Source organism: Girardinichthys multiradiatus, chromosome 14, assembly GCF_021462225.1.
Source record: "Girardinichthys multiradiatus isolate DD_20200921_A chromosome 14, DD_fGirMul_XY1, whole genome shotgun sequence".
Lineage (NCBI taxonomy): Eukaryota > Metazoa > Chordata > Actinopteri > Cyprinodontiformes > Goodeidae > Girardinichthys > Girardinichthys multiradiatus.
The window spans coordinates 39,348,612-39,456,292 of record NC_061807.1 but is presented as its reverse complement, the minus strand read 5'-3'; the positions used below and the strand labels follow the sequence as shown (position 1 = coordinate 39,456,292).

The following is a 107,681-nucleotide window of genomic DNA, read 5'->3' as shown; positions in this document are numbered from 1 at the left end:
GTTGAATCTATGCGACGATGGATTAAGGCAGTTCTGAAGGCAAAAGGGTGTGCCTAATAAAATGGCCAGTGAGTGTACATTCCTCTTAATGGACACTCAACGGTGACATGTGGTGGTGGCAGCATCATGCTGTGGAGATGCTTTTCTTCAGCAGTGACAGGGAAGCCAGTCAGAGTGGGAAGATGGATGAAGCTAAATACAGGACAATCCTGGAACATGTTAGAGGTTAACTTAACTGGTTAACTTTAAAGAATGTGTTAGGATGGCCTAGATGAAGTCCATGCCTAAAACTAGCCAATAATCACTGGTAAGACTTAGGAAATCGATCTTCACAGAAGCTCTCCATCCAGTCTGACTGTGCTGGAACTATCTTACAGGGAAGGAGCAAAACATCTGATCTTTATATGTACAAAGCTGGTAGAGACATACCCTGATAGAGTTGCAGAGCAGTGGTTCTACAAAGTATTGACTCTTGGAAGATGAATCGTCATGCCACACTTTTCAGATTTGTATTGGTAGAAAATTGTGATCCCTGGGCATTTTTTTCTTCCACTTTCAAGTAATGCAGTACTTTGTGTTTGTCTTTTACACAAAATCACAGTAAAATAAACTGATGTTTGTGGATGTCACCTGATAAAAAGGGAAAAAAGCTAATAAGCCCACTGTCCAAAAGTATTCACAGTGCATTGACACCCTGCTGCAAATGTTGAGCAGGCTATGCATTGTTAGCAAGGTGATTCTGTAGCACACGACTCAGGAAGAGACATCATGGCACATTTATGGACTTTTGTTTTGTGCCAGAAACTGTTCTGCCAACTGCAATATTCTAAGCAGCACTCGTCTTCCATGCGATTTTCATTGGAGGTAACCATGACGACAATTTCAAACACACCAACAAAAAGTTTGGCATCATCTGTGAAAGAAGAAACAAACAAGATATGTCTTTTTTAATTGAAAGTGAACTTTATTTCACCCATACAAAATAAAAAGAACATTAAAAGTTTACAATACAGGGTAAACTGTTTGCAACCATTTCATAACAAGCTCGGTACGGAAATGGGAGTCCCGTCTCTGCGTTCATTTAAAAAGAATCTGAAAAGAAAACAAATGTTAAAGAAAGGAGCAACGAATGAGGGTGTGGCCAGGAATCAAAAAGAGAGAGGACAAAGAAAACAAACTTTAAAAACAAAAACATGGACCAAAAGAAACTGTATGAACAGGCAAATCGGGCGAAATTTATGGTCGTGTGAAATATATAAGCTAACAAGTGGCAGCATCAAAATCAAAACTAAAATGTGCATCATCAACCTGCTGATGTGGCTGACATCAGGGCTGCGGTTGTGGAGCTTTACAGTTTCCTTGATAAAAACCTGAATTAAAAGTAGCGGTTAAATTTGAAACAAACGAAAACAAACCACGGGTTGCAAACACATGGTCAAAAAAAAACAAACAAATAAATAAATACCACCTGCTGTCTTTGACGACTGATATCAGGACCGATTAAAAAGATGCAACTAACATCTTAACTGCAGCATCAATCGACTGAAGGATGACATGGAGACCTAACACTTCAGTGGTGACTTTTCCTTTCAACACGTTCTACCGCTTTCCACAAAAATCCCCTATAAACTGCTGCCCTGAACTCATCTCAACTAGTCAACAATCTTAGTCTGGGCTGGAATAAGGTTTAACTACCACTTGTTGGATCTATCCAGCCAAGCTGAAGGTTGGAGGAACTATGTTTGTTTTTAGAATATCTCCAAAACAAATAAAAAAAAAACCTAACCAAAAGCTGTGAGGTGAAACCACACCTATCCTGCCTGCTGAGGCTCATAGCACGCCATCTTTACAAGTCACGAAAAAAAATAATAAAACAACAAAGACCTTGCTAAAAAACATCCCCCATCTCTACATTAAAATAAAAGCTGTTTAAAAAAATTAAAACACCTAATTTACAACAAGTTTTATCTCTTACAGCTTTTCTATCAACGGGCTGTGATGAAGAGTCTTTCTCTTCACTGGTGGAGCAGCCACCAAAGGGGCAACTTAAGAATCTGAAAATAATGCTGAAAGATTCATGTGTGTGTGATTGTGTTTGTATGTATGTGTGTGTGTTTGAGAAATAAAGAGAGGATGTCGGGGCAGCTAAGAGTCATAGTCTTCGTCGTCGTCGTCTTCGTCTTTGTGTGGCGCGGGCGCTGGGGGAGGCGGCGCGATGCTCACCATGGAAGGATGAGGAGCGAAGGCCATGGTGCCCGGGGCCTGAGCTGGGGGCAGGCTGGCTGCTGACACCATGTTGCTCATGTGCACAGACTGGGAAGGGGGGTTTGAGCTGGGGGGGGGGGGATCACAAGCACAGAGGCGACCCGGGTGTTAGATTCTGGTCTTCAATAATCAGAGATTATCAACCAGTCAATTTCAATCTGGACTTTAACTAGGCCAATGTAAAACATTACTTTGCTTTGATCTAACACATTGTTCCAAGCTGATATGCTGTTTTATATCCTAACTCTGCTTCAAGTTACTCCATACCTTTATCCCTGACCTGTCTGCTGTGTTCCTTGGTTTTCATGAAGCCCATTTGTTTACTAATGTTCTCAACCCCCCGAGGCCTTTCCAAACTGTTTCATTTATATTGCACTGAATTTTATTAGGGGGGATTACTGAAAAAGTTATATACAAAAGGCACCCCACAGTTTTCAGGGGTTCTTGTATTGGCCCGTCACAAAACAACCTAACGAAAAGTTTTAAAACTTATGGCTACAACAACTAAAAATTACTTTTGCAAGGTGCTGTAGAGCATAATTAGAGAAAAACTGTCCCTTTTTTGTCTCTTCCTGCTGTAAAGAGGATTCTCAGAAACAAACAGAAATGGTTGTTCTGTTGATGCCAGGGGAAAAACAGCACCATCTACTGGTTTGGGATAATAAAGTCACTTTACAAACTCCTGAAAATATTCCAACCCTACGTACAAACTTGTAGTACTAATAGAGGGCTTTTAGTAGCCGTAGAAACCTGACATTCTTTGTCCTTAATAAACAAATACAATCATCATTAAAGGAAGAAAAACTCAGGAATAATAATAAATAAAGCATTAGATTATGGACCCACAATAACATGACTGATTACAGGCAGAAAAGCCAAGGTTCAAAAACATTTTTTTCAAATGACTTTAATAAAAAAGTTTTAGATATTCTGTTTTCTTTCTCTATTATACAGGTCAGGGACCTAAGGGACCATTTCCAGCTGCACTGGGCTCTTTGTCTCCTCACCTGTGGAACATGGATGCCGCCTGTTGGTTTGTGCTTGACTGAGAGCCGTCATCCTCGTCTCCGTCTGTCTCGCTGTCTTCTGTGTCTTCCTGTTTTCGCCGACAAACACACAAGTGAGCTTTTTTTTTTGTCTTTTGACCCAAACACACAAATACAAAGCCTCCAGGAATACATCTTAAGGGCTCACTGTCCAAATCATTCCTCACCTCTTGCTCCGACTCTGTTCCTGACAACTTCTTATCCTTGCCTTTGGAGCCAGCTCCCCCGTTCTTTCGACCAGATCCTGGCTTTCGACCCCTAACAAAATGTAGAAATATAAATACATTTTGTTATGAGATGTGAAAGTAGTTACTTTTTCCAAAAACTGCTTCTAAACAGATGTTTTATAGTTTGTGAATTGAGAAAATAGCCCAGCAGGAACGTCTCTTAGGCTAATTTGGAAAGCAAAAATACTGTACCTGCAAGCTACAGGTTTTTTAAGGTGTTTACAAAAAATACCTGCAGCAGATGAGATTTCCAGGGCCTACAAAACCAACGTTACAGGATGAAGTCATAAGACGTTCACAGTTACATTAACAATGATATGACCAAAGCAGGAGCAAGAGTTCATGAACAAAATGACTTAATCTGCCGTATAATAAACTGCGTGTGATATCATGTCAATCAAATGAAATAAGGCTTGTTAAGGGCATGAATAAAGAGCCTATCAGAATAAAACTGTGTCATGTAAATGCTCCTATTGGAATATTCTGATCGGATTTGGTTCAATGGGAAAGAAATTGGATTCCGAATGAGGGGTGGAATATGCCGATCCACAATCCATGTAAAACTGGTTCCGACCGTCTCGTTGTGACTGCACACGTGTCCTAGGTCAACATGACGCATTTCTGCCTTTACTGGCAAAACCTGGAGGAATGTTAATTTCCTCCTGCTCTCTTCCTGTAAGGCAGGAACAGCAGCATCATGTGTTGCTGAGCTTGTAGCTTCATTATGGAAAGCAATACTGACTCAACGTCTCTCAGGACCTGGCGTGGGTCCATTCTGAGCGTTCTGAACCAACAAACTTCCGTTTGTGCTGTTTTTCTTTACATCAAAGACAGAAGTACAACTTCTTCTGCTGTGGTAGTTTTAGGGAAATCTGACAACACTGCGCATGTCCAAGTGCTCCTATTCTGAAATAAGCGTGTTGCACGTAGACGCACGTCATGATCGGATTATTTGATTTTGTGCCCAAATGAACAGAGTTTTCAGATTACACTGATATACTTGTATTCATGTGATTTATTTACTTCAGGAACATGAGCTTTTCTCTAAAGGGCTTTTCTAAAAATGTGTGTCAAGGTCTGAGCCGGTGGTGGCCATGGCCTCCCCTGACCCCACACACACGCTTCGGCTCTGGCTCTCCTTTAGATAAACAGTAAATGAAGAATGACACTGTGTCCGGAGCTCTGGCTTTGTACTCAAATGTTGAAACATCTCGATTCTGTTGCAGATTTGCTGCTACCAAGATCATTGTCATGTCATCATGTTAACACTGCAAGAGCCAAGCTTCAGCTGTCAGATGTTTCTCTTTAGATTTACGGTTGAACCAAGGACTACAAGATCCAGCAGCAACAAAACAAAACTAAATCATTAGCTGGCATAAAGTATCTTCCAAAAGCTGCAATTACAGCGACAGATCTTTTGGGGCATGTCTCTACTAGCCTTGCACATCCAGAGACCGGAACCGTCTCCATTGCTTTTTGTTCCCCCAAAATAGCTCAAATAATACCATCTGTGAATATCAGTTTTCAAATTCTTGCCACAGTTTTTATTGGATTAAGATCTGGACTTTGAACATGATTTGATGTAGCTCTGGCTTTATGTTTAGGGTACTTTTCCACCTGGAAGTTAAACCTCAAGTCTTTTTTGCAGCTTCTGACAGGTTTTCTTCCAGGATTGTCCCGTTTTCAAGTCCATCCATTTTCCTATAAGCTCTGACCAGCTTCTCTGCCCCTGCGGAGGAATAGCATGATGCTGCCACCACCATGTATCACTGTGGGGAAGGTGTATTCAGGGTGATGTGCAGTCTTAGTTTTCCACCACACATGGTGTATTGCATGTTGCCCAAAAAGTTCAGTTTTGATCTCATCTGACCAGAACTCCTTCTTCCACATGTTTGGTGTGTCTTTTAAATGTGAAACCTTGTAAAGGAACAAAATGTGATAAAAGGTGAGGGAGGACTACATGGATACTTTAGCAAGTCACTGGACAATATGACATGTTTATTGATCATGTGTGGCTGCATTTATCTAATTTCATTCCAATATATTTCAGAACTTAAACATGACCACAAATGTGGAAAATAACAGACATGACTACATAAGCCTTTTATCTCATAACAATTTTAAGTTGAATTTGCCAATTTTTGTTCATTAAGCAAGCAGAAGTCCTTTTATTTATTTGATTTCACTGTTTTTATTTAGATAAATCAATAGTTTTTATCAGAAACTGCTAAATGGGAGAAAAATCCTCCTTCTAAAGTCTCGAACACAGTTTGTTCTGTTGACACTGATAGCGTCAACCCTTTTTGCCATGAGTCATGCTGATGTCTGTTCTCATGTGTCCGAACTACCTGCGTGGGACTTTTTCTCCTCCCGCCTCGGTGTGGTTCTCCTCCCCCTCGCCTTGTATGTCCGGGACTGTCGCCACCAGGTCTTTTAAGAAGTCAAACTGTTGCTCCAGCTCGATGCATTGCTTTCTGCAGAACAGATGCAACCAGCTTTAAAGTGTTTCCATCTGGTTTACCTGCACAATGAGCTGAGCAAAACATCAAACTAATTACAGCAGTTCTGTTTTATATACACATTTGAGCCTCTCGGGATTTTACACGTGTTTTGTAAGATTAATCTGTAGAGTTGTCAGAGAAACAACGTAGAACTACTGCATGCTTTTAAACTTGCATTGGACGTTCATCAGACGACGTTTTAGGCAACTAGATGCTCATGGACAAAATAGTTCTACTGAGACATAGAATAAATGTAATAAAACACCCACAAATACAGAAACTCACAGGTGCGATGTCGTCATCGTCTTTGCATTCCTCGACTGGGTGACCTGACAGGCCTTTGTAAGCAACGACTCCAGAAAAAGCTCGAGAGCTCTTGCTGAGGTTTCTCTTAAGGAAGTCATACTGCTGCAGGTCTATGTGCTTTAGCAAAATAATAACTTAGAGCACCTGGTGCATGAACACAAAGAAGCAGTTTGCTGGGATCCAAGCTTTACACTAAATGCAGTCTGTCTGATAGTTAATCACTGCTGATTAATGGGGTTTTTTATTGAAAAGAACGTTTGGAGGCTAAATAACAATTTGTCACATAACAACACCTTAAGCCAGAAGGATACAGATAATAACAGGAACTGCTGCAGCCACTTTGCCTATTTCTTCATCTGTCTGCATGATCTTCTTAATCCTCGCCTGAAAGAACAACAGATCCGATGTTATTCCCATGTGAGCGTGTCAGCAAAGTTCAACTTCCAATCTTCCAACTCTTTCTGCATCACCACCCAAACTGTCCACATAATAAAATGAACCGTGCAGTTGATTTATTATGGATTTGATGTAGAATGTGCAGGTTGTAGCACATCCGTAGGCAGCTCCTGTGCAGTCACAGAAGACGCACAAATAATATTTCTAAAATTCAGCCTGGGTTAGCTGTACATGCTAAAAACAACGACTCCTGATAGCTAACTTGGGACAAAAACATGGAAAATAAGTTAGTTGGCTAGTTCAGAGGAACCTACAACTTATCCGTAATGCAGTTTGAATGTTTAATCAAACACTTTCCGTTAGCTCTTTAGCTTTTCTGCTCTTTAGTTAACAAAAGACACCCAAAACCACTCAAATTTAGGCTACAACAGATAGCTTCTCATACAACAGTTAGCTAAAGTTAGCTAGTATTGACGGCGGTAGAAATAAAAGCTTTTAACTCACCGGAGGGAATCTGGCGTTGTATTTCTTCTTTTTACTGGGCATAATTAAATTAACCTTTTGGCTAAAGTAAAATAAAATACAAAAACACTCAGAATTATAACCCTAAACCATATACAGCCCTCCTCCTCCTATCCCGGCTAACTTGTTAGCACGTTGTAGTCAGTCGTGTTAGTTTGGTTCCGCGGGGTCTCAGCGCCGTCATCCTCAAACATACACACTCTGTTCCGCATTTTTCTCAGAAAAATCAATACCCACTTCATATTGTCACTTTACACAATGTTAGTTATAAATATTAACATATGGTTTTAAAGGAAACGTAGTTAAAGCGTACAATGTGTTTTAGTTGTTGTTTTTTGATTGTGCAAACCGTTAATTAAGAAACCCACAGTGTTGTTTCTTGGTTTGCGATAAAGCACTTGATAAGGCAACCCATTTGAAAGGAAAATGTAATGTAATGTTATGTGATCACTCAAACAGGGACTCATATTTTGGTTACAACGGGGCTGCGTCAGCAAGCTGAAGTTGGCATCTGAATCACACCTGCTTAAAGGGCTATGCCACTGTTTTAATGAACTCAGGGCTCCCTCTCACCAGCTCTGGCTCCAGGTCAAGTCTGAATATTTCTACAGTTGATACAAATGATGTTAAACACAAAATGTGATTTGTTACAACTTCAGTTTGCCCGTAAAAAAAAAAAAAAAAAAAAAAGATGAATTTTAATGCATTTAGACCAGCTTGGATTAGATTGAAAATCACAACAAAAGTTAAGTTCAATTCAATAATATACAGTTTTTGATTTGGAAAAAAACAAACAACTTTATTCATTTTGTGACTACATCAGACTGAACCTAATAATCAAAACCACAACACTTTTTCAAACCTATTTTAAATTTGCCCCATGCTTTGCCATGTTCATCTCAATATTGTTCTTTTTTTGGTTTTTGCTGCCTCCTGTTTTATTTTCCAAGCACCTTTACTGTAAAGCTCTTTGTGTTGGCTTTGTATGTGAAAGTATCCTGGAAAAAAGACAGTGGTAAACTAAATAGAAAATCATTCAAACATATTTTATGATCTTAAAAAGGTATTTTTTTCTATTTGTGAAAGTAAAAATGAAAACTGCAATATTTATCCAACTGGACCACTTTCATTTATGTGCAGCTCTACAATCTCAATGTGTGGAATATTTTGTCTCCGTACATCCAGAGACTGAAATTCAGGCTCATTCTTCATTATATCATAGCTTAAGTTCATTTAGACCGGCTAGAACGCCAGTGTGTGAGCTGGTTTCCAGTCTTCTCACAGATTCTCAGTTGTATTTAGGTCTGGGCCGATCAGCTTGCCCGTGCCCACTGAAAAAAAGACAGTATTCCCACAGCATGATACCACCACAACCATGTTTTAAGATAAGGAGGGTTTGTTCAAAGTGACAACAGTGCAAAATCACAACAAAATAAGCAAGAACAACGGTGTGAATAAGGCACAGTAAGTTGGTCCAAATGACAAAAAATGGATCTGTAGGCACTGTAAAATAATTCAGTCCAGGTTTGTCTAGTCTTAAGTCTTTTAGATCTTGCTCTAGATGCGATCAAAGCCCCCAGATTGCTTACGAGCACTATATTAACCTTATTAAAGCTTCAAATCAGAAGTTAACTTCAACAGAATCGCCTGCGCGGAAGAGCCACCCTCGCTAACAACGTGAGCTACAACAGGTAGACTGAACACATTTATGGTTCTTTTCTCTCAAGACTGGGTGTTTGTTTTCTAACAGCTGGTGCGTTCAGAGATTAGCTGTTAGTAAGTCCTGTTCCTTCACACTTGTTCAAAGTAGAGTTAGTATTTGTTGGAAAGTGGCTAGCTGCAGCAGGAAGGCGGAAGTAACCGTTGCTTTCTTGCTGTTTGTTTAAACATGACCCGCAGGAGTTATCAGACGGGGTGGGGATAGGATTATATCGGGCAGAAAACGTGGGTTTGGACGCTGTTGTCATGGAGTGCAGAATGCTAGTTAACAGTGCTGGTGTCATTAAACAGCGACTAAAACTGTAGCACTCAGCAACTGCTTCCTGTCGACACAGATCTCCCCAGGATCCGTTCAGCACTCTCGGCCACACACATCATGGAGGAGGAAGCCCCGGTGGGTGGCAAGGCGGAGACCTACGCCGCCGAGGCCATGGCAGCGGACATGGACCCTTGGATCGTTTTTGATTCCAGACGGACTCCCAGATCGGAGTTTGACGCCTGGTTGGAGAGCAACAGACCCTCACATGTGTACAGGTTTGGAGACGAGGAAGAGGGTGTCAGTCGGGTGGGGTGGATCGCCGTGCTGGGCCCTAACCACTGTCCCTCTACTGGAGATGTGATGGCCCTCCAGGAGAGCTGGGACAAACTGTTGGCCAGCTCCCGGCCTGTCACCTTCCAGACTGTGAAGGAGCTGGCCCTAAACCACGGAGTGCTCTCTGGAAAGTGGCTCATGCACTTGGACTCTGGCTTTAAGGTGGACCATGCTTGGGAGTGCGTGGCCAGAGCGGCGTTAGACGGCAAGATCTCCCTGGTCAAAGTGAGTCCCTATGATCCCAAAGCAGAAGGCAAGCAGGTGATCTGTGCCCATAACCAGAACTTCGCAGATGAAGGTGAGGTAGTTCAGCTGGACTCCTTCATCCGGGCCACAGGCGTCAAATGCCCCCTCTCTTACAAGCCAGATGTCTACACCTACTTGGGAATCTATCGAAACAATCGCTGGAAGCTCTGCCCCACCATCTATGAGAGCAAGTTTGACTTGGAGCGTGTGCCCAGGCGCTCGCACATCATCAACAAAGTCACCAATCTGGAAGTAACATAAGGAAGAAGATGAGGGAAGTTTTTGCTGGACTGTTTCAAGATGAGGCCTTTGGAGAACCTGGTGGTGGGTTTGTGCAGTAATAATAACAGGGATTGAGTTTTGATTTCAAATTCTTCCATTTCTTTTTCTAACAAACAAATCTCTCATTTGTACACTGTCTTTTGATGGTATATTTTCTAAGTTCTTGGAGTCGTTCTTTGGACGGATTACATTCAGGAGACGGGTTTCCATTAAAGTGACTGGCTGGAATGTTTTATGCACATGATTTCAGGAGATGATTTGCACAGCGTGACAACGATCGGATCACAAAGAATCTTTTCTGTTGAGCTTTAGTTTGTTTGGTATTGGGTATTATGTTATTTCCAAATAAAAACACATTTCAAGACCTTTTTTCCTTTACATGCTTGTGATTTTTATTGGCAAAGAAACCGTTTGGAATCTGGACAGGGTTAGTCATTACAATAAACAGCATCCATCATCAGATATATCTGCTAATACCATACGTAAAACAAAAAGTCAGAATTACACTTGAATAAAAAGTTACTAGAGACTTAATGAAGCTGTTACATAGCTCTGAAACTGAGTTTCACTGCAGCTTGTATAAAGTAAATGTAAAAAACCCAAAAACGGACTCATTAACAGAGGACATCATCACCAGACTAAGTCCTCTGTTTAGTAGGCATGAATATTATTTGCAATTAGACCTTCATTTGGTTTCTTGACACATTTAAACCGCGACTTCCGACCTTCAGAGAAAGTTACAATTAGGGTTGCACAAAATGTCTGCAATAACATCATTATCTGCTAATATTTTTTTTAACACATGGGTCCCATAAGTAAAACCGGGCCGGTATTAGCAACCATTAGATGTTTCCATCTTGCTGCCAAGTCAGTGGTAGGGTCATTTTTGTTACGCTGTTGAAAGGGTAGGGAAATATACAGAATATCGGTTATCGGCCATAACAGCAATATTAATATCGGTGCATCCCTAATTAAAATCATAAGTCATCCAAAGGCGTGTTGGTTAAAAGCATCAATGGATTTGCATAGGCTTCCATCTAGGTGAGATTACATTCTAAGACATACCAGCCCCTTTACTTTATAGTAAAAAGGCAGATTAAACACAACAGCTATGCACAATTGATCAAACAGTACAAAACCAAGCTAAACATGTTCTATTCAGAACAACCTTAATGACTTATTTATCAAAAACGTCTTTACCAGGCATGGGCCAGTCACTGCGATCGAGGTTTTAAAAAGTGACCATTTTTAAACCGCAAAAAAAGTTTCCGTCAAACCGTGTCTACGGTTTCAAATTCCTTTAATGAGATGTTGGGTGAAATCGCTGGAGTGATCCGAGTTTCCTCCAGGTTCAAAATCTGAGTAAGGCATTGCTGCTCCTCCCCACCCATTGCTGCGCACTTCCAGTCAGCTGGCTGGAGGAAAATTGGAAAGCAAGTAAATCAAAATAAAAACTATTTGAACAAATAACACATTTTGTTATAAATGGTGTTAATACCATGATACCATGGTATTTTTCAATCGAGGTTAGAAAACCATGACAACCTGATACCTGCCCATGCCCAGTCTTTACAAATATTTAGTGGTGAATCATTGTCCACAATCGTGAAATAGTTTTTAATGAGCTGGATGAAATCTAAGTACATTCAGTTCTGTGGTTACTCATTTGGTAATAGTATTTCTGTAGGTTTGTCCACAACGAGAACTTTTGCTACCATTAGCCTCCTCTGCCGGGTTCCAGTCCAGCCTCCTTTATCTTGTCTGCATTAAATAGTTCGTCTTTAAGAAGGAATATATAAATTGTCTTTGTGAAAAAAAAACAAAAAAAAAAACTTTATGTTGGGTGTCCTGACACAAACCCAGGTTGGCTCCCGCTGTTAAAAATGGAAATAAGGCGCTCTTCATCAGCAGACATCAGCACATCAAAGTCATCGAGCACCGTGGGCTGTTGGTTGTTGCTGGATCCGAGGACGATCATGTCCTCGTTCCGGAGCAGGTTAGCGATGCTGTTTGGGTAATTCATGTAGGTGCTTCCTGGGTGGTTGATGGGGTCGGATGTGTTTTGGGATGCTGCACTGTTCTGGGCAGCAGAGCTGGAGACGACTCCTTGTTGGGAAGATGTTAGCATGGATGCACCATCAGTCATGAGGTGGGGGTTCAGAAGGTCCTCAAATTCATCCATGTTTAGGCTATCCAAGGTGCCTTGTACCTGGGGATCGGAAAAGCTGGGGAACTCTGGGATGTCGTCATCCACGAGCGGGGCTTCTACTCTGAACTGGGATTCCTGCAGAGGGAAAGAGCTGCCAGTCTGTGAGGTGGCTGTGCTTCCCTGAGAAGCTGAAGATTCCTGGGCCATGGCCGAAGAAATGTTGGGGAAGAACTCCTGCAGCTCTGACATGTTAACAGTGGAGTAGTCCTGGTTGGCTGTGGAGGTGGTGGCGTTGGAGGAAGGGACTGATGAGTCTAATGGAAAGGTGGACACTAGGTTGGTTTTGGGCATGGGGCCCAGCTTCAAACTCTCCATGATCTTCCATGTTTGGCTTGTAGTTGCTGTCGCAATGGATGAGGATGTCTCAACCTTAGGCTGGACCAAGAAAAGCTGGCCCGGCTGACCGTATGAGTAGGCGGGCTGGGCTTTCAACCCACTGGCAGCAGGGGCCACATCAGTTGCTGGAAGAAAAACACAATTAATTATAGTCCCCTGGCAGAACAACTTTAACTGCTAAAGTATTTTACATACAAGAATGACTAATAATACTTATCAGTTCAATGTTAGGTATTGTTCCAACAACTGGCGGAAAAATAGTGTGGAGTACACAGATATTTTTTGTGACTGCTTTTCAGTAGTTTTGCGTTTGACCAGGATCAGTGTCACTACTGGTACCATGAGGCGATACCTGGACCCTACAGAGGTTGCACAGGAAGTCCAACTCCAACAGAATGTGGTGCTAGATGTCCTCTAGTAGTCCCTGTTCTTTTCTAGATGAGAGCAGGTGCACTTGGAGCTCATGTGACAGACACGAAAGGGTCTGGAGAAGCTGTGGTGAAAGTTATGCTGCCTGAAACATTGTTCCGCATGACTGGTTTGGTGGTGGGTCAGTGTTGGTCTGGGGAGGCATATCCAGGGACGAACAAACCTGTACAGGATAAACGTTTGCACCCTGACTGCCATTAGGCATCGGAATGAAATCCTTAGACCCATTGTTAGACCCTTTCACTGGTGCAGTGGGTCCTGGGTTCCTCCTGGTGCATGATAATGCCCTGCCTCATGTGGCAACAGTATGCAGGCAGTTCCTGGACCTAAATCCAATAGAACATCTGGGACGTCATGTTTAGGTCAATCTCACGCCACCAGGTTGCACCTCAGACGGTCCAGGAGCTCAGTGACGCCCTAGTCAGGATCTGGAAGGAGATACACCAGGACACCATCTGGCAAGAAGCATGCCCCGACGTTGTTAGGCATGTGGGGGGTATACAAACTACCAACTACCATTGAACTAGCCTGCTGCATCAGTTTTGCAGTTACAACTTTTCCTTTTTACCTCGAGTTGATAATTGTCATTTTCATCAAATGATGTGGCATTGTTTTGTTCCTAACACGTTACTGAAAAATAACATGACACCACCCCCCTGTTTCACAATGGAAATGGTGTGTTCAGGGTTTATGTGCAGCGTTAGTTTTCCACCACATAGTATTCTATGTGAGGCAAAAAGTTCAGTTTTGGTCTCACCTGACCAGAGTACTTTCCTTCACATGTTTGATCTGTCTCCATCCTGTGAACAGAACTGATGGCTTAAAATAAAAAATAAATAAATAAAAATCAATGTCCTGGTGTTCTCCTTAACATTCATGTTTGCTCACCAGGGTTCCCTAGCCATTCTTGGCGGTTTTCACAGAATAGCTGTATGCATGCTGAGGGGTATCAGAGTGCAAGAGGCAGAATACAAACGTATGCCACACTTTCCATGAACTTATTTGGAAAACAATTTAAATCGTGATTTTTTTCATTTCATAATTATGTACAACTACGTTGCTTTGTATGTAATAGTACAAGGTTAAGTTGTGAAAAGCCTAACAAGGGACTGGGCCTGTGAACTAGGTTTTAGTTAGAGGGACTATTATATGTCCCATTCCTGATCAAATGGATAAAAAATAAAAAATCTGGTTCAAAACAATCGGATGAGACTAACTTACCTGTTTGTGTGCTCATTAAAGCCTGTTTAGGGGTGACTGTTCTCCGCGGCACGTTTCTTTGCCGTCTGTCTTGTGGAACGGACACTGCAATTTAAAGAAACGTGCTTTTAGTGGAGCTTCGAAGTAAAACCTTATTAGAAATAAAAAAGAAGGCCATCCAGTCAACATACCAGTTGATAACATAGATCCCAGATTCAAGTTCTGGAACATGTCTCCTGTACGCTTTCTCTTCTCACTCAGCCTGTATTCATCTGCCAGGGGATTGTTGCAATGGCAGTTTTGAGTTTTTATTACATTTTATGTAATTCATTCAATGAATAAATTACATTTCAGGTCTCCTACCTGGGTCGGCAGGTAGGTACTGGAAGTCCATTGGCTCGCTGACTTCGCGGTCAGAGGGCCGTCTAAGCTGCATCTTGACCTTAATGGGCTCGTTGAGGTTAGTGTCGCGATAGGGAGGTGTGCGGAACACAATGGCCACCTGCCTGTGGACGTCAGCCTGAGAAAAAGTGCCCTTCCCCTCCCATGAGTCCTGGAAGAAGCGTACCTCGATGTCCTCTGCAGGAGGAAAAGGAAACCAGCGAGGTTTAAAAACAAAGCTCACCAGAGTATAGGAGGCATCTGAAATTCGCTTGCAAAGCTAGTGTATTTATACCTTTACAGTGCTTTACAAAAGTGTCAATAACTTTTGAAATGTTGACATTTTGTTATGTTACAACTCCAAACCTCACAGCTTTTGTTTAGTTGTTGTGTGACTGACCACCAGAAAATGGTGGATAATTGTGAGCTGGAAGGAAAAGGACACACGGTTTGAAAATATTGTCTTTTGACTAAAATGTGTGGCGTGCAAATGTATTCACAGCCTTTATCTGACTGTAAGTGGTATCATAAACATGTGGAAGCCAACAGGAACAACAGCAACAGAATAGAGACTGTGAACCAAGTCATCTCATCCAACATCTGTGTCTAACCACACAATTTCCTTCCTGGAAGATTGGTAAATAATTCCCATAAACAGACTTCTAACGCTGGCGGAAAGCCTTCCCAGAAGAGATGAACTGGTGGTAGATGCAAAGCTTTTCAGATTTTCCATTTGTAAAATATTTTGTTTTTTCCCACTTCACAACTACGCTACTACTACTAGATGTATCACATCAAATCACAATAAAATATGTTCTACTCTGTAGTTGAAATGTGACAACACGGGAAAGTTCAAAAGGGTATGAAAACTTTTGCAAGGCACCGTCTAACTATTCCCATACATAATTTAACAGATGTAGGTGATTTGACAAAAAGGATTTCCTTCTCTGAGAGACAGCGTTACAGCTTTGCTTTGTTGTACACTCGTAACCTACGGCAACTGAAAAACAAAAGCCTGCAGATGCAACATGACGTCATCTGAAACCAGAAGTTTTTCTTCAAACGGAAGCTTGATGCTGCGTTTAGTTATTTTTGGCGATAAATAACTTATCACACGACTGTTAACAGGACCACAATTCATCCTTTGCAACAGATCGCACTAACAGCTCACTTCGGGTACTTAAGATAAGTCTGATATTCGGTCACGCGAATGTATGGTTTCTGTCACGGCAAATCAGAAAAACAATCTGACTCTTCATCTTCTAGATCTGACACGTGAAGCTCAGGACGTGTGGACCACATCCGTGCTGTCCATGGTACAGTTTTATCTGACCCAGGAGAATGTGTATTACATATATAATGTGTACAGTAACAGGCCTGCAAGCCTTTTTCCAACCAAGCTGTAGCTGAGCAGAACATCATGCTGCTACGTGGAGACAAGCTCACTCTTTATCGCTGATCATTTTATTTAAAACCGAGAACACAGAGCAACTTCACAAATTAAACAAAGAAAATTCATGCCCCCATTTTTTGTGGATATCTTTTAAATTTAACTTGTGACTTGGACAAAAATGTTAAATATACCCCCCGTAACACCGAGGTAGACATCGATGTTCGAGGATGTTCACTTTGCTTATAAGCGAGTAATTTTTACTCAAGACAAGAGAAAACAATTAGTTCAAAGTAGGGGTGCACTGATTGCAGTTTTCTGGCCGATCACCGATCTTTAAAAAGCCTCACCTGCTGGTTCCAATTTTGGCCGATGTCGATTTTCAGATCTTTGGGGAGGTAGATTAGATCGCTGGATAAGATTGGTTTCACACGTAACTATCGGCTAATCACCGCTCACCCAAAATTAAGGAAATTGGGGCCGTTCGATTGGTGCACTCCTAGTTGAAAGAAGCTAAAATACTTGATTAGGGTATGGTTTGTCATTTAAAGGAACATTGTGTTACAAGCACCGTCATCTGGTGGTCAGGTTATTCTTCCCCCCACAACTTAGCATCAGACTGCTGAGAAAAATACACAATTTCTGTGTTGTTTTGATGAGATCTGATAGACATTTTCATCCAGCCAGTACATCTTCTTGCAAAGGAAGACTTTGCTAACCATATGCCCTCAGATAATTTTCAAATTTTACCATTTGCTGATTAGCAAATGGTAAAATTAAGTGTAACGGCAATCAATCAATGGCTGACGTGGATTTTTGGATGCAAAGCCTCAAAAAGGCTTTTGTAATTCTTTCCAGACGGATAGATGTTTATGACATTGTGTCTCATCCTTTACTGAATTTCTAGATTAGGGCAAGATATGTTGCTATTTGAGATTTTTTAGCCATGTTGTGAAAAAAGTACTACTTAAGTGAAAAAAAGCACTATATGTATTTCATATTAATTTCCTTTACTGTTTGTCCAAACAAGCCACATATCTGCTTAGTCACTTCTGGGCTCTTTTTATCCACCGTTCAATATGAAAGTGCAAGTTATAAACTCTGGCAGTGTAGTGCATTCAAATGATGGACAGCAAAGGCACCTTTTTGCACTTTATCACAGAGCAGAAAGATTTCATCTCCTCCTTTGCAGCTCCCAGAGTTGCGGTTCACTCTGCAGATTTTTAGCTCAGCTGTGTTCGGGGCTCCTGAAAGATAATAAAAATAAACAACTATTATAAGCAAAAGAAGGAACACAAGAATAACTTTTTAAGTGACCACTATGAAGTTCTGCAGCAGAGAATGATTAGAGTTCACTGTATACAGGGTTGAAAAAGGATGTGGCTAATCTCTAGATCAATACTTGTAAACCCCTTCAAGGTGATAAGTAAAGTTATGAGGAACAAAGAGTGTCTGAGGCTGTAGAAGGAAACATGATCAGTCAAGTTTATCTGTAACAATGGCCCGTTTCATTTAACTCTTTTGTGCTATTTTACCGTGTTGTATTCTCAGTATTCTCAGATTAGAGAGATCGCTATCAGAAAACCTTTGCTGCAAGCAACTCATCAGTAACAAAAGAATGTTGGTTTAGACTAATCATGTCCTACTCTCCTCTCCAGTGCCACTATGGCCAGTTTTGCACATAACGCCTTCATTAACACCATGCACAAGAAGCTCACAATCCAGTATCTTGTTGCAACTGTTTATACTGAATATGATATAGGTAACGTGTCTCTCTGAAAGAACATTTCCAAGGTTTGTCCTAAATTCACTTGTCAGATGGAAGGCTTAACAGTTTCTCTTGAACGGATGTGTAAGTTATATCAGAACAAAAGGAATGTTCTTCACTGAAAGAAAAGTAATCAAAGATATTGAAACAAGATTTTGAAAAGCTTTAACCTGCCGATGCTCATTTAAGAGGATTCCCAGTTCTCTCTATGGGCTATGATGTAAAAACATCTATCCATCTGTTTCAAGCCTTGAAAGTATTTTTTACAAATTATTTAGATTAGGACAGAGGAATAAATAGTAAAACAGGGTTTTACTATTTATTTAAAACAAACAAAACAATTACCAACTTTACATTTTAACTTGGCTTAACATCTTATGCTAGCAATCAGCATGTTTAGCGCAGCTAGCGCATTAAAAAAGCAATCCGCGGTTGTATTCTTCAACTGTGGCTCAGTAGGAAGAGTAGTCGTCTTGCAATCAGAAGGTTGTGGGTTCGATTCCAGCTTCCTCCTGCCATATGTCGATGTACCCCTGGGCAAGGCACTTAACCTCAAGTTGCCTACCGATCTGCGTATCGGTGTGTGAGTGCGATTGGGTGAATGTGGCTCTAGTGTAAAGCGCTTTGAGCGGTCTGTATGACTGGAAGTTCAGTCCATTTAAAATTTATTTCCAAATCCAGCATGTTTTAAGGCTAATGCTGAAAGCTGAAAAGGATAAGGCAGAACAACTATGTTGTGCTTTATTAAGCCTTCCCGTTATCTGCTACAAGTCTTGCTCTCTCTCTTGCAAGCTAAATGAACTACAGATATGTTTCAACATGCCTCTCCAAAAAATATAGTTTCCTTTGAAATGCCTTCTTACATCTATTGTGATCGCCAACATTTTTAAACAACTTACCGCCACTAACGAAGCGTCATCTTCAGTCACTAAGGGCATCCACACGGAAGGGAGTTGTTACACCGAGCCATTTCTGTTTAGGCATGGTGTGAATTTTGAGTTTCCTACTAACTGATCTAGCTGAAAACAGGTAGATACCACAGCAATTTTATCCGTGAATCTCTAGTAAATAACCAACCAAAACCGTTTAACCTGTCGGCCAATCACAGACTGTCTTCAATAGCAGGATTTGAGTTTATGTTGCATTCTGGCGTTTACCATTGCTAATGCAAGGCACAGAAATAGCAGTTAATAGTTTGGCCTAGGGTTTTTATGCCTCTTTAACCATATAAGTTAGGCCAGTGAAACAATTTGAATTGCAATAAAACAAATAAGGGTAGGTTATGAAGCTAATCAACAAGATCCTACAGAGATGAAATTTCTGGCTCAGCAAGGACATCGACACTGACACAACTAGGTGACCAAGACCTCTTTATATAAATTAAAGTGTTGATGTTGAGCACCTAGAGCAAATGTTTTATAGTATAATACAGAATATGAGAATTAATCACAAACATGTTAAAAAATGAACAACAGCTCCTTTTCCCACCCAGCGTAAATCACTACAGATGTTCTTGTTTTCTTTTTGCTTTAATCTGCCAATATCAGCACATAAACAGCTCAGTGCTGCATTTCCAACTCACTATTGTCAAAGATGGGCTGCGAGACCACGGGCTCCAGAGAAAACAGCTCCCCTGTGGGCAAGGTGATGGAGGCCTGGAAGCAAAGCCGCACAGAATTCAGGTCAAACTCTTCCTCCCACACTTTGGGCTCAGGAACTGCAATCAAAACAGAGAAAGGAAAGGGTGGGGGAGTTTAATCACACAGCACAGCAGTCTGACTGAGCATTGCATCTTGTCAAGAGAAGGTGCAATGCTTGGAGGGGGGAGCACTTACTGCTGAAAGGGTTGTTGCTGGTCTGCAGCCTGCAAGTGATGGCCTCATTTACATCCTTCTTCTTCACACACTGAATGCCCAGGTTCTGAAAACTAAAGAGGACATACAGCAGCTTTAGTAAATGGAAGGCTGCAGTTTCACGTTTGGACTGATGGGGATTAAACATCTAGAGGATACCTGACATCAAATAACTCACATTTACTTGGCTTTATTGTTTTACAGTGTTACATTTTGGCAAGCATGTCCTCATTATATTTTTCTTTATGGAACAGGGTCATAAAAAGATCTGAATTAAAATAAAAACGCAGCTGAGGGTTAGTAACTACATCTGCAGAGTCAGAGAGGGAAGACTAAGCTGAAAGACACTAAGACCTTTTAGAGGTTTGATACTGCTTTTTTTTATATTTCCATATTTCCCAAGCTTAAACTGTGGAGAAACCTTTATTATCAATATTATCTCAAATCCAAACCAGATTCACAGAAAAACCAAAAATGATATATAAGCAAAGAAATCCGACTGCCTTTGAACATTTTCCTAAGAACTTTATCATCCCATTAACACAGTTTATGTCTTTCTTAATAAAATGTTTTATGAACTTTTGTTATGATTTAGAGCAAAGGGTACCAAAAGGCAGAGGGCTGTCCATATTAGAAGAGCACGATGTTAGGAAAACAGGAAGTCATAATATTTCAGTAAAATTTTGCAATGACTATTGCGATTAACCTACATTTTCTTCTCTCCTTTCTTCATTTCTTTTCAGTCATCACAATGATCCCATCATTTCCTTGACATTTAGCATGTTGATCCGGTGTGGGGATTAAAAAACCCTGAAAAGTCCAACCACCTAGCCAAATGTAATATTGGCAGGCAGAATGTGAATGCATTATAGCCTAACAAGAATTGTATTTAAGCAACCCTAGGCGGCTGCAATTAGTGATTTGGCGGTCGCGAACGAAACAGCTCTAAGAGCCAGCTCCTGATTTTTCCCCGCCTCTCTCTCTTTTTTTTTTTTCTCATCACACCGCACATAATGGGACAATATCTTTGTTCATAGTGTTACTGCTCTTACAATTAATGTTCTGATCTGGTGGGTTCTCGGTTTCCAAAACACTGGATTCGCACTGAAAATGAGACTATGCCTTCTGGTGTCTGGTCTCTGAATATTAAATTAATAATTAATTCTGCATGTATATTTATGTTATTGTGGGTAATAAATCAATTCAGGAGACAAAAATCTCGAGAGCCGTTCAGGAGCCTAAAGAACCAAAAGAACCGGTTCTCTAAACTCTCAGGAGTTCCCGTCCCCAACTGTGATATTGCAGACATTGAAAAATGTGATGTTATTTGCGATTCAATATATTGTACAGCTCCAGATTCAGACCTACATAAGGTCTTATTTGGACAAAGATCAAATATCAATGGTCAAAAATACCAGCAAACACAAAGCTAGCCAGCAATTATGACTGCTGTAATGCTGATAAGGCTTTTCCATTAGTTACTAAAAAAGTATAAATAATTTTAGGCATGTCATTTTTATGTTAAATAGTAACTAAAAATACTTCTCCTTTTAGATTGTCTTTTCTTTTGGGAGATTATTGTCTCAGTTTCTATTAGAAACAAACCTTTTGGTTGAATAAATTATTTTACAATCTGCCAGTGGTAGGAACACTCCTGGAACTAACTGTATATCGGACTTATGTGGTGCAACTTCAGGATTTCATTTTTCACACATCAATATTTCTAGAAATTCATATTTTTTGGTTTGTGTGAACTTTTCTTATGGGGCAGACAGGAAAAAAAACAAAGGTTGCCACATGCTAGGTGCGCTAACACTACAAGCTAATACTACAACACTGATGTTTGAGAGCAACTTAAAAAGGGTCAGTAAAGCTCCTGTACATGCAACAGTGAAGCAGTAAACCTCCAGAGCGACATAAGCTAACGCTATATGTTTCAATATTAGCTTCACAGACACATCAAGATGTGCGGTACTGGCGGCTCGGTCAGCTACTAAACAATGAAGCAACAAAACAAACCAGCGTGCCCCCTCCATTACTCCTCTGCTTAGTTGCAAAGGCATTGAAGGCTGATGTGATTAATGATAACACAGGTTATGGTGGAGCCAGCCTGAAGCTGACAATTAGAGCAAAAGAAGTAGAAACCTGCAGCTACCTACACTGCTGCTGTAGCTGATCAATAAACAAAATATCATTCAAAATTACCAGAGAGACAGAAATTGTACATTTGCAAGGACCAGATCCTTGTTTACACTGTATAATATATGTTTTATATGCACCAGATCCATGTTTGTTTTGAAACACAACTGATTTTAGTACAATGGTACTTTATTTGTCACTCAGTAGTAAAATGTAATTGTATCAACATCAAATTGACCAGCAAATGGAATCACACAGTGGATCAATTATAATAAAAGAAAATAATGACATGATTGAATCAAAGGTACACACTTCTATAAAGGATATTAACACTTATACTATTATAAGTGTTTTCTTGTCTACTGTGGCACTTTTAAATTATATATTTTTCTATATAGGGAATGAAATTAATTGGTTTTGCCCTAATTAAGGAAGTTAAAATATTTTCATATTGTAATTAATCACATTGCATAATTTTGTTCTTAAAAAGAAAGAGCACTATGCCTTAAAAAAAAAAGGCTGCTGAGTATTGAGAATGGCATTGAGTGCAAAGTTTGAAATTTTAGTATTGTGGCAACCTACTTTGAACCCACTGTAACTCTCTTGTACGAACAAGTGACTAATGTACCCTGCAGATTTACTCACACTGCGTCACATTGCTGTTTATTAGGATTTCTTCACTCCTGTTTCAGACTAGACAAACACAACTCCCTTCCACCAGAAAGACTGGCTTGATTATACAATATGAGGCCTTGGCATCAAATTAAATTCAGATAATCACCGCTACCAACGATGCGTCATCCTTCTGCTTTGGCCAGAACCTGCCCTGTAAAAGACCGTGTTAATCAGACCCTGAAGAGGAGGCTCAACAGTTCATAATGTGTCCAGTTAATGTTTTACTCATCTCCACACAGAAGAGTGATTTGGTGCCTAGTTTTACTGAGGCAGCATGAAACATGAAGCAAGATTCTTGCAGAGGTTTCATATAGATATGGATAAAGGAAGATTTGGATCAACTGTCTATGAAGTGCAAGGTCTGCAATACAGGTCATCTTAGTCAGAGAGATTATTCTGATAAGTGACTCATTCTTTATCTGCAGGTAAATAAAAGCGGGTTTTTCCTGTCTTGGTATTTACTTTGAAAGGTGTCCCAAACCTGCACCACGCATCATTTGCTTCTCTCTCTTTAGAGGTTTTATTGCAAGCATCACTGCAAGAACCAAAAATATGAAGAAGCTTGATGATTCATTCCCTATGATGACCAGAATGATGCATCCGACGCTCCGTCACAAAAACAAACTGACCTGTGAATCCGTCTCTCCTGCAGGTCGGCCTCATAGTAACCATGTTTGCAGTCTTTCCCAACCAGTTCGTGGGGGTGAGGCTTGTATGGTGGGTTCTTTGTCACCAGTGAGATACGGACCCGTAGGGGGCCGCTGTAGTTGTAAACCTGTCGGGCAAACAAGAACACTGACTGATTAAAAAAAAATAAAAAGGTTTGTAAATGACTCTCAATCATGACCAGAACAGTTTTTCCTTTTATCCATGCATTATTAATGCTGATAGAGAATTGCTGCAATGTACCTTTACTGACCATGATACCAGGAAATGAAATGTTGAGTTTATTTGAAGCACATTTTGCAGGAACGCAGGCAAATTTCATTTATTTCCAAACATAAACCATTTCCAGTCAGTAATACATCATATACATATATGGAAACAGACAATATTGGTTTTATTTTATGAATATGAGCAATATAGAGTTTTGCCGTATCAATACCTTCTAAAATGTTTTATTTTTCTACGCTCTGTACTAGTTTCTCCCCATCAAAAAAAGGAAACGGCTACCATTTCCACTGTGTTTACAAAAACACACACAGCATCCAATATTAATATTGGAAGGACTACAAGCCAATGTTTAGGCTGCTGGATGGATTCTCACTGCAAGCACAAAGAGAGGAGTGAAGAAAATGTGGCTTCGTCTCATCCGATATTACAATGGCAACATCTACCAATAATGTGTTGTATTATTTTCTAATATTATGTAGCGCTAATATTCAGAACCGTGAAGAAGCCGGGCCTCCATGAAATGACAATAAACATCCACATCCTAAAGAATTTTGACTGTTAAATCGTGAGCAGTGCCGGGCCCGTTTCTCTAATGTTGTTGAAATCCACCAAGAACTAGTTCCCGGTTCTGTTCAGGGTGACCGAACCCGAACAAAATCATTGTCCAAATATTACCACTTTAAAAATATGCTCTAAAGTAGCAACCTCCATGTGAACTGCTTTCATGGTTTATGAGATAAGGTTATCTTATCTCATATTATCTGCACCATGCTGAGGCAACCGGGTCTCGGCCAACTGACTGACATCCATTAGCTTCCCCCATGAATCACAGTGCTCACAGAAACTGTATTTAAAGCTGATTTTACTTCCAAGTAACACGCTCCCAGTAACATAAATTTGTAACATGGTTGTCAGAAAGCAAAGAATAAAAGAAAGAAAGAAATGTGGTGCATCAGCAATCCCTTCCCACTTTAAAAGCACTATAAATTTGATACTAAATTTGCATAAAATCCTGAATGTATTTAAGAACAATGCCAGGTGAAAAAAATCCGCACTTGCTGAAAGTAATTAAATAAACATCTTTGCTTTTGTAATGCTTGGGTTGGAGGTGGCAGGATGGAAATAAAGCCCAGATCAGGTCTCCTTTAAAAAAAAAATAAAAAATGAAATCTCTTCTCTGCCAGACGTAGCTGAGGTCTGCTGGTGTTCAGCAGCTGTTTACTATAAATGCAACGAACGCTAAGCTAGCTGTACTCTGTCCTCAGGTAGGAAACAGTCTCATTCATTTCAAGCCTTATGATTGGGCTTGTTTGAATGTGTCTGCGCACCACAAACATCGATGTATCTGTGTGGACCACAGAATTGGCAGGAAAAGGATGCAAGGTTTTCAAAGTTTTTTTTCCTTCAAAATATTAAAAAAAAAAAATCTGTATTCAGCCCCTCTATTCTGATGCCCTTAAAAAAAGTTAAATGCAATCAGTTGCCTTCTGAGGTTCTCCATGTGGGAGAGAGAAATAACACACACATCAGCCTGAACAAACCACCCCACAGTAAAACAGGGTGAAGGCAGAATCATGCTGTGGGCTTCCTTGTTTTTTCAGAAAGGAGAGTTGATGTTCGGAGCTAAAATCACCAATCCTGGAAGAAAACAGGTTAGACGCTGCAAGACTTGAGACTAGTTTGCCATGTACAACACATGAAGATTGAATCTAAAACAAAAAACATCCGAATGTATGAATTCTTCTGCAAGGTCATTTAAATTCATTAGTTTGATTCTGTCCCTCTGATCAGAACATGATATGTGTGATGAAACAACTGCAGTAAAATCAAGTGTTCAAACCTCACCCTTTTAGTCTAAATACAGAATTTTTCAGTATCCAAAATGAAACCCTTGAAATGCATTTTACAAGCTTGAAAAAGGGCCAACAACAATTACATCCTACCGCAGACCTCTGTTTTATTGCCCCGACTTCACTGTTAACATGCGTCATTAGCAGCTCTTATACACACGCTGCAGTGTTTTCACAAGGCAGCACATGAGAATGTGATTCAAACCTGTCAAATCAAACCAAATCAGGCTGTCCTAGTAAAACTACTAGACGTTTGCCATATTGTTCTTCTTTTTCCTTGCCAAAAAAACCTTGATCATCAAGGCCTCTGAGATGCTGTACACTAAGTCAGTTCCACGATGTTGGTTTTGCACCACATCCCTCTTCTCATTCGCTCTGGAAGTCAAACGTTTAAGTGGGCCAAACCGTGTGCTCATTTTTCAGGATAGAACTGGTGATCATGGCTTCAGATGTTTGTCAAAGAACATTGATGAACAAATAACACCATGAAGACCAGAGCACGCTCTGGACAGGTTAGGAATAAAATTACAGAGGAGAATTTGTTGACACTATTAGTCTTCCACTCCACAAATCTTCAAAAAGAGAGACAGCAAACATGTGGAAGAAGGTGCTCTGGTCAGATGAGACCAAAAACTGAACGTTTTGGCCTACATGCAAAACACCAAGCATGGCAGCAAGCTAGCGCTGCTGTGGTGAAATGTGGTGGTGGCAGCATCATGCTGCGGGGATCCTTTTCTTCACCAAGCGCAGAGAAACTGGTCAGGGTTTAGGGGACGATGGATGGAGCTAAATACCAGCCAATTGTGAAGGGAAAAAATGGTCCCGTCAAATCCAGACTAAGTCCAACATAATCTATGGCAACACGTGACAATGTATGCTTCCCACGTTCTCAATTAAATCTGACTGAGCTTTAGCCATCTTGCAAAAAGAATACGAGGAAATTGTCTTTTTTGTGGAGTCTGCAGCTGGTAGAAACATACCCTGAAGACTTAGTCAGACTGAGTCAGTACTTCCATTCATAATTTCACTAAACTCTGTGTTTGTCTATCTCATAAAGTCTTCAATGAAATATATTGAAGTCTGTGGATGTAATGTGGAACAAAAGGTTAAAAGGTTCCAGGTGTATATACATTGCAAGGAACTGTACATTTCCTCTGGTTTTTAATAAAGTGAACAATAATGGAATGAACAGTAACTGTGGAGAAACCAGATGCTGCCTGACCGGTAAATACATGCATATTATTAAATAGAACCAAGCAAGAAAACATGCATTTGACCAACCTTGATGGCTGGGTAAGTCTTAGTGGTGTCATTGCTTTTCTCCCCAGGAATGCTGCCAGCTGAGCGACCCTCACATTTATACCGAAACCTCATCCCCCTCTGCTTCGGCTGCTCGATGATCTCTATGTAAGGGTTTGTCGTTTGGACTGATGGGAGAGACGAAGAGAACACAGAGACTTAGACACTGGGTTGCTGCACTTTTTTTTTTTCTTCTTAAATGAAAGGACTGGCTGTTGAGAACGGAAAACACTGTTTTACCTCCTTCACTGTGCCCTCAATAATCAATGCACCAGCATGTACAACTGGATGCAAGTAAAAATTGTTTCTTACCTGGGTTAAGAGAGGTCATCCCCCATCTGTACACACCTGGGGTGACAGAAAGAGAGTTTAACATCTTTGCAGGGTAAACACCACCACGAGTAACTGTTAATCATCTATATTAAATGACACACAACAGCCATGCAAATGACTAGCGTAAAAGAAACAAGATTCAGTGCATATTTGTGGTTTTAGTATGAGTTTGTCATTTGTGGCGTGGTCAGAATGGAAATCTACCAGACGGCACTGCGACCACAGAGGTCAGAAGGACGTCGTGATACGCGGGCTTCCCAGCTAAATATAATTAGCGCTCATAAACTGCCCACCAAGGTCTAGGGACGCAGAAGTGAGGAAAACATACAGTGTGCTGTGGGCAGGGTGCAGTACCGGTGTCAAATTACCAGATTTGTTACTAGAAGTTTTCCCTGGGAGAGAAAGGCAGGCTTAACTCCAGTTTCAGTGAGAGAAAAAAAAAAAAAAAAAAAGGAAGATGTGAACAGATCAGGTGGCTAAAGCTCCACCTTGCAGCTAAAAGCAGTCATTCAGTTCAGAAGCATGAGTGGGATGCTTTCCAAGCTGAAACACGTCTGTCTTCTAACGCTTACATGAAATCAACATAATGTAGAGAATATATAAATATATTGTAAAAAGCTTATGGCTTTTCTTTTTTTTTTTTTTTTGCTTTAAAACAAACCAAATTCAATAACATATTGGTGCTATACTCAATTTGTTAAATCATTTGCAATCATTAAAAACGATTGGGCTATAACGATGCTTTTTCCAATTTGACTGACATCATTTTTTGTTTCAGCTTATATGAAAGTGAAAGAAAATGTATACTATACTGTCACACAATCATAAGTTACTGAATGCACTAATATCATAACACAGCTGAAGCTTTTCGGGGCAGCCAGAGTGTCACTTTCACTGTAATTTACTACTTACAGACATGACTGTACATTTAGAAACGTCACTTGGTTTCTTGTCTCTAAACATTAAAATTCAAAACACACGGCCACGCATTTAGTCAATGACATTATGAAAGATAGAACTATCAAAATGTAAGGTGATCTTTTTAGAGAAAGAGGTGTAAACCCCGTCAAAAAATGCTGCTGTTTAATGGCAGCTTTTCTTTCCACCGCTGCTGCGCGCAATTTTAATAATTTCCCTTTCCTAGTAACCAGGTGGGCGGCTGGAAGAAACTGGACCAAATAAAGAGGGTTTTTTTTTTTTAAATGAAAATGATCAAACATGGTAGGTCAAATGTACGCCGAGTGGAAGGCGAGGGGCGACAAATATCAGACAATTTTATAAGAATATGATTCATAACTTGTATTTCATCAGAAATATGGGAAAACGTTCAACTGTAAGGTTTTTGAATGGAGTGTTGCGGACAATCCTTTAGGACCGACCCAGCAGGCCTCTTGGCAGAGTGACAGGACTGAAGCCAGGTGAATAAACCGCACACCGCCTAAATCATTTAAATAATACCGTTTCAAATGTATATTTCATATCCTTTATGCGTTTAGTTACAAAACATAAACTTTAGGTAAGGGTTTAGTTTAGCTTAGCTTATTCTTCAGCAGCAAACAAACCCAGTGGTAGCGGGGCTTTCCCTCTTCGCAAAACAACTCCCTGTACAGTTTCACCTCCTGCCGAGTAGCTGAGCAAATAAAAGCAGCCCAACTTACCGTCCATGGCTGCGTCCGTTTCCGCCTCACACTCCTTTGTATCACACCGCCTTTCCTCACACCACCCGTTCTCTGTACTTTATGTAGTATTTCTTAGCCAAAACATAAATAAGACGGTGCAAAAACGACAATGTGAAGTCGAAAAACTTCTTGACAGAGCCGTTCTGTCGCCTCCTTTCGCCCCACCTACATGTGTAAAGCGCCAGGGGGACACTGAGTGCGGCGCTCGCTCGCTTTCCGGTAAAACGAGGCCAAAAATACAGCATGTATCTCAAGCCCAAAAAACTAAACCAAAAAAAAAAAAAAGAGTGCAGACTGTTTGATCTTTGCGCAATGTCCCGCTGTCAGAATCAACATGGCGGCTGAAATAGTTCCAGCTGCTTTGTGTAACACTTCTGAGACGTCTTAAAAAAACAAGTAGCCATTTCTTTAAATAAGGCCTTTTGAAGAATTTTATTTAAGGGTCAAATTCCATTCAAGTTCACCCCAACCATTGACCATCCTTTTGTATCGACCAAATGTATAACAGAATTTGTATTTTAACCACTGTTTGAACCTATAATCGCACCTGGTCAAATAAATAAATACCATTTAAGATAAAATTCAGATTTCAGTTATTTGTTTTATAAAATTTCCCCAAGCTCAAAAGGTAGCACAGTGTGAAAATGATTATGATTTCCCTGATTTTATCCTCTCTCTTTTTGAATTTAATAAAATTAAGAAGTTTGGGCTCTGATAATATTATTTTAGGCACTTACAAATAATTTACTTCGTAAAGCAAATGATGGTTGACAAACTATTCTCTGAATGTGAAGTCTGAACGTATTTAACTCAAAAGAAATGTGCAATGTTACATTATCACATGCTGAAAAGATCAGTCGTTTTAGAAATGAATTTGTATCACATCTAAACTCTAGGGGCTGCACGGTGGTGCAGTTGGTAGCACTGTTGCCTTGCAGTAAGAAGGTCCTGGGTTCAATTCCCGGCCAGGGGTCTTTCTGCATGGAGTTTGCATGTTCTCCCTGTGCATGTGTGGGTTCTCACTGGGTACTCTGGCTTGGTACTATGCCTGTTAGGTTAATTGGTCACTCTAAATTGCCCTTAGGTGTATGAATGAGTGTGTGCGTGGTTGTTTGTGTGTTGCCCTGTGATGGACTGGCGACCTGTCCAGGGTGTACCCCGCCTCTCGCCCATAGACTGCTGGAGATAGGCACCAGCTCCCCCGTGACCCACTATGGAATAAGTGGTAGAAAATGACTGACTGACATCTAAACTTCAAAACTGTGATTTGAATCAAACTAAAGTGCAGGTATTGCTGTTACTTAGTGTGAGTCAGTCAGTCACTGCTTCTTCCATTGTGGGTCGTGGCGAAGCTGGTGCCTATCTCCAGCTGTCTACGGGCGAGAGGCGGGGTACACCTTGGACAGGTCGCCAGTCCATCGCAGGGCTATACATGATGTTCCAGACATAAAATGTTGGCTTTGTAGTACAAGAACAGTGGTGAGGTGTGTGGTTGACATGAGAAACTAAGCACCTAACTTCTAACTTTGCTGTATGAACATGACTCTGTGTCTAATAAATAATGTGAACTGACTAGTTTGGATAAAAGCAAAACACAATATGTGATTTTAAATTGTACATGTGAAGCATGAAACTAAAGTGCATGGGTCCCAAATTTAATTGTGGTTTGGACCACAAACAATTTTGGTCTGGCTCTGGGTAGGAGTGACAAATGAGTTGAAGATGAATGTGGGACTAGATGAGAAATAGATCATTTGTTCCTGTTTGCAATGGTGATGGGGTGATGAGGTCAGGGTGGAAGTCCCTGTGAGCTATAATGTTTGCAGATGACGCTGTAATCTGTAGTGAGAATACAAAACGGTTTCAAGAGAGCCTGGAGAGGTGAAAGTGCAGTCTGGAGTATGGAGGGATGAAAAATCAGTATAAGCAAGAAAGGGAATGGCTGAAGATGAGATGAAAATTGTGGGAACAACAAATTACAAAGAGTAGAGGTACAGAACGTTAAAGTCATTGCTACAAAATGGCACTGAGACCTGGTATGATGTATGGTTTGGAGATGATGGCACAAGACAACAAGACAGGATGAACCTGAAGATGAAGGTTTTCAGTGAGTGTGACCAAAATGGAGAGGATCAGAAATGAACATCAGACTAGCTCAGATTAAATGTCTTGGAAACAAAATAAGAGAGCCAGGACTGAGACAGTTTGTACTTGTGTAGAGGAGGGTTAGTGGATATAAATGGTCTCGCAAAAATATAGACGAGGACAAGGTATGATGTAACTGCGTAGTGTGGGAATATATATATACAGTACTGTGCAAACGTTTTTGGCAGGTGTGAAAAAAATGCTGTAAGCAAAGAAGGCTTCCAAAAATGGAATTGTTAATCATTTCATCAATCAACAAAATGCAGTGAATGACCAAAAGACAAATTTAAATCAAATCAATATTTGGTGTGACCACCCTTTGCCTTCAAAACACCATCAATTCTTCTAGGTTCACTTGCACACAGTTTTTGAAGGAACTCGGCTGGTATTTTGTTCCAAACATCTTGGAGAACTAACCACAGATCTTCTGTGGATGTAGACTTTCTCACATCCTTCTGTCTCTTCATGTAATCCCAGACACACTCCATGATGTTGAGATCAGGGCTCTGTGGGGGTCATACCATCACTTCCAGTAAGTCTTATTCTTCTCTACGCTGAAGATAGTTCCTAATGACTTTGGCAGTATGTTTGGGTTCACTCACTTAGCATTTTGTAAACTGATAAAAGCAAACAATCATCACTTATAGTACGGAAATAATTTTTTTGTTTACAGCATTTTTTTCACACCTGCCATAAACTTTAGCACAGTACTATATATATATATATATATATTACCATGGGTATTATTTTGGAAAGTACATGCATGAGTTTCCGGCACCGTCTCATATGTGGCTTGACATGGAGCTCCAACTCTGACTTTCCTTCTCTGTGCAACTCACCACCGCCCACTCATAACAGTGCGGAAATACCCAGATGACGCACTTTAAAGGAACAGAAAAATACATTTTGAGTGGGAGAGGCAATAACTAACAAGAGAGGGAGAAAAAAAAGCTGCGTCCATTTCCATCTCCGCTAGAAGGGTTCACTCAGGGTTTTCATCCTCACTGAAAGTAGAACATCAACCAAGAGTTATCCGCCTTTGAGTCAAAGCTTCGTGATCCGCATACATTTCTGTTTCGCTGATAAAAACATGTCCCACGTCTTTATAGTTGTGCTCCAGCAGTCAGTACAAAGTATTAGCTGCTATTTCTTGTCTCTTTTGAGCAGTGAATAGTGGAATTCTGCCATCCATATAAACACAAACATGTTTACCACTCTGGCCAGCAGAGGGCGCTTTCAGCCAAGAAAAACGATTTTAGGATTTTTTTAAAATTATTTTTAACAATTATTTCAAAATTGCAAATATACAAAACAGTTTGTTCACGGGGTGAGGCAATAACCATCCCTATAAATATCTTACATGCATAAAATAGAACAGAATAGATATATTGTTTATTGTCCCACAGTGGGGAGGTTCGGGTGTATCAGCAGCAAAGTGAAAGGCAAATGGAAGCTTGCAGACACACACAAAGGTAAAAAAAAAAAAAAAAAAAAGAATGAGTCTACAGTAAGCGAAAAATTTACAACATTAGAAAACAAATACTTTACAGTAATTAAAAATAGCATTAACAGATTAAATAAAATGTGCAACTGAGTAGGGTTATTTAAAAAAAATATAAAAAATGTTAATCTATAATTGTGCATTGAAAATCAACAACAGACTATTTACAAGAAATAGAAAACTGTGCAAAAACAGCAGGGATATAAACACTTACTCAGTTTGTTGGGGGCAGTGAAAGTCTAAAAGCTGCTGGGAAGAAGAACCTGTGATAACGCTCCTTTGTGCACCGAAGATGCAGCTGTCTTTTGATGGAAGGAGCTCTCCAAAGAGTCCATCATCTCACCCCCTAAATAAACCAATAATATCATAAAATCTGACATTCTATTTTGGCATGTTGATAAACCATTTCAAGATTATAACTGTTCACCTTGTTCACCCTCTGATAACCAGTGGAGAGATCCCCTAAACAAATCCCTTGAAAAACTGAAATTTTAAACTCCGGTTGCCGAGTATTCTCTTACTGCTTAATCACTCACTGATCACCATGCCAAGATATGCCTAACAACCAAGTCTGAATTCACAAAAAATGCAATACACTGTTCAGATCAGATTACAAACCTCAATGTAATATTTGACTCAAACCTAGGTTTTACAAATCACATTCAAAATGGTACAAAAATTGCATTTTATCATCTGAAAAACATTGCTAGACATGTTAGTGTGTACCTTAATAACTTGCAGAATTAATTACTGTAATGCACTGCTCTCTGGTCTTCTTGTAAAACAATATATAGTTCCATTTCAGGAACTTCAGAATTTATTCTTACTGGTGTTTAAATCTATTAATGATCCTAATCCAATGACAGATCTAACAGATTTATTTCAATCAGCTTGGCCCCCCAGACCCCTCAGGTGCTCTGGAAAGAGTCTTCTGTTGGTACCTAAAGTTTCTCACTTTCTCACCAATAACCATGGTGAGGTTTTCCTGGTATGTCCCTGAAGACTTGAGAGAAGCTGAGAGCTTACGTGTTTTTTGGAGCAAACTAAAGCCGGAACTATTCAGTTTAACTTTTTCTTTTTTTTTTTTAAACAATTATATATTAATGATTTTTTGTGTGATTGTCTTATTTATATTCCAGTTATTCAAGATTTTAACACACATTATCTGTTTATCTGTATTAATATATGTCTTTTTAAAAGATTTTATCACAAATGTTTTGATCTGTATTTCTAAGTTTACTACTTAAGTTTTTAGATTTATAGAACGTAATGTTTTTAGTTTTGTATTATGATAACTACGTTAATCCCTTCATTAAACTATGCAGTTATGCTTCCCTAGTCCCTTGTCTTGTGAAATAGTTTGATTTATTCATCTTTTCAATGTTTTCTATTCCTTTTTGTGTTTTTTATTAGTTTGATTGTTTCTTATGTGTCTTTTTATGTCGGGGAATTTGTTTTCAACCTCTGTTTAGTTCTTTGTCACACCTTTCTCCATGTAAATTGTATAAATACCTTTGTGTGATTGATAAAAAGATTGGACGAAATGTAGGTTCTGCTCATTTTTGAGAATTGTGTATTTTTTACTCCTTAAAGTATTCAAAATTCAAGCTTAAGTGACCTAATAAACACCAAAATATAAAACTTCAAAACATGCAAGGTAACAGAAATAAACGGAAAATGAATGGGGAGAATAGAATAGAATGCTTTTTATTGTCATTTTAATATAAAAACACAACGAAAGTATGATTCTAGCTCCTGTGAGCTCCTGTGAGCAGTAATGTTTGAATGTAACATTTAAGAAAACAGAAAGGCGTGTAGAACTTTGATGCAAAACACATTTGGTAATGATGCATTTGAAGTTGCTGGGCTATTTCAAGGTATTTTGAGGAATCCCACCTTTGATTTCCATTTAGGCTATAGCCCTTAAAGTACATCTGACCTAAGCTTTTGCTGTATGTATGGTTCAGCGTTTTGGTAAATATAAGTCACTTCTTTTCATGAGAATTCCGATGCATAAACAGAAAATATTTCTGTTTATGCATCCTAAACAGCTAATCATATTTTGTCACATGAGATCAAGAGGTTTCGATTGAAATGCATTGTTTTCTTTCCTTTCACTGGGAACTACATTTTTCGAGGGTCATTTAACGCAACGACAGAACATGAATGGGCGGAGTTAGCGGGCAGTGATCTGTGCGTTGAGGCGGTGCCTCCGCTGCTTCTCCTCCAGACTGCGGCGGGCGGAGAGCTCTGCGTTAAGAAATGGCGGAGGGGGAGTTGGACGTTGACTCGTTGATTTCCAGGCTTCTAGAGGGTAAGTTCCCCATAGTGTTTTTTCGCATTGGTTTCTGGAATATTGTCTTAAACTCGGTAGTTGTTTAGGATGAATTTTAACTTGGGAACATTAACGAACTCGCTTGACTCGTTGGCTAGCTAAAAGCTCGAGAGTACAAGACTAGTCTTTCTGTCCAAGAACACTGGCACACCTCTTTACCATCTACTATTACATTTTCTCATGCCTCTTTTTAAGCTAAATTAATACAATTTTTTTTTTAAGAACACAGTAATGCTTTCAGTGTGTAAATGTTGCCTGTTTCTTGTTTAGCCTGTGGTTTTTGGACTGTTCGTGCTTGGACTGGTTCAGTATGGAGAGGAACGTCAGACTCAACAACCTAACAATTCATTTGAGCCAGCGTTCACCTCGCAGTATTAGTGTTATAGTTTCGGCATGTTTCAGATAATGTATAATTAGTAATCTCATGTCATCCAGTCTGGAGTACAACCAGAAAGGAGTAACAGCTTCACTGACGAAAACAAACTTGGATATTCTTCGACCAAAGTAAACGGCAATTTTAGCTGTATTTTTTTTTAAATCTTCCTGGGAACTTAAACATAACTGAACGTAGGCAGATAAGATGTAACGTTTTAGATTTGCCCACTACTGTCCCTAAAAAACCAAAAACACAACAGTTTTCGGTTTTTGGTGTGTGTGTGTGTGTGTGTGTGTTTGTGGGAGGGGGGGTGAAGCTTAAGACGTCACATTGTTGTGTTTCTAAGTGTGTGATTATTTGAGGCCTTGATTATCTTCCACTTTCAGATAAACCTCCAGGGATCATGGCCTCTTAGCATTTCCAAACTAGGAGACCTTTAATTTAAGCCCCAGTCTGTTGTCAAATATGAGCATAATAACAAGACATTTAACTAAAGGTGCATCGTTCAGACTTTATGTGATCACGTTTTTGTAAAGCTCTTACCAACCGGTGGCCATTTTTAGCTGATTGTGATCATTGTAAAGTTAAAGTATCTCCTAAAAACACATCAGAACTAGATTGTACAGTTTGTCTTTCTCTGCAATATGGTAAAAATCATTCAGGTTACTAACCTAGCTCAAATTAACGACACATCCTTTTCTCTTTGATCACATTATAGGCCATCTTTTATAATAATAATAAAGATTTGTACCTACTAATATGATTTTTTTTTTCTAGAAGAGCCATTCAAAATGCATAACACATACAAAAACAAGTTTTGATTGACTTTCAGATATGTTGGGTTGTTTGTTCATCAATAAATTCATTTATCATAACTATCCACAACCATAAGAAGCGTTTTGCGATCTGATTAATTATTTGTATCGGGACCAGAGGCGATGCTGTTGTCACTCAGCTCTGAAGTTAAACAGGATTTCACTATTTTAACCAATGACAACATGACTGCAGAGGTAACGTTTAAAATGATTTGTAGCATCTTACGTTAGCATTACTGAAGCAGTTTCGTGTGCGAAGAGTAGGAAGTCACCCACCACCGCTGGGATTTGTGAAACGCTACCAACATTTTCAAATCCATCATGTCGTATTTCAGGAGAAATCGCACTCTGTGATTGGATCATTTGTTCCGCCCTGTTGTCTGGTGACGTCCAGCTACCCGTTTGAGTTAACCAGCGGCCTTAATGTACAGCTGACATGCCTCCTTTAAAAAATACAATATCCTTTCTTGCAGCTGCTTACAGCTTTTGTGTTCCCTCTGATGTCATTTTGAACACTCCCCTGATGATGAAAACAGCTGTTCCTTTGTGAGGTATGAGTTTGGACCAGCAGTAATAATGTTATTTGTACTGGGTATTCGCTCTCCTACTGAGGGTGTGTTTGAGGTGGAGTAGATCTGTGAACAACGATGTGTCTCCGCCACTAAATTCTGATCTTGAATAAGACAGTTCAACATTAAAGATTGGCCATTCGGTGCCCAGATTTAAATATCTGCACCAGCCAGAGAAAACCCCATCTCTTGTCAGCCTGTAACACAATCGGTTTAACACATGTCAGCAATGAAACGTTTTTCATTAAAACTGCCATTTTTAAAGTATTTTGCTCTACCATTGATGTTAATATGCTTGTTTCTTTCAGGGATGTTGTTTGTTTGAGTCAGTTAATTCTGGTTGAAGGGTAGCTCTGTACTTTCGAAGAAAAGCCTGTTGTTGTTCCTACATCTTTATGTGTTGCATGGCAGCCGAGCTTGACTTTCTACATTAAATAAGGGATCCTGACTCGGGTGACCTGATCACTCTTTTTCTTCCCTTTTGGATCAGTCTAGAACAGGGACAGCCTATCTATGTGCAGTAAACGCATGATCTGGTGGTGAACAAAGGGTGATGATTGATTGTTTCGCGCATACGCTCTGATATAATGTGCTAGATGAATGCACACAGTTGATTTGGTTATGCAAATCAATAGTTAGGATGTGGATTTACATGGAGATTTAGCAAAAACCACGAGTTTATAAAAGAATGATTCCAAATGGGCATGGCGCTGATGGCGCTGGGGGTTAAGTGCGCATTTGCCGCATGTCTTCCCCCTCTCTCCACCCGTATTTCCTGTCTGCCTACTTTCAAAAAAATACGGGAAAAATAAAGGCCACTAGGTCTCAAAAAAATCTTTAAAAAAAATAAAGAAGGATTGCAGCCTTGTTTGTGTTTGTTTGTGCTGTATGTGAGCTTGAATAAGAGCAGTGCATGCTTATGCTGTTCTCTCCAGGTTGCTCTTCATTTTTGGCTGGTTTCTGATGCAACAAATAGGAAACCTCAGTGAATGAAAATGTGGGAATATGACTGTAAGAACTTCCAGATGTGAGCTTAAGTGATATCCTTTCAATCGTTTTTATTTTCTGGATTTTTAGAGAGGAGAGGCCAGATCAACATTCAAGGTTTTCTGACACTTCATTATTAATGCTCAGTTGGTCATTTAGTTTTGGGCCATGAAAGGATCACTTTAGTAAGAGTTAGGAAGGTGGAGAAAACAGTCAAGCAAATATAAATAGACTGAGCCAATTAACAACATTTAGGCAATAAAGCAGGGGTACATAGTTTTCTATACACATCTGAAAAGATCTGTAAACCTGGAACCCAGTGAGACTCCTGGGGTGTATTTATTTTTAATCTGTAGACTGAAGAAAGGACGATGTTTTTACTCTGTTGTCGAGGATGTGACGGGTTGACAGATTTCATTTGATTTGATAAACCTAATAAAATTAAACTTGTTGCTCTGTCAGATTGGATTATCAGAAGAAGTGTAACTGCAGCCAGCTGAGCCTCTGACCACCATCAAAGTGGACCTCGTGGAGGTGCTCTGTTAGATTCTAGCTGAACTCTGAGGTACAGTTAAAGGTTTCAATGTAGCTTTAAACCAAAACTCCTCCAAACATCTTAAAAAACATCAGGCTAAACCCTGCTTTTTAGTTTTGTAATTTCATATAGAACTGGAGTCTGCAACACTGTTTATGTTTTACTGAACTTAGCAAAACCTAAATCTCAAGTCTGAGTTGGTTACTGACATAATGTCCAGATTTTTCCAAGTTATCCCAGGTTTTCTTACTTGGCTTCTGTGCTCGTTCACATAAAAACAGATATGTTATGCATCATTGGAAGCTTTGTCAACACAAAAATACAGATTGCCTTGAAACTGACTTTATAAGTGTAGTAAAAGGACTGTAACAGATGCTTGGACACCTGAGTAATTTAATACATGTCTCCTGTTTTGGTTGAAAGTAAAAGCTGTTAAATCTTGAAATCTGTTTTGAAAGAATTTATTTAGCACATAGCCATGTGCAAGTAATGTCCATTAGTCAAAAACATTTTTTGTGTTCAATATTGTCATTAGCATACATCTACCTTCTGTAATTCTTATCATGTCTGAGTTGGTCAGTATTGCTACTGTTGTGTTTATGTGAGGTAGATCCTCCTCTCTACTAAAAGCCCGTTTCACAAAACCCTTCAAGGCGGGATTAAGGTGCCTTTTTGCTCTCAGCCCGACTGTTGCGCCCTCTGATTCACCAAGCAAGGTAGTCACTGCACTTGGTGTGACGCAGCAGTCGGCAAAAAGGGGGAGAATGTTTTAACCAAATTCTTCCTACACCTGATGGCAAAACAACGTCTCTTTCTTCATGTTAGCAGGAAAATGAAAAGCAGACAGGACTAGCTAAGACAAAATGCATTTCTCAAAATAATCAAAGAGAAACCAAAGGTTTTCTTTTGCAGAAACAGTTTTTGTGTTTGACCTGAAAGGAGAGTAATGTCACATATTCGGGGGTCTTTATCGGGCGGGGGGTTTATTGGCATTGTTTAATTAATTTGACAAAAACCACACCATATGCAGGCTGTGTAATAGTAAGCTGAAATATTTTGTGACTACACAAATATGAGGAATCATGTTACACAGGTCCACTCTAAAGGTGAAAGAGAAATAGCTGATTGTACCCAACCACAGGATTCCAGAGCAAGTTATGTCAAAGGTCGGCCCTAACTTGGAAAAGGCAAAGCCAAGCTCATTGAACCTTCATCTGTGAAGAACTTGCTATCTCCAACATTTATTGAAGATGGTGGCTTCCACCTTAGAGCGCTGAGAACAGTGTTCCCCGTCACTATTAGCCCTTTTTCCACTAGTCCCTACTCGTTTGGCAAGACTTTTCAGGCTTTTCCATTTTTACTACCTGTTTGCATGGTTGGAACTGCAAGCCGAGTCGTGCTGAAAACGCGATGCCAGAAGACTGTTGGTCACTGATTGGGTAGAGGGCACCATCACTAGTCGCATCATATTTCAATAACTAATATCTTCAACTGTTAAATCGCTGTGCACTGAGCTTATTGACCATTATTGCAAGCTAGCATTAGGTAGCTTACCCTTACCTGTCGTTTAGCTTGTACCATTCCATGGCTTCCCGTTCTCTCTCCTACTAATCCAGAGTGGTTCCTCTTGCTGCCAACAGCCTTCTCTGGCTCTCCTCTTTCACTTTAAATCTGACAACGGCCATAGTCTGAGCAGCATTCAAGGCTGTTGTTGGGGTTGTGTCACTACAAATCACATCACGTTACTTTTTCGGAATGTGGAGCCACCTTGCTACTTGCGATCCCGCCCACATTGAGCTTGTTCTCAATTGTAATGGAAAACCATGACCATGTAGAGCAGAACCGATCCAAGCAGAGTAGAGTTGGTACTAATGGAAAGGGCACATAAGTCCAAAACAAAGTGATGGGATGACTAAAGGCAGCTATGATGGCTTTAACATTTGATGCTTAGACGGCCTTTGCCACAGAAACCTTAGGTCATGGTAACTGCGAGGTTTCTGGTGTGTGGCAGCTAGTGTGTTGTGTGAGAGAGCCGCTAACATCATGATGCATCAATCTATTTATAATTGCATTGTAGGATTATTTTACATAAGGTATTAAGTCTTTTCCATTACATTTTAAATATTGTTTTTTTTTTTTTTGGACTATAATAGAAGTCTCTCCCTAAAGCTTAGAAATTTTGAAAGAAAAGGTTATGAATTGTTTATATGTTACCATGGCGATTTGTCCAGGATACAACACATCAGCCTTTGTGCTACAGACCGCTTACTCTCAGCTCGACATGGCTGTTATATGTTGCTCTTTGGTGCTCCTACTGGAGGCTTTTCTAGCAACACTTTGTTGCTAGTGTGTGTAACACAGGAAGTGTTTATGACTTTTTAATTGCAGTACGGTTCATGCATGTTCTATGTGATATGTTGCTGGCGAAGATGAAATGCCACTGTATGTACGTTCTTCTCAAATCTAATGATCTAATTTAAGAGTCGGAATACCGATTAAATTATTAGTGACACTTTGTCTCTTGTTGTGAAGATGTTTTTGCCTGCTGGGTTTATTTTCTAATGTTTTCTAATGTTCTGTAGCATGGAAAAGTGCTCATTGTTGCTGTCAGACAAACACCCTGCATCTCCCTTTTTAATTGTTGGTTTCTTGTGAAAATCAGCTTTCATATCTGTTGGGGGTTTCGTTGAAACATGCCCCATGAAAGTATCGTGTAACTTTGACTAATTTTATGAGTTTAAATTTAGAAGTAAGGTCTTTATTTCCTGAAAAGTTCCACTTTTAGAACTTAATGGTTTATTTTCGACAATCCAACAGCAGCGATATTCACCCTAAGAAACCAATTTACACAGAAAGCAATGTATGGAGTCAAATACTTAAATTGTCACTTGCGTATCGGTTTGTATTCACCCCACGTCAGATTTTATTTTAAGACCTGACCTTTCAACAACACAGAGACGTCTCATAAGCTTCCCGCCACTTTTGAAGTCCTGATGTCGCTCATCTCAGTTTACCTAACCAGGTGACATCTGCTACTGCTTTCAAAGGCCACTCCATGGATTTACCTGCAGATCAGAATGGTTGCATGCTGCTGCACTTGGGAGGATTTGTTCTCTTCATGAATTAAAGGTCCTCTCTCCTACTGAAAGGGCTTTCCTTCAGAGCTTCAGCATTTTGATTTCTCCCTCCCAGCATGCACTGCTACAGATTAGTCTAAATACTCGTGCTCACTGACAAACTTACAGGGGACTTTATGTCCGCCTAAACGTCAACAGCTGTCTCCGGTTGAAATGAATGCAGTTCTTTAGTGACAGTAATTCACAACGGCAGGGTGCTGTACTCAGACATGCAGTAGCAGTTGTATAGCTTGAAGTATTTATGTAAAATAAATGTATAAGATCTCATTACTTACGGTATTTAGCTAAATGAGTTATTTAGTTATCTTACAGATACATTATATTTGTCTGACAAAAAAATCTGATCTCTTACTGACTACATATATGGACCATTGGAAGCACTAATCCTTGAGGGTATGATGCTGAGCACATAAATTATAAGTGATTCTTCCCACTTGGTGGATCCTGAACGTAGTCTGTCCATTCACTCAGGGTTTGGTGTTTTCCTGTACCTTTTCTTGGTCAAAATGGATGTTGAGAGGGATGTTTTCGGCCTCATTTTCATCCAGCTAAATATCATTACAGAATTATATATATATTTCTTACCTCTAAATACTATCTTTAGTTGTAATTTGGACAATGAAGGCTACTGAGACCAGTGAAATAAATATTTAATTTACACTAGTCTGATTTGAGGGTTTTTAACACTTATAAAGTAAATTGGAAAATCTTCTCAATAAGAACTAGCGCCTCTGTTACGTTTTCTGCCATTCATACTGCAAACATAACAGCTATCATCAGCCATTGCTAATGAATAAGACCATTATTGTCAAACAAAACCTACTAATGGTAGATCTGCTAGACGGCTCAAGTCAGCTTTCACACCACTTTGAAACAATGTGGTGACACAACTTATCCGCTTGTGGCTCAAATGATTCCTCACGTCACTAGATCTGAAAGAAATTCACGAGGGAAAAGCTTTCATGAATTTTACGTGACCACTGTTCAGTCGGTGTGTTCTGATATACTCATCTCAAAAGATGGGGCAATACATGATATTGGGGGTTGAACAGTTTTGTGGAGAAATCTTAATTTCTTTTTTTGTTTTCAGAAACACTTGGATAGATGTCCAGTCAGCAGATTGTTTAGAGTTCAGATTTAAGTAGCTCATTTGGATGTGATGCCAAGAGTTTCCAGTATTTAACTTTTTCACAATGTAGAAAATTCTCGGAGACGCTGAATTTTATTTTCCATTACCTTTGAGCCATAATCACCAACATTACAAGAAATAAGTCTGGAAATATTTCACTTTGTGTGTGATGAATCTATATAATGTGTTTCACTTCCTAAAATGAGTGACAAAAAAATGTTGCACTTAGGTTTTGGCACTAGTGACTTTAATTTTTCACATTTGTTTTCACAAGCACTGCACGACATGATGGGAAATCAATCAGTCGTTTTCGTGTGCTGTTGTCGTATGGTGCTCAGCGGTACGTTATATTGTACGGGGAACGTTAGTTACAGCACATTGACGCTGCAGGGTGTCCGCTGCTCCCTGCATGGTGGAGCTCAGTCTACCAAACCTGCCTCGTACTTTTTTACTTTGTTTGTGTTCTCCCCACCCTCCCATTCCTCCTGCTAATTAGTTTTTCCTAGGGTTGTGTATATGTGCTGTGGTCCAGCAAAGCAGCTGGTACATGCTCTATAGCATTTCCAGCCTGCCCATGCTTAAGCCCACATTGCTCCAGGCTTTAGCAACAACAGCCCTTCTGTCTGCTTTAGCAGCACAGGTGGCTTTATTTGGCATGATAACCTTTGATGATCTGTGATGGGTGGGATGTATACTAAAAATGTCTTTTTTTCTTCTTTGTATTAAATGCCTCAAAACTAAGACCTCCCACCGTTGTAAGTCTATAAACATGCTGACAAACAGCAGGTACTTTTATGCATAAGGTTAGAGACACATTTTTTGATCCATAAATGGAGTTGATGATGTAACTCTGTTTTTCTGCTGTCGTCAAAACCATCACCTCTATCAAAAACCCACAACACTTTTCTTTTATTTCCACAATTTTAGTGAGTTAATAAAATCTGCCTTGACCAGGAAAAGCCTGATCGGTTCATCTAACATTTGTAATATTTTACAAATGTATCTCTACAAACTGTGTGTCCCTGCTTGTTTTTGTTTTGCGTAGGGCTCCTTCAGGCTGCTGCCGTGGCAATCTGTTGTTGAAAGAACAATGGTGGAGCCTGTGCGGCGGGGTGCGTTCGCCCCCTGGCACCAAACATGGCAGATAGAACTCACCCAGGCTTTTCAGCTGCCCAGTAAAACCCTCCCTTATATTCACTCCTTTCACTCCAGTGTCTACTCCAGTTTCATTTTGATGCTTTTTTTCCCCTTTTCTCTCTCATTTTCCAGTCTTCCCACTTTGTTTTGTCAAGCCTCCTGTCTATTTTCCCCCCGGTCTCTCCTCTCAGTTTTAGTCTTTCTTTGGCGCCACAATGACAAGCATTCACAGTTGGCCCTTAAAGGCGAACAAAACATCCCCATGAAAATGCAAAGCCTGCACAGAAATGTCACTGCAGTCGGACTTCTGCCTCAAGAGTCGCCCTCACTCCCCCGCTCCAGAGTTGCTTTGAGTTTCTCGTTCACTGAGGGGTCACTATTTTCCATCTATCCCTGTGTGGGAGAGGGTTAGATGGAGGAGCAGAGGAGGAGCTGCTGGCTTCGCTCCCAGCTGGAGAAAACGGAGGCAGGCAGCTAAAAAAAGGTCCGACGGGACACTTTTATTGGTGCTGCGAGATGCAGAATGGACTAAAACGTGTGCAGTCATGCCTCCTGAAAATTCCAAGGGGCAGGACTGATCCATCAAGAAGTTCCTGTAAATCTGGTTTATCAGGAACAAGAACAAACATAAACTTCCCATTTCTGCTGAAGTCGGCATTTCTTATCAGTAGAAAATCTATTTGGGCATATTTTATTCTTTGACATCGAAACAACTGATTAGATTCTGAAATGTCCCTATGAGGAAATAAGAGTGAAGATATTCTTGACTTGAAACAGCTACATCTTTTGCTGTCTGTGTAAAACAACTGTTGCATGCTGGAAGCTGGCTAACGAGCTAAAGGAGCAAGGAAGGCTGTGGTTTTTAAGAGTCCATCCACTGTAGGAGAGTTGACATGAGCACAGTGACCAATGCCATTTATGGCAATATAACAAGTTGCTGTTAGGAATCTGTGACTCTGTTCTCAGTGCTTTGTGGTACATTTATGCAGGTCCGGTTTGATGAGTCCAAGTATGTTGAATCTTCAATTAGAGATTAGTAAATATAGTTATGCTTTATTATGGTGCTTCATATCCCATCTCTTCTTTTGTTTTGTTTTATAACCTTGTGATAGAAAGGTACGGTAGTTTAAAAATCAGTAAAATTATAATTTTCTCTCTTCACCGCTAATGTTTGTCTCACCTGCACGGATTACTTAAATAAATCAAGCGCGACCTGAACCAAGCCTTTGGTCCTGCCCCTCGGTGAAAGCTGGGAGGCCCAGGCCAGCTGCCAAGCCACCAGGAAGTTTCCTGGTGCTCACGGACCTAGGCCTAGGTGACAGGAGTTACATGATCCCTCTTTTAATAGCCTATATTAGTTTACAAATTCCAGCATCAAGGCCAGAAACCAACAAATAATCACAGTTATGCAACTTGACACACCTGAGACCTTGCGACACCAATGGGACACATGACACCAGGAAGGAAAAATGGCTAATTGAGCACAATTCAAACATTTTCACTTAGGGGTGTACTCACTTTTGTTGCCAGCGGTTTAGCCATTAATGTTCGTGTGTCGAGTTATTTAGAGGGGACAGAAAGCGCACACTGTTACTCAGGCTGGACACTGAATACTAAATGTTGTCTCAGAGTGTTGTCTCATTTATAGATATAACGTATGCATAAAGTAAACGAGTGCTGCATTAGAGGCATTCATCTACAGACTAATACAGGAAATAGAAGATTGTTCCAAAAGGTTAGGATAAAAAACACATTGCAGAATATATGGCGATGACCTATAACCCGGTCATTTACATCAAATAGAAAGATTAAAGAGCGGTCACTTTGAAAGATGCAATCACATCACTAAACATATCAGCTGACTTCTCATAGTATTACCAAGGATTTTCTGTTTGAAACAGGAAACTGAATGAAATGAATGGAAGCTCTTCATGATCATTTTCCAGTCCATACATTGGCTTGACTCATTTCACTCCAGAACCTTTCATAGCATCAAAATGTTTTAATTTAACACCAAGAGGAAAGTGAGAAACAAACCCAGTAGTTGAGAGATTGATCATGTGTTTTTCCTACCCTTTTCCTGGCTACCAGTGATTTTTACAGTGAGGCCTGCCCTCTGCTTGCTGTTCTGGTTTTCTCCCCATGCCATAGAGCACTCCTTCTTTGTCCTGACTGACGACTTCCTCCTTTCCTTGCTCACCCATGCCCATATATGGCAAAGTGTTCATTTCACAATATGTCTTTTATTTACTTATTTTTCAGTATTGAGGTGGTGAAAACCCTCTTTTAAATGAGCACATCATGATCTAAGAAGCCTCATGGCAGTTCTTGACTTTATCCTGCCGAGTATTTAAGTTAGAAACATGCCACCATCTCTTGCTATTGTTATTAGGTTAAAATGCTTGTTTGCTTTCCTGGATATCAGACTCCTGTCCCTGTGTGGCAAAGAACATTTCAATCTATTCGTGGAACCAATCAGACAGGTCCTATGTTCTCACACTGGGTTGGTTACATTGTGTTGGGTTTTGTCACGTTGCTTTGCTGTGGTTCGACCTGGGCTTCACCCTCCTATCCTCCCAGATATTTAGTGAATTAATGTACTCGTTACTAGGCAGCTGGACTTTAAATCAGGGAACACTGGGTTTGTTTGTACCTAGGAGGATTAGGTTTTGTCACAAGTTGGTGAGCAACAAAACAAACATGGACTTATTGATAATTTTAAGATAAAGCAGTGTAATCAAAGCCAGAAGGGGTTTTTAGTAATACTGACATGTTGTTTTTAGACTGAGTTTTTTCCTAATATTTCCAGCTCTTACGTTTGGATAAGAGCAGCAAAGCCTCTGTCCAGGTCGAGCTGCTTAGGTTTGAGAGCGCTGTGAAGCTGTCTGGAATGCAGGTTGTGCTCAGGGGTGGGGGTGTGTGAGGAACAGCTTTCATTTGACATCATTTTAGTTTACTTAGAGATCCTGTCGTTCTTCCAAAAGGTGAACGTCCATTCCAATCTCAAAGCATCTGCAGCATCTAACAGGTTTTCTTTCTGATCATAACTACCTTTGCCCCACCTCTAACCAGCTTTCGACTCGGTGCTGGAAAAAAGCATCTCCACAGTCTGTCATGTACGAGATCTGATGTTTTTGCCAGCAAAGGTACCAAGATGACAACACAGCATCCCCTTTTTCCTTGAGCAGACAGCAGGTAGCTTAATGGGATTGCAGTGTGGACAAATACCAGAAATGTCACCAGAAATATCACAGCTTACCAAATGTTCATCCAAACTGCCCTTTGCAGTTGCAGTATTGCCTGCACTCGTATTGTGATTTTTGCAATTTGATATGCTATGCAGCTGTATACATAATCTAGCAGCAGTTCACAACATTAATATCTTCAGGCAGAAATAATTGGTAGCAGTCTGGTGGTTATCAGTCTATGTGTGTCTGCATGTTTTCTTACAGCCTACGGTGTTTTTACATTGTTTTGGGTTTTTACCTGATTCCTTTTGGCATTTCTGTGCATTAGTGTTGGTAAATATGTCTAGCATTGCAGTTGAATTGGGAAAAGATCATATCCACCCTGGTTTTCCCACCAAAGCTTAGATATAATTCCTTAAATGAGTTGTCAGGAGTAGTTGTCCAGACGTCGATTCTCAGCCATGGTTTGGATGTTTGCTGCAATCTGTCGTGTTTTCTGTCTTGGTGCTCCAGTAGAGCATCAATAATGTTGTAGACTCTGGGGCGGCTGATCCATGATCGATGCTTGTCTATTGTTTGTTTTCCCTGTAAACTGGAGTACATTTGCCTATACTTCATGTTTAACTTGGCAAGGTGGGTCAGAACTCATGATCAAGACCATATTGAAACATTATAGGCAGTCTTGCTGATTTGAAGCAAAAGCTAAAGCATTGCAGAGTTAAATACCTTTGCACATATCTGGGGAAACATTTGTCCTCCAGCACCAACACTAGGCCAGAGATCTGCGGTAAAGTGTTCACAGCCCTCGTCGTGTTACAACTGCAAACAGCAATGTAGTGCATTACTGGTGTTGCATGGTTTAGAAGACTTGTTCCACAACCGTACCATTAAGGGCTTTTTCTTTCAGATTAAACTTGCCTAATTTGTATTGATTAATTATTTTTAACAATTATGAACCTAATTATTCAATTTTTTTGCATACTACAAAATATGTAGACAGCATTTAACACTTAAATATAAGAATTATATGTTTAGAGTACATGTCTGCATTTACGAACACAAAGCCTAATATTTAGTCAAAATTGAATGAGACTGAACTGAAAACCAAGTTTAAATTAAAACCTAAAAAGAGTTTGTGTAATTGTATAACTGGTATTTAATTATTCTTAATATTCAGGAATTGATCTTGTGAAGTTAATATAACCTTCTGCACATTAACACACAGCATTCATCAAACATGAGGAGAAAACGGCTGCGTTGTGTGATCCAACAGTTCATATCAGTGTAGGTTATCATTAGCGGAAGTGAAAGCGTTACGCAACACAAATAACCAACCGGCCCGATAGATCAACAGAAGTCAACGAAGCCTGGAGGATGAAGATTTGCCTCCAGGAAGTTAATTGACACATTCGAGGATCCCTTTTGGCTCTAGAACTAACTAAATATAAAGGTGACATTCCTCCCGCAGGACGTGTATGTAGTTTTTGTTCTGTCACAAAAAGGTAGGGGGGGGGGGGGGGGGGGGGGGGGGGGTTATTGTTGATACAATGGGCCAAAAAATCAAGGCGTATGAATTCCTTTGCAAAGCATGTTGGCTACAAATGTAAAGTGGTTAACCTGGAGGTCTAGGAGTGTTTGCATTGAACCCGGTAAGTTAGTTTTTAACTGTCAGTGGCTGTTATTGCAGGGGGGGGGGGGGGGGGGTTGTCACTATGTGGTGCACTCTGAGATGCAGCAGCCGCTCCACTCAGACAACACCTTGAAGACACAAAACTGGTCTTTCTACGTTTCCATGGTGATCAGATGTAGGTACCACCACCCCTCTTTCGACTGCAAGCTGCACTGCTGTGGCGACGGACAGAGGGATGCCGGGACACTTCCATCCCCATGAGCTTGGAGTGGTACGATCCGAAGTCAAGGTCACCGTCAATCAGTGTGGGAGGAGATGAAGAAGCTGGGGCGTTGTGACCGTGTTCCCTGAGCAGGGCTCAGATTCACCCCCTGCTGAAAGGGGATCCTTTCAGACGAGCAGCTCTGCCTGCCGTTAGGTCTACTTTTACGTCTCAGTCCGCCCCATATATTAAGGCCTACCTCCCCACCAGCTGAGAGGACAGATGTGTGGACACGTCATCTCAGAGCTGGAATAGGCAGGGGTGTGAAGTCACTCAGCAGTCAACACACACACAGCCCAACACACAGACATTCCTCGGCTGTGTATTGTTGTCTGAACGATGTCGTCCTGCCTCTGTTTCAACATCGATTCTCTACTCAAGTTGTCTTGATTGTTGACCTGAGCTCTCCCTCTTTTTGGACACTCTTAATATAGTCCTGGTGTCCCCTTTCAGCCAAAGTGTGAATGCAGACTGTTTGCATGCAGTCGCAGAGTCAAGCTGAGGTGGGTGTTATGGTCTCCAGGCAGAAGTGGGAGTGGTGTGCTGCACACTGCAGGGATTCACCCGCAGGAATCTTGACACGCTCCATCTTTTGCGTTTTTCCTCATTAAAGCAAACAGTTTTCACAGAGCTGGGGCATTCCTCCTGACTCTATCTGGCTATGAAACAGTGTTTGATGTTATAGTTTCTATCATAATGCTGTGGTGTCATCTGAGAGCAGCAGCCTGAGTCAGCTCTGGCCCACTTCTGCGGTTCACCACCGAGGAAGAAACATGGACGTGCTGGACGTCCTCTTTGTGTAAACGTAGCAGGATTAAATGGGGCAGTGGGAAAACATGGAGCTACCGGAGGGATTCTGGTAGGAGCTGTTCCGGGTTTAAACACGGGTTTTTTTCTGGTTAAATAATAGATCAACATTCCTGGGGGGAGGGGCTCCTTTTATTTAAAAGTAAATTCAATTCAAAAAATAATTTTTTCATCCCAAAGACAAATTCAATGGAATTCAACAGAATCACGTTTTTCTGGGATCATTTAACAGATTAGTCTAAAGATAAAACACAAAAATGTGATGACAAATATAGATCAGCAATCTAAAATAGGTCCAATAGCACCATCTGTGCATAATCGGAACTGTAGTTCAGTATTTTAACTAAAGATCCACCAATTGGACTTCTGGCTGATACCAATTACTGGTGTTCTGATGTTTTTTCACCTTTTTCCTCAATCAAACAAAAAATGGTAAGGACCAAAATCATGATCTATCCTAGATTTGATCAATTTAATGTGTATATAAAAAAAATAAAAAATTTCTGTTCGACTTGTCAAAACTTACCGATCGGTTAGTGCATGTCTAGTCATAATGATGTACAGAATATACCACCCCCTACCCACGGACCCCCCAATGTGTGCCGCTAGTTGTGTGCTAATCAAACAGCTTACAGTCACATGTGGCAGAAAGAATGGTTCCTATGTACGCTAGCGGTCATTCAGTCTGATTCCTAATAATTGTTATTCCATTTTCATAATATAAGCCAAGTTATTCACAAACTTGGAAATAATAGCGTCACCTAAAGCAATTTGACTGCATTTCAAGCTTTTATGCAAGTTTCTGCAGTTTTTAGGCCTTCAGGCTCTTTTAGGGAATCACTTTTGTTGCATATAATGTTCATGTTATTTGCTAAAGGGCAGTTGAACATATTGATTGCAATTCACATCTTTTTGTTGAAAGCAGACATGGAATAAAGCAGTGGAAACAGATTTAGCTATGTTTTATCTGGTGTAATGTGAATTAGTTTGTAAATGCATAAGATTACATATCAGCTGTGTGTTTTATGTCTTCTCTCAGTGAAGCTGGTTTAAGTTGCACTACTTCTCAGACTTTTTAGTGAATAATAAATTCAATCGGATCCTAAAAGCTCTGAAGCAATAACCAAAGCCTACATAGTCCAATTATTAGGTTTGTTTGTTCTGTCATGTCCTGGCAGCTCAGACAAACAGTATAGTGGTTGGGCCTGGTTTCCTTATAGCGTCAGGTCAGAGTAGCTCTACAAAAACGGGTAGAGTTGGATATTCCTCATGTTGCATAATTGATGTTATGAACTTACTGGCATCACAGACTGTATCTCATTATAGTAGCTAAATACACCGAGCAAAATAATTACAGGCAATTAGCTGCAACCCCAACAACAGTCAGAAAGCCGTACCAACAAAGAAGTGAAACCAAAATAAGGTAATTAACATTCAAAGAATTATAAAAAGAACAAGATTTTGTATAATGAATTAGGGGAAGGCTAAAGTTAGACATTAATGATGGTATCTGAGTATTGATTTGGTTACGTGACATGACTGCTGCAACGACTAAACGAACCCTTTTCTCTCCAAAAAAAAAAAAACTGTTGCATAACAGGAAGTGTCTCCAAGCATCCCTTCCCAACACCATCAACAGTACCCTCCGGGCTATTTCTGTCTTCCTCTTTACTAAACCCTGTCCCCCATATTTAGCTTCAAGTTCACTGACAAACTGAAACTGGCAGAGGTCATGTGACAACGCAGCAGAGAAGTCCTCTTGCTAGAGCAGAGAAATGGCTTTTTTTTGTGAGTTTTGTTTTAACCTCTCTCCCATCTCTCCTTTCCCCTCCACCAGTGCGAGGATGCCGTCCAGGCAAGATTGTCCAGATGACGGAGGCGGAGGTGCGCGGCCTCTGCATCAAGTCACGGGAAATTTTCCTTAGTCAGCCAATCCTTCTGGAGCTGGAGGCTCCGCTCAAAATCTGCGGTCAGTCCCACCACCTCCCTCCTTGACTATTAAGCACATTTTTTGAAGGATCACGTGAGCATGCTTTTCCTGTGTTCTGTTTACCTCAGGTGACATCCATGGACAGTACACAGACCTGCTGAGGCTCTTTGAATATGGCGGCTTCCCTCCGGAGGCCAACTACTTGTTCCTAGGAGACTACGTGGACAGAGGGAAGCAGTCTCTGGAGACCATCTGCCTGCTGCTGGCATACAAGATCAAATACCCCGAGAACTTCTTCCTGCTCAGGGGCAACCATGAGTGTGCCTCCATCAACCGCATCTACGGCTTCTACGATGAGTGTAAGCTCTCTCCTCCTGTGTGACGACAGAGAGGCCATTTGATTTCCTGCATGTCCGGTTGTGCCTCATTGAGTTTATTTTATGCATGATTTGGAACAGAAAAGCATCACAAAAACATGAGTAAATCATCGTATTTGTTTTTCTTTTTAAAAGAAAGAATTGTGGGGTTTTTTCCCTGCTAAACAATTAACTAAACCTGCAGTGTTTTGCAGTATTTAATTAAACTTACAAGTATTTTTTTATGGATCTGTTAATCATTGTAGATCCAAAACATAGGAAGGCTCTTGGAGGTTTGCCTTAAAAGAAAGACGTAGAAATTGCTCAGTCTTTGGGCTTGATTGTTTTATGCTTTGCAGAAAATAACATTTTCTATGATTCACAAAAAGAATGATCGTTACTCGAACTTTATTGATGTTACCTAGTTTGATGAATGAACTTTTAAAAAGTTGCATTGTGTAAAAGATTATTACTTTTACATAACATTTTCCATTAAAAGATTTATTTGTCTGACCAAATTTGTGTCATTCATCAGTTGAGGCCCTTAAATGGCCTCCGGGCCACACTTTAGACAACCCTACCCTAAATAAAATCCAGGTAAACCAGTTGCTTTTAGACGTCACCAGAGTCCAGCTGTGTGTAATTTAAGCTCAGTTTAAATTGAGCTGTTCTGTGATGACCTTTGAAGCTTGTTTGAAAACATGAATGAACAATGGGCATCATAAAGATCAAGGAGCACAGCAGGTGGGTCAAGGAGAAAGTTGTGGAGAATTTTAAAGCAGGCTTAGGTTATAAAAAAACATCGTCTACAGCACTCCTCCCTCTATAATCTGAAAATGGCTAAACTGCCAAAACATGGCCACCTAACCTGAGAGGCCAGACAAGGAGAAAAATAATTGGAAAAACGGTAACTCTGGAGGAGCTGCAGAAATCCATAGCTTTGGTGAGAAGTCGCGCACTCTACAGATGGAGTCATTTTGGGAGAGTGGGAAGAAGAAAGTCATAAGAAGTTGTGTTTGAAGCTTGTTGTAAGCGTGGTAGTTTCTGCCCTGCATGCTAAACACTGAGGAAGCATTAGCGCTGCACATTACCCTGAACACATCATGTGTTCATGTCCACCGTGAAACCTGGTGGTGGCAGCATTATGCTCTGGGGATGCATAAATCCAGATCCGATATCCTATGTGGAGAAGTGGGGGTGCCTTGTGATACATACGTCATCCTGTGGAAACGACATCCTCCAGTTAGATGAAGATAACTCAGGAACATCCTCCTGTTAGATGAAGATAACTCAGGAACATCCTCCTGTTAGATGAAGATAACTCAGGAACATCCTCCTGTTAGATGAAGATAACTCAGGAACATCCTCCTGTTAGATGAAGATAACTCAGGAACATCCTCCTGTTAGATGAAGATAACTCAGGAACATCCTCCTGTTAGATGAAGATAACTCAGGAACATCCTCCTGTTAGATGAAGATAACTCAGGAACATCCTCCTGTTAGATGAAGATAACTCAGGAACATCCTCCAGTTAGATGAAGATAACTCAGGAACATCCTCCTGTTAGATGAAGATAACTCAGGAACATCCTCCTGTTAGATGAAGACAACTCAGGAACATCCTCCTGTTAGATGAAGATAACTCAGGAACATCCTCCAGTTAGATAGAGATAACTCAGGAACATCCTCCAGTTAGATAGAGATAACTCAGGAACATCCTCCAGTTAGATAGAGATAACTCAGGAACATCCTCCTGTTAGATGAAGATAACTCAGGAACATCCTCCAGTTAGATGAAGATAACTCAGGAACATCCTCCTGTTAGATGAAGACAACTCAGGAACATCCTCCTGTTAGATGAAGATAACTCAGGAACATCCTCCAGTTAGATAGAGATAACTCAGGAACATCCTCCAGTTAGATAGAGATAACTCAGGAACATCCTCCTGTTAGATGAAGATAACTCAGGAACATCCTCCTGTTAGATGAAGATAACTCAGGAACATCCTCCAGTTAGATAGAGATAACTCAGGAACATCCTCCTGTTAGATGAAGATAACTCAGGAACATCCTCCAGTTAGATGAAGATAACTCAGGAACATCCTCCTGTTAGATGAAGACAACTCAGGAACATCCTCCTGTTAGATGAAGATAACTCAGGAACATCCTCCTGTTAGATGAAGATAACTCAGGAACATCCTCCTGTTAGATGAAGATAACTCAGGAACATCCTCCAGTTAGATAGAGATAACTCAGGAACATCCTCCTGTTAGATGAAGATAACTCAGGAACATCCTCCAGTTAGATAGAGATAACTCAGGAACATCCTCCTGTTAGATGAAGATAACTCAGGAACATCCTCCTGTTAGATGAAGATAACTCAGGAACATCCTCCTGTTAGATGAAGATAACTCAGGAACATCCTCCTGTTAGATGAAGATAACTCAGGAACATCCTCCAGTTAGATGAAGATAACTCAGGAACATCCTCCAGTTAGATGAAGATAACTCAGGAACATCCTCCAGTTAGATGAAGATAACTCAGGAACATCCTCCAGTTAGATGAAGATAACTCAGGAACATCCTCCTGTTAGATGAAGATAACTCAGGAACATCCTCCAGTTAGATGAAGATAACTCAGGAACATCCTCCAGTTAGATGAAGATAACTCAGGAACATCCTCCAGTTAGATGAAGATAACTCAGGAACATCCTCCTGTTAGATGAAGATAACTCAGGAACATCCTCCTGTTAGATGAAGATAACTCAGGAACATCCTCCAGTTAGATGAAGATAACTCAGGAACATCCTCCTGTTAGATGAAGATAACTCAGGAACATCCTCCTGTTAGATGAAGATAACTCAGGAACATCCTCCAGTTAGATGAAGATAACTCAGGAACATCCTCCTGTTAGATGAAGATAACTCAGGAACATCCTCCAGTTAGATGAAGATAACTCAGGAACATCCTCCTGTTAGATGAAGATAACTCAGGAACATCCTCCAGTTAGATAGAGATAACTCAGGAACATCCTCCTGTTAGATGAAGATAACTCAGGAACATCCTCCAGTTAGATAGAGATAACTCAGGAACATCCTCCTGTTAGATGAAGATAACTCAGGAACATCCTCCTGTTAGATGAAGATAACTCAGGAACATCCTCCAGTTAGATGAAGATAACTCAGGAACATCCTCCTGTTAGATGAAGATAACTCAGGAACATCCTCCAGTTAGATGAAGATAACTCAGGAACATCCTCCAGTTAGATGAAGATAACTCAGGAACATCCTCCAGTTAGATGAAGATAACTCAGGAACATCCTCCAGTTAGATGAAGATAACTCAGGAACATCCTCCAGTTAGATGAAGATAACTCAGGAACATCCTCCAGTTAGATGAAGATAACTCAGGAACATCCTCCAGTTAGATGAAGATAACTCAGGAACATCCTCCAGTTAGATGAAGATAACTCAGGAACATCCTCCTGTTAGATGAAGATAACTCAGGAACATCCTCCTGTTAGATGAAGATAACTCAGGAACATCATCCTGTTAGATGAAGATAACTCAGGAACATCCTCCAGTTAGATGAAGATAACTCAGGAACATCCTCCTGTTAGATGAAGATAACTCAGGAACATCCTCCTGTTAGATGAAGATAACTCAGGAACATCCTCCTGTTAGATGAAGATAACTCAGGAACATCCTCCTGTTAGATGAAGATAACTCAGGAACATCCTCCTGTTAGATGAAGATAACTCAGGAACATCCTCCTGTTAGATGAAGATAACTCAGGAACATCCTCCAGTTAGATAGAGATAACTCAGGAACATCCTCCTGTTAGATGAAGATAACTCAGGAACATCCTCCAGTTAGATGAAGATAACTCAGGAACATCCTCCTGTTAGATGAAGATAACTCAGGAACATCCTCCAGTTAGATGAAGATAACTCAGGAACATCCTCCAGTTAGATGAAGATAACTCAGGAACATCCTCCAGTTAGATGAAGATAACTCAGGAACATCCTCCAGTTAGATGAAGATAACTCAGGAACATCCTCCTGTTAGATGAAGATAACTCAGGAACATCCTCCTGTTAGATGAAGATAACTCAGGAACATCCTCCTGTTAGATGAAGATAACTCAGGAACATCCTCCTGTTAGATGAAGATAACTCAGGAACATCCTCCAGTTAGATGAAGATAACTCAGGAACATCCTCCTGTTAGATGAAGATAACTCAGGAACATCCTCCAGTTAGATGAAGATAACTCAGGAACATCCTCCACTTAGATGAAGATAACTCAGGAACATCCTCCAGTTAGATGAAGATAACTCAGGAACATCCTCCTGTTAGATGAAGATAACTCAGGAACATCCTCCAGTTAGATGAAGATAACTCAGGAACATCCTCCTGTTAGATGAAGATAACTCAGGAACATCCTCCTGTTAGATGAAGATAACTCAGGAACATCATCCTGTTAGATGAAGATAACTCAGGAACATCCTCCAGTTAGATGAAGATAACTCAGGAACATCCTCCTGTTAGATGAAGATAACTCAGGAACATCCTCCTGTTAGATGAAGATAACTCAGGAACATCCTCCAGTTAGATGAAGATAACTCAGGAACATCCTCCAGTTAGATGAAGATAACTCAGGAACATCCTCCAGTTAGATGAAGATAACTCAGGAACATCCTCCAGTTAGATGAAGATAACTCAGGAACATCCTCCAGTTAGATGAAGATAACTCAGGAACATCCTCCAGTTAGATGAAGATAACTCAGGAACATCCTCCTGTTAGATGAAGATAACTCAGGAACATCCTCCTGTTAGATGAAGATAACTCAGGAACATCCTCCTGTTAGATGAAGATAACTCAGGAACATCATCCTGTTAGATGAAGATAACTCAGGAACATCCTCCAGTTAGATGAAGATAACTCAGGAACATCCTCCTGTTAGATGAAGATAACTCAGGAACATCCTCCTGTTAGATGAAGATAACTCAGGAACATCCTCCTGTTAGATGAAGATAACTCAGGAACATCCTCCTGTTAGATGAAGATAACTCAGGAACATCCTCCTGTTAGATGAAGATAACTCAGGAACATCCTCCAGTTAGATAGAGATAACTCAGGAACATCCTCCTGTTAGATGAAGATAACTCAGGAACATCCTCCAGTTAGATAGAGATAACTCAGGAACATCCTCCAGTTAGATGAAGATAACTCAGGAACATCCTCCTGTTAGATGAAGATAACTCAGGAACATCCTCCTGTTAGATGAAGATAACTCAGGAACATCCTCCTGTTAGATGAAGATAACTCAGGAACATCCTCCAGTTAGATAGAGATAACTCAGGAACATCCTCCTGTTAGATGAAGATAACTCAGGAACATCCTCCAGTTAGATAGAGATAACTCAGGAACATCCTCCAGTTAGATGAAGATAACTCAGGAACATCCTCCTGTTAGATGAAGATAACTCAGGAACATCCTCCAGTTAGATGAAGATAACTCAGGAACATCCTCCAGTTAGATGAAGATAACTCAGGAACATCCTCCAGTTAGATGAAGATAACTCAGGAACATCCTCCAGTTAGATGAAGATAACTCAGGAACATCCTCCTGTTAGATGAAGATAACTCAGGAACATCCTCCTGTTAGATGAAGATAACTCAGGAACATCCTCCTGTTAGATGAAGATAACTCAGGAACATCCTCCTGTTAGATGAAGATAACTCAGGAACATCCTCCTGTTAGATGAAGATAACTCAGGAACATCCTCCTGTTAGATGAAGATAACTCAGGAACATCCTCCAGTTAGATAGAGATAACTCAGGAACATCCTCCTGTTAGATGAAGATAACTCAGGAACATCCTCCAGTTAGATGAAGATAACTCAGGAACATCCTCCTGTTAGATGAAGATAACTCAGGAACATCCTCCAGTTAGATGAAGATAACTCAGGAACATCCTCCGGTTAGATGAAGATAACTCAGGAACATCCTCCAGTTAGATGAAGATAACTCAGGAACATCCTCCAGTTAGATGAAGATAACTCAGGAACATCCTCCTGTTAGATGAAGATAACTCAGGAACATCCTCCTGTTAGATGAAGATAACTCAGGAACATCCTCCTGTTAGATGAAGATAACTCAGGAACATCCTCCTGTTAGATGAAGATAACTCAGGAACATCCTCCAGTTAGATGAAGATAACTCAGGAACATCCTCCTGTTAGATGAAGATAACTCAGGAACATCCTCCAGTTAGATGAAGATAACTCAGGAACATCCTCCACTTAGATGAAGATAACTCAGGAACATCCTCCAGTTAGATGAAGATAACTCAGGAACATCCTCCTGTTAGATGAAGATAACTCAGGAACATCCTCCTGTTAGATGAAGATAACTCAGGAACATCCTCCAGTTAGATAGAGATAACTCAGGAACATCCTCCTGTTAGATGAAGATAACTCAGGAACATCCTCCAGTTAGATAGAGATAACTCAGGAACATCCTCCTGTTAGATGAAGATAACTCAGGAACATCCTCCTGTTAGATGAAGATAACTCAGGAACATCCTCCTGTTAGATGAAGATAACTCAGGAACATCCTCCTGTTAGATGAAGATAACTCAGGAACATCATCCTGTTAGATGAAGATAACTCAGGAACATCCTCCAGTTAGATGAAGATAACTCAGGAACATCCTCCTGTTAGATGAAGATAACTCAGGAACATCCTCCTGTTAGATGAAGATAACTCAGGAACATCCTCCAGTTAGATGAAGATAACTCAGGAACATCCTCCAGTTAGATGAAGATAACTCAGGAACATCCTCCAGTTAGATGAAGATAACTCAGGAACATCCTCCAGTTAGATGAAGATAACTCAGGAACATCCTCCTGTTAGATGAAGATAACTCAGGAACATCCTCCAGTTAGATGAAGATAACTCAGGAACATCCTCCTGTTAGATGAAGATAACTCAGGAACATCCTCCAGTTAGATGAAGATAACTCAGGAACATCCTCCAGTTAGATGAAGATAACTCAGGAACATCCTCCAGTTAGATGAAGATAACTCAGGAACATCCTCCAGTTAGATGAAGATAACTCAGGAACATCCTCCAGTTAGATGAAGATAACTCAGGAACATCCTCCAGTTAGATGAAGATAACTCAGGAACATCCTCCAGTTAGATGAAGATAACTCAGGAACATCCTCCAGTTAGATGAAGATAACTCAGGAACATCCTCCTGTTAGATGAAGATAACTCAGGAACATCCTCCAGTTAGATGAAGATAACTCAGGAACATCCTCCAGTTAGATGAAGATAACTCAGGAACATCCTCCTGTTAGATGAAGATAACTCAGGAACATCCTCCAGTTAGATGAAGATAACTCAGGAACATCCTCCTGTTAGATGAAGATAACTCAGGAACATCCTCCAGTTAGATGAAGATAACTCAGGAACATCCTCCTGTTAGATGAAGATAACTCAGGAACATCCTCCAGTTAGATGAAGATAACTCAGGAACATCCTCCAGTTAGATAGAGATAACTCAGGAACATCCTCCTGTTAGATGAAGATAACTCAGGAACATCCTCCAGTTAGATGAAGATAACTCAGGAACATCCTCCTGTTAGATGAAGATAACTCAGGAACATCCTCCAGTTAGATGAAGATAACTCAGGAACATCCTCCTGTTAGATGAAGATAACTCAGGAACATCCTCCTGTTAGATGAAGATAACTCAGGAACATCCTCCAGTTAGATGAAGATAACTCAGGAACATCCTCCAGTTAGATGAAGATAACTCAGGAACATCCTCCTGTTAGATGAAGATAACTCAGGAACATCCTCCAGTTAGATGAAGATAACTCAGGAACATCCTCCAGTTAGATGAAGATAACTCAGGAACATCCTCCAGTTAGATGAAGATAACTCAGGAACATCCTCCTGTTAGATGAAGATAACTCAGGAACATCCTCCTGTTAGATGAAGATAACTCAGGAACATCCTCCAGTTAGATGAAGATAACTCAGGAACATCCTCCTGTTAGATGAAGATAACTCAGGAACATCCTCCTGTTAGATGAAGATAACTCAGGAACATCCTCCTGTTAGATGAAGATAACTCAGGAACATCCTCCTGTTAGATGAAGATAACTCAGGAACATCCTCCAGTTAGATGAAGATAACTCAGGAACATCCTCCTGTTAGATGAAGATAACTCAGGAACATCCTCCTGTTAGATGAAGATAACTCAGGAACATCCTCCTGTTAGATGAAGATAACTCAGGAACATCCTCCAGTTAGATGAAGATAACTCAGGAACATCCTCCTGTTAGATGAAGATAACTCAGGAACATCCTCCAGTTAGATGACTGTGTTTTTTCCTAACAGCCTCTCCTTTTCATCCTGCAGGTAAACGCAGATTCAACATCAAACTGTGGAAGACTTTCACTGACTGCTTCAACTGTCTCCCCATCGCTGCCATAGTGGACGAGAAGATCTTCTGCTGTCATGGAGGTATTCAACACTGGAGACTGTTGTGGGGAGATGTTTGCAGTGAGCCCTGAGAAACCAGACCTCCTGATATTCAGACTTGGTGTGATCTGCATTATGGCGAAGACTTGTTATTAACTAAACATTTTAATCATTCATTCTTCATCAGGCCTCTCTCCTGACCTGCAGTCTATGGAGCAGATCAGACGGATCATGAGACCCACAGACGTGCCTGACACAGGTAGCTCAATGTACACATGCACCAGCTGCACTTCATGCCAAGGAAAAGGAGAATTTCGAAATGAACTCGAGGGGCAAAATGAATGTTCACAGCATGAAAAATATGTGGCCGGCTATGGATGTTTCCTCAGTGTATCTTTAGAAGGGGGCTATCTTGCCCTTCAGAGCTAATAGAAAACAAAGCAGCTACTCTGATCGAGCTGCATGAAGGTGATAATGTTGATAGAAAAGCTTTTCAACCTAACCTGAGCCTGTGGGGAACACAAAAACGTCCAATTTCTTAAACTGTTTGGAAAGGGTTACATAGCCTCTTCTGAGGCTTCAGCGATTAACGGTAAAATCAAACATTCTAAAATAGAGAAACCTGGACCACCAATGCAGGCCCCTGCCCCATAAATAAAGGGGCTGCTTTAGTACCAAGATGACTTGGCGTAGTTGATGGAACCATCAATAGTTTTCTCTACCAGAAAATCCTTAAGGATAAAGTCCACCCTTAAGTTTGTGACCTACACTTTTGGTACACTAGGGTTTTGTAGCAAGACCATTATCCCAAACACATCAGCAGGTCCACCCTTGGATAATGTTAAAGTTTTAGAGTGGCCTAGTTAAAGTCCAGACTTGAATCCAAATGAGATGATGTGAAATGGCCTTAAACAGGAAATTCAGGTCAAACCCCCAAAGTGGGGTTTGCAATTCTGCAAAGAAGAGTGGGCCATAATTCCTCCACAATGACGTTAAAAACAGCAAGAGAGTATTGACAGACTTGCCTTATCAAGAACTCAATTAAATGGAACCTGACAACATGAAGTAGGCTGAATGAAATTTAAAAAAGCAGCTAGTTGTGTAGCGATCTAAAGAAATTGAAGAATAGATGAGAAACAAATCGCTGCAGCTGCAATCCCAGGTTAACCCTCTTAAGGTTGGGTGGGGCTATGTTTACTACATTTCCCTGTGATTCTGATGCAGGTTCTAATTTTCACCAACATAAACTTAAGTTTTTGTTGACTTTTCTTGTTTTTTTGCTAAATGGTTTGTGGTCTAAGGTAAGAAAATGAGCTACTCCCACTGGACCAGCATTCTGAGTATTACTTACCCATATCTAATTCCAGTTGGACCAGAGGAAGTCAAGCCTCTCTGTCTTTACCCCTCCTCATTAAATGTTCCAGTTTTTGTCCTTTTATGGTTGCCAGTGTTTAGACCCTGGCACTCGCTGTCTCTCAGATCCTCTTATGGTATTTCATGATGACTCTGTCTCTGTATATGAACCCTGCATCCTTACACTTCAGTAAATGTCATTAAATAGGACTTCTTGTAGTTCTGCAAGTATTAGATCCTGGGATGATTAAATCTCATGGCCTCCTAGAAATGTCAGGTCAGTGTGTGGAAAAGAAGCTACTACCAGAGCTCTCTTCTTCGCTGGCAGCAGTAAGCAGGTGATGAGATCATGATGTATTGTAACATTTTTCCTGCAGGCCTTCTGTGCGATCTGCTGTGGTCCGACCCAGATAAGGACGTGCAAGGCTGGGGAGAGAACGACCGTGGGGTCTCCTTCACTTTCGGAGCGGATGTGGTCAGCAAGTTTCTCAACCGTCACGATTTGGACCTAATCTGTAGAGCTCACCAGGTACCACTCCATCCATCTGCATGAAGCATGTTTGAGCCAAAACATAGAGATAAATCCGTTTTAATACAAAGGTCTTCATTCACTCTTGTGTCTCCGACGCCCCCAGGTGGTAGAAGACGGGTATGAGTTCTTTGCCAAGCGGCAGCTGGTGACCCTGTTCTCAGCTCCAAACTACTGCGGAGAGTTCGACAACGCCGGGGGCATGATGAGCGTGGACGAAACCCTGATGTGCTCCTTCCAGGTCTGAGGCCATGACCTCATAGTAACAGTCTGGCAGCATCTGACCCATGATCTGTTCTAGTCACACAGCACAGCGGCTGACTGAGCCATGTCTAAAACCTCAACAGTCCTTACTACTGGTTTAATACATCCAACTAAACTCAGGCAGCTGTAGAAAAACAGCAACATTTGCAGTTCAGATTTTCACTATCCAGTCTGAATTGGAACTCTTTTGCAAAGTAGAATCGGCAAACAAACCAGAAGACATGCAGCTGTATGTCAATTCAACACAAATATTAATCCCAAAGGGGAATTAAATGTTGTAAGTCATATTTTACAAATTTCTTACGAGTTCTAGATGGTGATGGCTGCAGAACCACCGTTCACTGAAAGCGTTTTCGTTCAGAGGGTTCTTCAGATCTGCCGTAATACTGACTGCTACGGGAAGTCCTTCCTGGTTGCAAAGTTAGACCAGGAGGGCTGAATGCAAATGAACTTTTCAGATTTTTAGTTGTTCAAATTCTTAAACCCATGGTTAATTTTCCTTCTATTTAACAGCTATAGACCACTTAATACCACAAAATACTGAAAAGTTATGAAAACTGTTGCAGAAGGCTGTATGTTGCATTGTTTTTTTAAGTATTAGCCTCAGTATTATAAACATTATTAATAAAAAGATGGTTAAGGTGTATTGGATGTTATGAAATTCAGATGTGTGTTGCCATGGAGATGTTCCATGAGTTTTAAATACATATTTATTTGTTAGTGTCAGAATGCAACTCTTGTCGAACTTTCATTATGCAGGCGTAACAAACTGTCGGCGGCCATGTAGAGCTGTTGATGTCCTTCAGTCGGGTCAGCCTGTAATAACCGAGCATCTTCTTCTTCTTCTTCTTCCCGTCTGCTCCCAGATCCTGAAGCCATCTGAGAAGAAGGCAAAGTACCAGTACGGAGGGATGAACTCCGGCCGGCCCGTCACTCCTCCCCGCACAGCCCAACCTCCAAAGAAACGATGAAGAAAGATGGACAGACGGACAGAAAGAGGACGAGATGATATGATTGTCTCCTTTTGGTTTTTCACAACATTAAACAAGAAAAAGAAACACTTGACCGAGAAGGAAATGGAACACCAATTTCAAATAAAACACCCAAACCTTTTTTTCTTCTTTCATTTAATCTCTTGAACTGCTGTTGTACTTTTCTTCTTTCCCTGCATCTATGTAACATTTTTAAAAACGTGTTTCAATAAAACAGTCATTCTGTAGCATATCTTTATATATTTTTGTCTTTATTTTCTTAACAGAATGACAGCAGCTTTAGTTTACCATATGTCATTTCTGCCCTGCCTGTACAAACACCACAGGTATTAATGACTGCTGGGTTTTTAATAATAAAACAGGGAATAAAGCCGAGGTTCTGTGTGTTCCTTCCATTAATGTTCATTCTCAACAGCTCATTTTAAAAGGGGAAGCACGCAAATGGACCTTAAAGGCTTCCGTAGAGGTGACATTTCTGTCAGCAAGAGCTAATTTGCCTTGTAGCTTTGGGAAACAAAACAAAAAGTATTCTAAAAGGCAGTAATACCACAATAGATACGAAGAAGAGGAATACACCTGTCTTTGCAGCGCAGTGTCACTCGGAGTGGTGTCACATTTTAAACAGTCCGACGTGGAGGTTCCCAGTCCCCACCCCCCGCCCCGCCGAGAGGATTATTGGGTGACACCGGGACGGCATCGACTCCCGCGCCTAGTCATCTGTAACCAAACTGAAGGAGCGTTACGTTTTAATGTATTTCTATAATCTTTCAGGTGTTCTTCCAACATGGGCTGAACTAAAGCGGTTTTAGCAGATATTAACCAATTCTCCTAAAAGTCTTCATTTAAAGCCCTTCCGACAAGGACGTGTTATTCCTGTCATCAGGATCTCTTCACTCAGAGATCTTTGTAAATAGTTTCAAGCTCTCTCATCTGCATGAAAGCCAGTGGCAGAATATCAACATTTTGCTTGTTACATTAAACTACCAACAAAAGTTTCAATTATGCAATTCAAAAATTCAAACGCTTGGATTTATGCCACACAGTGATGCACTTTATTCTGGCTTATAGCCGCTGAAGACCTAAAATTGAGTTACTTAGAAAATCTGAATGTTACATAAGACAAATTTTAAAAAGGCTTTTAAAATCAGAAATATCAACCTACCTAAAGATTATGTCCAGTTCAGTATTTCCACGGAGTACTTACTTACTTGGGTCTCCTTTCTTTTCCATGAATTAGTGCAGCGTGGCATGGAGGAAATCAGCCTGTGGCTCTTCTGAGGGAGTCTAGGTTGCTTTAGAAACAGTTCATCTACCCCAGTATCTCTTATCTTATAACAATACCAAAGTCTAGTTTAGGCCTATTTGCTGAGAAAAAAGCAGGTTCAGATATATTTGGCTGTGTGGACAGGTCCCAAGTCCTGCTGGAAAATGAAAACCTCTTTATAATTTCGTCAGCAGATGGCAGCATGAAATGCTCTAAAATGTCCAGGTATCTGGTTGCCCTGACTTTGGACTAGATCCATCAACTGTAGAAGACCTTGCTCCCCAAATCATAACTGTGTAAACTGTCAAATCAGGTGCATTTCCCAAGAAGCATGTCGTCCATAATTTATTGGTGAAACTGAATGTTGGGTTTAGCCATCAATCATATGCATCAAAATGAACAGGAATTCATTTACTTGAAAAAAGGATCCGAGTATAATCAGTTTTTCATATGGTGATGTGAGAGGAACCCCTATTTAAATTCATCTAGACCAATCGTGAAATATACTAATGAACAAGCAAGACATTTACACATGTTAAAGGTGAGACTCATCAGCTTTGAAAGTCCCACCTCAGTAACTTTCAGATTACTTTTATAAACCACATGGCCACCAAGAGCTGTTGGAATCCATTTATTGACACTTGTCTGTACAGAAACATTGAAAAAATCACTCCGGCTTTAATTCCTTTAACTGAAAAAGTTTCTCCTCTGCAGGTGAGACAAACATGGGTCATGCATTAAGGCAACAGATCTGTAAAAGTCCCTCAAACTTATCCAGAACATTGAAGTCTGTTTAGCTTTAGTTGTACTGTTCCTGGTTAGTCTCTGCTTCTTAAATAACAGAACTGGATTACATGCTTGGATCTACAAAACAGTCTGCAGCTTCACCAGAATTCTCATCCAACTCTGATGACTTCACGTTTCCGTCCACTCCGCATTAAATGGAAATACAGCAGAAATCCCCAAAATCAGAAAGTACAGAAGTAGATTAATTCTGATCCGACTGAAAAAGAAATGCATCATACTGAAACAGCAGATGCCACACAGTCAACACTAATATGAACAAACACCTTAAAAATTAGGATTTACAGCAAACAAAATAAACGCTACTGTGGAGCTGTCCATATGAGAGTGATGCAGGATGCAGCACAGCACACAACGCAGGAGTTACAGAGTTCAACTTCCTAGAAATTCCTTCCTAATAACTCAGCCCAGGTTCCTACGCAGCAGTAGGAATTAACCTTTATTTTTTTTTTATTTCATTTAACCATTTCTAAGAAAAGACATTTTTTATCGTTTCGGTTTTTGAATAACATGCTCGTTTAATTTTTTTTAAAAGGATTTTAGTTTTAATACTTTTTTTTTTTTTTTACTCTGGCAAGCTTAATACTAAGATTATCTGGGCCTGTGGTTCTTATTATTGGGTCTGGCTAAAAAGTCAAACAAATCTGTGTTTCCTATTCCTCAGCTGAATAAAGTTACAAATGTGTAACTGTGCTTTAAATCATTTCCAGGAGTAACAGAGTTGATTTAGATTTGTCCCAAAGGAAAAGAAAAAACAAAGTGAAATGGTCCTTTATGAGAAACCCGTTTTCTTTCACTTCTACAGGTAATAAAACCCAACTGAAGCAGTTCATATTTAAATGTACTTAAATGTCCTGAATGAGATAAAAACTCTGGAATTTGAGTCTGGCCTCTTGAAATGAAAATGCATGGGAACAGTCATGGTGAAGGATCTTTATCAAAAAATAAATGGAAGTATTTCCCTTGTATTCCCAAGTGTATTCCTGAACCAAGCCGGGTCAGGAATGTACTAATTGGAAATTAAAGCAAAGTAGCCACTTTATTATTTCCATTCTGGTAGGAGGTTTGTTCTCTGCATTACAAATGAACAAACTATCTAATGTGGAAATAAAAGTAGAAAAGTATCTGTGATAAAAACAAATACTTCCTCATTGAAAGGCTTAAAGGCATCAATAAAAACCCCAACACTCACCTGGTTTCAGAATAAACTAAAGCTTCTTCTCAACTAGAAATCTTCTCCTGAAATGTTTCTCTACTCTCAACCCATGCTGAGCAGACTCAGTTTAACCTGAAACATTAACAACAAAAAACTTAGAAGAACTCGTCTGCAGCAGGTCATCAGTTCACAATAACATGCAGCCGTCCTACTTTTGCTTTTAAACAGAAACTATTTCACACCCAGAGTTCAGGCTCATTAAGACACCCCCCCGCCCGACTGACGCGTGGAGAAGGAAAACAGCAGACTGAAGTAAAACTGATGGTCAAAAGTTGTCCTTTCGGGAGCGGGTGACAATAATTTAGGGTCCTTGTTGTGCTGTTTTTGTGGGGCTACACCAGTTTCCGCAGCGGGAAAGACAGGGCTCCTCCGATGGACAGACCCAGGGCCAGGAAGAAGGTCATCAGGGCTCCTGCAGTCTCTGCATCTTTAGGCTCCACCATTCTGATGAAACACGGCACAACAAGTTGTTTTTAGTCAGCGGCTAAACGAGCTTCTGTTCAGAGGTTCTGAAGCACACAATGAATGTCAAGATAAGCTTTTAGAGAACTTTCTTCCCAGATAAGGGCGGCGATAACTGTAACAAGTTAGCAACAAGGATTCTGTCTGCAGGTTTTATTCAGTAAAACACATCCAACATATGTCCTCAGATCCTAAAACCCTTTATTCACTAAATGGAGAAAACATGGAACAATGGGAAACCTTGAGAGGAGCTGCCACCATAACAACATTACTCCACTGACAACTCATTCAGAAAGTCACGAAGGAACCAGGAGCAACATCTAAAGCACTGCAGGCCTCACTTAATGTCCGTGTCAGGTTTGACCAGCGGAGCTTCAGCGTTTAATGGAGAGGCATGACGATGAAATGAGGTGTTTGAGGTGGATTTATTGTCCAACCACAGATCATGTATACACCGAAAGCAACTGTCTGCCTTTTATAACCAGTCTGTCCTGTGTGGTTAAAAGGAAAAAAAAAAACCATAAAAGGGAATAATCAAAAAACAAGAAATAAATATTTACACAAAACCAACAATAAATGGCACCCAGTAAATATTTACATAAATACAAATCATTACAACTAAACTCTAAGGTCAATCAAAATAAGGCTTCAGATTTATTCATATTATGCCACTGGTTTGCTCCCACTACCTTGCTGATCCCAGTGGTTTGCTCCAACAGCTTTCATGTAACACTTGGAGCATGTCCCTCCCTTTAATTGCCACACCCTGCTGAGGAGTCAAACCAGGAAGAGGTAAGTGCTTTCTACAGAACAGATTTATTGTTAAACTAGGATGCTAAATAAACAGAAATCTAAGGCAACAAAAATTGACATTTGGATCAGCAATCTCTTTATACCGAAAGGTTGGCCAGTCCCCCTGCTTCTCCAGAAAGCGTCTAAAAATGTGTGAACAGAACTACGTACAATAAAGAAATCAAACAACTCAAATGTGTGGTCTGTAACTTCATCACGTATAACATCAGTAATCACGTCATGAAGTAATGGGACTCCTGGTCTTCATTACAGTCAGTATTCATGATTAAACAGTAAAGACTTCAGTTGACAGGAATTATTCTGTGGACTGACAGGAAGTATTTATCAGGAATGCCGTAACATCTGGAGTAAAACTAACTGCATTTTAGAAAAAGAAGAGCTCAACAATCAAACCAGTGGGTGGTGGTAGTGTGGTGGTCTGGGACTGCTTTACTGTCTGACTGAATCCTGCTTTCTAACTCAAAATCCTGAAGGAGAATGTCTGGCTATCAGTTCATGACCTTAAGCCCAACTACACTAGGGTGTACAACTCAAGTTCTCAAAAAAGGTTCTGGGATGACCTAGTCGACGTATTAACTTGTATCAGACTGAGAAACTGTGACATGACCCTAACCAGGACAATTATGCTCAGAAAGCCTTCATTGTAGCTGAATGGCAAAGAAGAGTGGGTCAGAATCCCCCCAGAGTGATGTAACAGATTCATGGCAGTTATTGCCAACAGTGTCTAGTGATGCCAGGGGTGGTACAGCCAGCCAACAGGTCTAGGGGGGTCGGACTAGAAAGCCCCCCATCCTTTAAAAGATTAACTATGGCCTCAGATGTGTTCTCTTTTATCTCCCTCCATCCTATTCTGTTTTTCACACATGGGCACAACCTCCACTTTGGGTCACAACTGAACAGCTGGTATAACTCTGTGCGACTAAATGGGCCAAAAGTAAGCGGCATTAGGACTGCAGCAGCTGGTGGGATGTTGTGGAAACCCTTCATCACATCTGTACTCACTGTGGAGCGTAGGACATGGAGAGGCACACAAAGTAACCACTGGACACAGAGAAGAGAGCCATGATGACGGTGAAGACGGCGTCGTGCGTGAAGACAATAGGAAGGTGAGAGCGTTTCTGGACGTTACAGAGCATCAGCAGAGGGATGAAGACCACCCTTAAGACCACCAGCACTGGGAACAGACGGGACTCTTTAGGAGGCTGTGGGGAGAGTAGGAGAGGAAGAGGTAATGTAGGTCAGTGTGTTATCCTTTAATATGCAGGACAAATGTTTTTAAAACACACACACACACACACACACACACACCTGAAGCACCTAATCTTCAGTCACAGTAGAATTCCTGACTGAATCTGGGCCACAGGAGATATTTAAAAGGTGTAAGCGTGAGAACACAGAACAGTGTGGAGGAGATGGGACCATCTAGCACCACGCCCACCACAGATGGGTCACCAGCTATAACCGGACCCGCTTCTTCAGGATTCCCACAGAGATCAGTGTCAGCGGTAATGTTTAAAGTGATGCCGTTCAGCTCTACCTGCGCCTCAAACTAAAAGTGGAAAACGATCTCCATGAACTGGTTGCACTGGGATTTTATTTATAAAAACCACGTTTTATTTTCCTTCCACTTTCATGTCAGGAACAACTGTGTTGGTCTTTCACATAGAACCCATTGGACTTTGTAACTAGTGACAAAGTGTACGAACAGCTTTGCAAGGCCCTGTTTATCCGAAGCTTCCTAGTTTTACATGTTTCCCACATAAACATGTTAGACCCTCTAATTCATATGAGTTACATATGTCCCTGCAGTAGCGATGGCGTGATTATCGATTGGATCGTCTGTCTGCGATTGAAGGGTTGGGTCATAATTTATTTTTTTCAAAGGGCGATCTTAATTTAATGCCGTGCCGGGGATGTAAAATAAATGTTATGTGCGCCCTCATCTGTAATTTAAAATGTTTTAATCATCATCACTGTGATCTGTGCAATCGAGGGAATAATATAGTGTTGCACCTCCCCCCCCCCCTCTCAGAGTCAGCGCCAACGCGGCTCCTCTTCACGTCTCTCCTCTCATCTTCTTGCTTGTCAAACAATATACTGCCGTATTATCACGTTTAGTCACAAAACGAATAAACCATGACACGCATACATTTGAACAAGTAACTTTATTACAAATCGAGAGTTGCAGTGTATAATAAATAAACAGGCTTTCATAAATAATAAGGTGTACAAAGAAAAAAGCTCAGTTAAACGCTAGAATTTCTTATAAAATATGAACGCTACCAACACAAAATAAAATCACTTCAAATATGACGCCTATTTAGGTTTGCCTTTCATAAGACATTATTTCGAACAAACTTAAAGCTTCAAACATTAAACAATAGAACATTGCAGCCTGTGCATGATAAACAAATGAAAATAAACATATCTACTTTTACAAATTATTTGACAAGACAAGCATGTTGACTTTAGCAGACTGCAGTACCAGGTTACAACATTCCCTGCTTTCCTGAAAATGCGCTCCGATGGCGTGCTGGTCGCAGGAATGCACAAATATTTCTGTGCCATTTTTGCCATTAAGGGTAAGCGGCTTTCTTTCCTCTTCCACCATTCAAGAGCGTCGGTTTCTCCATCAACTACCTCTTCTTGGAGGTGATTCGCCATTTAGCGTGCGCTCACTGCGAAGGAGATGCAACAACAGCGGGTTGTGAAAGTTGTGCCAAAGAGACTGCCCAGAGTTTTCTTCTTTTTGCTTGGCTGGGAGAAAGGAGGTGCATCCTCCCCATCCGTAGAGTCCCACACAGTCACAGGTGGTCTGGAAGTAGTCTGCTTCCAGACCAGCACCATCTCATCCTCCAGCTGGGATCTGATGGTAGTCCAGGTCAGCACTGCTCATGTGAGGAGCTTTGTACCGTGGGTCAAGGAGGGCAGCTGTGCGCATTAATCTTGTCGTTGTCATATCTACTGTCAAGTTGCTCCAGGATCGTTTGTTTAATGGCTGCAGTCAGTTTGGCATCCGTCTCTTTTTCCTGGAGAGCATCTTTAATCAAGTGAAGCAGAGGCAGCAGCGATGAGATGATGACGTCACGCTCGCTTGACAAGATACAGACTTCAGTCCCTCTGGGACAGCCTCCAGCACGCTTACATCTAGCCAGCTAATGGTTGGTAGTGTGACGCCGAGTCCTGTCATCAGGGTGAGGATCCTCTCTGTCATGGCATATTTGCTGCCCCAGCGTGTTGCACAATCCTGTTTTATAAGAGAAAATATAAAGCGCAAAAGGTGGTAATAGGCTGAGTAAAAGCAATATGCGTATTGATACTTTCTAAATGCGCCGTCTTCTGTGTGTATGTTTGTATGCAGACACAGATAAAACTAGCCTCCAATCTATGTTATGTTATTATTGGTAATAATACAGTGGCAACACTAAGCTAGTGATAAAATTGTACATTTTTAACAGAAAACATATGATTGAAACGGAGTTTGCTATCGCTTGGTTTAAAAAAAAAAAAAGTGCAGGATAATGACTATATGTTAATACTTAGTTATTAAAGAAAGTGGTTTCTTTATCCCGTTGCTCTTTCCTGAGTTGCTGTCACCTTTGCCAACTGTGTGAAAAAGCTCCATTTATTTGGCGACACACTCCGAAAGCCCGGTCCGTTTGGTTTTTTTCTTTATTCAAGGCATTGTTGACGGCTGAGTTCAAATTATGCCCGAAACAACTGATCCATGTCCACTTCAGATCACGAACAGCTGCAACGATGTTGGCTCCGTTGTCGCTTGTAATGCAGACCACTTTCTCTTCTCCTCTTCCCCATGCTGGCAACACATCCTGGAGTGCTTCAGCTAGCACCGCCGCGGTGTGACGAGACATTTGGATTTTAATGTCCAGTCTTTTGAGACATAGTGCACATATAAGTTATGGACATATAAGGAGACATGTTAATGCTTGACCACATGTCTGTAGTCAAAGCAATGAAGTTAGCCTCTTTTAATTCATGAACCATTTCCCCTCTCAGCTGTTCATACAGTTTTGGCACAGCAGTCTCCGAGAAATATTTCCTCCCAGGTGGTTCATTCTGCACATCCAGTCTAGTCAACATTTTTTTGAAACTTCCACCTGCCAAGTGTCTGAAACGGGACGCACTCCTTCGCCAGAAATCTTGGCACAGCTGTTGTACACTTGGCCCATCTTTCACTGCCTGGCTTGTATTTAGTTGGTTTAGTAAAAGCTGCTGATTTTGTGGGCTGCCCCCGTGGCTGTCCCCCAGAAGCACCTGCAGCGCTGCTGGTTGGAGGCAGTTTTGCGGGGTGATGGAATAAATTTGTGGTTTGCTTATCCTTCACAGGCACACATCATTTGCATAAATGCGCAAATAGGCTACATTAGGTCTTGAGGCTCACAGTCAGCATTTGGATAGAACCTAAAATATGCCCAAATACCCGATTCAGCATTCTTTTTGGGCACCAAATTACTGTCTGACTGCCATGTTTGTGGCGCCATGTGTTTGTTTTTTTTGATGACGTAATTGCGCCCGCCCTATCAGCCGATTGGATCGTCTATTGGTGATAGCCAGTGACCTCGATCTTATGATCAGAAAATAGGGCGACTTCCTATCCCTGCCCCACAGCAGGTTATTTCAGTTTAAAAAGATCACAGGGGGGAAAAAACATAGTGGATAAAAACAACAGAATAGACAAAAAAGTGAAAATAACTCCAAAACAAAAATAAACAAATGATCTACAAATTATTTTAAAGGAAACTGCTGGAACAGGTTCATCAAGATCAGATTAGACCCAGTGAAGCAACACTACTCACCCATTGTATCACTGAGGTGATGGATCGCCCAAGCCAGTCGTGGATGTTGAAAACCAAGAAGCAACAGACTGAGATAAAGTAGCGCTCTGAGGACAGAGTGAGAATTTATAAACTCGTTTGACTTGCAGTGAGAATAAAACAAGTTCTGTTGAAAGCAGCACAGATCTCATCTAAATTAGTGATGCTCACTCTTACCCCATTTTCCTGGGAATGATGTTTTGACATCTACGGTGATGGCGGGGAATACGGACAGAGTGACGGTGAACACAAACGTCACGCAGAACGCCATCACCCGAACCTGAAGAACATTTGATACATTTATTGAATCTAAATTGTCAAAAGAAGGAAACGGGAGACATTAAATATTGAATTCAGCAACCGAACATCTGATTTCGCTTTTAATCTCCATACAAATGTTACCTTCTTAAAGACCTCCAACACTGAGGCTTTATCTTGAGAATTATCCGCCTGCTTCGTCCTGCTTGGAGAGGTTTCCACCTTAGCCTCCACCTGACGTCTGGTCTCAGCCGCTACATCCGTCACCGATCCGTCAATGTGGCCGTTCAGCTTCTCGGTTTCCACAGTGGTTCCATCTGCCACTGAAAGCATTTCAGTCAACACCAACCCAGTTACTGAACCTTGTACATTGTGTGTTTTATATTTGTACTCGACCCTCTTTACTCCCACACCATTAAATAAAATCTAGTACCACCAACTACCTTCAGAACCACCCAAACACTAAACATAGTCCTGTAATATAATGTCAGTATAAATACAGGTCTCTGTCTTAGAAAACATTACTGAACAAATACCATCATGGAAGACCACAGCAGAGAGGTCAGGGAGCAAGTTGTGGAGACGTTGAAAGCAGGGTTAGGTTCTAAAGTATCTCAAGCCCTGAACATCTCACAGAGCTCTGTTCAATCCATCATCTGAAAACGGACAAGGCCGCCGGCCCACACTGACAGGCTGACAGGAGAGCATTGGTCAGAGAAGCAGCCCAGAGGCCTGAGGTAAATCTGGAGGAGCTAAAGAGATCCACAGCTCAGGTGTCAGAATGCTTTGACAGGACAACCACCAGCTGTGCAAACCACAAATCTGGTCTTCATGGAAGCGGCAACCAGAAGGCCTCGGTTAAAAGACAGCCATAAAAGGTCACCTTTGCAGTTTTGCATGTTAGAGACACGGCAAGTGTAAAAATATTTTGAAGTCTGTGTGGGTCACAAAAAATCTTCGCTGCATGTTACCCTGAACACACCATCACCACAATAAAACATAGTAGTGGCAGCACCATGTTCTGTGAATCTTCTCCTTAGCAGTGACAGGGAAGCTGATCAGAGTGGATGGAGCTAAATAATGTAAAAAAAAATGTTCTGTTTCGATAGAAATAAAAAAAATAAAAATACTATGTGTTACAATGGCCCAGTCAAAGTCCAAGCCTAACTCCAATTGAGAATCTGTGGCAAGACTTGAAGACTGATGGTCATAGATGCCCCCCCATGCAGTCTGACTGAGCTTGCGACATTTGGTACAGAACAATGGAAAGCTGGTCCAGATCTAACAGCTGTTGACTCAGGGGGCTAAATACAAACGCACACCGCACTTTTCAGATTTTATTTTGTGAAAATAACTTGATAACCACAAGTCTTTCCGTCCACATAATTAAGCTCTACTTTGTGTTGTTCTTCCGTATAAAACGTCATTAAATTACACTGGCGTTTATGGTTGTAACGAGATAAAAAGTGAAAGAAGTTCTGTTCCTTTTCCAAAGCACGGTACAAATAAAGAGCATTTTAGTTTAACATAAACTCAAAGGAAACTCTTTAAATTCAGCGTCTAGTTAAACTGTCAGTGAAGGCGCCTCGAGACCTCCAAGTAGAGTGAGTCTGAAATCTAACAGAGCCCTCTTTGTTTGGACAGAGCTTGTAATTGGATAAATGGAGGGTCAACAAACCCAATGAGATAATGTTCCACTGAATTGATTGGATTCAGTCAGACTGTGAAGCAAAGAATTGGACCTCAGTGGAAAGTCCACATATACAGAGAAATGTTAGATCAGCTTAACTCAGCTCAGGTTAAACCTCAGAGAGCTGCACTAAAGGAAAGCTGGTGAGACTCAGAAAGTCAAGCAGGTTTAATGAAGTCAACTTTCAAGTCTTACCACTTAACAGCTGGTCTGTGGTGCCTTCCTCATATTTGCTGCTTCTGTTCAGGTAATACTGAGCAAAATCCTGCGGGAAACAACAGAGGAAATGAATGCATGTAAAAACAAAGCTGAGTCAGATTAGACCTATTTCAATACGAAGGTGGCAACTCACTGACCAGGCGTGGCAGCAGCAGGTAGCTGAACAGGGTGATCAGAGTCCCCAAACATGGTGTGATGAAGTAACCCAGCGCTGCAGACTTGGAGTCTACATCACCTGTGTGACGAAAAGGGACAGATGAAGATCTACATTCATCTCACATCCTCTGTTACTAGATACTGCTGGTGTTCTGTGTGTGTGGCTCACTGGCTGTGGAGACCAGCATGGCAACGGCAGCGAATGTCCCGGCAAGCCCCTGGCCGCTCATGAACACGGCGCTGTACTTCTGGGGCAGCAGTCCCACCAGGCCGAACAGGCTTCCCTGCAGGATGGCGCCAAATGCTACAACCACGACGAGGAGGACGATGCTTAGAACGGGACAAAAACTGGTGCACTTCACACATCAAGTCAAAGGAACTTACAGTTGATGAACCAGATGGTCGCCATGGTGACTGAGAAGAAGACATCTGGGTCCATATCCACTTTAACCAGCACTGCTGTGAGGATGAAGAACAGCAGGATGAAAACGAGGCTGCCTGCAACACGTATGGCCTCCGATATCCTGAAACACAACCAGTCAACGGTCGGGTCGCATCAGAACCAACAGAAACCCGGCAAGAAGTCCACCTTTAGGAACCAGAATGAGCTACCATCCAAGAACCTGTCACACTCCACTGACCTTTGGTAGAGGAAGGAGTTGAGGAGGGTAAAGAGCAGCAGGGGCAGCTGGGACAGGAAGGTCATCCAGTTGTTGAAGTAGTATTCTTTTTGGACAGCGGTTCCGTTGTGAAACTCTGTGTTGTTGAGGCGACCCTGGAAGTACTACAGAACCAAACGGGCCAGGTATTAGCTGACTGCAGTCAAAACCCATTTCTTTGTACCCAACATGTGAACATAGAGCTGCACAACCACCTGAGTCACAGTCATCATCACATCACTAATCACAGCTGGACTTTGACTAGGCTGTTCTAACTTATGGATATGCTTTGATCTAAAGTATTTCCATGCTAATCTGGAACCAGCTGATGACTCGAGTGGTAGTAGATACATGAACAGTGCCTTCAGAGTCCTGGAGAAGCCTGAACCTTGCATGTGTGAAAAGATGCTCAACCTCAACCCATATACTGCCTTCTACGTGACGTCAAACACAGCGTCTCTGAGGGGTTAAACTGTGGGTTTTTTTTTACCAGTGAGGCAGTCATGAAGAAATTCCATGGCAGCAGCGTTCCCAGGCCCAGAATGAAGAAAATGAGTCCCACTAAACAGACCCTAGGGATTGTAGGGGGAAAATGAAGGTAGAGGAAGACAGAGAAACAACAATGGATGTAAAGCAACCAGTTTCAGGAACAGTTTGTGGTCGAGAACAAAACTTTGTGGGTTTTACGATTGACAGCAACTAAGTGGAAGTGACAGATTGCTGTTTCACTATTGTGAACTCACCGATCCTGGGGAGCATCTGTTCGCTCCTTCATCCTGACGTCGCGGTTTCTGCTGAAACTCTGGGGCCAACAAGAGAGAAAAACATCAGCTACTACTCAGCTTTGGAAGCCAGGGTTACAGTTTCATGTCCTCTGTTTCTGCTCCTTTCAAACTTTTTTAATATGAGACACTTATGAGCCAAGTACATACAAGAAGCACTATTAAAATGATTGTATTTATAAAGGAATAGCAGCCAATCCTGCCCTGTGGGAAAAACTAGATTCAATAACTGTTTGTGCCACTCATGATGCAATAATTACCATCTAATGTTAGCAATAAAACTGTTTCAGACATAAACACTGTTTAGTTATATCAACAGTCACCCACATTATCATGAGTTCTAATATTGTGGACCTCAATCAACATGTTTTTAGCCAATGTGGGGCGGGCCTTTCTGTTTTTATTGGTCAGCACTGATTTTGTCCTTGGAGCTGTGCCCTAGAAGCCATTTTCTCTTCACTGTTGTTAAAATCCTAAAATCTGACCCTAACCGAAGCAGGTCAGGCTGCAGAGCTTTAGATGTTGTTTGGGCTTCTTCGTGTCCTCCTGGATGATGTGATTTTGGACTAATTTTGGTAGGGCGGCCACGCCTGAAGGGGTTCACCGCTGTTCCATGTTTTCTCCATTTCTGTATCCATTGTAGTTCACTGGAGACCCAAAGACTTAGAAATGGCTTCGTAAACCTTTCCAGAGCGATCTGGACTGGTCGGTTCTTAACATTTCCTTACATTGGAGCCTGATGTGTTGCTTTTTAAAAAGTTCTTCCAGTCTACTTCGTGTCGTCGGACAGGTTCGATATAAGTCAATTCTTGATTAAGACTAACAATAAACAGGCCTGGGTGTGACAAGAGGAACCGAGCCTAAAACACTACTTTAATCACACAATCATTTAAAAATAAGGGGAATCTGTTGTCAAACAGGGTCAGGTTGGTCTAGATAGCCTTTTCCCTTAAACTAAAATCATTTGAAAGCTGCCATTACTCAGGTTATATTTGTCTGACATTGAAATTTATGTTATGATCTGAAACCTTTAGATGTGATAAAAAGCAACAACAGAAAAGTAAGGGAGCCGTTAGATAATGTTGTTAAAGACATAAACATCACTTAAGCTTTTAGGATTTTACCCCAAAAACGGACCAGACTCCTCAGTTCTTCTCATGGTACCTAGGATAAAAACTAAACCCAATAGTGAAACGTGATGCATGAGAAATCCTCACTTTTGAAACAGCCTTGCCGAAGATCTGAGACTGCTGCCGTTCATCTAAAGTCTAAAAACTTTTTTCTAGCCTGGTTTTTAATTGATTTTGTTTATTTTTAGACAGTTTTGACACAGTCATATTTTATGTTATTTCTTCATTTGGTCATGCTGCATTTTAATGCCTTTATTGATATCAAATATTTGAAGTAGTAGTTTTTACTAATAGTAAGAAGATCATAATTAAAACGCAACATTATTTTTTTTATCCGTTTATCCAATAAAGTGAATTGTTGGTGTGCTAAACCTTTAATGTTTTTTTCTCTGATGTTTTCTTGCTTACGAACGTGATTTTGTTTCCTCAGTTCTACATTTCAGATCACATTTTATTCTAGCCATCAAATAAAATATTCTGTTTAGCTAGTTTAGCATTTTCAGGTGTGGTTGATGTTTGCGTGCTTGTTTAAAACCTCTATAAAACACTTTGTTCCATCTGACTGCAAGGAAAGTGCTCTAGAAATCAAACCTGATAGATTTATCGACAATGAGTAGAATCCCAGTAATGGCAGCAGTCCTCCTGTTAACAGAACAAACACACTGAGGATTCAGTGATTTCCTGTTTAGGTTCCGGTGCCCCAAGGCAGCGAGCAGTAGCCCGGTCACTGGAAAAGCTGCAGAACAGTCTGGTTCAGCTTGAGCCACACTTGTGTTTATGCAACATCAGCCGTCTGCACTAGCTTCTCATGACCCAAACGAACCAAAAAACGGAACAGGACAAAAAAAAAAAAAAAAAAAAAAAAAAAACTGATGAGTCTTCTTCCACAGACTCGTCGGTTTTTGTCTCACGCTTCGTTTGTCAGCATTTGGTTTTCCTGTTTCTAACCAACAAAAGCACAGACATGGAAAACTAAACGTGCACATCTGGCTTAATCAAAAGACCACAATGCAACTCTCTCACACACACACACTGATCAAACATCCTTTAGTTTCCGATAAAATGAAGAATGCTGTTTCTCTGCCAAGAATCCTAAGGTCATTGAGGCTTATAGTAACTTTCCTGTGCTGGATGCGGTCTAGGAAAGCAAATAGGCGTACCCAGGAGTCATAATAATTGCCGAGCAGAACTTATTACAATGTGCCTGTAAATCAAGGACCGGGGGGAAAAAAAAGCGTGACACGACAAGGTCATAAGAACCATTGGTTCTCTAATGAAACATGGAGATGGAGCTCAGGTCACTGTGTGGTTAAGATCCGATTAGTAGTTGCCTCTGGCTTTAATATTCCTCAAAGCTTTTTCCCTCTGAAGCGAACAGGAAAACAGGTAGGCCAACTCCCAGCAGATGATTAACGTTGCACTGTTCTACCAGGGGAGGCCGCCGTTTGTGTCTTTCAAGGACAAACAAGGCAGCTGAAAAGACGACTCTCTGAACGGAGGTACTGACGGATGGAAGCAACCTAAAACCTTCTGATCAACATCATTTCAGTTTTACTGTAGTCAAACCAAAGCAGATTTAATTGTTCTGTTTAATCCTTTTTTAAGTAACATAACTGCTGGCTTTCAAGATGGCAGACCAAGGAGTAGCTGAGCTGAAAGATCGCACTCTAAACACACACACACACTAACTATCCGTAATTATAATTATTTTCACCCAATATGCAGAAAATAAACTTTTAAAAGGTCTTTATTTAAAGCAGGTTTTTAGAGGTACAAATATCCTCATTTAACACCAAGGTTGGAAACATGACGCCATTTGTTTACAGCTCTAGGAGTTTCTCATGTTTCAGTGAAAGTAATCCCTCCATAAATGAAAAAAAAAAAAAAGTGCCTTGAGGTTTTTGGCTGAATACTCAGCGAGTGTGAAAACCTCTCCTATTGGCAGACAACGTTTCTTTAATCTGAATGTTCTCAGGAGACTTCTCACTCGTTCATAACCTGAGCTTGTCTTGCTTTTTATCTCCACCAACTCTAACCCAGCCCACTTCAGTTTCTACACAGAGCTAATTACAAAAACAGTGAACTTGTTCTTTACTGACTAAATCTGTATGAGATCCTTCCATGTTTGCATAGAAACATCACAGAACATGCAGGCGCTTGTTTGATACCAACCAACTTCCAGCACAGCCCCAATCTCATCAAGCATCGGCGTATAAAGGCTTGTTTTAAGAGAACATATTTTGAAGATTAATAATATAACAGGACTAATATTTCACACGTAGAGGCAAAAATTAGGGATTCAAAAAGTCTTAATAACACAACTTGTAATATATTCAGGTAACTCCTGTGGTCAGGCGTTAGTTTGGGTCAGGCAATCCCATCAATCCAGGATATTCTGCCTCCTGGTTCTGGGAGGGGTTGAGGGATTTCTAAACAGCCGTGTCCTACTGTGGGACCTCCGGGGTTTTATTGAGTTTGGATGAGCTCATCTAGACCTGAGCTGCACAAGGGTAAAGTCCAAAATACGCATGGGCCACTTTGAGATTCTCCCAGTCCAATAACCTTGAATAGAAACACTATGGTTCCAAGGTATCACAGAGAGGCCTGTTCCGAACATTTTTTTTTCGCTGGACCATAAATTGTCCAGGAATTTATTCCAGAAAACGATAATATCGTTTGTAGACCATTTTCAACTAATAATAACAATGACGCAATATTTCAAGTAGCTACTCCCTCTTAAAGATCAATCAACTTTCATTTCTAAAGAACATTTAATACTGGAGAACATTTTACATATCCTAAATAAATAAACAACTAAAAACAATAAATGAAATGGATTATGATAAACAACACTGGCCTTCAAAAATATGAATCATTAGGCTCAGGCAGGGAAAACAGACGAACTGACAGTTTTATAAACAAAAAGTGGAAACTAACAACAAAAGCACTTCATTTGAATAAGAGCAGTTGCCTCAACAAGCCATATGCAAATCTGGGGCTACTTTAGTCTGGCAGATTAAACGCTACAGTGACTGTGGATTTAAGGGAAGACTGAGACGGCCCGGATGTACTGATTTACTGCATATTGCAACAGGCCTAATCACAGAATATACAAATATTTGAACAAACAGGTTTAACATAAAGAAAAGCAGCAATTATTCCCACGATTTATTAATCGTTTATGATGTTGATATCTATTACATTTCCTTATCATTTATATTGCACCCTGTGTCATTTGTTTTTGTCATTCTGCTCTTTCTAGAGCAACAATGAAGTACAACAAGCTGATCCAGTCGGGCTATGGGCTGAGGTAACCAGCGATTAGTCAGCTGTAGGCATGACCTGGTTACTGGCATCAGGACAAACCCGGGTTCAAAACCATTGAAATTGTCCATCAAACCATTCCGACATGTCGTATGAGAGACCAGAGAACGTAAAGGAATACCTTGTTTCCTGCTGTAGCTTGGACAGGGCTAAACACATGAATATACACTGCCCGTCAGCTGGCTGAAAAGTCAAAAGAAAAACAAATGTCCTTCACTGTAAGGGAACTAAACAAGCTCCATTCGTTACTTATTAGGGGAACGCGGTCTTAAAACTGTGGTTGGCAAGCTGATATTTGAAAAAGCACGGTAAGGAACGTCTGTTTAGCGGGCTCTGACCTGTAAATCTCATCCTGCTTCCGAACAAATCACACACAAAGCCAGTACAATGATCTAGATGAGATGTGTGTGACCTGCAGGTGAGTAACAACTGGTTTTAATTTCATCAACCAAGCGGCAGATCGAGGCAAGCCAAGTCCTGTTGACCAGGCAGGATCACAGCCAGACAACCCAACCTCATAATAAATGGAAGGTCTGACTCATTTCTGAATCATCTGTTGGCTCACAAACATTTGGTGTCAGGTTTGTGATGTGTGTTTTTAATTTAGGTCATTTTAAGACGGAAGCCTGGAAACAGCCGGAGGAGAAAAAAAATTAATCTCCATTCATTTCCCAGCTTGAAGCATCATAAAAGTTGTGAGTCATCACCAACATGCAGACATGAATAAGTGTTGAGAGGCTGCAGCTATTACAACGCTGCAGGACATGCTGTAGAATAAACTGTTTTTATGTAAAGCATCTGAGTAAAACTGAAGTATTTCACACACAAAAAAAAAACTTCATCTAGACTTTATCAAACGGTATCTTCAACATTAGTTCAGTTGTACAGTTAGCATCTGCTGAACAAAGGACATGCGCACCTGCTCCGCTCCATTAGAAACCCAGAACATTATCAGCTTTAAAGAACACAAAAGGATTCCGTTTTTGATGATTTTGATGTTAATTCACATAATATGTTATTATCCACCATTTAAAACTATTTATAATAGGTTAAACATCCTGTGTTCCATAAAACACCTTAGCTATGAGATGTGTCATCACTCAGACCACAGTTAGCAAAATAATTTCCAAATGAAACATTTGACCTAATATCTCTGAATAAAATGTCCGGGGTTAGCAGTAGCTCCCATCTTCCTACACGGCACCTAGCCAACATGATGCCCGGACTGTAAGAGACTCACCTTGGGGGGAAATGTGGTTCCAGTTACTTTGGGTTTATGATGTTCCCGCCGTCCATCGCGAGCTGCTTATTATCTGCACGGCCTGGTGAGGCTGAGTAGCAAGTAACGCCATAAACTCTGTTTTTATCTAAACACGTGGCGGAGACACTGCAATAAAGCAAGTCGGCGGTAACTGCGAACTCCTCCCCCCTTACGTGTCAAAACCACTTCCGGTTGGGCGGGAGTGTCACATTAATGCACGAGAACAAGACGTTCCTTACCTGCACGCGGGTCGCTGTGACGACGTCAGTCAGGTTAGATGAACCAGTGATATTAGGCTGTCTGGGGTACAGCGCAGGAGAAAACATTTAAGCTCCGAGCTTCTCTACGTTGTGCTGCAGACGCACTTCGAAATTAATTTATTAGATGTCAGAATAAATATCACTCAAACTGTCAGTATATTCTTTGAAAAGTCTGCAGTTCCGGTTCCGAATGTTATAGTAGCTGGGAATTTACTCAACAACGAACATGATTATGAGTAGCAAGGTGCAATAAGTGATCGACAACTTTTAAATCAATTAAGATGTGAATATGTATTTGATGTAAAGAAAATGAAATACAAGCTGTTTCTTTTTCTAAGTACCAACTAGCCTAATGGCTTCAAAGATGAATCTGGTTATATAGGAACATCTGTCTGACCAGCAGGGCTACCCTACATTTAATAGGACAAGCTTTGCATAAAAAGCCCAATTCATACCATCTTTGCGGAGTTTAGACTGGCGACCTGTCCAGGATGTACCCCACCTCTGGCCCATAGACTGCTGGAGATAATCACAAGCTCCCCCTTGACCCAGTATGGGAGAAGATGGATGGATGCAAGGGCGTAACTTTGGGTCTAGCATTGGGGGGGGGTTAAGCTCTCTGCCTAGTTGTTTATTTGTTGAATCATTTACTTTTGTAAAAGTGGTCAGGCTAAATTTACGTTCCTGTTTTAGAAATTCATTCTAATGCTTTTACTGTGATTTACTTAACTTTTCTGTTTTCTTTGTATTTACTCTGCAGTTTTTCTGTTCCACATCAATTCAGCAATTAATAAAAAGCTTAATTTTACTTCATCTTTTTTCTAACACAGAACCAAATATTTAACATTTTTAGAGCACCTTCATGAATGCTGCATTGTGGTGTTCCGAAAGCTTCACAATAATTTGATATGGTTTTAATTTTTTGTTAGTAGTTTAAGTGAAGGATGAAGATTAACAGTTTATAACTGATGGAAAAACATTTGGCTAAAGCAGATAATGATAAATTTAGTGATATTTACTTATTTCTTACATTTCTAAAAAGAAAACTGCTATAAAATTGATTTTCCTAAATTTTAATGGAATGGTGATCCCCTAAAAACACATTTATTTATTTTAATTATGCTGTGAGCTATCCCAACATTTCATTAAAATATGTTCCTCCTTTCATGAACCTTTTGACTAAAGATCAGATATTTTTCACATCATGATGCAAACCCAGCTAGAAGCTCACAGAGGGGGTTCTACTCTTTTCTATCATGATCAGGCCATTTAACTTCACCTGTGGGTCAGCTGAAAGTCCCTCATCATGACCCTGATGATGCTCATTAGTGAACCTCCACCTCTTCTCTTGTTGGTGAATCAGTGATTAGCGCTAGCTTACAATTAGCCCATTCTGAGCCAGCTCTCAGGTTTAACACTAACTTCAGTCTGGGTTAAGCAGCTCTGCTTCCACCTGTTCCTGGGTGAAACACACCACCAGGCTCCCACTCTCTGGTTGGCTCCACGGCTGCTCTGAAATGAGGCGTCTCCCCTATTGTAGCCCTGTTTGATGCGCTCAGTGTAGCTTTTCGGGTGATTAATGAGGCAGGCCGATGCTCCTGGAACGAACATAGTTCCGGACTTCTGGCCAGTCTGCCTGAGCCTGTGCTCGTAGTTGCACAGTCGCAGTACCGCTTGTGCGCAAATAACCACTCTTTGTCTTCTTTTCCTTTAGACTCATTGTCAAGTTGGGTAGAGCAGGCAGTGATTATATGGAACACAATAGAAACAAATCTGATTGTTTTTAATAAAACTGTGAAGTCTGCCATTTTGGGGCTTAATGCATCTTTTGAACAGACATAAACTCCTAAATGTCTTCTTTCGTGAGATTCGGGGCTGTTCTGAAAACATCTAGAGCTTCAGCCCCAGAGATCAAGGTGACAAGTCTAACAAAGCACCTGGGTACCACTGTATTTAGGAGCTAGTCTACATGTACCGACCATTCAGTGTGTCTGCGTGTACAGGTGTGTGTGAGCAGCATTGAGAAAACTAACTTAACTATACATATTTACCTCATTTTGATTTTCGCTCTTTTTACAAGGTGTTGTAGTCAACCAACAGTACAAAATTGATGTTTGTCCACTTTTTTGAGGGTACAACCGCTCTCACCAGCAACTAACTCAATAGTACAAGAAACAGTGAATGCTTGGTGGGGAAAGCATTGGGTGATACCAAGTTTTTGGGAGGAGGAGGGGGGGTTACATTATCAAATGATGATGTTCTTTTGCTGGCAAATGAAAATAAAAGAACATCAACGAGTTATTTATGCATTATTTATTTGTAAATCGGAGTGATGTTATTATATTGGGGCGGTCATATTGACTTGATCAGATTTTTGGGGGGGTCATAACCCCCCCAAAAATTACACCCTTGGAAGGGTGGATTGCGGAGTTACCTGAAGGGGATCATTTTTCCTGGGAAACCACAATTAAATATGCAGATGCACTGCTAGTAAACAATATCTTCACAAGTGGAAATATGCATTATACAAGAACCAAACTCACCCATAACCAAAGGAGATTGCTAGTCTCACACAAAAAAGTCCATTTGTCACTTTTCTCTTAGTAGCTTATAACTTGGAATACTGTAACAACCAAAGGATGACCAACACTAGTTGGTAACTAATCAAATGTTTTATCATACCAACAATATTTGCTATCATTAATCCATCTTGCAATAATTAGGCCCAAGCAGGAAAACTGCAAGGGTCTATTGTAATTGTAGGAATTCTTATTATTCTTTGCTTGTTTTTTTCCGTTGCCTCTTTGCGTGACAATATGGGGACTTTGCCCTGCACCAAACCTCACCAAATTTTACCCAAAATTGTCCCCCGCGTGAAATTCTTGATCCTTAATGTCGTCGTCAGTGGGCGTGGCCAAACCACTTAGCCACGCCCCCAAACGTGAGTTAGGCCGCACGCTGCTAGAGCTCCTCAAACCAAGCAAAAGTCTCTTGGGGGTATGCCCTAAAACACACAGGAAGTCGGCCATTTTGGGTCAAAGACCGATTTTTGGCCGTTTTTCACTTTTACTCACCTCGAACTTTAACGAACTTCTCCTAGGGATTTTGAGCTATCGCCTTCATATTTGGCCAACATGCAGTTAAGGCATGGGTGATTAAAAGTGATCAAAATCGTGAGTTTTTGGGCATGTTTAGGGGGCGTGGCCGGGACACGAACTTGGCGTTCGCGCTCAAAGTGAAAACATTTTATAACTTTCCCAAATAAATACCAATTCCCACCAAAGTTGGCATGAAGGAGGACCTTCAGGTTCCCGACGATCCTATGGGGTCATATGCTCACATCATCAAAGCCACGCCCCCTCAGAACAGGAAGTCACTTTTTTCACTTGGAAAGGTACCTCTCTGACCCTCGTGACCCAATCAACTTGAAAGTGTGTCAGAAGACAGATAACTAGTGGGTCTAACTTCGTTTGAACCACAGTGACTTTTCATAAAAGGGCGTGGCCGTGGTGGCGCAGCGAAGTTGGAAGTCAGGCCATGGCTATACGTTTGGCTTTAATTTCCACATACATCATCTGATCTGCACCAAATTCAATGTGATTGATCCTAGTCCAGTCCCCAACAGAGATCTGATGACATATTTGGTGGGCATGGCCTAATTCGTCCACAGCGCCCCTAGAATATTTTTTAAAATCAGCTCCAAGCCATGCTTTGACCGAGGATTCTGAAATGTAGTACACATATGTAACTTGTCATGAGCTACAAAAAAGCCTCTTGAATCTTTGGTCCAAAGTCGGCCAATTTGGATTGAAGTTCCCATATTGACCCTGTTTTGGGCGTTTCTAGCCCGCATATCTGAGCGAACTCCTTCTACAACTTTGGACTTAGAGACTTGAAAATCACTCAGTATAATCTTAAGGCATTGGGGATCAAAAGTTATCAAAAGCTTTTTGATACATGAAAGCGTGTGGGCATGGCCACACCTCAAAATATGACTTCTCGCCATAAAAGACGAAATTCATATAGCTCCTACAAGGAAAGTCACAGACACATGAAACCTTTTGGGATCGATCTGCCTCTGGCCCTGAACAATATTCACTGATCAGATGCTGACATCATTGTAGCCCCGCCCCCTGAGAACAGGAAGTGTCATGTTTTCCTTTAGAGAGTCAATTTTTGATGTTCCTCACCAAATCAATGTGAAATTGTCCCAAGTAACGAATAATATAATGGTCTAAGACAGTCACCAGTATATATGACTGGTATAGCTGGAGGGTGTGGCTATGATGGCGTGGCGAATTCTGATGCCACGCCACGGCCATACGTTTGGCTCTAAATTACACATGCATGGTCCGATTCACTCCAAAATAAATATGGTTGATCTTTCACAACCCCCAAACAGCTCTATTGGATTACATTGGAATTTGGATCAACAGTGCCCCCTAGGACACTTCAAGGGCTATATCTCCCTCGTACATCATCGGATCCACTTGAATTGTAGTATACATGATCATGAGTTAATGATGAACGTGTTGACACAGTCAATAGATGACCTAACTTCAGCCCCGCCCACTAATAAATAAATGAGTGTAGATGACCTTCCATCTGGAAGGTCTGATGAAATCCAAACTGAATATGGTTGATCTTTGTCAGCCCCCAAACAGCTCTATTGGATTACATTGGAATTTGGAGCAATAGCGCCCCCTAGGGCACTTCAAGGACTATATTTCCCTCATACATCATCGGATCCATTTGAAATGTAGTGTACATCATGACTGATCAATGCTGAACATATTGACACAGTCAGTTCATGATATCATATCAGCTCTGCCCACTAATAATACATGCAGCTTCCATCTGGAAGGTCGGATTTCCCCCAAATTTTAAATGCTTCTCGCCAGATGAGAATTCTGCATGACCGAAGATCATATGACATGTGGCTCACAGTGCCTCCTAGTGGGAATGTGTGGAACTTAATGGCAGCCTCGTCGGTCATGCACAGCTGGCGATGCCAGGCTCCCACGCCGAGTTGCGCTGAGGTGCGAGGGCCTTCAAGGCTGCTTGCAGCTTTAATTCCTCATTATAATGTCTGGGATTGTTGTCTGAATAAGGCTCTATTATAATTATTTTTCCTTGCAAAGTCTCCTCTTTTTTTGTTTATTGTCAAATTAATTCAATAATATTCTGGATTTTGGATAGGTTCCTTCAAATCACTGAAATTAAGCAAGAATCCTTCATGTCCTTTTTTTTGCAATATGCATTTATCTCTGTATCATATTTCTGTAAGCTGACTGATCATAAAATATGGGAAGCTATTCATTTTCAAATTTGATTGTCTTTTGAGAAAAGAGCAAGGATATCTTATCTACAAAAGCGTTGTTGCACAGTCTTTGCACTTGACAGGGGCAAAGACTGCTGCAGTCCTGCACCGGGAACAGGTCCGGCTTAATGTCAGCAACGCGGCTCCGCTTGTACTGAGATTGGATGGCCCCTAATAAAGGGCCCCCGACTCCGTACTCCTGGAGCACCCCCCACAGGACACAGTCGAATGCCTTCACCAGGTCCACAAAACACGTGGACCGGTTGGGCAAACTCCCATGAACCCTTGAGAACCCTGCAGAGGGTATAGAGCTGGTCCAGTGTTCCACGGCCGGGACGAAAACCACACTGCTCCTCCTGAAGCCGAGGTTCGACTATTGACCGGACTCTCCTCTCCAATACCCTGGCATAGGCCTTACCAGGGAGGCTGAGGAGTGTGATCCCCCTGTAGTTGGAACACACTCTCTGGTCACCCTTCTTATGAAGGGGGACCACCACCCCCAGTCTACCAGTCTAGAGGCACTGCCCCTGAATGCCATGCAATGTTGAAGAGGTGTGTCAACCATGACAGCCCCACAACATCCAGAGACTTGAGGTACTCAGGGGGGATCTCATCCACCCCTGAAGCCCTGCCAACTTGGAGCTTTTTAACCAACTCAGTGACTTCAGCCTGGGTGATGAAAGAAGTCCAACCCCGAGTCCCAGCCTCTACTTCCATCAGGGAATGTGTAATGGCAGTACTGATGAGATCCTCGAAGTACTCCTTCCACTGCCCGATAATGTCCTCAGTTGAGGTCAGCAGCTCCTTGTGTAATATTTTTATACTAATCATGTTTTTACATTTGTTGAAAGGTATACATACCAATGAAACTATGATTGTTTGTGTACAAATTTGATGTTGCTTCTGAACTTTTGTAAAACGGTGTATGTTCAAATGAAACAACTGAGATTTAGTTAACTATTGAATTTGAGAAAGTCCTGGGATCAAAGTCAGGACCTTCTTGTTGCAAGGAGACAGTACCAACAACTCCACCATTATGAATATAACAAGCTACAACATAATTCAGACTATTACAAAAAGAAAAACTTTCTCTGTGCTTAGAAACTCCAACTTACTGCACACACTGAATGAAAATTAGTGTGTCTTTTACACTAGAATTGGAGATGACAATCTGGATAACCTAAAGAGAAAATTAAAGCCTAAAAATGTCAAATCCGAATAGAGAGTCTGATAAGGCTAAAGCATCCCAAATTATTCAACCCCAGGCTCTAGTCTCCATTGTAACTCTCCTAAAAGCTTGCCCCCAGCTCCTATTGAACTCTAGTCTTGCTACTGTTTCTTCATCCAACATCCTGCACCAGTGTCTCCTTACTTCCAACATTCTTCTCCACACTTCCTTCTCATTCCTTGGATTATAGCTAAAAGTGTATTTTGTGTCTTTCACAAAATGTACAAAAAGACAAAATAAAATAATGCTACAAGTAAACTGATGCAAAATATCCATCAGTTTAACACGGTGAAGCATAAATAAATCCTTGCACCAAAAAATATGCACATTAATAAATAAATGCGAACCAAGCAATTTCTCAGCTTTAGGCCTATCACACTTTCCAAGTATTTTATGAGCATAGTTTCACCTGTCAAGTGAGTTGTATATAGCAATGACTGTAGGTGGAAGAAAAAAGCCATTCTTTAATCTTAATAATGCATAGAGGGTAGGATGCTGCATCACACCAAAGGGTGTCAGTTTTCTGCTCAATTAAAGGGGAGAACTCAGTCAGTTTTGCCAACATATCTTAAAATCTTTAATAACAACCTAAATGGATAACTTTACTGGAATCTATTACCTGTGAGATGTTTGAGATGTTCCACAGGAAGGTATCAGTAATCAGTGGTGAAAAGATAATGTTTCTACTGAATGGTCTGTTATTCTTGTGTGCACGTTCTATAACAACAACTCTTAAAGAATTCCAATTTTTCAAGATATTATCGATATTATTGAAATGTTTATTTATCATGTAGATTAATTACACACAGACTGATGTTTTTAGGTCTTTATTTCTGTTAATTATGACTTCCACTTACAGATAATGGAAACACAACATTTAGGATTAGGATATTACATGAGACTAACAACATTTTAATACAGAAATGTTAGCTCAATGAAAAGTATGTTTAAATACTGCTTAAAAGATATTTTCAAAAAGTGGTTGTCCTGCGATGGACTGGCAACCTGTCCAGGGTGTACCCAGCCTCTCGCCCATAGACTGCTGGAGATAGGCATCAGCTCCCTTGGGGCCCTGTACAGAAGACGCAGGTATAGAAAATTGATGGAAGGGTGGCTTTTAATCTGACAAACAAACCAACGCATATTCTAATTTATTTATTTCATATGACTATATTTAAATATTAAGTAAATGCTTAATGTAGAGAGGTGGGTATTTAATGTTAGCAATATAAGACCAAGGATGATACAATTCAAAATTATTTAATTAAAACCTAAAAATAAGAGGAAACGAGGGAAGACTCCTAAAATTAATCCGGTTTGCATATTTTTGAGACATTGGCGGTTATCCTGGGGAAAAAAACCCCATAAATTTATTTTCCAGGTCTGTCTGGCAGTCTCCCCTGCCACTGGATCCAACCCACTACCAGTTGGTAATGGGTTGATACCTCTGCCTCTCTCTTCACCTGAGTGTCCAGGACTTAATGCCCATCCAATTGCACGGAGTCGATAAATTTGCAGCCATCCCTCCTCCTGCGTAAGTGTATAGAGACAGAGGACAGTTGCATGCATCAAGCATTCCTTTTTGAACTTTTATTGTTTCTCTGAAACAATAAAAGTTGTTGAATCATGGAATAATATTTGCAACCAAATTACTAGTTACCTACGCCCTCTGCTGGTGTAATTGGCAAATTGACTGATTCTTCTGACACACTGACATTACCAGCATTATTTTTCTACCCGAAGTCTCCTCAGCCGTGGAGAACTCAAACCAGAAGGTGGACAACTTTGAAGTAGAACTTCTTTTATTCAGTAACATTTTAGGTGTTGCTGGTTAATTTGAGATGTTATTGTCATGCTTCACAAGGTTAACCTCAGGTCATTTTCAATTTGTTTGGTCATAAATGGTGGTTCTTAATGCAGTATTTTCTGAGGGGATTGAGATTACTCGTATACAGTTTAGGTTTCTGCCCTCGCCTTTGTATGTACAGAAGTGTGTTAAGAAGCAATACCATGTACGTTTAATGTTTTAATTCTGGTGCTGATGTTCTATATTTAATATACAAACAATATTAATTGATTGTTCTAAATAAGAGGTTCCATTTGCCATATTTCTGGCATTTCGGTAGCAACTTCAATCAAAAGAGGACAGGGAAAGCTGGAGTTTTAAACCCAACAAGCGGAATAGGTGTTAGTACAGTATATACATTTTACTCTATGTCATAATATGTTTTAGGTTTTCATTAACCTTGGATGTTGATTTGAACTATTAAAAACCTTTTTGTGTTTGGAGATTTGACGAGCTCTTCCTGCAATCTATAATCATCTAATGTACCTACATGTAGTGGCTGGTACACAGAACTGGAGAGACAGAAATCAGTACAAACATTATGAAAGATAAAGAATAAAGCATTTGCACATTTACTCTAATATATTCTATGCTTTATTTTCCCAAAGGTGAAGTAGACATTTTATTCTCTGCAGATGTCTTGGAGGTTTTGTATTTTGTCTGAAATAACGCTAACCATCAGCAGGTGGAGCTGTTGTGCTCTTAAAACTACACGTTATTTACAAGAAATAACTATGTTCAATGCGATTTTCACATCTTTAGAGTGAGTGCCATGCTTTGCTGAATCCTGTCAGAAGGTTAACATATTTCTAAAAGGCAGCAAACTGACCCAAATAAACATGCTGAACACGTTGTTTAATAAGTATACATAATGTTACGTTCAAAAGAAGATTGAGGTCATATCAAATAGTTTGAGTAAAAGTACAGTCCTAAAGAGTGGGTTAGTGTTTATGTTTCAGGATGGCAAAAAGAACTGATGATCAACACTTGGATTGTATTTTAATGACTGAATTAACCAGCGAGTTACTGTGTAATATTTTAGTAACACATTTTGGACCCTATATGTCACACAAGAGGACAAAAAAAAAAAAAAAATCTTGGCAACCAGCAGATTTGTTACCAATCTACTGTTGAAACCAGATATTTATAAACGCTGTATGAATACACTTAACCACACCCAAATATTTATTTTATTTGCTAAATAACAGAATAGTGAGAGAGAGGTTTTAGATAATTTTTTGATTTTCTTCAAACGTTCACTAAAAGCTCAGTGATCACTTGATCATGGCAGTGTTGCCTTAAGATGCATTCACAACCTGCGAATGCATCTAAACATGAACGGAAAAACCAGGAACTGAAGAACGTAAGAGAAAACAGACTGGGAACCTAACACAGGCAGATCATGACAATATCCTGTTTTTAGGAGACACTAACAAGGATTTTTAGCAGTAGCTCAGCTTTTCCCTAAAGATGACAATATTTTGTACAGTGACCAAATGTACAAAAAAGCCATTTATTTACAATTACAAACACTTTGTAGCAGAGGATTTATGGTTGAGTGAGTATGAGAAATGTAATTGTGCATTAAATGAGGTGCTGAGAATGACACATGCAGAAAGCAATGATATGATTTTTTAATTAGTAGCTGTCTTTGTTCATAAGTTTGGATGCTGCAACCCTCAAACAGGTACTGGTACACGCCTGTGTTATGAGTCTGTGAGGTTTGTGGTTGAGCTTCTTCCTGTTTAACAGTCCGACACAGAGAGTGAAGCCATTTCCGTTAAGCAGACGTAAGCGAAACATGTTTTAAAGATTAAGGCAAGTTGGAGTTTGAATGGCTTGAAATTAACTGAATCTCTGAAAAACAATCTGCTTTGCAAATCTGAGACTGAAACATCTTGTTGTCATTTCTAATACAGGGAGCCGGAAAAGTCCTGGAGTGAAAAACTCTTTCTGATTTCTGTTTCACAATTGATTCAAACTTGACCAAACTAGCAAAGGTCCATCAAGAAATGATTAAAAGGTTAACAGGACTGACAAATAAACTGACAACAATACAGTTTATTGCATATTAGAACAGGATCAGCAGAAAAGAAGTGTTTTAATATCTAAAATAACTTTGAATTAATTTATAAAGATCCATAGCACCTTAAACCTGTGCTTTATTATTTATTTTTTCACCACATCACATTAACATTCGACAGTAATAATGAATCAATCAGTCTAATAGTTTTATCTTATAAATGTATATATTTATATTATAGCATATAACGTAGCAGGAGGATTGGGGTTTGAACCCCAGATTGTGTTGCATCCTAGAGCTTCTTCCTGGAAAAGATCTTTGAAAGGTGAACCACAATGTTTGACCTTTTTAAAAAGTAATGGCATATCTTTGACCATAACACTAAGCACACAGACAAGAAAAGAAAAGGGCTGTGTAAGAAATGAAGGTGTGACCAGCATACAGGAAAGAAGGTATCATGTGTTTTTTTTTTTGTGAGAACCCTTTAGAAGTAGTTGGTGCCTGGCATGTATCATGTCCGTTAGATGTCAGAGACTGGATCGGATGGCAAGGATGGACCTCCTACTGTGTTTTTTACTCCTGTGTGCCGGTTTAGATTTCTCCTGGAGTAAGTAAGAACAGAATGATCTCCAACTTCTTCGCTTTTCACAGATTGATACCATATAATTACTTCACAAAAAGTTATTAAAATCTTTTGAGCCAACAAATGTTTGAATAATAATGATGTATTGAATGTTGCAAAGCGTAAAGAAAGAATTTTCAAGCCTTTATTAATTGTTAATAATGATAATTTTCTGCTTACATCTAATGAAAACAAATCATTTAAGATTAGAATATTACATCAGACCGATAAAAAACTTTTATTTAATACAGAAATGTTGGCTTAATGAAAAGTATGTTTATTACCTGCTTAAGGGTTGTTATTTTCCACAGGTGCTTTTAATCTGACAAACGAGTCTCATCGCCACACAGATTCTAATTTATTGAATATGACTGTATATAAAAACATCCTAATAGTTATTTAACGGTTTCCCTCGACAGGTGTTTTGTTCCAAACACTTGTTGTGAGTCAGAGTCCCGATGTCTCTGTCCTGGAGGGCGAGACAGTGAAGATCACCTGCTGCTGGAATAAAACTGCTGAAAGAGTTGGCCTTAAATGGCTGAAAAACCAAACAACAATCCAGGATAAGACATTTATGAATCAGTTGGAAGGCTCTTGGACTGAGCAGAAAAATAAATGTGTGGTTCTGATGATTGAAAAAATTAAAAGAAGTGACTCTGGGAGATACATCTGCAAGGTTTTTGTGGAAATACCAGTCTTAGCTGAAGTTAAAGGAGATGGTACAACCATCACGGTTACAGCCAGAGGGAACCCACCTGACAGCACAGATCACCACACCGGTAATGGTAGGCTGTATGTTAATGTTAGTTTACCAGGACAAAACAACCTTTAACGGAACATATGTATTTATTTAGTAGATGAAGAGAGGATAGATGGAGTGGTTGAAGACAAAGGAGATGTCAACAGTAATACCCAGATTGTAGATGGTAGGTAATAAAACACCAGAGGCCTGATGTTCATAGAAGTATTGCAATGGACCGCTTAATGTGTTGTATTCTAAGATACGGGAAATGTTTGTCCTAGAAACTCTACCTGTCCATTTAGAAGATAAAGAGAACACAGTCAAACACAAAGGGAAAACAACTGAGAGAATGATGAATCACATCGCTAATGGTAAGTGACATATGAGATTCATACCTGATATAAATAGAGTTGCAGTTGCAGTTACTGATGGTCTCATTTGCTGTTGTGCCATCATGTGGAGCCACAAGCAATCAATGCAACAAGTGTTTTCTGATTATGTTGAAGATAAAAAGAAGACAATCAGAAAATGGGGAGGGAATGCAGGAGACAACGCAAATCCACGCACTGCTGACGGTAAGTAACTTTACTGCTAAAAATAATAAAACGGCTGATTTAATGAATAATATGTCGTGCTGTCAGGATTTTGCACAACCCAAATTATAACTCAACACAACAAAGATGTGTTTAATTTATTAAGCTCAGTGCAGCATGTTTGGTACAGAGAAAAAAAGGTATCTGATGTTTGCTAGAAAATAAGAACAAATCTAAGAATTCGTTTTTTTAATCTGAACACTATGTTCTTCTCTATTTCACAACAAAAACAAAAGTAGTGTGGCTTGGTGAGACAGAATAAAGGAAATAACCTGTTCTTAGAGTAGTAATTGTTTTCAATCTTAGATTAGGAAAATAGTCACAGATTTCATTTTCCTGGCAGCTCTCTGATACAACTGGTGCCATCCTGAGCACTGAACGAGTCAGTGGTGGTGCTGTGAGCGTAAGCAAATGAGTGGGGCGTAACACAAATTGCTCCAACACGAGTCTCTTGCATGGCTACCCCTTTAAACTGCGCTAATGATGTGGATTTTTGTCCATTAATCATCAACAGTTGGTTGATGTATCTATTGGATTCTTATCAATCCGTTCAAATAACTGGTGCATATTGGACAAAATGCTTGAAAACGCTCCCAACCATTGACCACTAGAGAGAGGCATTATTTTCCGTGACCTTGCAAAGATTGACTGTAGAAAATAGATGGATGTCTGACTCATCACTTCAATGTGCACTGACAGAGCTTACCTTAAGAAGGTATGTTTTTTCTGCCAACTAGTTATATGAATGCGTGAAAAGAGAATTATGGATAGGCGTTCTACAGTAGCCTTGTTAGTATTTAAAATATGAGCTACTAGAGAAAATGCATAAGGAAGTGCCAAGGCTCACTAGTGAGGAAATGTGCAAGCCCACACCCACATCCAGAGGTGTTTCCTGGTGTGTAGGGTGAAGATTAGAGGACACCGAGCATTCTCCTATGGTAGGCTTGCCTGTTTCACTGTGGGAATATCCCAGCCAAGGCATGTTGCACAGATGCTAGCCACCTTCTCTTCCACTTTGCCTCATTGGAGGTAGATGGCTATTCATTCAGTTGGATTGCTTTAGATGTCTTCTTTAGCTTCCAGACAACCCCTCAGGTATGCTGGGGAGTAACAGTTCTTGGTAATGCCCGGGAGATTAAAGATGGGAGAGCAGACGTTTGAGCAAAGCTTTGGTGCACTAACATAAGGGATGTGGTACCGTTCCCCTATACCTATGTGGGAAGTCCCCACATATGTTATGGCTCATGTTGTAAGCTAAATAGTCTCCAGTGAGCATTTTTTCGATGAAAATGTATTTAAATAATGCATAAATAGTTCACTGACATCCAGGTAAAATTTGGTATCTATATGGTTTAAAAATGAAAGTATTTGACATCTAAAATAGTTACATAAGCTTGTTTTAGCTAAGATTAAGTAGCATATAAATGACAGTGGTAGATAGTGGTGTCAAACTCTGGACTTTATGATTGCTAAAACAACTTGTTACCAGCTGAGCTCTGCTTTAGCATACATTGTTGTACGCAAATAATATATAAGTGAAATACTTTTCAGGACAGCACCGTGCTGCAGTTGGAGGCACTGTTGCCTTGCAGCCAGAAGTTCCTGTGTTTAAATCCTGGTCTGGGGTCTTTGTGCATGGAGTGTGCATGTTCTCTCTGTGCATACATGGGTCCAAAAATATGACTGTTAGATTAATTGGTCTCTCTAAGTTGCCCTTTGAGTGCGTGTTTGCGTGGTTGTTTGTCCTGTGTGTCTCTGTGTCGCTCTGTAATGTACTAGCGACATGTCCAGGGTGTACCACGCCTCTCCCCAGAACAGGTTCAATGTTTAGTGCCACATTAGATTGAAATATGTTATTTCCATCCACCAGTGTAGTATAAATATGTTACTATTGTCATATTTTCTACTAATCTCTTAATTTGTTAGTCTTAAATATAGTATTTTTACTCACACTGCAATCATTACCACAATATTACAACTGAAAGAATAATAACATTTGTTCTAAAACTAAATTGATTGATGCAGTCTTTGAGTTAGCATTTCTGCTTTATTTCTACACGTTTTTGTGGTCCATTCAAAAAACTAAGACCACTGTTACACCAGGCAGGTTTGTTTGGTTTAAACCCAGACAAAATATGTATGCCTGAATCAGGACTATGTATAGATCTAATATTTACTAATATCTAAATTATGTCTTTGTGGTGCTTAAATGTTGAAATCTGGTCCATTGTTCAGAGGGTCTCTGGAGGTTTATATGGGAATTTAATAGAGCAGCACAGAGGTCTTCCATCATAAAGACGGAGAGGGTGGGTGAACTCCCTTGCCCTCTACTGCCTGACCATCAGCCCGAAGGTTCTGCTGAAAATCCGCATTTTCTTGTTGAAAATGGGTCACAAAAATGACTAAATGGTCAGTGTTGGGCATGTTACTTTAAAATTGTAATACATTCAATATCACTAGTTAAATCTTAAAAAAGATATTATATTTTACGGTCCCAAAAATGTAACTCAGTTACACCACATTGAGTTACTTTTGGAAAAATACCTCAAGTATCAGTTTGCAGCTTATACAGGTCCTTCTCAAAATATTAGCATATTGTGATAAAGTTCATTATTTTCCATAATGTCATGATGAAAATTTGACATTCATATATTTTAGATTCATTGCACAGTAATTGAAATATTTCAGGTCTTTTATTGTCTTAATACGGATGATTTTGGCATACAGCTCATGAAAACCCAAAATTCCTATCTCACAAAATTAGCATATCATTAAAAGGGTCTCTAAACGAGCTTTGAACCTAATCATCTGAATCAACGAGTTAACTCTAAACACCTGCAAAAGATTCCTGAGGCCTTTAAAACTCCCAGCCTGGTTCATCACTCAAAACCCCAATCATGGGTAAGACTGCCGACCTGACTGCTGTCCAGAAGGCCACTATTGACACCCTCAAGCAAGAGGGTAAGACACAGAAATAAATTTCTGAACGAATAGGTTGTTCCCAGAGTGCTGTATCAAGGCACCTCAGTGGGAAGTCTGTGGGAAGGAAAAAGTGTGGCAGAAAACGCTGCACAACGAGAAGAGGTGACCGGACCCTGAGGAAGATTGTGGAGAAGGGCCGATTCCAGACCTTGGGGGACCTGCGGAAGCAGTGGACTGAGTCTGGAGTAGAAACATCCAGAGCCACCGTGCACAGGCGTGTGCAGGAAATGGGCTACAGGTGCCGCCTTCCCCAGGTCAAGCCACTTTTGAACCAGAAACAGCGGCAGAAGCGCCTGACCTGGGCTACAGAGAAGCAGCACTGGACTGTTGCTCAGTGGTCCAAAGTACTTTTTTTGGATGAAAGCAAATTCTGCATGTCATTCGGAAATCAAGGTGCCAGAGTCTGGAGGAAGACTGGGGAGAAGGAAATGCCAAAATACCAGAAGTCCAGTGTCAAGTACCCACAGTCAGTGATGGTCTGGGGTGCCGTGTCAGCTGCTGGTGTTGGTCCACTGTGTTTTATCAAGGGCAGGGTCAATGCAGTTAGCTATCAGGAGATTTTGGAGCACTTCATGCTTCCATCTGCTGAAAAGCTTTATGGAGATGAAGATTTCATTTTTCAGCACGACCTGGTACCTGCTCACAGTGCCAAAACCACTGGTAAATGGTTTACTGACCATGGTATCACTGTGCTCAATTGGCCTGCCAACTCTCCTGACCTGAACCCCATAGAGAATCTGTGGGATATTGTGAAGAGAACGTTGAGAGACTCAAGACCCAACACTCTGGATGAGCTAAAGGCCGCTATCGAAGCATCCTGGTGCCTCCATAAGACCTCAGCAGTGCCACAGGCTGATTGCCTCCATGCCACGCCGCATTGAAGCAGTCATTTCTGCCAAAGGATTCCCGACCAAGTATTGAGTGCATAACTGTACATGATTATTTGAAGGTTGACGTTTTTTGTATTAAAAACACTTTTCTTTTATTGGTCGGATGAAATATGCTAATTTTGTGAGATAGGAATTTTGGGTCTTTCTGCATGTTCTCCCTGTGCATGTGTGGGTTCTCACCGGGTACTCCGGCTTCCTCCCACAGTCCAAAGACATGCCTGTTAGGTTAATTGGTAACTCTAAATTGCCCTTAGGTGTATGAATGAGTGTGTGCGTGGTTGTTTGTGTGTTGCCCTGCGATGGACTGGCAACCTGTCCAGGGTGAACCCCGCCTCTTGCCCATAGACTGCTGGAGATAGGCACCAGCTCCCCCACGACCCACTATGGAATAAGCGGTAGAAAATGACTGACTGACTGATCTTCACAAGAGTGACAAAACAAAATATGGCATTTTACTCTTTTTATTTGGTCACTAGCACCTCTGAATCTGCTAGGCGAATATAATTTTTTTTTACTTTTTACAGAAGTAGCATGACATCGTTGAATGTATTTTTTAAACTACTTGTACTGTTTCGAGATGTCAATTGTTCCTTTGTAGCGCACAATTTGCATTTTACTATTATGTTTTTGTAGGATGACAAGATATCAAAAAAGCGAATGTGGGACATCAAGGATGCCTTTGAGGAACATTGAGGGACACATTACCAACACTATGATGACGTCACAAATTTTCATTTAACAAAAATCTCACATTACATTCATCAGCTCTGCTTTGCCTGTTAGTGCACAACAATTAATTAGCACAACAAACTTTTAAAAACTTTTTTGAAGTTTTACAAAACTGTTTAAAACCCGTTTTAAATAGTTTCATGAAGTTTATCAGAAAAAAAACAAACTTTACAAGCTCTTAAAGTTTAACCCTGGTAATCTCAGCTACCTTGTCTGTCTGGGCGTCAGCTCTGGGTTTGAATAAAGAGTCCATAGATCAGCAGGCGGCTTTTTCAGCTGTGCATTTCTTGTGTGACTCACTTTTACATCGTCGCTTCACATCGTGTGAAACTGAAAACTTTGGCAAACTTCTTAAAAATGCCTCCGAGATCATTTTTCACTGGCCTCACCGTTATAAACTAGTCTTTGTCGTCGCTGCATTTTATTATACGTGACATTTTATTCTGTAAAGCGTACTGATGTAAGTTATACAAGAAAATCCTTTTCTTGTTCTGTTTCATTTTACCAGCATTGTTTTTATTTTACCAGCATTGTTTTCATTTTACCAGCATTGTTTTTATTTTACCAGCATTGTTTTTATTTTACCAGCATTGTTTTTATTTTACCAGCATTGTTTTTATTTTACCAGCATTGTTTTTATTTTACCAGCATTGTTTTTATTTTACCAGCATTGTTTTTATTTTACCAGCATTGTTTTTATTTTACCTGCATTGTTTTCATTTTACCAGCATTGTTTTTATTTTACCAGCATTGTTTTCATTTTACCAGCATTGTTTTCATTTTACCAGCATTGTTTTTATTTTACCAGCATTGTTTTTATTTTATCAGCATTGTTTTTATTTTACCAGCATTGTTTTTATTTTATCAGCATTGTTTTTATTTTACCAGCATTGTTTTCATTTTACCAGCATTGTTTTTATTTTACCAGCATTGTTTTTATTTTATCAGCATTGTTTTTATTTTACCAGCATTGTTTTTATTTTATAGAAGATGAATGAATGAATGAAGTCAGATTTCTATGATTCAGTGAAGCATCACATTCATTTAAAGTGCAATTACAGTTTCACCTGGTTATCAAAATAATTCCTTTGTCTAAATTTATCAGCTAGAAGAAAAAGAGTCCGTGTTCTAAACACACACAACTTTGACAAGCTTATCAACTCAAGGTCTTTAGCAAGGTTATACTGGAGGTGACACTGTGCATGACATGAGGGGGGGGGAAAGGTCAAATTATTACATGCATTAGACTAAGCTCTAGATAGACACATGGGTAACATGAGACAGAAATAAGGCATTTGCCTTAAAATGAGAAGGTGCTGAATAAACTGGGTGCAGTTTTTCTACAAAGATTCAGTTTCATGACAACCACTTAGATAAAAACGAAAGCTGAACTGATGATGATAACTTGTGTATATTTTATTTGATGTCTTTTTGAAGGAATGTCCGTTGGTTCTCAGGAGGAAATGTTCACTTTTGTCCTGAGGTGCCTCCCCATCCTCGCCCTCATCACAGCCTTCTTTTGGCTCTACTATATAGGGACTAAAGCTCAGCAAAACAAAGCAGGTATCGGAAAAGTTATTACATCATCTCAAAGTAGTATGTATGTATAACTGTATTAGCTGTAGAGTTGACTGGTGTTCTGTTTTACTTTTAGCTGTTCTTGGAAATAAAGCCTCTTCAGAACAAAAGATAGAGGAAGACCAAAAAGAAAAGAAGAAGGAAGAGTGTGTGACAAAAGAAAAAGAAGAAGAAGAAGAAAAAGAAAAAAGCATATGAATTTGGATGTCTAGTGATATTCATGTTCATCCATTAAGGATGTGGACTGATCTGCCTTAGTGTAGATGTTATTATAAGTTAATTTATGTAAGCATCCAGCTATCCTACTTGCATGGTCACAAGGAAACTGGAGCCTATCTCCAGTTGTCAGTTGGTGACAGACGGGTTACACCCTGAACTGGTAACCAGTCCACTCAAAAGGCAACATACACACAAACTTGACAAACAACCATTCAAACACACCAAAGTGTAATCAAGTCACATGGTTTTGAAGAGTGGAAAGAAAAGCTACATATGCATGGGGAGAAAATGCAAACTAGAGAACAGTTATACACTAAAGTGTAACTAAACCTGATGTAAAAGCATAACCCCGCCCCCAGACAAATTTTGAAAAATACCACCAAAGTGGGCGGTGCCAAAAGACACTGAGGGGTGCAGCCAAGCGGAGGGGATTGAGCGGGGGTGTGGTCACCAGGGCAAGGGAAAGCGACAGCTAGCTTAATGTGACATATTGATACATGGAAAGTGAGCAGAACGACGCTGCTATTTTTTATCATGGATAGATCTTTTCAGGTGGAGGATTTTCCACACCATTCGTCACCTGAGGTTAAGGGAGGCTTTACGGAGCCCAGTGGACTTGAGCCTTATCAGTTTGAGCTGCTGGCTCAAGGCGCTGACTCAGCGATGCCCGAAGCCTGCGCTGCCGAGACAGCGGAGGACAAAATAGGAGTGTGTCTGAATGAGATGGTTTTATATTTCGTTTTATACCAAAACCAAAAATATGTCAAAATCCCAACTCAGCAAAATGTTTATTTCTTTCTTAAGAAATGTAACCAAAATTACTAGACACTGTTTTGATATAAATTAATCGTCTGCCTTTAAAGAGTTTTAGTACCAAAGCTGTGTTGAATGTATGTTAAGTGTTACTGTAAAAACCAATGTGTCATTCAGGCTTTATTTAAAGACAAACACACCGAGGCAATTAAGGTCATTATAGTCCAACAGAAACTTCACAAGCGATGTTGATATTTGATGATAAATATGAAGAACATAAAACTGGGGGTATGCTTTTCAAATGTAATAATACCACCTTTAATTTTTTGCAATCTTTGAGCATACTTCCATGTTGCAAATTTCTTAGGATTTTGTGTGACATCTCAGCACAAAATTATGCATAATTGTGAAATAAAACAAAAATGAGAAATTATTTCCCTATTTTCTTTATAAATAACAATCTGAAGGGTTTGGCTTGTATTTGTATTCGGAACACCCCCCATCTCCTCTTCCCCGAGTTAGTACTTTATAAAACCACTATTTGCTGCAATTACCACTACAGGTCTTTCAGGGTATGTCTCCACCAGCTTTGCACATCCAGAAAGTGAAACATTCGGCCATTCCTCAACATAACTCAAGCTCAGTCATATTGGATTAAAAGCATCTGTGAACATCACGTTTCAAGTCATGACAAAAAGATTTGTGTGGATTTGGAACACATTCGTGTTTTGGTCTAAACCATTGCATCTCTGGCTGTGTTTCTTTCTACAACTGGAGGGTGAGACCTTGCCCCAGTCTAAAACCTTTTGCAGCCTCTAACAATTATTGTACTTACCTCCATCCATCTTCACATTATCTCTGACCTGTTATCTTGTCCTTTCCTTAGAAACGCAGATTGACCATATTTCATCATGGGCATGGTGTGGTCAGGGTCAAGGGCAGCAGTTCTTTTTAACCACATATTTAGCATAAACTTATTTAACTTAAACTTATTTAGCATAAACTTATTTGACATACATTTTAGCTTCAGCTGACCAGAGCGCCTTCTTCCACATATTTTTACACACATTTTTCTTGCATGTTTTGCTGCAAACTTTGAAAGGGCCTTCTTATGGCTTTCTTGTTGCTCATCTTGCTCTAGCTTAAAGTTTGTTATCAATGACAGTCTCTTGTTTTTGAAAATAGTTTTCAGTCAAATGTTTTGTGGTGTAAAGTGTATTTTCAAGATTAACATGCATGCAAACATTCTTCCAGACCTTCCAAACCTGTTGTAAAGAAAGGAAGGTCATTTCCAGGAAACCGTGACAGTGTTTCTGCACCGTCTGCTCGGAGTGGTTAACAACTTAAAGATTTACCAGCACCTTCATATAGAGCTAAAACTACTAAAGCTTTAAGGTGCTTCTTTCATAATTATATTTCATTAATTTTAAAACCCCTTGGAGATTTTCTCACATAGAATTGCAACATCAATTGCCCATCTGAATGACATCAGTATTACAGGGTATCTAAAGAAGCCTCTGACTGAAAACACTGTTGTCCTGACAGTCTCATGATCTCAGGGTTATTCATTATGTTCTTCATTTTTTGAAGAATCCTTCTTTGCATAATCATCAATAGTGACTCAAGAACATATTAGAGAAAAGTCCCAGCTTTTAATCATCTTGCTGAGCTTTTTTAAGTCCCTGGCTCTAAATGCTGCTACCTGAACAGAAGAGATCCCACTCTCCATAACAAACTTTGCAAACTTGCTCCAAACACTTACCGGACCGGAGGTTCCTCAAGAAGTAAAGTCTGCTCTGTTTCTACTTGTAGAAAGCTTTACTGTTAAGCCTCTGGTCCAGTCTGTTGTCCAGGTGAACAGCAAGATATTTATGTATAGTCCCCAACCATCTCTGCTTTTTCACCCAAGATGGAAACAATGTTTGACATTTTCTCATTTCTCCTGAGAGCTACAATCATCTTCTTTGTTTTGCATAAATTAAGGATGAGATGATTGATGAGATGATTGCTTCCACACCATGTGACAAAGTGGTCCACCAGCTTTCTGTACTCAGCCTCTTGTCCATCTCTGATGCACCCGACGGCTGCGGAGTCATCCGAGTATTTTTGCAGATGACAAGACTCTCTTGTACTGGAGATCTGAGGTGTACAGAGTTAAAAGGAATAAAAACTGTGCTCGCTCGCTCGCTCTGTCTGTCTGTCTGTCTGTCTGTCTGTCTGTCTGTCTGTCTGTCTGTCTGTCTGTCAAGTAGTCGTCAAGTAGTTGTTGATCAAGGTGACTAAAATCAAAAACACAAAATTGGAGCCTTTACACCATAACTAAGTCAAGAGTTTTCCCCCAGCACTCCAACCCAAAATATTTTTTTCACCATTGTTTAAACCTTTAACTGAGACTGGCAGTTCTGTTGTGCTGAAAATGTAATGTTAATCCAAAACATTTTGACATGTTTTTATCTTGTAGCTCATTGCCAGATAAATAAACTATATTTAATTCTTTCTTGCTGATAGCTGTGAGTTTGTAGCTGGGATTCTAGTCAAGTTTTAATCTTTTATGATCTTTTGACCCTTAGGTTGGCTCTCTGAATCATGTAACCATTTCCTGTCAAGCTGAAAACAAAAACCAAAAAACAAAAGGGCAATGGTTTTTTTTTTGGTAAAGTGTTCACAGAAAATACAACCCAATTGCAGACAGCCGCAACACACAGTAGTAACAAGTAAAACTGAGCTAAACCACAACCATGGAAAACGGCAGCACATGCTGTAGTCATACTAAGTGGTGAAAGCTGCTATTATGGCTCTGAACTTTTTGTTGCAGGGAAACATGAACAGAAAGTTCACCAGATGGTAGCAAAAGGTGGTTTTTGAACTAACGTCTTGCTCCACTTGTGACATGAAATTCAAATGTCATTTGAAACCAAATCCAAACTGTGTGGAGGTAACGTAAATTTAAAGGGATGGTTCAGATTTATTGAAGGAGGGTTCTTTGAAGAGACGATGAGGTCTGCAGCAGAAGACTTTCTGAAGGATTCTTCTTTAATACTGGTACTAATGGATGGTCAAAGAATTGCCCAGTCAACAGCATACAGGTCCTTCTCAAAAAATTAGCATATTGTGATAAAGTTCATTATTTTCTATAATGTAATGATTAAAATTTAACATTCATATATTTTAGATTCATTGCACACTAACTGAAATATTTCAGGTCTTTTATTGTCTTAATATGGATGATTTTGGCATACAGCTCATGAAAACCCAAATTCCTATCTCACAAAATTAGCATATTTAATCACCAATAAAAGAAAAGTGTTTTTAATACAAAAAACATAAACCTTCAAATAATCATGTACAGTTATGCACTCAATACTTGGTTGGGAATCCTTTTGCAGAAATGACTGCTTCAATGCGGCGTGGCATGGAGGAAATCAGCCTGTGGCACTGCTGAGGTCTTATGGAGGCCCAGGATGCTTCGATAGCGGCCTTTAGCTCATCCAGAGTGTTGGGTCTTGAGTCTCTCAACGTTCTCTTCACAATATCCCACAGATTCTCTATGGGGTTCAGGTCAGGAGAGTTGGCAGGCCAATTGAGCACAGTGATACCATGGTCAGTAAACCATTTACCAGTGGTTTTGGCACTGTGAGCAAGTGCCAGGTCGTGCTGAAAAATGAAATCTTCATCTCCATAAAGCTTTTCAGCAGATGGAAGCATGAAGTGCTCCAAAATCTCCTGATAGCTAGCTGCATTGACCCTGCCCTTGATAAAACACAGTGGACCAACACCAGCAGCTGACACGGCACCCCAGACCATCACTGACTGTGGGTACTTGACACTGGACTTCTGGCATTTTGGCATTTCCTTCTCCCCAGTCTTCCTCCAGACTCTGGCACCTTGATTTCCGAATGACATGCAGAATTTGCTTTCATCCAAAAAAAGTACTTTGGACCACTGAGCAACAGTCCAGTGCTGCTTCTCTGTAGCCCAGGTCAGGCGCTTCTGCCGCTGTTTCTGGTTCAAAAGTGGCTTGACCTGGGGAATGCGGCACTTGTAGCCCATTTCCTGCACACGCCTGTGCACGGTGGCTCTGGATGTTTCTACTCCAGACTCAGTCCACTGCTTCCGCAGGTCCCCCAAGGTCTGGAATCGGCCCTTCTCCACAATCTTCCTCAGGGTCCGGTCACCTCTTCTCGTTGTGCAGCGTTTTCTGCCACACTTTTTCCTTCCCACAGACTTCCCACTGAGGTGCCTTGATACAGCACTCTGGGAACAGCCTATTGGTTCAGAAATGTCTTTCTGTGTCTTACCCTCTTGCTTGAGGGTGTCAATAGTGGCCTTCTGGACAGCAGTCAGGTCGGCAGTCTTACCCATGATTGGGGTTTTGAGTGATGAACCAGGCTGGGAGTTTTAAAGGCCTCAGGAATCTTTTGCAGGTGTTTAGAGTTAACTCGTTGATTCAGATGATTAGGTTCATAGCTCGTTTAGAGACCCTTTTAATGATATGCTAATTTTGTGAGATAGGAATTTTGGGTTTTCATGAGCTGTATGCCAAAATCATCCGTATTAAAACAATAAAAGACCTGAAATATTTCAGTTAGTGTGCAATGAATCTAAAATATATGAATATTAAATTTTCATCATTACATTATAGAAAATAATGAACTTTATCACAATATGCTAATTTTTTGAGAAGGACCTGTATTTGTAATCTTGAATCTTTAAACAACACCTTTCTCAGTCATTATTACAAGCACTTTAAATGTTTAAACAGTTGTAACATTTACATTTAATTTTTATTGGCAAAAGTAAATAATTTCACCCAGGATAGTCATTTTAATGCAAAGAGACAGAATAGCAACAAAAATGTCTGAAAATAATTCATTTTATAAAAGGAAATGGGTTGCATGCTACCAAGTGAAAAAGCCTGAGCTCAAACTTTTCATTAAAAAGAAACTAACATCAAAACTGAAGCTGAGGTTTTATTTGTAATGGAGTAAACTATAAAAATCAGCAGGGGATCAAATTTTTATTTCCCCCACTGTAGACGAACAGATGCTTATATGAACATGGCAGTTTCACAATTGATACTATATGATGTATTCGCAGATGTCATGGAGGACTCCTACACTGTTTCAGAAAGACGCTGAGAGACAGCATGCTGCTCCTTGCACCCTGTTTGAAAACTTGGATATCTGAACAACTGACCACTATTAAAGAAAACTAGCATTAAAAATCGTGATGCAAAGGAGATCGAACCACCACAAAAATGACAAAAAAATCCGAAAAAAAAAATTTCTACCACCATCTTCCAACAGAACAATACGCAGGAAGCTGCTGCAACCTAGTGTGAAAAGCACAGAAGGAAGTGGTAGGTGGGAAGCTGTTAACATTTATCCTGAGCTCTGAGTCATTAAAGTAACTGATTATCTCTTGAGATATTTTCCACAATATCTGCTGAGCGACACAGCAGTAAAGGTCAAATCTACATCTTGGTGTTCAGCGAACTGAATCACGACTCTGTACCAGTAAATACTTGGACTAAAGCAAAGTGAAAATTAAAAATTATTATTGAAACTGAAAAAAAGATTAATTTACAGATGTGAACCTATCTGTTGGACCCGGTAGCAAAAAACCCGTTCATGGGACCTAACACATTAATGTGGGGAGCTGAAGGCTCCAGCAATACTTAAAATACTAAGAAACCAACTTTATTTTCAGCTTGTGGCGTTCATCAGGATCCTTCAACTAACACATTAAACCAGCACTTTTCATACTGTGATCTGACATGCAGTGATGATGGCCAAACACGTTGCCTCCTGATGAAATGGATCAAAATAGTCATCAAGGGTCAAATAATCGCTACAGAGAAAAGTAGTGGATCAGAAATAATCTTTGTTTCACCTTAAGGATTTTTTGAAAATCATCCTAATATCACTACACCACATAACCAGCCTTCCAGCTGTTACTAACTACATGACTGTTTAACATGACTGCTGTGTTATGCTTATTTCTGCTTGCTCTTCTGCGT

At 40.4% G+C, this 107,681-nt stretch overlaps 6 protein-coding genes and 1 long non-coding RNA gene across 10 annotated transcripts; 3 read left to right on the top strand and 4 right to left on the bottom strand.

The window, feature by feature from the left end:
- Window positions 1-941: 941 nt before the first annotated feature.
- On the bottom strand, window positions 942-7,582 carry drap1 (DR1-associated protein 1 (negative cofactor 2 alpha)). Its single transcript, XM_047385313.1, has 7 exons — window positions 7,246-7,582; window positions 6,657-6,729; window positions 6,325-6,418; window positions 5,887-6,012; window positions 3,479-3,569; window positions 3,273-3,361; window positions 942-2,332 (listed from the first exon to the last, which is right to left on the bottom strand). The coding sequence occupies exons 1-7, from the start codon at window positions 7,285-7,287 to the stop codon at window positions 2,146-2,148; spliced, it is 702 nt and encodes a 233-aa protein (XP_047241269.1). The 5' UTR covers window positions 7,288-7,582; the 3' UTR covers window positions 942-2,145.
- Window positions 7,583-8,746: 1,164 nt separating this feature from the next.
- Window positions 8,747-10,471, top strand: c14h11orf68 (chromosome 14 C11orf68 homolog). The gene is made up of 2 exons (XM_047385312.1): window positions 8,747-8,954; window positions 9,318-10,471. The coding sequence occupies exon 2, from the start codon at window positions 9,359-9,361 to the stop codon at window positions 10,079-10,081; it is 723 nt and encodes a 240-aa protein (XP_047241268.1). The 5' UTR covers window positions 8,747-8,954; window positions 9,318-9,358; the 3' UTR covers window positions 10,082-10,471.
- On the bottom strand, window positions 10,469-32,611 carry rela (v-rel avian reticuloendotheliosis viral oncogene homolog A). 2 transcript variants are annotated; one of them, XM_047385309.1, is made up of 11 exons: window positions 32,398-32,611; window positions 26,838-26,873; window positions 26,508-26,653; window positions 23,112-23,257; window positions 19,651-19,742; window positions 19,398-19,532; window positions 17,190-17,294; window positions 14,640-14,855; window positions 14,468-14,548; window positions 14,298-14,381; window positions 10,469-12,772 (listed from the first exon to the last, which is right to left on the bottom strand). In XM_047385309.1, exons 2-11 carry the CDS (start codon window positions 26,854-26,856, stop codon window positions 11,937-11,939), a joined length of 1,860 nt encoding a protein of 619 aa, XP_047241265.1. In that variant the 5' UTR covers window positions 26,857-26,873; window positions 32,398-32,611; the 3' UTR covers window positions 10,469-11,936. The 2 variants fall into 2 exon arrangements, with proteins under 2 accessions (XP_047241265.1, XP_047241264.1); XM_047385308.1 differs by lacking the exon at window positions 32,398-32,611 and adding an exon at window positions 28,517-28,747.
- A 1,728-nt stretch (window positions 32,612-34,339) lies between these two features.
- Window positions 34,340-63,379, top strand: LOC124880276 (serine/threonine-protein phosphatase PP1-beta catalytic subunit). The gene is made up of 8 exons (XM_047385311.1): window positions 34,340-34,497; window positions 50,928-51,059; window positions 51,149-51,379; window positions 59,804-59,908; window positions 60,054-60,125; window positions 61,597-61,748; window positions 61,855-61,989; window positions 62,879-63,379. Exons 1-8 carry the CDS (start codon window positions 34,446-34,448, stop codon window positions 62,981-62,983), a joined length of 984 nt encoding a protein of 327 aa, XP_047241267.1. The 5' UTR covers window positions 34,340-34,445; the 3' UTR covers window positions 62,984-63,379.
- A 1,504-nt stretch (window positions 63,380-64,883) lies between these two features.
- LOC124880806 (equilibrative nucleoside transporter 2) lies at window positions 64,884-82,055 on the bottom strand. Its single transcript, XM_047386162.1, has 13 exons — window positions 81,857-82,055; window positions 76,124-76,182; window positions 75,871-75,952; window positions 75,363-75,505; window positions 75,106-75,245; window positions 74,891-75,025; window positions 74,703-74,800; window positions 74,542-74,611; window positions 72,801-72,979; window positions 72,576-72,678; window positions 72,381-72,466; window positions 68,566-68,765; window positions 64,884-66,732 (listed from the first exon to the last, which is right to left on the bottom strand). Exons 2-13 carry the CDS (start codon window positions 76,153-76,155, stop codon window positions 66,621-66,623), a joined length of 1,380 nt encoding a protein of 459 aa, XP_047242118.1. The 5' UTR covers window positions 76,156-76,182; window positions 81,857-82,055; the 3' UTR covers window positions 64,884-66,620.
- Window positions 66,935-68,559, bottom strand: LOC124880807. The gene is made up of 2 exons (XR_007041462.1): window positions 67,440-68,559; window positions 66,935-67,241 (listed from the first exon to the last, which is right to left on the bottom strand). It is a non-coding gene; the product is annotated as an uncharacterized LOC124880807 (long non-coding RNA).
- A 10,996-nt stretch (window positions 82,056-93,051) lies between the features above and the next one.
- LOC124881080 lies at window positions 93,052-102,216 on the top strand. Of its 3 annotated transcripts, none has more exons than XM_047386574.1 (7): window positions 93,052-93,161; window positions 93,596-93,955; window positions 94,034-94,102; window positions 94,200-94,289; window positions 94,425-94,493; window positions 100,550-100,675; window positions 100,767-102,216. In XM_047386574.1, exons 1-7 carry the CDS (start codon window positions 93,068-93,070, stop codon window positions 100,886-100,888), a joined length of 930 nt encoding a protein of 309 aa, XP_047242530.1. In that variant the 5' UTR covers window positions 93,052-93,067; the 3' UTR covers window positions 100,889-102,216. The 3 variants fall into 3 exon arrangements, with proteins under 3 accessions (XP_047242530.1, XP_047242529.1, XP_047242528.1); XM_047386573.1 differs by having other exon boundaries at window positions 94,031-94,102; XM_047386572.1 differs by having other exon boundaries at window positions 93,596-93,961; window positions 94,031-94,102.
- The last annotated feature ends 5,465 nt before the right edge of the window (window positions 102,217-107,681 follow it).

What these genes read in the sequence shown, in the direction of transcription:
- LOC124881080 (XM_047386572.1), top strand. Translation starts at nt 93,068, where the DNA reads ATGTCCGTTAGATGTCAGAGACTGGATCGGATGGCAAGGATGGACCTC. An exon ending in GATGAATCACATCGCTAATG is followed by an intron (nt 94,290 to 94,424) that starts GTAAGTGACATA and finishes ATTATGTTGAAG; the next exon opens with ATAAAAAGAAGACAATCAGA. An exon ending in AAATCCACGCACTGCTGACG is followed by an intron (nt 94,494 to 100,549) that starts GTAAGTAACTTT and finishes GTCTTTTTGAAG; the next exon opens with GAATGTCCGTTGGTTCTCAG.
- LOC124880806 (XM_047386162.1), bottom strand. Translation starts at nt 76,155, where the DNA reads ATGAAGGAGCGAACAGATGCTCCCCAGGATCG. An exon ending in AACTCCTTCCTCTACCAAAG is followed by an intron (nt 75,246 to 75,362) that starts GTCAGTGGAGTG and finishes GTTGTGTTTCAG; the next exon opens with GATATCGGAGGCCATACGTG. An exon ending in TCCATGTCCTACGCTCCACA is followed by an intron (nt 66,733 to 68,565) that starts GTGAGTACAGAT and finishes GTGTTTCATCAG; the next exon opens with AATGGTGGAGCCTAAAGATG.
- c14h11orf68 (XM_047385312.1), top strand. Translation starts at nt 9,359, where the DNA reads ATGGAGGAGGAAGCCCCGGTGGGTGGCAAGGCGGAGACCTACGCCGCC.
- drap1 (XM_047385313.1), bottom strand. Translation starts at nt 7,287, where the DNA reads ATGCCCAGTAAAAAGAAGAAATACAACGCCAGATTCCCTCCG. An exon ending in ACAACGCCAGATTCCCTCCG is followed by an intron (nt 6,730 to 7,245) that starts GTGAGTTAAAAG and finishes TTGTTCTTTCAG; the next exon opens with GCGAGGATTAAGAAGATCAT. An exon ending in GCGGCATCCATGTTCCACAG is followed by an intron (nt 2,333 to 3,272) that starts GTGAGGAGACAA and finishes CCCCCCCCCCAG; the next exon opens with CTCAAACCCCCCTTCCCAGT.
- LOC124880276 (XM_047385311.1), top strand. Translation starts at nt 34,446, where the DNA reads ATGGCGGAGGGGGAGTTGGACGTTGACTCGTTGATTTCCAGGCTTCTA. An exon ending in GGCTCCGCTCAAAATCTGCG is followed by an intron (nt 51,060 to 51,148) that starts GTCAGTCCCACC and finishes TGTTTACCTCAG; the next exon opens with GTGACATCCATGGACAGTAC. An exon ending in CACAGACGTGCCTGACACAG is followed by an intron (nt 60,126 to 61,596) that starts GTAGCTCAATGT and finishes TTTTTCCTGCAG; the next exon opens with GCCTTCTGTGCGATCTGCTG.
- rela (XM_047385308.1), bottom strand. An exon ending in CAGCAACAACCCTTTCAGCA is followed by an intron (nt 19,533 to 19,650) that starts GTAAGTGCTCCC and finishes TTTTGATTGCAG; the next exon opens with TTCCTGAGCCCAAAGTGTGG. An exon ending in TTTAATGAGCACACAAACAG is followed by an intron (nt 12,773 to 14,297) that starts GTAAGTTAGTCT and finishes TTTTTCTTCCAG; the next exon opens with CAACTGATGTGGCCCCTGCT.